The 121896-nt window shown below is 47.6% G+C and overlaps 3 protein-coding genes across 3 annotated transcripts; all 3 read right to left on the bottom strand.

Moving 5' to 3' along the window:
- Nucleotides 1-3171: 3171 nt before the first annotated feature.
- LOC114205376 (annexin A8) lies at nt 3172-19358 on the bottom strand. The gene is made up of 12 exons (XM_028098807.1): nt 19338-19358; nt 14581-14671; nt 13635-13729; nt 12201-12314; nt 11383-11473; nt 10549-10628; nt 9989-10048; nt 9363-9456; nt 9050-9145; nt 7253-7311; nt 5992-6114; nt 3172-3231 (listed from the first exon to the last, which is right to left on the bottom strand). Exons 1-12 carry the CDS (start codon nt 19356-19358, stop codon nt 3172-3174), a joined length of 984 nt encoding a protein of 327 aa, XP_027954608.1.
- Nucleotides 19359-30008: 10650 nt separating this feature from the next.
- Nucleotides 30009-67723, bottom strand: LOC148162161 (anthrax toxin receptor-like). Its single transcript, XM_088019883.1, has 17 exons — nt 67383-67723; nt 55245-55316; nt 53859-53930; nt 50016-50097; nt 49880-49913; nt 48758-48837; nt 48613-48681; nt 48200-48280; nt 48045-48105; nt 42255-42353; nt 40923-40992; nt 40273-40363; nt 38493-38672; nt 37217-37255; nt 36098-36181; nt 35101-35178; nt 30009-30236 (listed from the first exon to the last, which is right to left on the bottom strand). The coding sequence occupies exons 1-17, from the start codon at nt 67721-67723 to the stop codon at nt 30009-30011; spliced, it is 1761 nt and encodes a 586-aa protein (XP_087876009.1).
- A 42822-nt stretch (nt 67724-110545) lies between these two features.
- LOC114204199 (uncharacterized) lies at nt 110546-117110 on the bottom strand. Its single transcript, XM_088019865.1, has 5 exons — nt 116763-117110; nt 115482-115520; nt 114313-114396; nt 113316-113393; nt 110546-110808 (listed from the first exon to the last, which is right to left on the bottom strand). Exons 1-5 carry the CDS (start codon nt 117036-117038, stop codon nt 110617-110619), a joined length of 669 nt encoding a protein of 222 aa, XP_087875991.1. The 5' UTR covers nt 117039-117110; the 3' UTR covers nt 110546-110616.
- Between the last annotated feature and the right edge of the window lie 4786 nt (nt 117111-121896).

The following is a 121896-nucleotide window of genomic DNA, read 5'->3' as shown; positions in this document are numbered from 1 at the left end:
CGTGCCGTAGGACAAACCCTGAACTCAGTGGACTGGATCAGGTCCTCCTCCCCTCCCAGCCGGCATTGCTAAGGAAGAGAGCAGGTCTAGCGTCCAAGGATGAGGCGCCTTGGATTTGAGGATAGAGGGGGAGTTTATGAGTATATAATCTCTGGTAGAGAGTTTGGAAACCACAGCTTTCGTTATAGACCTATGGCAAGGCCACAAGCGGGGAGCTCCCAGCTTCTCATTTTTCTCTTTTGCTGAAATCAAATTGAGCAGACCCCAAATTATCTTTAAGGACACAGATGCATTAAAAAGAAAAAGAAAAAGAAAAAGAAAAAGAAAAAAATCCTAGAGCAATTGTAAAAGTACCTTGGGACCATGTCTGTTTTATCAGAGAAGCCCATAAGGTTATTCTAGCAAAAATGATTTGGAAGTGCCGAGGACACGTTCAGTGTCCTGGCTAAGTCCCTTTGCCAACCAACACCTCTCCCCCAGCCTCCATGAGAGCCAACTGGTAACACCCAGCTGGTGAACGCCCTCAGCTAGTCAGGAGCCCCTTCATGGGGATGCCACACGACCACCCATGCTGCTCTAGCTGTGACCCCAGGGGGAGAGAGCATCCCTCTAATCTCAGGAGACCTGCTTCTGCCCTATGGGGCCAGACGGAGCTCCATTCTCTCCTTCCGGAATGATGGATGAACTGCACATTTCCGCTAAAACAGATTCCCCTGCAGGGCACATAGTTGGACACAACAGAGTTTCCCGAACTGTCTCTTTGGCTGCAACTTTTCCTGAGGCTCCTGTGTGGCCACATCAGGCTAGTTTTAGGGTGGGCCTCAAGACAATCCTGTGCCCAGAGAACGGTCATTCCAAAGGGATTGCAGGGCAGAGAAATCCTCTAAGTCTTTTCTAAAGGCAGAAGGTGACTCGATGACTCAGCACTGAAAGAAAGTTCAGAGCAGGACTTGAATTAAAAAAAAAAAATAAAGAATTAGGACCACCTGAAAGCCTGGCCTGGGACCACACAGGTAGCCCTAAGGATGCTGCCGGGGCCTCTGGGACCCTGCTTCGGCCCCACCCACAGTGGCGTTCTTGGGCTCGGGGGTGCTGCACCCCTTGTTCAATTACTTAAACTACTTGTTGATGATTTAAGACAATGGTCCCTAATTCTTTGACCTTCTTCCCATGGACAGCCGGGGACTGTGTCTCCTTCCCTTGAAGCTGGGCTGGCCTGTGATGTCTTTGACCGATAGGGCATGGTGATCGTGATCTGTGGGACTCTTGAGGTGTATCCCAGAAGGCAATGCAGCACTCATCTGCCACGTAAGGAGCCCCACTACCCTCTGCATACCAGAGATGCTGCACGTAGGAGCGCTAGGGGACAGTTCCAGCTGAGCCTAGCCTTCCAGCCCGGTGAGTGAAAGAAGCCTCCAGATGATTTCCTGATCCTGCCGTAGAGTTCCGCCAAACCTTTGAGTCTTCCCCATTGAGTCCCCAGACTGGCTGGGAAGAGCTGAGTTATCTGCCCCCGGGCCCTGGCTGAATTCCTGACCTGCAGAACCCATGACCATTGTAAAATGATGGTTTTATACCAGCTTTTGGGTGGTTTGAAATGCAGCAAGTAAGGAGGACTGCATTCCTGCATTTAAAGGTGAGGGAACTGAGCTCAGAGGAAGAGAGGATGTGACTAGGTCAGAGTCACATGGCCAGCACAGGGCAGAGCCGGATCTACCTCTCATCTGTGTGAGCGCAAAGGCCCTGCTGTCCCATCTCTCGGATATCCCTGGCTCCTTGGGGTCATACTTTAAAAGGGAGTTTGCAAGCTAGAACATGTTCAGAGGATATGGCCCCAAACCAGGCTCCAGGAGGGACAGTTGAAAGGACTGGGGATGTTTAGCTTTGACAGAAGATGTCTTAGTGGAAGCTGCGGGTCGTCTTCAGATAGGCAGAGAGGATAGGAAGGGATAGGCATTGTGGCCCTAGATGGGGAGTCGAGAGCAGAGGGCTGTGTGGGGCCGGGTTTGGCTCAGTTAAAGGAAGATTTCTGCTTATCACTCCTGTTGGAAGAAGACGGGGCTATCCAGGGAGGCTGGGATTCCCCATCCCTGGAGGCAGCCGAGGACAGCTGGACCCCCCTGGGTGGATGCCATGGAAGCGAGGAAAGCCACAGGTTGAAATAGGAGCACAAGACTTTTAAAACTCCCCACCCCCCACCTCTGAGAGATCAGGATTTCGGTGATAGGAAGGATCCTCATTTACTCGAGTTGTCTCCAGGGCGACAGCGGGCATAGTCTGCTCAGCGTGTCCCCATGGGGAAATGCCTACCTGTGTGCTCAGGTTGGATTCATCCCCCCCAAAAAAAGCTTTTTATAATCACATTTCTTTTATGAACACTGACAAATTAAGTTGGTCCTACTCTGGTCACTGCTAAAAATCCAAAGGCACTTAGATTCGAATGTACAGTCTTTATTATTCTGAAAAGCACAGCAGAGGCGTCTCTGTATCTTGGCATCGGGTCAGAATAAGAGATGCTCCACACTTATGTCAGGAAAGGAAAGAACAGCTCCTCTGAGCAAGGACTGGATAAGTTCTGGGCCCCTTAGATCACAGTGCCCTTGGGTCGGGACATTGAGTTGCAGCTTTCTCTGTTAGTTAGACAGGGAGAGAATGTTCACTCTGCCTGTAGCCTAACGTGTTTAGATGAACAAATGTTAGGGGCATCCCAGTGGGCCCAAATGCATGTGTTTCTCTCTCAGCTGCTCACATGTGTGTCCTCTGAAACATATGGGCTCTCCTAGCTCACTGGTGGCCTTTCAGGAGGCTCAGCAGCTGAGATGCTTATTAAAATTCCTTATTCTCTGGTCTCTTCTCTGCAGACCTGATTTAGTAGATGGGGTCGGTATCTGTGTAAGCTGGGCCCAGGAGGCTCTGTGACCAGTTGAGCTTGGGAAAACGCCTGGGTCGGGAGGAAGAAACAGCCCCTTCGTGCTGAGGTGTTTGTTAGGCCAGATTATCCTAAGATTGGCCCTGTGCTCACACCCGGAACTGACCTGAAAGTACCGGAAGCTGGGAGATAGAAGACTGAAAGGCAAGTTTGGTCCCCCCCACCCCCCAATCCATGGCCAAGGTTGAGCAGGCAGGGCCTTGGTGGCTCCAGCTTCTTGGCCTTTGCTCTTTCCTGAACCTTCAGGAGTCGCTGCCCACCAGGTTCAGCAGGGCATTCTTGTAGTCGCCACTGGTGTCTCCCTGAGGACAAGAGGGACAGGGGAGTCACAAGGGGTATTTGTCAGCTGTGGTTATTACTAGGAGTTGTGCTCCTTGGGGAGAGGCCTGGCACATCTCTGTGTGGTTCCTATGACGCAGGCCCACACTGTGTCACCTGTCTTTTCTTGTTTGTCATCTCAGGATACTTCGTTGTATCTCCTTTTGATTCTCTTACTAACTACAGGGGAGCTTAATGTAGGAAATGAATTGCAGACACAGCTCTGCTCTGGAGCAAGGAAGGCATTTCGATTGGCTGCCCCAGGGCTCTTCCCCATATTCCATTCAGGACCCCAAAGTGCCCAACCATTCGTTTATTCATCATGACCCATCATTTACTCAACACCTACTGCTGCAGATCAGGGAACCGAGGCAGAAATCAGGGTGCCCAGTGCCACACCTGGAGGCAGGGGGTGCAGTGGGGAGAGCCCAGGCTTTGCGTCCACGCAGAACCTGGACCACAGCTCTGTCACACACTAACCCTGTGGCTGGGATGAGTCCTGTCACCACCCTGAGACTCCTTCTCATCTATCAAATGACGTTCATGCTGATACGAGCCTTGCTGAGATTTGGTGAGGGATAAATAGCAGGAGAAGCGTGGGCTTGCCTGCACAGCAGCTGGCTCACGAAGGGGTCAGGCGGTGTCTGTCTCCCAGTAGGATTGACCCCACATGACCAATGGCTGAACCCCGTTTCTGTGGTCTACCAGGCCCCCTTAGCTATTAGGCAGGTCCTGGTAGGTCTGGCTGGTCCGAGATCTACACACAGAACCAAGGGAAACAGAGGAGGGCATATCACCCAATTCCTTCTTTATGTGCTTGGGGAGAAGGGGAGCAAGAAGACACTATTCATTAAGGCCCCTTGGCAAGTGTGAGCGCTGGGCTAGTTCTACTGTCCTACTCGATGCAGCGGTTACACCTCATGGGAATCCCCTGGTCCTTAACTTTTAGTCAAATTTGCTTGTACAATCATTTGGGCCTGAAATCTCCTGGTAGATTTTTAGCCACATTTTAAATTCCATGCCTTCCTTCCTTCTTTTCTTTCTTTCTTTCTTTCTTTTCTTTCTTTCTTTCTTTCTTTCTTTCTTTCTTTCTTTCTTTCTTTCTTTCTTTCTTTCTTTCTTTCTTTCTTTCTTTCTTTCTCTCTTTTTCTTTCTTTCTTTCTTTCTTTCTTTCTTTCTTTCTTTCTTTCTTTCTTTCTTTCTTCTCTTTCCTTTCTTTCTTTTCTTTCTTTCTTTCTTGCTTGCTTGCTTTCCTTTCTTTTCTTTCTTTCTTTCTTTCTTTCTTTCTTTTTTCTTTTCTTTCTTTCTTTCTTCAACACAATGTTTATAATAAGGTATTTTTGTTTTTGTGTTGTTTTGTGATTTTAGAAAACTGTATTCATTTTGTCTATCTTTTTAAATGCATGGGTCTAAAGTTATGCATGGGGTTTTTATAAATTTTCCTATTAATTTCTATGCAGGAGTTTTTAATGCTGGTATCACTGTTGGAAATCATTTTTGCTTTGATGACATCTACAGAGAGTGGTCTATACTAAAAAAAATTTGACCACCTGAGGCACAATTCCAACTCAGTTTTCTTAAACAAAAATCATAGGCAAAACCTATAGAGGGTGGGCTTCTTGTATGTCTAGACAGGGGACTCTATTATTGATTGATCAATATTATATTGATCATGTGCTAATTAGCCTGCTAAGGCTTTCTCCACTGTGAAGTCTACACCCTGGATGGGTCAAAGTGATCCTTTTTGCTCAGTGTGGTTGTTCCTCTCAAGTCTGACTCTGGCTCAATCTAATCATGATGGTGAGAAGGTAGAGGAGTCTTCCTGATGCCACAGAAATTATGGATGGGAGAAAAAATTCCTAACACTCTGCCGGGATTGGATGTTGGCAAAGCCATCAACAGCCTGGGCTGGTCTATGGGTAGCCCTCCTGTCTTTTGACAAGACTGGCTGGAAAGCCAAAAACAAAGTGAAGAATAATTCCACCGTCCCTCATCCCCACCTACCTATGGCCCCTTTCTGAAACATCTTAAAATAGAAATGTCTTTTTAACATATTGTGAGCTATGTGTGTCTTGGAAAGTGTGGCTGACAACAGATATTTGTAGAATAACTAGAGACTTGACTTAAGAGCCAATGAAGACTTGGGGATATACTTCTCGAGGTTTGATTTCTCTTGATGAAATGGTCAAGACCTCATTTGCATTAATTTCTAGAAGAGCTATTACTCTCACCATTATGGCGGTGTGATGGTGCGATGGTGCATTTTCTCAGCTCCAGAATGTTCATTGACTGGCATCTGGGTAGGTAACCCACTGGAGCCCATCTGATTTATCTCCTTAAAATCATGCTGCTAGGACTACTTCAGTCTGGACCTTGAAGGCAGCTGCCTGATTCCTACTGAACTATTTACCATCCTTGACATTCAGATATGGTCTCCTTGGCAAAGTTCGTTGTGTCATTTCCAAAGGGGCAACCATAACTCAAATGCAAAGCCAACTCTGGGCGCCAAGTACAGGGGCCTCCATGGTCTGGTCTCTGTGCGCCTGCCCAAGCCCCCTTCGGGCCCTAGCCGCACCAACCCCCTTGCTGATCTCTATACACACTGTATGGCCATGAATGCACAGGTGTGACCCCCACTGGGAAGGGAGGGGCACATGTGATGTAGGACTCCGGTCCCAGCATCCAGGTCTCCCAGTAATGCCTCTGCTTCAAACTGGGGATAGATTTGGGAACCCCTGACTTACCATGATCATGCTGCTGAGGGTCTTGCCATACATCTTTGTGAACTGACACTTGATAAGATTTAAGTCAATCTCACTCCTTGAAACGATGTTTCTTATCAGGGTCCCATCGCGCGTCCCTGCTCCCTGGACAAGACACAGCAATCAACATTCACTGCCCACCTCTGTGATGATGGACAAATCTGTGCTCTAGGGCCAGGGGGCTTTCACAGGGGGACGGAGATGTGGGAATGACCCTCTGCTTCAGGTGGCGAAGCACTGGGAGGGGTGCTGTAGTGACTCAGGGTTTCCATTCCCTTCATCTCTTCTCCCTCACCGCCCACATGTCTGTCTTTATTGGGAGCCAAATGCCCCAAAGTGCTGTGTGTGTTTGGTTTGCCACGTCATAGTCTAGACACAGAACACTCACTGCTCTAGGAGTAAGCCTTCTTCCTAGAGGAACAGCATCAGGAAATTCAGCTTACCTGGCCAATTCTCAAGCAGGACCTTCCTGCCTACTTTCATCTTGGACTAGTCTCCTGTCGGATGGTGCCAATGGCCAAGGAAACCCCATGCCCTCTCTCACTTTCTGGCCAGAGAACTTGGGGTTCTAACTTCCAGTGGTGTCAGCGCACAGAAGGTGGGCACTGACTTCAGGCTCAGGGAATCCCTCTGATTATCTTCCAGTTTCTGGCTTCCAGGTGCCAGAAACTCCACCCAGTACAAATGGCTGGGACGTCTATTTGAATGCCCAGTGCAGCATTGGACAAAGACAAAGCCAGCTCGGCATCCCTGGCAGGCACATGGAAGTTGAGTGCCATGTGTAGCCATCTCTGTCTGAACGTCCATTCAAAGGGTACCTTGACTTCCTGGCAGCATTGACCTGTGCTCTCTCGAGGAGTTCACGCAGTGGGATCAAAAGTACAGCTGGCCTGGCTTGGGTTCAAATGGAGACTCTGCCAGTCACCAGCTGGGTGACCTTGACCACAAGACTTTGCTTCACCATCTCTAGGGCGGCAGTTATGACACGGGTCTCACGGGATTGTTATAAGAGGTCGGTGCAATGCACACCCGTGAAAAAACCTGCTCCAGTTCAGCCCCCAAGAGCTGTGGCTTCCCTTCCCCAGACTTATTTTACCCTTGGAGAGCTCTAGCATTCTGTTCACAAGAGGCTGGAATTAGAGAAGACACAAGTGTCAAAGGCAGTGGTGGCTCTGAGCACTTGCCTTGGCAGCTGGTGCTGAGGAGGGCTGAGAACAGGGGGCACCGAAGACGGAAGAGTTACCTTCAAGGCGTAGTAAAGTCGCTCTGCGAAGTAGCTGTGCAGGTTCCGGGTGCATTTCACTGGCAAACAGGAAAGCTCTGTTAACACTAGATGTTGTAGGTGACATTGTATACATGTGTATTTATTTATGTCTTGCCTTGGATCTTTAAGCGTGAGCATTATGCAGTTCTTGGCCTATTTATTTATGTGTTGCCTAGTTCCAAAATGAGAGGCTTGGCGTTGGGTGGGGTGCGACAGGGAAGGAAGCCTGGGGCACTGGGCACAGGTCCAAAGGCACAGAGTGGGCCGGCAGAGGGTGAGGCGTAAATGTGAGGCTGGCCCCTCTGAGCATGGCTCCTTCTAGCGCAGCCCCTGGACTCTTACACCCCAGAGCCAGCTTTGCCAGGAATCCAGCCACTCAGCTCCACAGAGGAGCCATAGTCATGGTGACCACTGGCCTCGGGGTGTCCACTTTACTCCTCACTTATCAGGAAGGTCCCTGCATTTGAATTTTCACATGACAATGGGGCCCAGCCCTGGAGCACTAGGGCACCCAGGGACATCTGGCCCAGAGAGTGGGCCCCTGTTTGCTTTCATGGATGCTGCTTCAGAGATTTGGCATCTGGGTCAGGGAGCTTGGCACTTTAGCTCAGGGCAGCAGAAAGAGCGTGGGCTTTGCGTGAAGGAGGCAGGTGTTTGACTCTCCCCTGATAGCATGGTGTGACTTCATTCTTTGACCTTCCTGCTTTGCACTGTCCTTGTCTATGGAGTGAATGGTGGGAGTCTTCAAGGAGAAGTGAATAGGAAGTGCCCAGTACAGGAGGCACTGTGCGCCTTTGCTTTTCCCTGCCTGATGATTTATGCAGGAGGTTGTTCAAACTCAATGCAGGGGCTGATTTGCTGAGATTGGAGCAGGGGGTATGCTGAGCTGCTCCAACATAGACTGGTTTTTATCACAGCAGTCACAGCCTGGTGGGGATGGTCAGATGTCCCAGTCCACTCTGAAAGCCCCGGACATGTTGTGGAGCTCCCCTGGCTGCCCGGCACAGAATGGGGACAGCCTGTTGTGGAGATGAGTGCCCTAGCCCTAGGGCCCTGACCTTGGCTCCATCATGGGAAGGAGGAGAGGAAAAGTCCCTCTGCCCCTGGGCCTCAGCTCCTCACTGCACAATGACTCTCCTCACTGTGACCTCAGTTCTGTACCCCAAGACGTGGTCTGGAACAGGTCCTCCTAAGTAGACCTGACGTCGTGCTTGAGGGAAGGTTCTCAGTGCTCCCCAGTGTCAGACCATCAGTCACTGAGTTTGGACTCCAACTATACATCATCATTTCTTCAATGAACAACTGAGGCAGAGACCAGGCCCCTGGCTAAGGTCAAGACAGGAGACTTTCTTTAGGGCTTTATAATCAGAACCAGAATGTTCCCTGTGTGGCTGCTATGGATGAGCACAGGCTCTGGGTCAGGCATAATCCTGCAAATGTGCACACACACTCACATACTCACATATTCTCACATGTGCCATGCTCACACTCATGCTCGCACACTCACACAGTGCAGGGATTATGGGGGCAGGGCACGGCATACTGAAGACACGAGGGTAGGATAGTCCCGGTGTCCTGGGTTGAAGGGTACGTGTGTGTGTGTGTGTGTGTGTGTGTGTGTGTGTGTGTGGGTGGGTGGCCTGGAGGGGGAGGGGTCCCTTGAAGACGGACGTAGGGACCCAGTCGCTTGCTATTGCCGCCCCAGGGAACTGCCCCCTTGCTGGGCCCCGTGGCTGTGGACACCTGTGTGTCTGAGCACCAAGCCCCATCTCTTACCCACTGTGAGCATGGCCTCCTCCAGGGAGCCGTGGGTCTCACTCTTGATGCTATCCTCAATGCTCTTGCTGGCGATTTTCTCATATTCCTCAAACACTGTAGAGAGACGTCTTCTCTTAAGGGATATATAGATCTCAGTGTGATGCCCCCAGTGTCTCAGATCTGAGACTGCACATCAATGTGTCCCCCCTGACCTCCACTTGGTTGTCAGGAAGGTCCAAGTCTCCCTGGCTCTCTTCCCAGCATCATGACCAGGCAAGGATGCACACTGGATGGCCCGTGTGAAGGACAGTGCCTCCTCCCTCCCCGGTACCTCTCATCAGGTGCGTGGCACTGCGTGTGCACAGGATGGTGATGAATTTCATCTCGTCGGTCCCATGAATCTTCTCCCCTGCTGCGTACAGATCCTAGCATTGGGGCAGCCGCAAGAAGCCAGTGAAGGAGAGCAAGGAGGTGAGGGTCAGCCCCCATCCACCCACCAGGTCAGCATTCTCCTCTCTTCCTATCCCTGAGAGGTTAAACCCCTTCTGGATACTAGGCCAGGCGCTGCTCTGGGAACTCTCCTGCCACCCCCGGGACTTTGCTCTGCCGCTGGACATCTCCAAGCACTCTGCCAACAGACCGAACTATAGTGATCTGAAGAGTCCCATCTGGTCCCCAGGCTCGTGGGCTGTTCTTGCTAGGACAGAGCTTCAGTGGACCCCTCCCAAGTCACTCCCCTTCCTGTTCCTGAGTCTCCCCAACATTTTCACTTTCCTTCTGGAACACCAGAGGGGAAAGGTCTGAAGAGAGCTGATCTGGGTCTCAGCCAAGCCTAGTGTCAAAGAAAGCACACCTGGACAGAGGGGCTGGGTGAGGCTTCCAGGCATTAGCCCCCAGAGGATGGGGCAGGTGGCCCACAGGGCGGAAGCTGCCAAGGGTGTATGTACGTAGCCTCACCTGTGCATCTTGGATGGCCTGTCCTGGGTCCACAAAGCCACTCACATCATCCCTGCTGCCCTAGGAAGAGAAGGGGTGGCTGTGTGAGGCAGGATATCCCAGCAGAACAGCTGGGGCAGCAGGGAGAGCTGGGCAGGAGGGCAGGCAGTGCTCGACGGCGTTTTGGCCATGGGGACGTTAGCAGGCTAATTACCCTCTCCAGGGCCCGATTTTGTCATCTATAAAATGAGAGTAGTAAGGGCGGCCTCGTAGGGAGCTGGGGGATTCAGTGAGCTAAGGTAAGCGGAGTGCCAGGCATGGGGTGTGGTGTGTAGGACCTGCTAAGTGATGGGGCACTCTCCTCCCGATTCTGGGGTGCCCCCATGTGGCCGTGTCAGGGACGTGTGGGTGTGAGAATCCTCCAGCCCAGCTGAGAGGTATCCAAGAAACCCAGGCCACTGGGGCTCTACCCAGGCCCTGACCCCACTCCACCCCAGCAGCTCTCCCCAAGAATTGCTCCCTGGAGCCCAGCTGTTCGGGTCCCTCAGGCAAGGGGCTCCCAGGAGCCTGGGCTCTGATACCTGCAGGAGGCACACCAGGATCCTCTCCAGATAGCCGCTGGTGTCTGCTTGGATGTCTTCTTCCAGGCTGGACCCATAGTCTGCAGGGGAAACAGTACCATGAGACAGAGATCCACTTTCCTCCTCCCCGCCCCATTTCCCACACTTCCCCCTGTTAAAGCCTTCTGGTCAGGACTAGTCAGCGGAGTGGACGCACTGCCCAGGTGTCTGAATGGCAGAGGCTCCACCACCTGGCGGTCATTCAGAATGAGGAAACAACACAGACTGCCAACCTGGCTTGAAGTGCAGGGATAGGTCAGGCCAGAGAGCCCTGCTGGGGGCTGCCTAACGAGCTCTGCTTTATCTGTGGTTTGGCAAAGCCAGAACCTTCAGGCAGATTGCCTGCCAGGCAGACCACATGGAGACCAGGCTGGCCTCTGCTTGCCTTGCATCCCGTAGGCTCCATGATAGCTGGCCTGTGGTCCACAGCCCCCACTGCAACAGGGCCCTGCACGGTCCCCAGGGTCAGCGTGTGCCTGGCCAGGAAGGAGCCAGACCCATCCAGGACTGACACAGCCCGGGACCCACAGTGCTGCCAGGCCCTCGAGGGGCAGAGAGTTTAGGGATACATGTCCCTTTCCCCAGCAGCCTGTGGGCTTCAGGGGGCTTAGAGACCATCAGGCACAGGACTGGGCACACACTAGGGTGCTCAGCACGCATATGTAGAAAGGCCCAGAAAGGGTCTTTTCTAGTGAGGCCCAGTGTACTGCTTGTCCCTCATCCCCTACCAGTCTGCCAAAGCTCGTGGCCATTCCCAAGTGAGCCTTTATGTCTAGGCCCTGCGCCCTCCCTTACCCTCCTCATATGCCTTCATTATCTCCCGCAGCTGGATCTTGGTCCGAGAAGCCAGGATTTCAATGATGACACCCTCTTTGGTCCCCAAGCCCTGTAGACAAAAACCTCTGTCTGCTGGAGAGCTCTGCCTGGGCTCTTCCGTCAAGAGGCGAGAGGAAGAGCCTCCGGAAGAGCCGGTCAGTACCCTCTCCCCCTCTGATGGGGGCCTCTGCTGGGGGCTGTTACTGGGGGAAGTCGCCTGTGTTTGTCTCCAGGGGCGGATCCTGTGGGCAGGTGAGGCCATCGCAGAGTTCTGTCTCAACTCTGCCCTCTGTGCTAGGTGGTCTCCAGCACGTCACTCCACTTTGCCGAGCCTAGGGGCCCTCGTAAGTTCTCGGGGATAAAGAGTCAGCCCACCCCAAAGGTGGATTAGAGGGAACAGATGGGAAATGCCAGGCATGCACACCCAGTGAGTGTCTTTTCAATGGAGATAATTAGAGTTGCTGGACCCTGACTCCCTCCTTATTCTCTGCGAGTGCTCAAGGAGCAATGGGGGTCACAGGAGATCCAAGGGACCGGGCAGAGACTGCAGATGTTGTTCTGTTGTTCCTGCACACCTGGTCTGGCGCTGTCCTGAGGAGTGCTGATTCTGGCTTCCTCGTGGCCGCATGATGGCTGAAGGAGGCCCGCCTGGTCAGCACGCTGCAGGCTCCCCAGGCTGGGCCATTCCAGAGAGTGGCTCAAGGGGAGCTCGGAGGTCCCAGTGCCAGGCTCTCTTGAGGAAGGCGTCCCCCGCAGCGACCCCACCCAATCCTCTCCTACCCCACCCACTTAGTTACCTTCATGGCATCGTGCAGCTCCTTGGCTTCATATTTATATGGTGGGTACATGAGGGCCATGATGAGCCTCTCAAACTTGCCACTCAGCTCTGACTGCAAGGTCTCGGTGAGATCCTAATGCAAGAAGAAGGAAGTGCAACGATCTGGACGTTGTGCTCCCCTGAGTGCAGGCAACTGGGCGGCAACCTGTCCTGGAGGCTCTGGCGGGACTCCTGTGGGCTCTACCAGGAGCTGGTGCTGGGGTTTCTTGGGCCAGCAACGTAGCCTCTCTGAGCATCATTATCCTTACCTATGAAATGGAGACAGTGATACTCCTGCGTTATACCATTTCTTAGGGGACTGGTGCAGAGATGTGTGTGGCTCGACTCCACTCTCATGGCAGCACTGGGCACAGTATAAGCCCGGAATACATGTTTGTCGTTGCTCACCATCGAATCCTGTCATAGCCCGTGGGCACTCAATAAATGCAGGAATGAATTAAGGAATCTATCTCATGCGTGCCTCCTTCTAAGGGCGCTAGTCTCCACAAGAAGCCACAAGGCCACACACTGCTGATCTGCACAGCACAGCAAAGGACCAAGGGCCTTGTCAGACCTGGATTTAAATCCCAACCTTGTTGCTTACAGGCTCTGGGATCTTGGGCACTTACTCTTAGAGCTTACTCTTAGAACATCAATTTCCCCTAATGCTGAATGTAGAGAATAATGCACAGGTGTGAAGATTAAGAGAAAGAAATTAAAAAAAAGGAAAAGAAAAGAAAAAAGAAAAGCGCAGCGCACATCACGCGGTGACAGAGGCTTCTGGCAGCCGCGGCTATGTGTGCCTTTGTTCCCGTGTTTAGGTTGTACACCCAATGCCTGGCTCTATCCCGGGGTGGTGGAGGGAGGGAAGAGAGAAAAGGGTCCAGCGTGTGTGCTCCATGCCCCTGGAGCTCCCTTGAGGCAGAGGGGAGCAGGCCCAGACACAGAAGCTCTGCCATGAAGAGAGTGCTCCATGCCACAGGATGGAACAGAGCCTGGCCGGCACCTCTGCCCGTGGGGGAAGAGAGCATCCCAGGCTCTGGGAACAGGGTGAGCAAAGTGCAGAGGCAGGGACGCAGCTCAAGGATGGGGCCATGGAGCCAAGGTAAAGGAGCTTGGTGAGAGAGACGGGGGCGGAGGGGTGGAGTGGACCGCAGAAGTCTTGCCGCCAAGCCAGGGCTGTGGGGAGCCCTAAGTAACGTAACCAGATAAAACACAGGATGGTTTGAGGAATTTTAACTTCAGATAAACAATTAAGAATATTTTTAGTATCAGTATGCCCTATATGCCCCACGCTTTCAGAAGCTGGCCTCTAGACAAGGGCCTTGTCCAGAACGAAGCTGCCTCCCAGGCTGTCTCTGGCTGCAGCAGTACCCCTAGCCCCCTAAGGAAAGCCTCCTGTTCCCCCTTTTACCTTGCCAAATTGCGCCTTGAAGGACTTGGCGATTTGCTGCCGCTGGGCGTTGCTTCTCTTCGTGAGCACATCGATGATGGCCTGCTCGTTGGTCCCTACAGGGGTGCACAGTGTGAGCACTCCCACTGTCCCCTAAGGGAGCTGAGGAGGAGGGAGGGCAGCTGCTTGGTGGCCAAGCAGTGGGGTGCTGCCTAAGGCCAGTCTCAGAGTGGTAGAATCTGAGGACCCTCTGATCATCTGATCTGCTCTGGACATCCCCCGGGGCCTTTGGTCCTCTCTCATGCTGGTGGCAGTGGGGGCGAGTCAGGACCGAGGGCCCAGAAAACTGAATCTGAGTCCTGGCCCAGCAGCCTCATTGCCCAGAGTATCTGCTCTCTCCTTTGGGAAGTGGAGGTAACAGCAGAGATATCACATGAAGTAGAGGGCATGAACATGCTGCCAAGGTTCATCTAGAAAGGACGGCAAGCCCTGGCTGGCTTCAGGAATGTGCATCTTGGAGACCGGAAGGAGGCTGCCTGTGCCCAGCCCAAGCAGAGCGGGGGCCCAGTTCAGCCCCGCAGAACTCCCAAACTCATCCCATCCAGAATTCACAGTGACACACAGGTCCAGAGTTCCTGAGGCCATTCTGTGAGTACGAAAGCTCGGACAAGTGGGGTAAAGTTGCCTACGCAAGGGTGCACAGGCACGCACAGCTGATGGCGTCCCCTTCTCAACCCCATGACTCAGGGAGGCACAGCCACCCTCCCTCTTCTCCAGCCGTGGGCGGGGGGGACGTAGACCATTCCTGGGTTGGGGAGGGGCTGGTGTGGGCTGGGAGTCCGTCTCGGGAGCATGGTGTTCCCTGGCTGCCCCCCTCCGGAGCTGTGAGACTCGCGGTCTTAAGCAGAGCGGACAGACCCCAGAGAGTCCCAGTGCTCCGGGGGAAGGTCTGCAGACATCCACTTACCGATCCCCTTCATGGCTTTGTAGAGGGTCTCTGCGTCGGGGTCTGGATTAAAGTGGGGGCTGCCCTTCACTGTAACCCCCTCCTGTTCCATCTGCAAAAGAACGCAGGCTTGTTCAAATTGGGAAGGCCGGGGGTGGGGGCACAGGGGGCAGACCAGATCACCAGCCCATCGTGCGGCCTGCCTTGCAGAGTGAGCACCAGCTCAGCCCCTGCAGGCCGGCGGCTGAGGCTCCTGCCCCTCCTGCCCCTGCTTGGCATGGCTCTCCCTGACCGTCCATCTTGGATGAAGGGAGGCCCGAGGGGTTCTGCAGCTTCTGGATATGACAGTTACCAGCAGATATGTGTTGAGGAAGGGGCACCTTGGTCCACTTGGCACCAAGTTGCCATACAGCTCTCTCACGTCGGGGCTGTGGAAGCCTGGGGGGTGGGGGTGGAGGCCCCTGTGCCCTTTAGCTGCCTTGGCTAAGGGGAGGCCTGTCCTGTCAGCTCGGCCCTCAAGGAGGAAGGAGAGGCCTCTTGAGGAGGGTGGGGCAGGGCCAGGCTGGTCAGCATCCAGGGCCATCCTGAGAGAGGAATCTCAGCCTTCAGCACCAGCGCCAGTCCTGCGGAGTTAGGGTTTGCCGACTCTGGAAAGTGGCTGACACTGTGGCCACTTTCAGGGCCACCACCCAGCCTTTGGTGTCAGGAGGAGGGAAGAACTGGGAGGAAGTCCTAGGTGGGGGAGCTGGCCCGAGAGAGGACCTGCAGTGGTTTAATTGGGGTAACAAGGTACAATAATGAGCACGGCTGTGCTCTCCTGGCCACCTGGCTGTCTTCAGAAGGGGCCTGCAGTTTTCCCTGCCTCAGCCTTCTTGACAGACCTGTTCTTGGATCTTTTGTGATGAGATTTTCGAGGCTGGGGGGAGGTTTACCTGGAGTAACGGGAGCTTAGGAGGAAGAGGGGTGGGGGCACCGCATGGTGTGAGTACAGGGGGTACAAGGGAACATGAAGGGCAGTATGTCCTATGGGAGGTAGCTTACTTGGGGTTTGGCAGGCTGCATCAAATCCCCTGGGGGGGTCTGTGACTCAGGCTAGCCATTCAGAGGAGTCAGCTGTGTAGGGAAGCTACCATTAAGTGAGGGTACCCTGAGAGACCACAGCCTGCCTGGCCTGGCTGTGAGGGGTTGCTGGTTCCCCTCTGGGCTCTGTGGGACTGTTATGTCACCTCCACAGAATGGATTTTTGATTCATAGGCTGGCATCAGCGAGAACCACAGAAGCCACAAAACCTCTCCTGCCCCTGCGCCCGCCCTGGGGTGTGGGCTCTGGATCAGGCCAGGCCTCTCCCAGCTAGTGTCATCTGAGGGCAAGCAGCAGGCCCTGCCCACCCCCACCCCTGAGCTCCCTCCAGCACCATCGACAAGCAGTGCCGTCAGTGGGAAAGAACCACCTACCCCCAAACCACAAGGACAATGAGCGAGTAAGGACAGGCTTCATGGAGCTGAATGTGCTGCTTTGAGAGTGTGTAGACAAGGCTGGGAAGAGAGGCATGGTTTGAGCTCAAGCTGCCTTCTTTCTGAGAAGTCACAAGAAGGTAGAGAGCCAGGGCACCCGGCTGAGCATCCTGATAGCCTAGGGCCTCTGCAAGTCCACAGGCTCATGGAGGACAGAAGGTTAGGTTTAGAAAGAACTGCATGATGCTCTGAAAATTGTGGAATAAACACAATAACCAAAATACGTGGGCCCTTGACCTGAGCCAAGTCTCTGTAATCCAGGGTTTGCCTGAGGGCTCTGTAGACTTGTGCCTTGTAGAATTTCTCAGATGAAAACGGATGATCTTTCTTAAGTATGTGTTTTTGGGAGAAGGATAGTAGAGGAGTGGAGGGAGATTGAAGATAGGCATTGAATTTGAAGAAGACTCAGAGATTCCTCAGTGGAAAGGAGTTTAGTCCCATCGTGTTTGGTGTCCCAGGCACCTATTCACCTACTTCTTCTGTCTGCCCCAATCCACTCTTCTACTTTCCCACCTACCCACCCACCAGCCCACTCATTCACTCATCTATTCATCCATTCTCCACCCAGACACTCAATGGCCACATCCACTCTTCCACCTATCCATCCATTTATTCATTCGTTTTATCACCATGTCCCTCCTTCTATCCATCCACACATCCATCTAACTACCCTTCCATCCATCCATTTAATCACTATATCTATCCATCCATCCATCCATCCATCCACGCATCCTTCAAGCCCTGATTAGATCCTGAAAATACATGGCCGATTACCATCTGTGGGGCTATCTATAGGGATATTGCTTTTGAGTAAGAGGTGAAAAGTTTTTCTATTTCTTTTGCTTGAATTTCAAACGAAAATTTCCTATCTCATTTTTTAGCACTGTGTTTCTCAGCAAGAAGTATTAGAAATAATCCTTTGTGCAAATTCCCTCCAGAAGAGCCTGTGTGGTCCCAGAGGTGGTCCAGTTGGGTGCACGCATACACAGTGTCCCTTGTTTGGGGAGTCTGAGCTGGTCTTACTACCCTTAGCCATTTGAGTGGCTCCTTTGTGCCAGTCCTCTGTGTTAGAGGCTTCAGGGGCCAGAAGTGTAATGCTCACACTCCTTGACTTCTCCAAACCATGAATGCCCCATTTTACAGGCAAAGGAGCTGGGCTCAGAGGGCTTGTCAAGGCAACGTAGCTAGTAAGGGGGGGGCACTAGCTCTTGACCCACAGCCTGACTCAGAAGGTGAGCTCTCTCTACTTCCCCCCACTCTATTGATGACTCAACCTTTCCGGGACAGTGAACTTTCCTGGCACTCTGCACTGAAGGAAGCCTTGCCCACAGGAAAGCAGATGGTCCAGCAGTGCGAGCTCTGGGGACCACCTGTGAGGGGCTGTCTCACTGCCCCCCAAGCCGCCACGCGGCACTGTGCAGCAGGGACCGGCCAGACCACAGGACTGAGTCACTGGGAGCAGCCCATTCAGCAGGTCCAGGGTTGGCTCCGGGGTAATGGTTGTCAACCCACTCCCTGGGGGGGTTGTGATTTTGAGGCACTGAGGAGCCTCAGCCTCTCTTCCCACTCCATGGTTTTAGGGGATAAAAAGTACAATTATCTGGAATCAGACCCCTGAATATCAGCAGGGAGGGGTAGGGCTCCAGATCTTCCTATCTGAAAGGCCTCGCTGTTAGAGAATCTGCCCGGGCCCCGTGCCCGGAGTGGGCTTGTCCAGACAGGAACATTTGCACTGAGAAGGTGACTCAGTCTTGCCTATGACTCTGTCAGTAAGAGCTCTGTTCTGGGGAGACCACACCTTTGGCTTCCCCTGTCACCAGGCTGCTCTGGGGGAACCCAGGAGACAGAACTTCATTTCTGTAAGAGAGGCACAGACGGGGCCCTTCTAGCTGATCTTTCACACCCTCGCACCGCCCCCCCCCCCCACCAGTCCTGGTCCTGGTCCAACTGGGGGCCCAGAGGACATCTGGTCCTGAGCCAGTCAAGGCGGGCCTTGCCTGTGATCTTACTGCCCCAAGCCAGCTCTCCTGTGGGCTGTGGGCAGCCAAGGCCCACAGTTTGGGCTCTGGAATTGGGCTGCTCAGATTCTAACCCAGACTCTACCACTTGCTAGTGTGGCAACCTTGGGCATCTGCTGAGCCTCCTTGTGCCTCCTTAGCACAAGATGGCCTCTGACTCAAACCCAGATGAAACACTCCCAAGAATCTGTTCATTCAGCAGTGAGGTGGGAGACTGGGGGATAGGCTGTGCTGTCTTCCCCATCTCAGTCTCCATCACTCTGTAAAGCATAGATTTCAGACACTTGAGGCCCCTGTAGGCCAGGCCCTCTTGCCTTCTCTCCTCTCTCCTCAATCTTGACAAATAAACACCATGGATTCCTGGAGGACTGCCTGCCTTCCCATGCCCTAAGGTGTGGGCATTGATGAAGCCTCCAACATCAGCCGATTTGATCATGTTGCTCACCAGCTAAAAGACCTTCAGTGGCTCCCCACTGCTCTTGAGGTAAAACCCAAGCCCCTTAGCCTGCCATGTGAGGCTTTTTAGGACCTGCCCTGCCTGCTTCTCTAGGTCTATCTCCCCCCATTCCTCTGCCCTTCCACCCATGGCCCTAAAGCCATGAGGAACTACTCTCCGAAGCCAGGCTTCCCACCCTTCTGGGCCTTTGCACATACTGTACCCTCTGCAAGGAATCATCTGCCTGATTCTCTTCAAACACACGCATGTGCACACATACTACACACATGCACATCTCGCTCAAACATGATACCCTCTAGCTTCGAGCAGCCTAACACCTCCCTGCAGTGGCTCTTCCTCTGGGTTCCCCCAACCCCTCAGCTTCCCTCAGTGCATTTCAAGGTTCCTTTATCTGGGGGCGCCTGGGTGGCTCAGATGGTTAAGTGTCTGTGTTCGGCTCAGGTCATGATCTCCAGGTCCTGGGATCGAGCCCCGTGTCGGGCTCCCTGCACAGCAGGGGAGTCTGCTTCTCCCTCTCCCTCTGCCCTTCCCCCTGCTTGTGCTCTCTCTGTCTTTCTTTCTCTCAAATGAATAAATAAAAAAATCTTAAAAAGAAAAAAAAAAGGTTCCTTTATCTGTCTGTCCTAGTCATGAGCATCTCTAGGGCTGGGGCAGTTTCTTCTCTCTTGCCTCCTCAGTGGGCAGCCTGGTGCTTGGCCAGCAGACAGCGTGACTGTTGATTGAGCAGACCTCTCTCCACCAAAACCCTGCAGGAACCCTACCCTCTGCCGCTGCTTGCTCCCCACTTACCCAGGCTTTCCACCAGGCCATCTTGTTCTCCCGATCGCCTCTTCCCAGGGAGATGAAGATCTACCGATCAGCCTTCCCTCTACTCTGAGATTCCACAGGACTGGCTCCCACAGGAGCAGGCCAGGTCTTTGGGGTTGGGTGTTGGGTGTGGTGGCAAAAGCAGGGGCCCCAGGCCCCACCCAGCGCCGCCCCTGGCCCCACCCCTTCCCCTCTGGGTTCCGCCTGCCTCTGGGTCCCTCCCGGGGCTCCCTGGCCGCACCCAGGCACCGCCCGGAGCCTGCTTGTGGAATTCTGCCACTCACTGCCAAACGTCTGGGCTGTGGCTGTTATGTAGACTGGAAATTCTGAGTCCCAACCTTTGACGGCCTCACTTAGTAAACGCGGCTGGAGTTTCAGACCGTCGTTGCTGGACCTGATCTATAGAAAAAAAAGGAAGGACACCACGTCTCCCTTTCTTTTATTGTGCAGGTTCTACACCACTAACGATGCGGTGGGGAGCTCGGCAAAGGACATAAGTACGAGCAGCTTCCCTTTATTGGGGTATCTCTTAAGTCTGGAGGCTTCTTTAATCACTGTGTACCTTCTGTCCCCTTTATTCTTTGCCTCAACCCTACGAAGCAAGTGTGAGTTCCGTGGACTGCAGGAAGAAACAGGTTCCAGCGCTCAGATAATTTGCACAAGTCCCACTGCTCGTGAGAAGCACAGTGGTCACCCACCAGCTCTCCCTGACCCGCCGTGCGCCTGCTCTGTGCGGGGTCCCGCAGGACGCCACGGCTGCCAGCCGAGGGAGGGAGCCAGCTCCCCAGGGAAGAAGTTAATTTTTTCCTGTCTGCAGTTTGCCCTCCCTGGGTCCCCTGACTAGAATATTCTGCAGCACACTCTCTCTAGCCAACTCTTAACCCGCCCTTCAGGGTAAACGCCAGTGCCCCAGGGACCACCCGAGGCCCCTCCCTCCTGGGGAGGCACCCCCAGGGCTTCAGGGACGCCTTGGCCTCTGAGTGAAAACCAGCCCCCGGGTGGTGTGATGGTTTTATAGTCAAGGAGACCTTTCAGAGTAACAGATACGAGTTGTCCCTTGATGCAAAATCCTCTGGTTTCCTGACCCTGAGTCCAACACTCTTTGCTCTATACACACAATGTCTCCAGGCTGTTCTTTCTGGAAGTGTGGGCTGGGGTGGGTGGGGACAGCTGGGCCGGCGCATAGGCTGGGGTTGGTGGGGGGAGGACAGCCACCACCCAGAGTGGCCAGAGGCCTAGGGATCACTACTATATAGCCCCGTGGGATGCCATCAGAGGAGGAAGATTTCGGCCTGCCTCTGGTCACGCGGACTGAGAGAGGGCCTACTCCTGCCTTTGGGGGCCCAGACTCCCCATCTTCCTTGGCAGTCCTTGGGTCAGAAGCAAGGTGCCCTTTTTGGGGGAGCTTCTTGGGACTTCAGCTGCCCATGGCCATGTGCATGTTGGGAGGTGCCTGCACCATGCCATGAGTGTGCCTGGGAAGTAGGTACCCTCCAGGAGGCTGTGGTCAAAGTCTAGTTATGAGGATGACCTTAGATAGGACTAGCCTGGTGGGCCCTGAGCAGAGCCCGGAGAGCCATGCCGGGCCCTGAGACCAGGACAGGCCACAGAGATTGGTGCAGAAGAGACCTGGTCCTCTGAGGGTCTACGGTGCACAGTGACCGAGGAGGTCACCAGAGGAGACCAGGCCCCAACAGTGCTTGTGCTCTCTCCTCAGGCTCTGTTCTGACCTCTCCAGCAGCCAGAACCTCACCTTCTTTCCCAAGCCCATCTCTTGCTTCCCTTCTGGGATATCCTGCACCCTTTGCCATCCATTTTAGTCTTATTATTACCTCCCTAACTGGGCCCCAGGACTCCTTCTTAGGCCCTCTGTTCTTCCCCCTCCTTGTCAGTGGTTCTGAAACTTGGCTGCCCTTTGGAATCACTTGGGCACCTCCCACTCCAGAGACAAAAGCCCGAAGACCCCCACCTGCCCCTGCAGGATCCCTGGGCTCAGCAGCCCCATCCCTGGATCATCCACTGGGTCCCCCATTATGAGGACCCTGTCCTCATGCCAATTCTAGAGCCTCTCACCTGCCCACTTGTACCCACATTCTGCCCTTGTGCCTATTTCCCCCTCCTGAATGGCCTTTCCTCACTCCTGGGTAGATGTGGGCAGCTCACTGGCCCTGGATGTGGGCTTCCATGCCATCCACAGTGACACCTATCTCTGGATTACCTGGCCAGAGATGGCTCGTGGTGACGCTGAGTCTGGCAAGAAGAGGGTGTCTGAAACCATGCTGCTCCTTGAGCCCTGATGAGTGAGCTCTGGCCTGGGGGTCAGACAGAACAGACAGCTAGGCACCCCCTGGGGTGCCTATCTGAATACTCTGTGCAAGCTCCTCCTGGGGGAAATCATGGTAGCCTGTCCTTCCCACAGCCTGGGCAGACGGTGTGAAGACTGCACCCAGCCACAAGGCTGGCAGAAGCTGGCCCAGTGCCTGGGGGTGCTGCGTACCTAGCCAGGCTGAGCTAGACTTCTCTTGAGCAATGTTATGATCTTCCTGTGGGCTGCCAAGATCCCCAGCTGCATATTTCACTCATGGCACAAAGGGTGATGGGAGCTGCTGTACTCCCACTCAGCTGAGAGTGGGCGTGGGAGGGTACCGCGTGGGCATGGAGGCCATGGGAGCCATGGGGCTGGTATGAAGCCAACACAAGCAGAGGGTGGCCTTCTCTGGAAAAGTGTGTGGGCCAAGGAAGGCGTTTTTAAGGAAGGAGGGGATTAGATGTATCTAAAGGCTCTTGGGGTGCAGAGAAGGAGTGAAGATGCAGGAGAGAGAACAGAACAGGGACACCAGTTCCATGAGAAGCAGGTGGGGAATGGGAGTCAGGGCATAAGCAGAGACTCTGACATTAGTTAGGAAGGAAAACCCAAACCCTCTGTTGTGACATTTAAGGGAAATGGGCTGGGAATGGGGGCATATCAGAAAAGAGAGGGCATTCCTTCCATGTGCTCTCAGGTTGTTTTTGTCCGGAGGCGATTGCAGGTGCTGAGTGTGGGGTGAAGTAGTGAGGTCAGAGGTAGGCAGAGGTTTGAAATCGTCATTGGGATAAACATTAACCTATGGCTGGTATCTATCTTGAGTATTGATCATGGACTTGGAGTCACCCTGATGGGTTAGGCCTGAGTGAAGACACCACTGGTCCAGGAACACAGAGCTTGTTTTAACCAGTTGTGTACAGACCCAGGAACTCATTCTGTCCCATCCAGAGCGCTAGTTCTCCACCCTTGATCAGCCCCACCAGTCCTTCCAGAATCTTCTAGAGAGTCTGCTGACTCTCCCTCTTAGCAGACCACTCAGTGGGTTTCTCTCCTGGTGTCTGCTCTCTGGCCTGGTGAGTCAGCAAATGTGGCTTTGTTCCTTTGTGTGTTTGAGCTCCAGCGCCTTTGTTTTATTCTTTGACCACTGGGGATAAAAGAATGAGCTGCCATGGCTGTAGCTTCTCATTCTTTCCTCGTTTATTAATTTCCCGCTTCTGGTTTCCATCTCAGTCAACAGGGACGGCATCTGCAGATCTGTCTCTTGATTTAGTCCATTTTTTTCTCTTCAATTATGCCCAGTCATATTAGATTTCTAATTTAGTGCCACTTTAAAACTTTGATCGTCTTTAAACTCTGCCATTTTCATAATTAGTTGTTCTTGTCTTATAGTTTTTATTCCTTTATTTTGTTTGAACATTTCACACACTCTTATTTTAATTTCCCTTTTAGGTTGCTCTATTATCTCTACTTTCTGGGCCCTGAGTTTGTCTCTTTTATCTGCTGGCTTTCCTTGGCTAGATACCTAGGATTCTTTTCCCCCCTTGAGCTCCTCTTTAGCAGGAAATGTTTTCCATGAGAACCCCCAGTACTCTGGTTGGGGGAGGCATCCCAGAGGGACAAGGTCATGTTTGGTTTTGCTGGAAGCTGGAGATTCTGTTAGGTCCAGATGGACTTTAATGCTAGCTTCTCAGCTCAGGTTTCCCACACCACGCACACCACACTGCTGACTTGGGACCCTCATCTCCCACTGGAGCTTGGGGCACGTGGCCCTCCTCTGTGTCCTGGCTGGGGCTGGGGATGAGGATTTTTGTCCTGTTTCATGGGGGAGCATTGCCCTCAGCAGCTCTGACATAAAAGGAAGCAGATCCAGCTCTCTGCGTGCCTGAGAGCTGAGACTTCACCTCTCAACTCATCTGGTCAAGTTTCTTCTTCTTCTTCCTCCTCCTCTTCTTCTTACATTTCTGGCAACTAGAAAATGGCTTTTCTTATTTTTTAGCTGGAATTTGTGAAGCACTGAGGCTTCAGTGGAGATGGGTGGGCATTAACTTCGGAGGGCACCAGCCTGGCAGGGCTGTATGTTTTCCCCCAGTGGCGTTCAGTAGCCCAGGACAGGCACAAGAAAGGCAAACAATTGGTTTCATCCAGTTGACTCAGAGGTGTTACCCTGAGCGTGTGACACAAAGAAATGGGGCCAGGGAAGAGCAGCATATTGGAGTGAGATTGACCTAGGGGCTGGGCCTTGGGGCCTGTGATGGAAAGAAAATGGGAATGACTATGGGTGGGAGGTCCTGATGGGGTTAAAAAACAATGGGGTGGGAGTACTAAGTCAATAAACTGGATGTGTACACGGTGTTGGCGAGAGGCAGGTGTCTTAATTGTGCGGTCAGTGGATCACAAGGCTCAGGGTGCGGTCAGGGGTAGGCAGGTGGCTTGCAGTGCAGGGAGGTGGAGGCTGAGAGGTCAAAGATAAGAGGTCATGACATTGGAGGGGACATCCCACGGAGGTCAAGGTTCACTGGGCTAACAGCAGGCGTTGGGCTGCCTGGCTGTGTCAGCCGAGTATGAGGTCTATAGCCAAAGGGAAAGAGAGGGATGGCTGGGGGAAGAGGGCAGAGAGTGGCACAGCAGAGTGGCAGGGCTCTTCCCTGAGTCCTTGACAGTGAGCAGGGCCCATGCACTGGGGCCCACTGGGCTCCGGCACAGGGGCTGGAGCAGGCCACTGGCAGAGACCTAACCGCCCCAGCTGGGAGTCTGCTCTTAGAACAGGAGGCGATGTGGGAGGCCTGTGGGCTGGAAAAGTGCGTGCTGAGGGTTTAGGGCACTGCAGGGTCCCCCCCACCGCCCCCTGCCAAGTACTCTCCCATTTCTCCAGGTTTTAAAGAAATATCAGCAGTCTCCAGAAAAGGGAAAAACAGTGTCACCATTGACGGTGTGACAGAAAGTGACACCTAATGGACATGCAATTAACTAAGTGGTGACACAGAAGTCTCCGTATTTGTTCTACGGCTCTCTAACACTGACGGTTTAATGGGACTAGTAAACAAATGTAAGCTCTGAGCGCCATCTCCTGGAACAATCTACCACATCACACTGACCTCCCGTCATCCTCATGCCCATCCTCAATGAGGCGACTGAGCTCCTAATGCCCGAGGCTACAAGGCAGGAAGGCCCCTGGGGAGGGGTCACTGCAGGAAATGCACATCACCTCCTGTGCCTTCTGTCCCCTGAGCCCCCAGGGGACTTGCGCTGATTGAGCCCCAGCCCATCTTGGAGGGTGCTCCCAGCCCCGGCCCACCGAAGGCAGGGCCCCTGCCCCTAACCTTCTTCTCCTTTATGGCCTCCTGTCTGTGTGGCCAGCACCTCTCACCACCAACCATTTGCTCCCTGAGCCAGAGTTTGCTTCCCAGGGGTGTCCACCGCCCATGGGTAGCGGGAAAGAAAAAAATGTTCAGGATTTCTAGTTACAAGAAATTGCATTTTTGGATTTGAGAATCCCAGGTGACTTTTGGGCTCACAGGCTGCAACACTGGGCATTCTATATGCCGTTGGAGCCCCAGAATTTCCACAAGGGTCATGAACATGGGGCAGGGGCCCCCAGAATGTCGAGGCACCAACACACTCTTCTTCAGCTCTTCATTCGTCAAAGGAGATGATGAGTCCCCAAGGTCCCTCCCCGATCTTACTGTCTGACCTGAGTAATTGGGTCCCGACCCAGCATTGCCTCAAATTCCCAGGGAGCTGTCATGCAGGACCTGCCACGTGGGAGCCCTCACTGTGTGTGTGAGTGCAGGGCACTACGCACATCATCACGCTCAATCTCCACATAGCTGTCGTCTCTACAGAGGGGAGACTGACTTGCCTGTGGTCACCCAGCTTGTCCTTAACCACGGATCTTTTCACAGGATCCCCCATGTCCTCCAGAACCCACCACTTGAAAAGGGACTCCTGACAATATCAGTTGGTAAATGGCTGTTATGGGCTGAATTGTGTCCTTGCCAAATTAATCTGTGGATGCCCTAATCCCTTAGTACCTCGGAATGTGATTATTTGGAGATGGGGTCTTTAAAGAGATAATAAAATTAAATGAGGTCACTAGGGTGGGCTCTGTTCCAATATGACTGGTGTCCTCAAACAGGGGATGGGGACACGAACACACACAAAGTAGAGGCCTGTGAAGGCACAGGAGGAGATGGCCATTTACTGACCAAGGAGAGAGGCCTCAGCAAGAATGAGACCTGCAGACACCTTGGTCTTGGACTTCTAGCCTCCAGAATTGTAAGAAAATGAATTTCTGCTGTTTAAGCCGCCGAGTCTCTGGCACCTTGTTATGGCAGCCCGTGCAGGGTCCGCTGGATTGGAGACGCCCTGCACGTCCCGTCTGCGGCTAACTGAGCCCAGACTGCGTGCGAGGGACCAGACTTCTCTGTCTCTCCCCACTGCGCAAGCCCAGCCCCCCCTCCCCCGGCTGGCACAGGCCTGGGCTGTAGGTCAGAGGCAGCAGGCAGGCATGGGACCCTAAGAGAAGGGGCGGGTGCTGAGGGCAGGTGAGAGCAGACCCCAAGGGGCTCTTACTTGCTCACATGGCTCAGCTTCTTAGGGCATCAGGAAGACAAAGAAAGTGGGAGAAAGGATGTAGGGCAACAAGGGCGCCACTCGTTGAGGGACAGATGGATCAGGCTGCCCAGCATGTGGCAGACAACGTTGGAGGCACCTGCTCAGCCCGTGGTCACACCCTCCACCCTGCTCCCACACCCCATGCTGGGCCTCACAGCAGCCATGTGCCCACATGCACATCCTCCCCGCATCCACGCGACACTGGAGAGCAGCCAGTCAACCTGAGCAGAGGACCGGCAACGGGACACTGGGGACCTTTGGGCAGCTAAGTGCACAGGGAGGAGGAGACAGGGGCGAGAGCGCGGGAGGGACAGAGCCCAGAGACCACAAGGCCCAGAGGAGGCCACGTTTGTAGGAGAGCCTGAAAGAGAAGGCATTGTTCCCACGGGCGTTCCAGGGCCTGCTCCCGCCGCGGCCTGGCTGCCTCTGGGACCACAGGTCCGGACCCACAGCTGGTGTCGTTCTCTTCTGCTGCTGTTTGGTGTGCGGTCAGGCTGTGGTCTCCTGCAGGGAGGGCCCTTCTGGCAGGATGTCTCCAACTTTTCCATGGAAATTCCTCCATTGACAGGGGACGTGAACAAGCGGAGGGCACACTCTGAAGTGGTCTCTGAAATTTTTGTGAGCTTTGTGGTTCATCTGAAAGATTCACAATTTCATGCTAGAATTCTTCATATTGAAGAGTGCAGATGTCGTATCCTCCGAGGGCCCCTCCTCCTCCAGCACTGGGCCAAAGTTCTGTCCTGCAGGAGGCCCTGCATGGCTGTCGCCAAGGCATCCAGTGCCAGCCTTCTGTCCTGGTGGCGCTGGCGAGGCTGGGTCCCGGGGCCCCTCACCACCCAGCCTCCCCTCTGGCAGGTGGCAATGGCCCCAGGCCTTTGTCCTCACTCCTTCTCCACTCTACTCCCTCTCTCTGAGACACTAAGCACCGCCCCTCAGGAGCTGCTGTCTTGACACAAGGTGGAAGACAGATGGACTTCAGACCACTTGTTTCCCACTGCAAACAGGCCGTACCAAGGGCGTGGCGACCTGCTTGGAGTGTGGAATGGGAAACAGGGAGAGCAAGGGAACTGAGTGGATGTTTCTGTAGACTACTTTACCCTGGGAGCGGATCACCGAGCACAGCACAGCGAGAAGCACCAGACAGTGCTTGAGAAACAAAGTTTCTTTCTGCCACCCTGCCTGCCTTGACATCCCGGGCCCGCTGCACGGACAAGGACAGGGGAGGAGTTGTTACGTGTGCACCTCCAACATGGAGGCGGGCGTGTGTGCACTGCGGCTTGCATGCTCGTGAAGGAGGTCTGTGGCTGAGCCGGGTGGGGTCTGAGGGAGGCTCCTGGCTTCCAGAAGCACACGCGTCGGCCCAGGCTCGGAGGTCCACTCTGTGTCTACAGGGGCCACTTCACGTGACACTAAGAGGCACTCGGAAAATGTCTAAGGTAAGGAGTAAGCATTGCCCAGTATATTCCCCCTTGTACACCTTTCAGCTCAGGACAGATCAGATGTCAGACTTATTTTCTAAAAATGTCCTGCCCTGCCCAAAAACCTCGGGCAGGAGGCGGAGACAGGTGAACTGCAAGTCAGCTGTCAGTGGTGGGCTATGCCCCTTTCCCCTTTGAGAAGGCGAGGAGCTCCCGGTTGATGACAAGCCAGAAGATCTGCTGAGCTAGAACCTGGGACGACAGGGTGGGAGTGTGGGCCCGGGAAGGGGTCTCCAAAGAGACTCGCTTTTCCTGCTGCCTCCTGAAACTGTCAGCACCGGAAGAAAGGCAAGGGTCAGTGGCTGTGGGGGCGCCGGGGCAGGCCAGTGTTCCTCTCAGATGTCCATGCCTACTTCCCTCCTCAGCTCAGGGATGAGGAAGGAGTGATGAGCCCTACTTCATATATATTGGCTAAAAGTAAGAAGGCTCTCAGTGTCCGTTAACGAACAGGCATGTTGGTTTCAGTCAGGACCATACCCTTCTCCACACAAGGTCACAGAGGCTCTGAGATGGGCGCCACCTTCTACATGGATATAACGTCAGAGCACGGAGCTAGTTTCAGAAAAGTGTCCTTGGACCTCTCAGGCCGGGGTCATGCTTTCACCAGTTACAGACAAAATACTCCACTTCTTGAGAAGAGATGAAATCTCTCTATACACTTTCATGTTGTTTTAACTCCCTTTATGTCCAATAAAAAAATGTTTCACACACTTTTCTTGGTATCATGAGCTCTTGGCCCATTTGTGCATGACCCGTAGGCACCAGCGGCTCAGTGAAGAACCAGTGGAACTCATCCCACGCTGCACAGGCATCCGTGACCTACCTGTCTGGACCCCTCCCCACGGGGCCACACAGGGGCGGGGCCACCTGCTAGCCAGGCATCTGGCGCCCCTCCTTACCACGCTCTGTGTTTACACTGCCCGTGGTTTTCACTCTTGTAACACCAGAGCGAACCAAAACATTGACTAGGGCCTCACATTCCATGAGGGACGTCATGGAGCAGTTGCTTGTTCTCTTTCAAGCACCTATAGAGTTGCTCTGGAACGGGTCATGGAACTGGGCCCCAGTGGAACTACCGAGTCCTGTGCCACAGGGTTAAGCCTCCTCTTCTACTTCCTCCATTTTGAGTTGGCTTATTTCTCTGAGACACCGTGTGCCTGGCATTTTGTGCCAGGAAAAGCCCTATTATAAACAGCTTGTGAGACTGTTGTGCTGGCGGACGTGCAAAGGGCCCACGATGGGGCAGGAGATGTTCTCTCTCACGGCTCCCATCCTGGCTGGTGGCGGGAAACAGATCTGGGGCCCAAGCCGTGACAGGACGGGGAGGTGGGGAAGGGGTTCACGAGAAAGAGCAGCTCCAGATACAAATGGTTTGGAGAGTTACACTGCAAACAATCTCCACATACGTATACACAGGCCACACCAGGAAAACCTTTTATTTTTTTTAAAAAATGATGGTCATCACTAACCAGCCACTTTAATTCATACAGATTAAAAACCCAAACCTGACATATTTTTCGCTAGGTTTGTCTTACAGAAATTCCACTGAAAAGCATAATTAGGACATTCAAGGATATGAGGATGAAGGTGGAAAGGACTTTAATTTCCTATCAGTGTGGGTTGGAGATGACTGGTTATGGTCCTGCCGACAGCTAACGGCAAATAAGGGAGGGTTTACATTCTCGAGGGAAATGGAGAGGATCCTCTAAAGTTCTTCTGGGCTTAGGGACCATTTGGGGTGTCTGGAAAGAGAAGTTGCCCTGGCAGCTTGGTGAGCTTTAGGGGTGTTTGCCTCTTTCTAGGACACATGCAAAAGGTGGGTAACCAAACTATGAAAACCAAGAATGTGGAGTGAAGGAGGGGAGAGACTCTAGTCTTTCTCTCTGCATAAAGTTAGGGAACGAGACACAGTATCATATCCATATTTCAGAGACATTTGGGACTTTTTTCAAGGAGCAGAATTTGGCCAAAACCCCAGGCGTCGCAGCCCTTGGTGACAGATGAAGAGCTGGCTGTGGGAGGTGGGAGGCATCCATGTCTGCATCCAGAAGACACCAGGGTGCTTTGTCCTGGCAGGAGCAGCATAGACTGTATGTCTCACACAGTGGAGTGATGTTCTCCAGGTAACCAACTCGCTTGCTGATCAGCGACAGATTCCACCTCCTTTGACTGTAAACCAAGACTCGATACATATGTCTAATTCAGTGCACAAAGGGCTCTTAATAATCTTGGGGTTTTGGTGCATTAGAGGCTGGGCTATGGGGGCGGGAGTGACAAAGTGGTTCCGCAGACTGCTCGGGTAGGGGGAGAGATCAGCGGCAGCATCCTGGAGGAGACCCGGGAGCACATGGGTGGAGAGTGTTGGTACTGTGAGCAGCAGCTGTTGAGGGGGAAGCATGTCTGGGTGGGTGGAAGGCAGATCTTTGGGCAGCAGGGCAACTGCCTGCAGGGGGACTTCACTAGGGTGAAGTTGAAGAACCGACCCTGTAGGGAAGAGAAGAGAGACAGTAGCTGAGGAACCACCGGAGCAGAAAGCTGTGGTTTCTCCAGCTGCTGGGCCTGCCGAACACCTTCTCTACTTAAGCCCGTGCTTTTCCTGTTGCCCAGAACCCCACTGATCGCCCTACTGGATCTGTGGGGGCCTGCTGGTCTCCAGAAAACCCCTTCAGTCCCCAAAGGTGCTCCCTGTAGTGGGCAGACTTGGGGCTTCTGTGAACCTGTCATTCATTCATTCAAAGGGTTACCTTGAGTTCCTGAGAGTCAAAAAGGGAGCCGACTGCTGCTTTCTCTTACTGAGACTGTCATCATCATCACTCTAATTTTAAAAATCCTTGCGAACCCCTTAGAATGACCTTGGTTTTTCCCTCCTAATGTAGCCACATTAGAAAAACAACATACCTAAAACCCCTAAGACCCCTTGGATTTCTAAGTATGTTTTTTTTTTTTAAAGATTTATTTATTTATTTATTAGAGAGAGAGAGAGAGAGAGAGAGAGAGAGAGAGCACAAGTAGGCAGAGAGGCAGGCAGAGGGAGAGGGAGAAGCAGGCTCCCTGCTGAGAAGGGAGCCTGACGCAGGGCTCGATCCCAGGACCCTGGGATCACGACCTGAGCCGAAGGCAGCCGCTTAACCAACTGAGCCACCCAGGCACCCCTCTAAGTATGTTCTTAAGGAACCCAGGACACCTGGAGCCTGACCTTGTCCTTTTTCACACCCACAAGGATGTTGAGCCAATGAAACTTTCGGAAAATACGCACTTGGGAACCTGCACCCCTCTGTGCAGAGTGGAGCCGAGCCCAGAGATGGGCAAGGATTCCTCTCGGTGACTTTCCCTGGCGGACATACTTTGTAAACTGTCACTTTGTGGGCCACATTCTATGTAACATCACCTTAGTGTCCATCAAGTTAATATTTCATCTTTCATAGATAAGTATTTTTGCTTTCCCTGATCATAAAAGTAACACTTTCCCATTGCAGAGAACCCAGACAATACAGACAAACATGCATGAAGAAATAGAAGTTGCTTGTTTCCAACCACCCACAATGACCACTCTGAATAGAATCTTGAACTCTCTGCATATAGCAAGTTCTTTGACCATTTATTTAGCAATCCCTTTTATGATCTCTGCTCCCTAGCTGGCCATTCTCACCTCCAGACCCACAGCCCAGGCATGCGTTCTGCGGCCACCCTCCAGCTGGCTCCCCATATTATCCCTGCTCACCTTCCCTGCCTCCTTCTCCCCAGGTCTCCCCAGCCTCCAGGTCACGAGGCCCAGCCTCAGAGTCTACTTGGCCAGGGTCAGACCCTGTCCTGAGCCACCTGTGTCTCCGGTCACCTGTCCATTCTCACCTTCCTGTGCACCCATGGACCATCCAGGCCCTCAGGCTCCCTTTTAGGCCTACCCGACTATGTCTGTTCCCATGGTCACCTGGCTCTGCACACTCCTAGTCCAGGCTGCACAGGATCATCTCTGAGGGGATCCCCCCATCTCCTACTTTGACCTGTGCCTCCCACTGCCAGGTGTGCTCTCCAGCACCAGGCTCCTGGCGTGGTGCCAAGCTGCCCTGCACGGACCCAGGCAACCCTAAGCTGTGCCCTCTACGCTCCTGAACCCTACGCTGTACCCCCCCGCCCCGCCTCTCCTTTTCACACATCCAGACCCACCCATTCTCAGATGCCACCTTTGTCACACCACATTCCCGAGCTGAATTCCAACAGTGCAGTGCGTCTCTTCTCAATACTGTGGTCAGTCTGTCTCAGGCCCATGGGCAGGGCCTTGGTCATCTGGCAGGACCCTCACCATCCCTGCCCCAGGATCACATCAAAAACTCCTAAACTATTCTTAACTGTTTTCTTTTTGTGTGCGTGTGTTTGTGTGTGTGTGTGTGTGTGTGTGTGTGTGTGTGTGTGTTTGTGCGTGAACTTAAAATCAGTTTTCCCTAAACATGTTTGTTACAATTCCTCTAAAGGAGAACTAAGCCCATGAGTTCCTCTGGGAGGAGTTGACAATGGGGTCTAGGTTTTTATGTTCTCAAGTCTTCTTTTCTAGCACTGGGTAAAGGTCTGTGGTTTCATTACAGGTCAATATACTTGTGTGGTACAGGTACATGGATGTGTTGCTCTCGAGAATAGACTGGAATCTTTTATCTTTATTTCTAGTTTCTTTATTTCTGCTTATTTACTCCAGAACGCAAATAGATTATTCTAGACCGAGCAGCCGCTGTGGGAGCCCTCTGATTTGGTCAAGAGATGACTGTGGGGCACATGTGCTGAGGCCCATCCTCCCCCCAACGCCTGAGCCTGTCCCTGGGAGCTGCAGGCTGGATCTGCCATGGGTTGCTGGGAGGAGCGAGGGGTCCCATGTGGCGGGGGACCCTGGAGGGACACAGAGACCCTGAATCTGTGGTGCAAGTGTCAAGGGGTGAGTGGGGGGGTCTGGGGGCTGAGGGGCGTCTCCTTCCTCTCTGCCTTCCTACTATTTGATGATCGAAGCCAGTGACCAATCCCTTCTTCCATCATCTCCAGGCTGCCCAGTGAAGGGACTAACCTTGAATCTGCTGGCCAGTGGTGGCTTGCTAGCCCTAATCTCCAGTGCTTTGCAGTATTGGCTCCATTACTGCATTTCCTGCTGCTTCATGAGGAATGTGTGTGTGTGCGCGCATGTCCTTGCCCGTGCTTGGGCATGCCTCTGTGTGTGTGTGTGTGAGAGAGAGAGATTGTGTGAGTTCTGGGTCGGGGGAGGGAGGGTTGCCGAACGCTGGGGAGCCAGCTGCCGTCATAATCCCAGAGTTATCATCTGAGACCTTCCCAAAGTTCACTGGCTTGATAGTCGGCTGTCAAATTCAGCCTTCCTGGAGGAGTGAAGCCGTGTCCCAGCTTTGTCACACACCCCTCCCTGGTGGCACTCCCTCCATAGGTAGGGTCAAAGGCTCAGGAGCTCTGTGACCATTAATGTATCATAAGGCCCATCTGTATCCAGCTCTAATTGTTCTCTGGAGAAACTCTTTCCCAGCAAACATGCCCGAGGTCTATAATCAGCGTGTTAGGAAGGTAAGATATTGACATTCACAACTGTTTGCACGTCTAACACACTGCACTGTGAACAGAAATACATTCCACATGTTTCCCTATCACCCTGACAGTATGGTACACGGGTCAGAGCATGGACTTGGATGTGAGCCTCCCCCGGGGTCATTCATTGCCCTGTCATACCCCTCCACAACCCTGTCACATTGAGTCCATCACTAAATTCAGAGGCTCAGTTCCCACAGCTGTGACATGCAGAGAAGTGACCACCTTGCAGGATAGAGGGGCAGTCATATGACAGCGAGACACTGGGCTTTTGGTGCTGGCCCTAGAGCTTCACGCCTGGGCCAGTCTGGGCAGGTGACTTAACTGTGTGGCCTCGGCTTTTTCCCCCATGGAGGTGTTAGTTGTATAAAACCCTTAGGCCAGTGTCTGGCCGTCTGGGGGCTCTGTGTAAATGGCAGGTGCGGTCTCTGGTGAGGTGGCTGTGAGAAGGAAAGGAGCTGCTGTGCACAAAGCCTCTCGAGGGGGACATGCAGATTACACGCACTGGGACACAGTTCTAGGACAGTGGGCAGCACCTGCAGCGGGGGAAGGTAAGGTGGCCTGATTTTCCTGGCGGATCTAGCAGTACCACCATCTGTGAACTAGTGGGCTGCCCTGGGATAAGGCAACAAAGGAAGAGACTCAGGATCTCAGAGGGGAGCAAGGGTTTGGCTCAAGATTAAGAGACTAGACTGAGTCTTGCTGTGTCATTTTGTATCTGTGTATAGGGAGAGCTGGTCTAGAAGTCAACATTTTTAGAAAAAGTCCTCTGGGGATTTAAAGGTGGGGGGAGGGGGTGAACAGAGTCTCAGGCATTTTACAAACATTTAAAGGATCTGCTTTCCTACATGGAAGCACCAGGCCACGCCCATTACCGACCCCAAGCAGCCTAGGCTGGGGGTCTGGGGCTGCACACTCAGGACTGGACTTGGGACTGAGTTGGTGTGCAGAGACGCAGGTCCCAGTGACACTCAGACCCTTTGGTTCCTGGTTGATTAAGGCCTGGGACCAGTGCACTGAAGGCTTAAAGAGAAGGTGCCAGAACCCTGCACCTACCACAGTCCTGGGGGCCCACCAACACTCGGGACTCCAGGAGGATGGATGGAGGGACAAAGTCAGATGGGAGGGGACAGAGGAGTTGGAAGGGAGCCCCCTCCCACAGGGCCTAGTTATGGGCTCCCAGCTCTGCTCAGGATGAGCGGATTGACTTCAGACAGCCCTGGGTGCCGAACTTGCTCTCCGGGTGGCCTCCATTCCTTTCCTGACCTCTTGGATGGTTATTTGCCATTGGCACATAAACAGGGCCCCTCCTGGCTCCAGAGAGGACTGGGCCAACTCCAGAGCCAGCATGGCAGGAGCCTGGCAGAGCTGTAGGCAGCTCTCAGTGCCCCACAATGCATAAGTCCACCTAGGAGAGTCTCAGTGGATGGGGGCAGCCAGCAGACCCACGGCAGGGGCGCTCAATAGGGAGGGAGGATGGATAGGGGCCAGGAGAACTCTCCGGCTGGCCTCCCTCTACAGCTTCTTTGACTTAAGTTTGGAGGCCCTGGGTCATAAGAAAGTTTCCGTTTATTCTGGAGAGGACATGCATGAAAATGCAGGCATCATGCCCAGAGTCAGCCTGGGAGGCTCATGAGCACCATGTCTCCATGTCTTGGCATCCTCCCTGGCAGATTCCCAGACACAATCTCTGACCCACAGTCCCTGAGTGCAACTGTCAAGGGCAAAGAGCAACGGCCTCCTTCCCCATGGGGAGCATCCCTGTGCCCCTGCTTACCTTGTTCCTAGGCTGACACCACATCAATGGCACCTGGTTGCAGGTTTGAACAAAGTCACACAGGGTATCCAGTTTGCCCTGAAAAGCAGAAGTGGCTGTGAGGAAGCTCTAGGCATGGAGGTCACCTCGAGAGGGGTAGAGTCCTCTCTGGCTTGAGATGGTCCCAGAGGGCTGTGTCCCCAGGAACACACTGAGGTAGCACTGCAGCCTCTAACTGGGGCAGGGGCCTGGTGGCCTTGTGGTTTGAGGGCAGGAGTGTCACTGCAGATTGCTTTGGAATCTGGAACATGTCTTCCTCTCGATGTGCTGCCTGGGGCCTCCTCATCCCTGTCCTCACACCCACCCCTGCAGGGTTGGGAGCTCCCTCCCTGGGTGGGGCCTAGCGCATCCTGGGGTAAGGACATTTCCTTCTGGCCTCCTCCTCCATGAGGCCCTGGTCCCTCCATGTCACTGGGCCCCAAGGACAATGGAGTTAGCTCAGTCCCTCACTCTGCTGAGCGGACTCATACAAGGCTCGTAGGAGCCACCGGCGTTTCTGGATACTTTTAATAGTGAACAAACCTTGCTCAGAATTTTCCTGTAGAAAATGTTGTTTCTGACCCACAGGAGCCTGTTTATGATTGAGCTTGTGTTTCCTCATCCACCTGCTGGCGGGTGAGACTGAAGCCATTGCTGGAGCTGCTGACCAGCTCTGAGAGAGCCTGGGACTATAGCCAGACACCAGCTTCTGCAAACCTGGGCCTGTGCCAAGGGGGAGACCCTAGTGCTGGGCCCCGCGTGGTGGTGGTGGTGGCAGGCGCCCTCACTTTTTGCTCTCTCCTGGGCCCGGGGATCAGGATGCCCTCTGCTTTTTCTCTAGTGCCAAGGGATCAATGTCGCCTTCCATAAACATCATCTCCCCGAATGCCACGGTTCATAGGGTCCACGAACGGGCTGCTCCCTTTTCTTCCTCAGCCCAGCCTGGAGGCCACAGCACCCTCCCCAATGTGCCTCTCACCTCTATCCGTCTTATCCCGCCATCTTGGCACCCACAGGGGACAATCATTGTTGGGCACGGCTGTATGCATTTCCTCACCGGCTCCTAGGAAGAGAAAGCAAATTTGCTCCTTCGTCTGGCAGCTCCTTGGTGCAGACACATGACATCTATTGCTCCAGCACCCGTCAAGCACTGGCCACTCAAAAAGACACAAGGGAGTTTTCAAGGACAAATGAGGAGCACCCTGCATCATGACAGGGTTCTCCATGTGAAAACAAGCAAACTCCTTTGGTTTGCAGAAATGGCTTTACTGGCCCTTAATGGAGAAGCCCGGTCATGGGGCTGTGCAGTGCACAGGAGGGCTGTCTGCGTTGGGAGCATTTGCCGGGGATAGGGCTGCACTCACCTGACTCTGGCAGATCCATTCTCAGCAGGCCGCACTGCACCTAGTCCCTGCACAGCCCCGGGCAGTGAGGCCTGCTTCCTACCAGCCCTCAGGCTCAGGTACCCCTGTTCAGGACACTGTGTCCCCACTATAACTCCTTCTTCTGGGGCTTGGCTTGGGCCCCCACCCTGGGGGATCCACAGCCTGCTCCCCTGACCTTGGCTCTCTGTGCTCACTTGGGCTGGGTCTGCCTCACAGCTCAATGCCAGTTAAGACACCCTCCAACATCCCCAACTCCAGCCAAGCCCCTGGTCCTGCCAGGGGACAGGGATGGAGAGCAATGATATGCAGCCCAACATACATCAGAGCCTGGGCAGTGGACCAAATTTTGAAATCTAAGGCTCCTTTTCTAAAAGTTCACCTGAGTCTCTCAAACATTCCTTTGGAAATTGACCCAAAGTCCCTATATTTTAATAAGGATCAGAGCGCTTGCTGAAACAGGCTACCTCGAGTTGCTAATTTGGTGGCAAAGGCCCTGGATCAGCAGAGCTGCATACTTGGGAAGGGTGTTTGGGTCCCAAGTCCTCCCGAGGCCCCTCCCTGTCCCTCGGTTACCCTCTTCTTTCTGCCCAGCTAGTTGGGAGGTTCTGGGGCTGGGAGTACAAATATCCTGTAGGCAACAGGGGCCCTTTTGTGTGAAGTTCAGTGTGGGCATCGGGCATGCTGACCGCATCAGGACCAAAATCATGACTTACCCTTTCTATTATGTGCACTGGTGGTGGCTCCTTGACAGTCTAGAATGTTAAAGAGACATGAACACGGGCTAGAGTGGCATGGAGGTTGCAGGCTCCACCATGCAGACAGGAGGGGACCCTACTCAGCAGCAGCTGGACAGAACGTGGGCTTTGGGTGTCAGTCTACCAGCCCCACTGCCCATGGGTCTCTGGCCAACCAGCTGCACTGCCCTGAGCCTCAGGCTCCTGGGTTATCAAAGGGGATCGGACGTCCCTGGAGGGTGCACTGGGAGACAGCCGGACTAGGCTGCATGGTCCCTGGTAGAGGCACCCCAGCTGGTAGTGTTCATGAGCAGCCCTTCCAGCCCACGAAGACAGAAGCACTCGCCCCACTTCCCTTCCTCCTACCCCTTACCTCCCAAGTGCCCCTAGCCCTCTCTGGCCCCTCCTGTGCGACGGCAGCGCCCACCCCCACTTTCTGTCCTCATAGCTCCCCCTCCGCAGCAATGGGACCTGCTTGTGTCCTGCAGCTTTGCTCTGTCCTTTCCTACCTCTGCCATCTCCTCTTCCTTCACCAGCTCTGGCCTGGGCCCTTGCAAACCCAGCAGCCAGTACATCTGCCCTCCTGCCTCCCCCGGGGCCAGTGTCTGTCCTTTGCTAGGGTTCTCCTTGCCACACCCTATGAAGGTGACATTTACCCTCCACCCCCAGGTACCAATCCAGACCAGACACCAGACTGTGAGCTCCTGAGGGCAAGGCTGGTGGCAGCTCCATTCCTGTCCCTCTGTGGCCAGCATGGGGCCCAGCATGCCCTGGCCCTGAGTAATGGCTGAGGAAGGAAGGCCGGACCCACTGGACGAGGGCAGAGATCCTTGTTGGTGTCCAAGGCTCAGCTGCCCCAGAGGTCAGGGATCCTCCCAGCCACCAGGATTCCCCCTTGGAGCCCTCAGTGCCTCTTGCAGGGCCCTCCTTCTCCCCTCAGCACCAGAGGTCTCTTCTGGTGCTTGGTCTCCTTGAGCCTTCCAGAAGCCTGGCAGCCTGGTGGCTTCTCCCCAGCGGCCAGGGCAGCTCTTAGGTCACCTCCAGAGACACGTGTGAGACAGGCGGTCCCTCAGACACAGGCTGAATCTGCCCGGGGAATACAAGGCAGGCTGTGCTTCTGTTTGCTCATGCAAAGACCTGGTTGCTGATGGGAACCTGCCCACAGGCAGAATCATGGGGTGAGGCTGGGAGGCTGAGTCCCTCAAGTTGTTGGCATGGTCGCAGGAAATGGGACTATGTTCAAGATGTTACTTACCCTTCTGGAGCAACATCGCCAGATGCACCAGATAGTAGACAGGATTAAGAACAGGGCTGGGAGGAGCAAAGCCAAGCAGAGAGGATTGATATCTGGAAGATATGTTTTGCTAGGTGGTGGGGGAGGCTCGGTTGGTGGAGAAACAGCTGGAACGGGAACTGGAGTCTCTTCTGGCACATTCTACAGAAAGCACACGTGTCAGAGCTGGGGTGGGCATGCATGACCTCTCACTGGGAGGACACCCTAGTACCCCACACGAGGCCTCCCCATCTCCCTGCTCCCATGGACCTCAGATTTCCCCACCTCCAGGGAGCACTGAGGGGCTGGGGGACAGGGACAGTAACCAGAGAGCCACTGTGGAGCCCAGCGCACCACTAGCCCTGCTCAGAAGCTCTGTCCCAGAGCCCCGACAAGGGAGTGGAATCTCCGTGGTGGCACAAAGCCAGTCCTCACTGCATGCCTCAGCTGACACGCTGCATAGCCCTGCCCTAAGCGAAGTGGTCTGTTTTCCCAGAGGCAGGGGAGGGAGTGGGGTGAGGATCTGTGTCCAGGAGACAAAGCAGCTGAAGGGGGAGGGAGGCTCAGGGCCCACAGTGGTGTGGCTCCTTCTGAGGTCTTTCTGACATGTGTCTGCTGAGGCTGGGCTGTCAGTTGGTAGGACTCCTGGTGGGCAAATGGGTGAGATCAGTCTGCTGATCCAGGAGTGCATGTCCGGGCATAGGTGAAGACACAGTCGGAGGACTGTCTGTCAGCACTGCTGGAACCCTCCCAGGCTGGGACTGGGCACTAGGGTGGTGGCAATTAGGCAGTTTTCCCTCCTCCCAGGCAGCTGTCTTCCACATCCTGACGCTCACTGTCACCCATCTCATGCTGCCCTGTGCCAGGTGTCCAGGTGACACAGAGCTCTGAGGAAGGGGCACCTGGGAGCAGAACCTTCTTTCCCACCTGTCGTTGAGCTGCCTGTCCCTGAGTTGAGCCCCAGGCCCTCCCCACAGCCCTGCCCGCTTCCCCACCCACTGCAGGGAGCAAGGTCCTTCAGAGGTCAGAAAGAGTTAGCAGAGAGGACAGCTGAGGAGCGTGAGAAAGAAGCAGAGGCAGAGGGGAGGCTGATGCTCTCTGCAAAATGACAGTGGGTGTTCTTCATGTGGGCTGGGTCTCGGGGCCAGTGATGGGCATGTGTGGGTTCAGCTATACCAGCAACTGCATCCATACAGTGGAAACACACCTGGTCCCACCCTCCAGAGGCCCTGTGTCTGGGACCTGGATTTGGAGTGTCCCAGTGTCCCAGAGGTCCTGGACTCTGGCTCTTAGAACACAGCCCCCCAGCCTCTCCCAGTTGCCCAGCTGGAATGCAGGATGGAGCCCCGAGCTCCCCACCACTAGACGTGGGCCAGGGGAGGTGGTGAGTGGGTAGGCAGGTGTCACAGGCTCAGCACCATTTCTGGAGTCTGCTCAGAGCTAATTGTCCCCTTTCATGTGCCTCCAATGACACTTGGTTCACACAGAGAGCAGAACTTCTGCAGAGTCTGGACAGGTGGCTGCACCGCAGGGGATCTTGTGGAAGCACTCCCAGGGCACCTCAGAAGCCTGAGTGTGGGGACGGCTTGCCAATGAAGGGCTGAGGGCCCCAAGCTGGCTGTGAGAAGCTGCCCCAGCTGCCTGTCTGCAGGAGCCACTTGCTCAGGCCCTCGGCACCCTGTCCCCCACATCTTGCCTCCCTGGGTGTGACTCCTTCAGTGCAAATGCTGTGGACAACCCAGGAGGGAGGCTGCAGCCTTACCCTGGCACTCACACAGTTCTTGCTGGTGATGTTAGCACCGTTGCTGATGAAGTTGATGCCATTATTCAGGCTAACTTCAATGAAGACCACCCTAAAGCACAGAAATTGTGGAAAGTGACCACCAGCCCAGATAGGCACAGTTCTTCCACTCAGCTCAAACCACAGCCCATGGCTCCTCTCATTGTAATGATTTGCTCGTCACACCTTGGGGCCACCGGTGAGCACATGGCACGGGTTCGGGGGGCTCCCCTAAGCACTTGAGGTCAACCTCTGCAGTGAAGGCTGACCAGGCATGAGGAGCCTTACGTGAGTTCAGATGCCCTCATGGTCATGGCTAAGTTTCCAGCGGGGTGGCTTGGGGTCACCTGATTCCTCTCCGTTTATGGACTGCGTTGGCTTAGCTCTCAACAGCTGTCTGGAGCAAAGGTATCATTCCTGGAATCATCATCTCCAGGATCCTCCCTCCTCAGCAGAGACCCTGCCACAGCAGATCCGTGAGCATCTCGTGTGACCACCAACAAGGTCAAGTGTAGAGAATGCCCTGAGCCTTCTGGGAGAGAAATGTGCTTCCCCAGTAGAGGTGGCATCCCACATTCTATATACTTCACAGTGGCAAAACTGTACATGTGGCCCCTGACCTGGGCACTTACTGATCTGGATTATCTATCGTTTCTCCCGGGCACATCATGGTGGTGTCCTCCACAGAGGCGGCTTTTTTATCTAAGGGAAAATCACAAGAGAATGCTGCCAATGGCATGTCCGTCCATCCATCTCTCTTTCTGCCGGCCCTCGGCAAAGAGAGCTAACACTCTGGCAGACACCAGCTTCTCTTTGCCCACCTTCCTCTGAGCCCTTACCACGCACCAGGCCCTGAGCAATGATCTGGTTGGAATGGAAAAGGCAGGCTGAGTCCCAGCTCCCAAGGGCCTTACATTTGGGGGACTGGAGGGAGACAGACAAAGAACTAACTAACAAAGAACAAAATAAATGCAGAGAGTGAGAAGTGCTGAGACAACAAGAAGCAACAAGAAGCACAGAGAGTGGAAGGGAAGGGGCAGATGCTTAGGAATGGGGGGCCTGTCCTGACCTTTAGAGACACCATTTCCCTTAGGGGACTGAAACATTCATCCTGCAGTGATACGTTGGCTGGAGGTAGTTCTAGGTTGACCAGATGGCCCTGGAAGAAGATGTCACTGAACATACACTGAACATAATTAGGTCAAATGACGGCATCAGGGGGCTAACTGGGAGCGCCGAGGAGGACACAGAAAGTCCTCCTGTCCCCCAGAGCTCTGGGGAGGATCACACCCACCTCAGCACTGAGGGCACATCTGCCTGCCCATCCGTGCGCTTCCTCAGGCCACTCGGACATATGGAGGTACACCTGAGCCCGAGTGTTTCCCAAATATTGGCTTGCATAGGCAATATGGCTTAGTTAGCTCAACTATCATATTAGCCCCATTTTACAGTAGAGAACAGAGAGGCCGAGAACAGAATCCTCATTTGGTGAAAGTCACACATGTGACATGTGCCTATGCCAGGATCCCAGGGCCTGGGTCTGGCAGGTGGCACCCTCTCTCCATCCCAGGTGCACATACCCTTCCAGGAAGATACCAACGCACCTGGCCCAGACTCAGAGCCCCAGGACTGCCTCGTTTCTACCAGCAGTCTCCGGGGATTCAGGTCCTTGTGGCTCAAGACAAGTGAGTGTTGAGCCAAGGGATGGGGAATGCAGCTCTGGGGCAGACCCAGCACCCAGAGCCGTTAGGGGTAAAGCCCTGCTCCAAGAGGCTCTGGTGCTTTGGGGGTTGATGACTTCCCAACTTCCCAGCCAGCTCCCTCCTTCCCCTTGTCCACACGGATCTATCCTCACAGTGTCCACAGTGCAATGTCAGCAAGGGCTTTGAAGGCCTGGCTGGCTGAGGGGAAGGCAGCCTGAGGTGGGGAGTTTGTCACTTGGAGGCACCAATGGGGCTACTTACCGAAGAATTTATTTTCGCTGAAGATGAATCTACAGATAACTTCGTTTTTGTTCCTTGCGTTATTAAAGCCTGTTCCAGTAACATTCAATTCGTAGTTTTCTGCAAAGGCAACATTCAAAGAACTATGTGAGGCGGGGCTGGGGCACCTCTGTCTTCCATGGCAGGTCACCCCCAAAATGGAATTCTTAGGGATTCCTATGAGGAAGCAAACATGTCGAAACCAAGATGTGTGATCTCCCTGGGCCAGATCCTCACCCAGTGTCACCAAGGGTCCACTTTGAGTGTCAGTGGAGCCTTAGGGTCTTGGGGGGCCTCTCACCTCCACTCCTGACATTTGGAGCCCATTAAAGGCCCCCGTCTCTTGCTCTACATATCCTATGATTCTGTGACCCTGTAGAGAAGAATCCCCCAGGGAAGGAGAAGTCCTGTCTTAAATGTGGTTCTGGAAGTCAGTTGATTGCTTTTACCCTGCCTCCTCCTGAGGCTTCATGGACTACAACCAATCCACGTGGGGTTCAGCAAACACTTCCTCTATCAGTGTGGAGACAGGTTAAGGTCTGAGAGCCTCAACAAGTTGCTGGGGCTCCCCTGGTGCTTCTTGGCCTCTGAAGCAAACACCGGGGGTTACAAAGAGGGCAGCTTGTGGGCCCGGCCCCCTGGGAGTTCACCAGGGTAACATGCAGGTCTTCAGCTGCAAGCCCAAGGTCATTAGCCTCCACCACTGCCTCCTGTCTCAGCCGGGCTAATTCCCCTTCCTGAAGTTCAGTTTGCCCTAGCTCAATTTACTCTCTAGGTATAATTCTTCACACTAGCAGAACCTGGGACCAGGCTGTCCTGATTCCTCCTTCTTCCAGTCTCCCTGAAGCTCTCATTAATCAGGGCAGTGTCTGTAAATGCTCTGCTTTGAAGAAAATAGATTCTAGACCCATGGCCTGATGCTGGCCTGCGGATGTGGGCTTTTAGGCTTTCAAGTATTTTCCAAAAATGAGAATTAACATTGTAAAGCCTGCACATTTTCCCTAGTAATTCAGATCACTAGCTTTCTTGGAAAACAGGAACAGCTGGCATTAGCGGGTTTGTATTTCTGCATGTCAACCACTGGTTGGCCATGGGCCACTGCTTTGCTCAGATTGGGGCTGCACCCCAGGCCAGCACCTGCCTTACTCCAGTACACCCTCCCCTGCAGCCAATCATCCTTGGCTTGGCCTGACTCACCCCTCCTGCTATGGCACCAGCCTGGCCCCTGACAGCCCCTGATGGAATTGGCCCACTCAGGGCTGGCTTGTTGTCTCTAAGTGACATGTCCTCTCCAACACACAGTAGCCAAATGCCACAATGATGCTTTGAACTTGATTGTGCCAGGCTGCCTGCTCACTGCTCACACTCTCTAAGGACCCTTCCCGCCATGACACAGAGTTCCAAGATTGGCCTGGAAGGAGCACTTGTGCTTGTCTCCTGTGAACCCTTTGCCAGTGCAGCTAGGGTCACCCTGAGCAGAGCTGCTGCCCCTCAGTCTCACGGAAGTGTCATTTGCAATTTACATTCTAGGATTTTATTGCAAAGAAGTATTTCCTTGCAAGGCAGAACTGTAAACTCAACCCACATTGTTATTAGATACAGGCAGAGAAGGGAAAATTCAGCTGGCTGCATGTGGGGGAGATCAGGCTCCAGAGGAGGCAAAAACAGTGAGTAGAGTCTTCCTGCCACTAGCAAACGGGCAGAAGGAAACTGAAGTGGGAAAAATCTGTGCCAGGCCAAGGCATGTAACACCAGTGTTCATCCAAAAGGACACTCCCCACTAACTGAGCATATACTATGGGCTGATCTACACTTTCCCTAACCTCCCAACATGTGTGCACTAGGCATTACTCCCTAAGTTACACAGAGGGAAGCTGAGGCTAAGAGATGGCAGGTGGCTTTCCTCAGAGCCCCGGCAGGTACAGGGCTAGGATCTGACCTCATGTGACTAAGGCAGGTCTCACTTCTGCCCCCTCTGCTCTTCTCTTCATTCTGGGCAGCTATCCCCCTGTTGCCCAGGATGTAGGGCAGCTGCTGAGGGCAGGGCTGCCTGACAGCCCGGGACCTCACAGGGCCTGCACTCCTCGGGAATCTTGCACACTGTCCTGCCTGGATGCCCTGCTTCCCACGAGGTGTGCATCGCAGCCCTCGGGGCCCTCCTCAGTCATCACTCCACCCCTGTAGCAGTGCCATCTCTGTCCCCAGGCACTGCCGCTCTCAGAGGGTCCTGTCACTTTGGCAAGACTCAGGAAGTGGAAAGCAGGGTGATGGTTTCAGATTTTTGAGCAGAAGAGACATGGAGTTAAAGGATTTTGCTCTGTCCGGTAGCTGCTCCCTCTGCTCCAACACCCCTCACCCAATTCCTCCAACAGTAACAAGCACAGGAAGGAAATGAAGCCAAGGACAGACTAATGGCAGCTTGTGGGAGCTGCATTTCCTACAGAGAGGCCACTGCATTGCAGCAGTCAGGCGGCACGAGGACCCGCAGCCCCCGGCAGAGAGACCGGTCCTTCTGGATGGAGAACTTTCCTTCTGGAGGAGAAGTTGTACAGTAGGTCTCCCAGGGCTCCAGAGAGAGGAGCTGGAAAGGCAGGCAGCTTCCCGAGAAGGCCAGGAGGAAGCCAGCAGTGAGGAAGGGCCACCCACTGACCATGAGACCGACAAGGGCACATGAGTGGAAGTGACCGCGCTAGGGAGGGTCGGGCTCTGGGAACACCACCTGCTGCTCGGCACAGCCTCCTTGGGAGAAATTCGACTCTACTGATGAACGTTTCACCTGTGTGTCCTCTTCATGCTGTAATTCTACTTCTGGGATTGACCCAGGGAATCCTGACCCATGCTCACAGAGAGTGAGCCTCACAGTGCTCACAGCCTGCTGTAGCCACATGTTAGGAACAACCAGAATATTGACCAGGGAGACGAGTGAAAGAAATTTCCTCCATGTGTAGAATGGAATATGTGCTCATGGTTGGAAAACGTTATGACTGCATGCTCCCATTAACGTAAAACATCCTTGAAAAACATAGTTAAATAGCTATGTATATATATATACGATGGACTGTCTGTGGTAGATATCTCTGGCAGACAGAGGATGGGATGAAAGGGGAACTTGATCATTGTGGATGGACAGCAGCTACCTAAACTGGTGGTAAAGGTGTCTCTGCACTGCACTGTGGGTCCTGCCTTCCCCCTTTGGGTCCTCCTGCCCCACACAGCCTGCCCTGCCCTCTGCACACAGTGAGTCTCCTGGCCACCCTGCAGGACCTGCTCACTGGATCTCTGAGGAAAGCCCTCCTTTGCCCTGGGTGCTACTATGTGCCACCACGGATGTGCCCTGTCTGTCGGGCTTCTCGTAGACACTCTCTCTGGGCCAGTCACAGACAGGAAAAAGAATGACAAGGCGCCCCCTCCAGCCATCCTCCCTGATACAAAAATCCAAGTCCACCTAGCACACACACAGGAGGGATGAATCTCCAAACCACCGAGCCTAGTGTATCAACCAAACACAGTGTTCATACCACCTGAGTCCACTAAGAGATGTTTTTGCACAGCAAACTAGGCTATGGAAAGAAAATCAGAACATTAACCTTGTTCAGGTCCCTGAGGCAACTTTTGTCTGTCAAGGGATTGAGGAGATTTTAGAGGGTGCTGTAATGCTCTGTGTCTACAGAGAGGTTGAGGTCACACATGTGTTGCGTTCATTTTTCTGAACTCGTGTAATAATACACTTAAGTTGACTGTATTTCTGAAAAGAATTCTTAGCAAAAGTTGGTCCCTAGTCAACATATACAGAATGAAGGTCTTGAGATGTCTATAATTTACTTTGAAATGTAACAGAAATATGATGGATTGATGGAGAGAGAAGGAGAGAGCAAGAGCAAGTGCCCTAGATAGATGAACGATAAAAACCATGGTCAGATACTAAATATTAACTGCAAAATTCAGGTAGTAGAGACAAGGCTATTCATTGTACGGTTGTTCCACTTTGCTGTAGGTTTGAGAATTTCCTTCACAAAAGGCTGGGAAAATATATAAAAAAAAAGAAGCAGCAGCAGAAAAAAAAAAAAAAACAAAACCCAAACAAACAGAATGACAAAAATAAACCGTGACAGAGCCAAGCCGAAGTCATGGCGCATACAAAGTGACAGGTGACTAACGAGAGGGACAGACCAAGGGCTGTGGGAATCCAGAGGGGCCAGTGAACCAGGGAAGGGGCAGGAGGGAGACTCCTGGGAGTGAGGCCTCAAAGGAGAGGAGGGCTGGACCCTGGAAAGGGAGGGGCTTGCAGGAAGTCCAGTGCCTTCTCCCCCTCCCCCCAGCCTTAGAGCTGAGGGAAGACCTGGCCAGCCCTGTGGGGGGCTAGGGGCCTCATGCTCGCAGGCCAGGCTGGGGTTCGGGCAGGGGCCTGCTCTGTGCCCTCGGGCCCTCGGGCAGAGGCTGTGCAGAAGAGGCCAGCCTGAGCCACAGAGGTGAAGGGGCTGTGAGTGTCATGCTCACCCCTTGTCTGCTTTTCTAGGTGCCCTGGCCCTGGGATTTACTCACCATGCAAGGACCAGACACTCACACAAGTCACACTAACACCGAACACACACTCAGTCGCACTAAGACAGGGCTGGAGGGCACTGAGCAGAGGATGGGCTGGAGCTTAGGCAGAGAGGCAGGAAGGCCAGCAGAGGCCTCTGCCTCACCCTGGAGAGCACCCCGAGAGGCTGAAAAGGCCCAGTCTCATGCTCATCCCCTATCTGCTTCCCAAGGCTCCCTGACCCACTGATTTATTTCGAATGACAGCCTGATGAAATGCGTCTTTCTATTTCATTTGGGGTCCAGGTTCCTGCCTTGAGCTTGGCCTCCAAGTGACTGTCACATTGTGGCAGCTTCCTCAAGAGGGCAACAACTGAAAAGGTCAGAGCAGGAAATGCTGAGTGAAGCTGTCAGCGGGTATGTGGCAGGCACCTGTAAGCCCGGCCTGGCCGCCGTGGGGGAGGCACGATGACTGACATCTGCACCTGCAGTTTGACATGCTGTTGTGACACCATGGCCTGTGTGTGTCCAGGGGGCATAATCAGAGAGATGAAGCTGTCAGGTTGGCCACACGGCTCGGTGCTTTAAACCAGAAGCAGGACAAGGTCTACTTCTGATGTCAGCTGTATTTGTATGGGCGCCTTTTGTCTGGCTATGTTCCTAGTATGATGCTGGCCATTGAACTGTGTCCAATGCTTTAGTCATCCATGGAGATAATCATGTTTCTCTTCTACACATTGCTGATGCGGTAAGTTACACTGATATTTTAAATACTGAATCACACTTGTATTGTAGGGCTAATTAGTCTCGAGGTACTGTTCTTTTTATATGTTCTCGGATTTCATTTTACAGTGTTCTGTTGAAGGTTTTTAAATATATTTTTTTTGTTACATATTAAACTTTTGCTTTTAAGGTTTAAAAAAGTTATCACATTAAACTTATTGTGGTAATCGTTTTGCTACATGCGTATGTGAAATCATGGTAACATCTTAAACTTATGTAGAGAAGCATATGTATATTATTATGTCAAAAACAAAAAAAGCAGAATCACACACATACCTGTCCCACAATCCCTGGCATGCACACCTCACAAAAAGATATACTTACTTCTATACCCAGTGTACATTTCTCTACACTACCCCATGCACACACGACACACTGAAACTCACACCATGCTCACACCGCACACACCACACGCACAGCGCGTACAACACACACCCCAGTGTTTACAGCAGTGACTCCAGCTCTTACCTCCCGCACAGAAAGAGGAAGGCTCCACTTTTGTAATATCCATACAAGACTTAGCCACGAGCTGGAATAGAGAGGGGGATGGGCAGGTGAGCGACAGGGAACAGGCGGCTGTGGTGAGAAGTCACCCCATCCCCTTTCTTTCATCCCTCACTCACTTTTCCTATGATGTTTCGTAGTCCCTTAAATCCATCGTCCACTCCAAACACGTGATCTGGGCTGTCTGCAATGTCCAACAGCTACAAGACAGAGGATGTACCTTGGGCCCATGGCCAAGGGTTGAGGACACAGAAGTCCCCATCCCAGGAGACAGTCTCTTCCCTCATGCCATGTTGGACTCCAAGGTCCAGGCCTTGGCATTGGCCAGCAGCCCACCCTTAGGGAAGGGAAAGCCCTTCCACCTGCACCTCCCGCGGCAGGTTTTACACAACTGACAAGTGTCATTTCTGCAGTGGCTATCTGCTGTCCAGACACTGGGTGGGGGTGGTTAGAGGAGCAATCTCAGGCAACCCTGGGAAAGCTTTTCCCATTTAGGCTTCAGGTTGGCACCATGTTACCTGTTCGGAATTACCTGGTTTTTCATATAGTCTTTTACACCAATGCAGAAAACAATTGCCCCCAGTTTCTGAGCCTTTTCAGCCTAAGAGAATGAAAGTGTTGAGTATAAATCACCAAATATGTGGAGCAAAATACTGGTAACAGTGGACGGGACTCACTTCCGACTTGGTCTTTCCATAGGGCTGTGGCAGCAGAGTTCCATCGGTCAGAGCGAAAATAATGCTGGGAGTCTTTTTTTCTGCAGAAGAAGCACGCAGTGGTCTGATCAGTAAAGGCACCCAGAGTGACTGACTCTCTGCAGGCTGCTGGAACCACAGCACTGCTCCCCACACTCCCTCCTCATGAGGGGAGGCACCCCGACCCGAGCATCCACTATCAGGGGTGCCTGGAGGGCTAGCAGCCCAGCCCTGGAGGGAGAAGGGGCCTTAGCCAGGACCCACATTACAGACGACAGCCCTGAGCCCTGCTCTGGCTCTTCCTACCGAACTGTCACTATGACCAGATGTACAACGTTTGCCCTGAAAGGTAACTCCAGCTACTTCACTGGACAAGCGTCAGCCTTTCAGATGAGCAAAGGGTCGGACTGCCAGACTCGACTGTACCAGATGTCCCACAGCACAGTGGAAAGCCTGGCTCTGGCTCAGGGCAGCGCCTGCAGAAAGTCCTGCTCTATCTGCGGGCCCAGGGGTCCAGGAGGCGAGGTAGAGACTCTCAGGCTGCAGATCCCATGCCCAGCTCAGTGCCTTTCCCCACCAGGCCCACGCTTCCTTCCTGGCAAGTGCTGCAGCCCTACAGTCTAGACGAACATGGTTGTGGGCAGAGCACAGCCTTTTCCAGTGCTGGAGACACAGGCACAGGATGACATCAGCCAAAGGGAAGGAACAGAAGGGAAAGGAGCCAGGGCCAGAAATGTGATGGAGACAAAGTGGGCTGCAAGGGGGAAATCCAGCACTTTTTCCTGAAAATGGAATCTTGTCTGCTCTAGGTCCCCTGGCTTTTCTGTTTTCTTGTTCAGGCAGCCCAAGTGTAGGTCAAGCACCTCTCAGTTACCAAGAACCTAGAAGGTCCATGCATGGCCCCATGTTGTTCTGAGACACATCACTGGGGGTGGTTTCATCCTCACTGCACAGAGGAGGGACCCGTGGCCCAGAGAGGTCAGCACCTTGCTCCAAGAGTCCATGCTAGGAAGGGGCCAATGAGGGTCTGCACTAGACCTCCCTGAGGCTCAGGCCTGGCTCTGTCCCCACACCTGCCCACAGTGAAGTCACCACGCAGCTTACCTCGAGTGTTTGCTTGTTGAATCTGCTCATTTGCCTGCAAGGAAATGAAGGAATGTTGGGGGAGGGCAGTGAGAGGACCCAGGAATACTCTAAGAACCCCATTATGCAGAAGTCCTCAGAGCTCTAGATTCAGTACCTTTTTAAATCCTTCCTGCATGTTTGTGGCTCCAGAAGGCACTACATTCTGGAGTTTAGCAAGACTCTCACGTATTTCATTTCTGAAAAAATCAGAAAAGGGGTTGTGGTGGTATGAGGTGTGGACTATTCAAAAGAGCCCCAAGCTAACTCTCGTGCAGTGTTGGTGGGAATGCAAACTGGTGCAGCCACGCCGGGAAATAGTATGGACATTCCTCAAAAAATTAAAAATAGAATTACCATATGATCCAGTAATTCCACAATGGGGTATTTACCCAAAGAAAATGAAAACACTAATTCAAAGAGATATCTGCACCCTCATGGTCACTGCAGCATTATTTACAAAAGTCAAGATATGGAAGCAACTCAAGTGTCCAATGATAGATTAACGGATAAAGAAGTTTGGTCTATGTATTCAGTAGAATATTATCAGCCATAAAAAAAACATGAGATCTTGACATTTCCAAGAACATGGATGGGACTAGAAGATATTATACTAAATGATTAAGTCAGATAGAAAGATAAACACTACATGATTTTACTTATATGTGAAGTCAAAAAACAAAACAAAGATGCAAATAAAGAAAGAGCAGGAATAGATTCATAAATACAGAGGACTATCTGATGGTTGTCTGAGGGGAGGGGCTTGGAGGGAGGGGTGAAATGGGTGAAGGGGAGTGAGAGATACAAGCTTCCAGTTATGGAATGAAAAAGTCACAGGGCTGAAAGGCACAGCATAAGGAATATAGTCAATGACATTGTAATAATGTTGTATGGTGATAAATGGTAGCTACCCTTGTGGTAGGCATAGCATAACATATAGAATAGTCAAATCACTATGTTATACATCTAAAACCAATACAACTTTGTGTGTCAGCTACACTTAAAAAAAAATAGAAAAAAAAAAAGAAAGAAAAGCAAAATAAAGCAGCCCCAAGCCATCCTGGAACCACTGTGCACTGTGTAGACCTGTCTGGCTGAGACAGGACACAAGTCAAGTAGTCTGGTCATGACCTTCTGCCCACTGTTCTTGATATTGACAGGCCTCGCTCAGGCTTCCTCTGTCCCCCATCGGGTGAGCATAGGGTGGGAGATGCTGCTTTGCTGGTCCCATGGGTATGGCTCGGCTTTCTCTGCACTCGTCACTGTCTCAGGGCCCCAAGGCCCTGCCTTGACCATCCACGGTGAACATGGGGCACACCCATGGATGTACCACTGTGAATCCCCACTCACAATGTGACTGGCAGGGCTGCTAGAAGTTAACGCATCCCCTGGGAAGGCACGCTATCCTCCAACAGGTGAGGCTGAGTTTGGAAAAGGTCATCCTGCTGATTGATACTCCTGCCCTGTCCCATCCTCCCCTGCCACAGACCCCTGAGGTTGACTCGGTCCCCCCAAACTTCTTCCCCTTCTGAACTGGTGCTAAAGGAACTAGCAAGCTGCTTCATGAGAGCGCTAGGGCTCCTGAGTTCATGTGCTCCTGAAGAAAAAGGCCAAAGGCTGGGGAAGTGACCCTGAGGACTGTTCATGCAGGTGGACGAGCAGTGATCCTCTGGCTACCACGGGTATGTGGCCAGACAGCCGCTGCGAAGGCAGATTTCAGGGGTGGGACTGGGACACAAGAGGGGCTGGGGGCTTAGGTTCAGGCCAATCCCATGTGACAAGCTGAGCTGGCACAGTCAAGCTAGGAAAGCGTGGACTCTGAGAAGGCTTTTCACTGTGGGTAGTGGAGATGTTGCTGTGGGGGGAGACCTGAGAGCTCTGGGTCCAGTCCAGCCCAGCCCAGCCCAGCCCAGCCCAGGAGGAGAGGCCTGGGACCTGTGGCCAGTGGAGGCCAAACCAGGCACTGCTCGTCCAAGAAGCACTGTCTCCTCTCTCATCACACACTGGAAGATTTGTATTTTGCGATGGCACCCCAAGTATGGGGGATCTCTCAGCTCTTCCCAGTGTCTGGCCCAGGAGCCCCCAGGCCAGGCATTGTTCTGGCACGATAGGCTCCCTCCAGGGAGTGCTGCCCCTCCAGTCCTACTCCCAGCTCTGTCCATGGAAGGGACAACAGACTCCTTGTCCCCTAGCAGTCTCTCTTCCTCTTTAATACCCATCTCAACTCCTTGGAGTCCTCCATCTCTTCCTTGTTGTCACCCTCCTGGCCAACACCCTGGGGTGTTCCTAGCCCCTGTGCCATCTGGCTTCTCCAGCATCCAGAACAAACCCCTCTTGGACTGTGTCTCCTCAGCCTACTCGACCTTAGCAGAAAGGGCTCAGAAAGCACCAAGTAAGGTCCTAGCCTTTGTCCCACATTCTCTGTAGACCCTCCAGAGTCACATGTATATCAGGTAACATTGTCTCCTCCTTGATTCTCTCTGCATGCCAGGGCCCACCTGGGCTCTTGGCCAGAGGCCTCTTCAACTCCTAGGCAGTGGGGCATGTTTGGGAACGCCCAGGCCCGGGCTGAGCCCAGCTCCAGTCAAGATCCTGTGGGTTTCTCAGGAGCTGGTAGCCTTAGGGCCCTGATATGAGTATGAGCTCTCTTCCCGGCTGCACATCTTGCCCCATCCCCAATTCCACATCTTTTCCACTCCCCTGGGTACCACTCCCACTCCTGAACCCTCGCTTGTGGAAGATGTCGTTATGTTCCCTGTCCAGAGACACCCGGGAGGCCCTCCCTGAGCCCCCACACAGCTTCTCACAACTGGGCCCCGAGACTCCCACCTTGGAGAAGGCAGAGGTCTTCCCCTCCCCAAGGGGAGCTCCTCCACCAGAGCCCCCTGCCCAGCAGGCTTGCATCTCTCTGCCACCTGCCAGTGTCACCCCCAATGGACTTGCTTCCTTCCACCTCATATGCACTCAGGTCTCTCTGTCCTAAACACATAACCACACATATGCACAAATCCGTGCCTCCACTAGTGCTTGGAGCAACCAGCCCCCTCCCTGCTTGTCCTGGAGTCAGGCATGAGAGTGCTGTCTGCATGCACTGACACCATGACACCCCTCCCCTGCAGGCTGGCTGTTCTTGCTCACTCTGCTGCTCCTGGCTTCTCTCCATGGTCCTGAATGGCAGCTCTATGTCTCAAATTCCGGGGCCCATCCAGTCCTAAGGATGTTCAACCTCTCTTCGCTGCTTAACTCTCTCTGAGTTGAGTTCTAGTCATTTGTGCCTTCAAGAATCTTAGTTTCCTTAGCCAGCTACTCAGAAGCTCCATAACTGCCTACTTGCAGGCTTTTGGGCAAATTGTTGGGCCCACCATGGCCCACCTAGGATTTGGGCATGTCATGCCTTCCTCAGGCCCGATGTTCAGGACCCCACTCATGGGCTCCCCTGTCTCAGACCCACCATGGGAGCAGGATCCCCTTGGCTGAGACCATCAATAATTTGGTGCTACTCATCCTTTCCTCCCTGGTTATGGCTTAGTTTCACTGGCATCCCCACTGACCCAGGGCTGAGAGTGACACGTGACAACAGATCCTTAATGCAGGTCACTGTTTGTAAAAGGAACCACACACCTGCTCCCTACAGTCTTGGGAGTCCTCACAGCCAGCCTGTTCTAAGAACAGGGAAGAATGCCGAAACAAGGACTCAGGACAGGTGAAAGGCAGGTCTTGGGCTGGGGGTGGGTGGGGGGAGAAGATCTAGTAGCATAGGGCGGCCAATGTCAGGGCAGCCAGGGGTAGGAGAGGGTTGGGTGGCCAGAGCTGGGAGTCAGAGTGCAATGAGGGGAGCCCAGGCCTGCCCAGCCTGCACTCTAGTGGGCTTCCCACTGTGGTCTCAGGGAACCCGTTGCTCCCTGGCTCTTTCTGCAGTCTCACCTACTGGGCCTGCCTTGGAGGCCAAAATGTCACTTACCTGTCTGATGTGAGTTTCATGAGGGTGTGGCCATCTGTGGAGAAGGTGATGAAGGACACCCGCAGATGTGGGCTGGAGAGGAAGCATGTGCTTGTGAGAAGTCTCAGGCTCAAAATGATGCCATTGAGCAGCCAGGGAGTGGGTACATGACAGTTTCCCTGCCCCCACCCCAATTCTTCTCCTTTGGGGCCCATTTCCCAAACCCCAGAACTTCCCATAACTTTAGTAAGGAATTCAGAGGGCTGTAAGATGCCTGGCCTTTCTGGAAGAGTGTGTCAGAATGGCATCTCGATCCATCCTTACACTCACAACACCCCAGTAGTGTTTGTCTGTCTCTCTGTCTCTCTCTCTTATGTGCATGTGCGTGTGGGTGCACACACACACAGACACTCACACAGACAGCTGCATGCACAAGGAGATAGAGAAACATCTGCACACTCCTGCAGGAGGGTCTCCCACCTGGCCTCTCTTCTTTAACATTCTTTGGAACTTCACTGCCCTTCTTTCCTTGCCTGTCTTCCCCACCTCATCTCTCCTCATCTCAAAGAAATTATTTTCCCTCTTGGCAGCCATTCATCTATATCCCTCCATTTCCTGCTCCTGACCATGGTCTTCTGGTCCGCTGACCCTCATTATCCTTGGCTAAATTGGTACCATCTGTTCCTAGCTGAGCTCCCTACTGCTCTTGGCTCTTGTTCCCACTCATTTTACCCATTTCTGTCAGACTTTTCTTCTTGACACAGAACCTTGATCATGTCAGACCCTTAAACAAGAATCATCTGTAGCTCCCTATTTTTCACAGCACAGAATCTAGGCCCCATGCCCTGGCACTATGAGCTATTATGGCCTTGGCTCCAAGCTGACATGTCCAGCCTCATCACCTAGCCCTCCCTTGAGGTAATCCTACTCTGCAGCCAAACAGACCACTCACTCCATAAGAAGTTTCCTTGATGGTTCCTGTTACCCTGTCTTTCTCATCTATCAGAGCCTAGATAATATTGCCACATCTTCTGGGAAGCTATCCTTGAATTAAAATTCTTCCCCTTTTCTTAAGCTTGTCACATAAGTCCTTTGTCTTTTTCTTTTGGCCCCTTACACCTTTTAATCAGGTGTTTAATTACTGTGTTACTGGTTTGCCTGTTTCCTAATCTATTGGGTCCTCAGGGCATATTACTGTGTCCCCAACAATATGGCCTGACTCTTAGGCAGGAGCCAAGTGAAGTTGCTGAGAACCTTGGAATCACTGTGATCTGTCCTTTCTTGCTTCAGAACTTCACTCTGGGCTCTGTGTTCCTGACTGGAGGGACTTCCATGCCCACTGAGTCTAAACAACTCTGTACTGTGTCTGGCAAAAGAAAACACCCTACTAACACAGAGAAGCCATACTTATCAAACTTATTGACCAAATCTTCCACCATGTTGTGAATGTCCATCCAGTTGTTGTTCACACTGCCCGACCTGAAAATGAAGAAACATGAGTCAGAGAGATGAGTCACATCTGTTGTGTAGGAATAGTTACTGCCTTATCTGTCTTCCTGCAGGCCCTTTAGCAAGCTCCTCACCCTTATTCTCCTCAACATAGCCAAAGCCTGCCACACACCCTCAGTGACCTCAGTAGGTCACCCTGGTGGTGACATTCATCAGTGTGAGTTGTGGGAAGGTTGTCTAATGAGACCTCTGTGCTTGGGACTGAGGAACTTCCAAGGATGAGGGACTTCTGGTGGCAAACCAGGATGTTTGGTCATGCTAGGTGGGGCTGTTGGACAAGAAATGAGGGAAGATGCATTGGTTGGTAAAGCTTCCGGTGATTCTGATTTATTGGCTCTCCTAGTTGCCCATTGTCTCCCAGATGTCTGCTCCTCCCCTGCCCCTTGAAGGTGTGTGTGATTGGGTGGGGAGGCAGAGCTCTCTGGCACCACATCTCAACAAAATGCTCCTGGCTTTTCCTTTATATCATTCCTTCTGCCTCCTCTAGACTATATCTAAAACTATCAGTGGGTGGTTTCTAATGATGTCAGGATTATCATTCATGGAGCAAGTATATACCAGGCACTTTACATGCATTATTTCCAATTCCAGAACAACCCTATATGATATCAACCATATTCCCATTTTACAGATGAGACTCACAGGTCATGGCATTTGCCACAATATCAATAGTGAATATGGATCTGAACCCAGATCTAGCTTCAAAACCCATGTTCTACCCATTGCACTAGGCAGATCAGGGTGACTCTGGCTGAGTAAGACAATTGTTGAATAGGAAAGTACAAGACTCTGACAACCAACCCGCAATGCAGACTTTCTTTCAGAAGCTTCCATGCTAAAGTGCAAGACAACTTCCTTAATTAATGGAAACCCTATCCACTCTCCTTCTCATTACTTTTCTCTCTTGTTTTTCCCCTGAGTGAAGAGGATCTTCCAAAGAAGATTTACAGGAAACAAGAATCTTCAACTCATGCACTTGCTCTGGGGAAGTTTCCAGTTTGTGATGAGTTTGAAGAAAGGTTTAGACTCTAGAAACCCTTAGACCAACATAAGTGCTCCTGGGCAGTGGAAAATACTGCAGGGACTACAGGTCCCTAGGAAGGAGGCAATATGGAACAGCAACTATGTGGGCTTCCAGTACACAGGGCTCCAATCATGTTCTAGTGTCTCACTCTTAATAAGAATGAAGATGATCAACAGACATTTGAAGACATCTCCATCATTGAAGCTTGAGGCCAAAACCCCCTAGTGATATAACTATGCTGGGAGAGTGGAAAGAATGGGGAAAATCATGTAGGGAACCTGAGCTGTAAGAAAGCTAAATTTTCTTCCCTCATAATAAGAAGTCAATAGAAAATGAGTAAATCTCAAACAGCAAAAAACAGCATCAGTACTAGCATGGTATTAGAAACAGCATCATAATACCAGAAGAAAACTCTGCAAAATGACAGATTAAAAAAAAAAAAAAACAAGACCCAGCTAATTGCTGCCTACCAGAGACTCATTCAGCTTTAAAGACACATGTAGGTTCAATGTGAAGGGACTGAAGATATTCCATGCAAGTGGAAACTAAAAAAATTATAGTTATATCAGACAAAATAGACTTTAAGCCAAAAACAGTAACAGAATCAAAGGAAGTTATTATATAGGGGTGCCTGGGTGGCTCAGTCATCAAGCGTCTGCCTTCAGCTCAGGTTGTGATCCCAGGGTCCTGAGATCAAGCCCCTCATTGGGCTCCCTCCTCAGCGGGAAGCCTGCTTCTCCCTCTCCCACTCCCCCTGCTTGTGTTCCCTCTCTCGCTGTGTCTCTGTCAAATACATAAAATCTTAAAAAAAAGAAAGTTAGTATATAATGATAAAAGGGTCAATACATCAAGACAATACAAAAATCATAAATATATACATACCCAACATCTGAGCACCTAAATATATTAAGCAATACTAACAGATCTGAAGGGAGAAAAGATAACAACACAATAATAGCAGGCAACTTCAATACCCTAATTCCAGTAATGGATAGATCATCTAGACAGAAAAGCAACAAGGAAACTTTGGAATTGAACCATACTATGGCCAAGTGGACTTAAAAGACATATATAGAACATTTTATCCAACTGTTGCAGAATGCACATCCTTTTCAAGTCCACATAGATTATTCTCCAGGATAGATCCTATGATGGGACACAAAACAAGTCTTATCAAATTTAAGAAAATTTAAACCATAGCAGCTATCTTTTCCAACAATATGGAATAAAAAAAACAAGAGGAAATCTGGAAAATCCACATATATGTGGAAATTAAACATATTTTTGCATGACTAATGGGTCAAAGAAGATGAGAATGGGAAAAAGAACCAAATGGGAGAAAAAACCCTTAAAACTAATGGAAATGGAAACAAATAGCAAAACCTATAGAATGCTGTAGAAGCAGTTCGGAGAAAAGTGTATAATGAGAAATGCAAATATTAAGGAATTAGCAAAATATCAAATAAAATATCTTACTTTACATGTCAAGGAACTAGAAAAAAAAGATGAGATGAAGCCCAAAGTTAGCAGAAGAAACAAAATAAATTAATGCTGAAATAAATTAATTTAATTTAAATTAAAAAGAGAGGAGATATTGCAACTGGTACTATAGAAATACATAGACTCATAAGACACTACTCTGAATAATTACATATCAAAAAATTAGATAACCTAGAGCAAATGGATAAATTCCTAGAAACATACAACCTGTCAAAACTGAAGCATGAAGAAGCATAAAACCTGAATAGACCTATGGACCTGAATATACCCAGTAAAGAGATTGAATCAGTAATCACAAATTTCCCAAAAGAGAAAATCCTGGGACCGGATGGTTTCATAGGTTAATGTGACCAAACATTTAATGAAGAGTTAATACCAATCCCTCCCAAACTCTTCCAAAAAATTGAAGAACACTTCCAAACTCATTCTATGAGACCTGCATTACTCCGATATCAAAGCCAGACTAATACTACAAGTACAGATCAACATCCCATATGGATATGGATGCAAAAATCCTCAACAAAAAAATCTAGCAAACTGAATTTAGCAGCATATTAAAAGATTTATATTCTATGACCAAGTAGGATTTATTTCCACAATGGAAACAGGGTTCAATGCAAAAATCAAACAATGTAGTTAACAGAATAGAATAGAATAGACTTAATAGATCAAAAAAACAAACTACATGATCATTCCAATTGATGTAGAAAAAGCATTTGATAAAATCAACATACTTCCTTTATAAAAACACTCTTTTTAGGAATAGAGAAAAGTTCTTTTTTTTAGTTATCTCTTTTTTTAATTAAAAAAATTTTTTTATTGTTATGTTAATACCATATATTACATCATTCGTTTTTGATGTAGTGGTCCATGATTCATTATTTGTGCATAACACCCAGTGCTCCATGCAGAATGTGCCCTCTTTAATACCCATCACCAGTCTAACCCATCCCCCCACCCTCCTCCCCTCTAGAACCCTCAGTTTGTTTTTCAGAGTCCATCGTCTCTCATGGTTCGTCTCCCCCTCTGATTTCCCTCCCTTCATTCTTCCCCTCCTGCTATCTTCTTCTTTTTTTCTTAACATGTGTTACATTATTTGTTTCAGAAGTACAGATCTGTGGTTCAACAGTCTTGCACAATTCACAGCGCTCACCATAGCACATACCCTCCCCAGTGTCTATCACCCAGCCACCCCATCCCTCCCACCACCCACCACTCCAGCAACACTCAGTTTGCTTCCTGAGATTAAGAATTCCTCATATCGGTGAGGTCATATGATACATGTCTTTCTCTGATTGACTTATTTCACTCAGCATAACACCCTCCAGTTCCATCCACGTCATTGCAAATGGCAAGATCTCACTCCTTTTGATGGCTGCATAATATTCCATTGTGTATATAGACCACATCTTCTTTATCCATTCATCTGTCGATGGACATCTTGGCTCTTTCCACAGTTTGGCTATTGTGGACATTGCTGCTATAAACATTGGGGTGCACGTACCCCTTCGGATCCCCACACCCGTATCCTTGTGGTAAATACCCAGTAGTGCAATTGCTGGATCATATGGTAGCTCTATTTTCAACTGTTTGAGGAACCTCCATACTGTTTTCCAGAGGGGTTGCACCAGCTTGCATTCCCACCAACAGTGTGGGAGGGTTCCCCTTAGGAATAGAGAAAAGTTCTATTGATAAACATAATAAGGGCCATATAGGAAAAACCCACAGCTAACATATCAATGGTGAAAGACTAAAAGCTTTTCCTAAGATCAAAAGTAATACAAAAATGCCCAGTTTCATCATTTCAGTTTGATGGAGTATTGGAAGTTCTAGCCAGATCAATTAGTCAAGGAAAAGAAATAAAGGCATCCAAATTGAAAAGGAAGATGTAAAACTGTCTCTGTTCTTGGACGATATGATCTTACATGTAAAAAATCCCATAGATTCCACACACAAAAAAATTTGACTAATAAAAGAAATCAGCAAGGTGCAGAATACAGAATTAACTTATAAAATCAGTTACATTTTGATATACACTAACAATGAAGATTACAAAAAGGAAATTATGAAAACAAATCCATTTACAGTATTATCAAACAGAACAAAATACTTATGAATAAATTTAACCAAAGAGGCAGAAGACTAGTACATTGAAAACTACAATACATGGCTGAAAGAAATTTAAAGACACAAATCATTGGAAGGACATCACATATTCATGGACTGGAAGACTTAATATCCTAAAGCTGGCAATAGTAGCCAAGGCTATCTATAGGTTCAATGCAATCTTTCTCAAAATCTCAACAATTTTTTTTTTTGCAGAAACTGAACATTCCATCCTAAAATTCATATAGACTCTTAAGAGACCTCAAATAGTTAAAAAAATCTTGGGGTGACTGGGTGGCTTGGGTTGTTAAATGCCTAGCTCTTGATTTCAGCTCAGGTCATGATCTCAGGGTTGTGGGATCAAGCCCCGCAGGCACTGCCCTTAGCAGGGAGTCTGTTTGAGATTCTATTCCACTTCCCTTCCCCTGTTTGAGCTTGTGTGCATCCACGTACATGCCCTCTCTCTCATTCTTAAATAAATAAATCTTAAAAAAAAAGTCTTGAATAAAAACAAAGTTTGTGGACTCATATTTTCTGGTTTCAAAATTTATTACAAAGCTACAATAACCAAAATAGTATAGTACTGGCATAAAGACAGACATATAGACTAATGGAATAGAATAATGAGCACAGAAATAAACCCTCGTATATTTCAATTAATTTTTTAACAAGGATGCCAAAAACATTCAATGTGGGCAAGAACACTATTTTCCACAAATAGTGTTGGGAAAACTGGATGTTTACATGCAAAATAATGTAGTTGGGCTCTTACCTTATGCCATATACAAAAATTAATTCAAATGAATAAAAAACCTAAATGTAAGAGCTAAAAATATTAAACTTTTAGAAGAAAATACAGAGGAAAAGCTTCATGATGTTGGATTTGGTAATGGTATTTTGGATATCACACCCAAAACACAAGCAATAAAAGAAAAAAAATAGATAAACTGAACATCAAAATTAAAAACTTTTATGCAAAGGATACTATAAAAAAAGGAAAAGATAACCCACAGATTGAGAGAGAACATTGGCAAATCATATATCTGAAAAGGCATTGATATCTAGAGCACATAAGGAATTCCTACAAGTCAACAATAAAAACTAACTAACTCAATTCAAAAATTGGCAAAGAACTTCAATAGGCATTTCTCCAAAGAAAATATACAAAAAGAAGATGGTGGCAGAGTAGGCGATCCTAAGTTTGTCTGGTTCCTCAAATACACCTTGTCTAATCATTCTAAACATCTGAAAAGTCAATCGAAGATCTGAGAAAAGAAATGCTGCAAATCTACAAGAAGAAGAGTGACCATCTTTTGGAAGGTAGGAGGTGCAGAGACTTGAATCCAGGGTGAAATAGCTGAGGATACTGCATGGGGAGGAGCCTGTTTAAGGAGGCTACCGCAAAGTCTTATAAGCAGTGGAGTGTAAAATCAGAACTTCTAGAAGCGTGTTACAGAGGGGTATGTCCCTGGCTTAAAGGTGCTCAGTTTGCAAAGTGGGGTGGAATCCCAGGTGTGACAATGTGATCTCAGGATTCCCAGGGTCACAGGAAGAACAAGGGTGCCTGAGTGTGGCAGAGTTCCCAGGCATTGGAGCGAGGAAGCTGGCTGAGAACAGCGAGTCTAGGTTCTGGGTTTCTGCTCTGTGATGCCTTAAACTGCAAACCATTGCACAGTGTGACTGCTTTCCTGGGAGGGGTCCAGCAAAAGGCAAAAGTGAGACAAGACCCTCCCTCCCCCCTTGGAGAGGAATAGCATGAATCTGAGCTGCAGAAGTCCGAAAAATTTGGAGTTTTGAAACTCAGTCATGTGCCTGAAATAAAAATGCTCAGTCACAGGCTGGGTGAACAGAGTTGTGAAGGAAACCAGGGAGACTAGAGTGATTGACTACTTTTCTGTGAGGGTTCACTGAAGAGTGTGGGCAGCGAAGTTTCAGCTCTGGGGCTAGAGAGCAGGGCCAATCAGTGCTGAAAGCCTTCTGGGAGGAAAACAGCACCACAGAGTGGAGTCCAGAGCTGCTTACACCAAGCCCTAACTCCCTGCACACTGGAGGTGCATTTCCACCAGGGCAAGTGCCCCTGAGAATCAGTACAACAGGCCTCTCCCCTAGAAGACCAGCACAAACAACTGTCTTGCACCAAGTTTACTGATCATAGAGGGCTGCAAAACTTCAGCTCTTGGGGAAAACAGTATACAACATTCCTGGTATTTTTATTCTTTAGTCTTTCAGTATTATTTTTTCAGTTATTTTCTGATTTTTTAAATTGTTTAAAATTTTTTATTTATATGTTTATGTTGTATACATATTTATTTTTTGTTTCCTTTCATTGTATTTTACTTTAAATATAAAGTGAAGTCTTTCTCTCTTATTTTTGGATGTAGTTTCTTTTATTTTTATTTAAATTTTATTTTATTATGTTATGTTAGTCACCATACAGTAAATCATTAGTTATTGATGTAGTGTTCCATGATTCATTGTTTGTGTATAACACCCAGTGCTCCATACAATATGTGTCCTCCCTAATACCCACCACTGGGCTAATCCATCCCCTCATCCCCTTCCCCTCTAAAGCCCTCAGTTTGTTTCTCAGAGTCCATAGTCTCTCATGGTTCATCTCCCCCTCCGATTTCCCCCCCTTCATTTTTCCCTTCCTTCTCCTAATGTCCTCCATGCTATTCCTTATGTTCCACAAAAAGTGAAACCACAGGATAATTGACTTTCTCTGCTTGACTTATTTCACTTAGCATAATCTCCTCCAGTCCCAACCATGTTGATGTAAAAGTTGGGTATTCATCCTTTCTGATGGCTGAGTAATATTCCATTGTATATATGGACCACATCTTCTTTATCCATTCATCTGTTGAAGGGCATTTTGTCTCTTTCCACAGTTTGGCTATTGCAGACATTGCTGCTATGAACATTGGGGTGCAGGGGCCCCTTCTTTTCACTCCATCTGTGTCTTTGGGGCAAATACCCAGGAGTACAATTGCTGGGTCATAGGGTAGCTCTATTTTTAATTTTTTGAGGCACCTCCACACTGTTTTCCAAAGTGGCTCTACCAACTTGCATTCCCATCTACAGTGTAAGAGGGTTCCCCTTTCTCCACAACCTCTCCAACATTTGTTTTTTCTTGCCTTGTCAATTTTTGCCATTCTGACTGGTGTAAGGTGGTATCTTAAAGTGGTTTTGATTTGAATTGCCCTGATGGCTAATGATGATGAACATTTTTTCATGTGTCTGTTAGCCATTTGTATGTCTCCTTTTGAAAAGTGTCTGTTTATGCCTTCTACCCATTTTTTGTTTTTTTCTATTTTTTATTTTTATTTTTATTTTCTTTAATTTAAATTCAATTAACCAAGATATAGTACATCATTGGGTTTTGATATAATATTCAATGATTCATCAGTTCAGTATAACACCCAGTGCTCATCACATCACATGCCCTCCTTAATGCCCATCACCCAGTTACCCCATCCCCCTACCCACCTCCCTTTCTGCAACCCTCAGTTTGTTTCCCGGAGTCAAGAGTCTCATACGGTTTGTCTCCCTCTCTGATTTCTTCCCATTCAGTCTCCACCCCCCTCAACCCCTATTGTCCTCTGCACTATTCCTTATATTCCATATATGAGTGAAACCATATAATTGTGTTTCTTTGATTGACTTATTTCACTTAGCATAATACCCTCCAGTTCCATCCATGTCAATGTAAATGGATCTAGTTTCCTTTAACAAGCAGACTAAAACACAGGGGAGATCAGGTTTGTTTTTTTGTTTGTTTTGTTTTTGTCTTTTGTTTGTTTGTTTTGTCTTTTTAAATTGTTGTTGTTGTTGTTTTTTCTCTTTCTTTCTTTTGGAGACATTCACTCCAAAAGTAAGAACAGGAGGTAGTACTCACTGTCAGGGATTTAATCAATACAGATATAAGTAAGATGTCTGAACTAGAATTTAAAACGATTCTAAAGATACTAGCTAGGCTTGAAAAAAGCATAGAAGACCCTAAGGAATCCCTTACTGTAGAAATAAAAGAACTAAAATCTGGTCAGGCCAAAATTAAAAATGCTATTACCAAAATGCAGTCCCAAGTGGAGAAAATAAAAACGAGGATGAGTGAACCAGAAGAAAGAATCAGTGATATAGATAGATAACATAACATGATGGGAAACAAGGAAACTGAAAAAAAAGAGAGGAAAAACCTATTAGATCACAAAGAGAGACTTAGAGAACTCAGTGATTACATAAAGCAAAATAATATCTGGATAATAGGGGTCGCAGAAGATGAGGAGAGGGAGAAAGGGACAGAAGGTTTATTTGAACAAGTTATAGCTGAGAAATTCTCTAATCTGGGGAAGGAAACAGGCATTCAGGTCTAGGAGGCACAGAGAACCTCTCTCAAAATCAATAAAAATAGGTCAAACTTGCACATTTCAAAGATAAAGAGAAAATCCTGAAAACAGCTGGGGAAAAGAGGTCCTGAGCCTACAAGGGCAGATACATAAGGTTGGCAGCAGACCTGTCCACAGAGACCTGGCAGGCCAGAAAGGACTGGCATGATATATTCAACATGCTAAATTGAAAAGTATGCAGCCAAGAATACTTTATCCAGCAAGGCTGTCATTCAGAATAGATGGAGAGATAATGAGTTTCCAGGACAAATAAAACTAAAATAAAAACTAAAGGAATGTGTGAACACTAAACCAGCCCTGCAAGAAATATAAAAGGGATCCTGTGAGCCCAAAAATAACAAAGAGAGAGAGAGAGCCCAAAAGTAGCAAAGACCAGAAAGGAACAGAGACAATTACCAGGAACAGCAATGGCACTAAATTCTTATCTTTCAATAATTACTCTGAATATAAATGGGCTAAATGCTCCAATCAAAAGACAAAGGGTATCAGAATGGATTAAAAAAAAACACAACAGACACAATGATATGCTGCTTACAAGAGACTCATTTTAGACCCAAGGATACCTCCAGATTGAAAGTGAGGAGGTGGAGAACAATTTATCATGCTAATGGACATCAAAAGAAAGCTGGGATAGCCATCCTTACATCAGATAAACTAGATTTTAAAACAAAGACTGTAATAAGAGATGAAGAAGGACACTATATCATAATAAAGGGGTCTATCTAATAAGAAGATCTAACAGTTGTAAATATTTATACCCCTAACTTGGGAGCAGCCAAATATACAAACCAGTTAATAACAAAATTAAAGAAACTTATTGATAATAATACAATAATATTAGAGGACTTTAACACCCCACCCACAGAAATGGACAGATCATCAAAGCAGAATACACTGGACTAGATGGGCTTCACAGATATATTCAGAGCATTTCATCCTAAAGCAGCAGAATACACATTCTTCTCGAGTGCACATTCTCCAGAACAGATCACATACTAGGTCACAAATCAGGTGTCAGCCAGTACCAAGAGACTGGGATTAATTCCTGCATATTTTCAAATCACAATGCTATAAACTTGAAGTCAACCACCAGAAAAAATTTGGAAGGACCACAAATACATGGAGGTTAAAGAACGTTCTACTGTAGAATAAATGGTTCAACCAAGAAATTAAAAAAAAATACACAGAAGCAAATGACAATGAAAACACGACAGTTCAAAACCTTTGGGATACAGCAAAGGTGGTCCTAAGAGGGTAGTATATAGCAACATGGCAAGAGAAGTCTCAAATACAAGACCTAACCTTACACCTAGAAGATGGAAAAAGAAGAGCATATAAAGCCTAAATCCAGCAGGAGAAGAGAAATAATAGAAATAATAAAGATTAGAGCAGAAATCAATGATATAGAAATATATATATATATAAAAGAACAGATCAACGAAACTAGGAGCTGGTTCTTTGAAAGAATTAACAAGATCGATAAACCCCTAGCCAGACTTAGGAAAAAGAAAAGGACCAACATAAATAAAATCATGAATGAAAGAGGAGGGATCACAACCAACACCGAAGAAATACAAACAATTGTAAGAGAATATTATGAGCATTTATATGCCAACAAATTAGACAATCTGGAAGAAATGGATAAATTCCTAGAAACATATAAACTACCCAAACTGAAACAGGAAGAAATAGAAAACCTGAACAAACCCATAACTAGCAAAGAAATTGAATCAGTAATCAAAAATCTCCCAACAAAGAGTCTTCCTACCCCCCAACCCTAATGCCTAAGAGAGAAATCACCATCCCCCTGGACTGTGCCAATATCATTGAGACAAGACATGCTCAGGGCAATTCAGAAGTCCCTCCACCAGACAGTGAGGAGGGACTTATTCCAGTGGGCAGAGTGGTTACAGTGCCTCTCAGCTCTGTTGGCTTTGTTTAGAAGCTGGTGACTGGGCACACCTCCCCCCCCCCCAACGCTCCCCCAGTCAGCATCCATGGAGAATGAGAGGAATCAGAGGCAGTACAGCCTGGGATGCTATAATCTGGGCACAGAGGAAGCCTGAGTCCTGTCAACCCCACCAGACTGGGGGCTACTTCATCCAACCTCCAGATCCCACCCCTTTCCCAGGAGATAGCAAGTGCAAATGTCTTCCCTACTCTACATCCCAGGGTGGTTTTGAGGATGATGGAAGTGCAGTGGAAGGGTTTTGGAAACCAAAACGTGCTTCAGTGATACTATTGAGTCATACCACTGATATTATTGACCCAGTAAAGTTTATTCTCAACCCCATAAGTTGGAAATGCAAACAAGGCAATGTCTCCAATTTCTCCGAGCATGAAGATCCACCCCCTTTCTTTCTCTGAGGGCCACAGGGTGCCTAATTCACAGCCCAGCTTCCCAGAACAACACCCAGTCAGACCTAGCTGTTCTGGAAGTGAACACAATCCGGAATGTGGTCTCCAAGTGGTTGAAGAAAGAAGCAAAAGTCTTGGCAGGAAAGCAAAGGACTTTCTAAGCAGTGACACTCCAGGAATGCCCAACAGAAACAACAGGGAAATCTCTCTGGTGCCCAGTAAAAACAGAATCCACGTAGGTGAAAAGCAACACAAGCAAAAAACCACACAGACAGAAATTGAAACCCAGCGAGCTTCTAACAACTGCTGAGAAGGAGCTTCTAGCAATCACTTGCCCCTCCAGCTGTTTAAGAGGCATGCAGGTCACAGATCTGGGCCATGTCAGAGGAGGGACTGAGAGCCAGCCAGAAACCCTATAGTGGCCTTTTCTCCTTTCCAAAAGGAAAAGTCCCAGAGAACAAATTTTGGGGTCATTCCTTCTGTCTCAAGAACAAGGAAGCTGCCGAGGTTCCTTGGGTCGGACCAAGACTCCCCCCTCCCCTCCCCTCTCGGAAGCTGGAATCCCCTTTGGGCGCGTCTTGCCCGTATTGACATCAGGGACCACTCTGCCCTTGGGGGGCTGGGTAGGGCAGGAGGGCCACTCACTTGTCCAAGAGGAAGTAAAGATCAAATTCGCCTCTGCAGTTTTTCGACTCTTCTGCCAGGGTCTCCTGGGAATTGTGGCTCGGGTTGCTGTTGGGCTGGGGGACTTTCTCAGGTGGGCGGAGGTGGTGGTGTTGGTTATTCGTGTTCTGATTGCCTGGATTCTGGACGGTCTGCAGACCGGTGTCATATATTTCTGGGTCCAGGTCAGTGTCCAGATCAAAGTCATACATTTCTGAGCTCTGGACGGTCTGCAGGAAGCTTCCGGCTCTGAGCAGTGGAGGCCGCAGCACCAGCAGCAGGAAAAGTGCGGGGCATGGCAAGCCCAGGCTGCGGCTCCCCATTTTCTGGGCCGCCCTTGCGGCGCTGCTGGATGCTGGTCACTTCAGGTAAACTCAAGCAGCTGCCTCCTTGGACTCCTCCCGTGCCAAGGAGGCCTCCTCCTCTCCAGCCCTTTCCCAAGACGCACTTCAAGCCTCCACCTGCTACCTGCCCTTTGGGCGGAAGAAGCAAGTGGCTGGCTCTGGGGCGATGGCCCTACTACCTGCGTGGCCCTTCCCCCGCACCCGCAGGGCAGAAGGCTTTGTTATGATGGACAGGAGGGTTGGCATGGTGACTTTGTGACCTGCAGCTCTGCTCAGTGTCCTGCCTGTGGACAACCCCAGGCAGGAGTCCTGGGATCTTTGGCTGGGGTGGGGGGAGTGGTGAGATGAGGCTGCCATTATCCCTTTGGCTGCCACTGTCCCTTATCTTAAATCCTCACAAGTGGCCGTTAAAATCCTCAAGATCCTGCTTTTTTATAACTCAAAGCAGGCAGTTGAGGTGGCTTAGATGAGGACATCCCTGTGGGTGAGGAGGTCCAGGAACTGGGAGACTAGAGTACAATAATGGTCATTGGTGTGAACACTGAGGCCACGCATGGACATGGAAAGATCTAGAAGGTCTAGAAGGTTTGTATAAGCATTCCAAAGTCCTTTATGAATGAGGACATTCTGGTTATCTACTGCTGTGTAACAAACCACCCCCAAATTAGTGACATAAAACAAAAACCATTTCCTACATGAACAGGTTCTGTGGATCAGAAATGCAGAGAGGCCTGACTGGGGATGGCTTGTCTGTGCTTCATGGAAAAACATGGAAAACCCATTTGTTCTTTCATATAAATTTGAGAAGCACTACTATATACATTTCATATAAATTTTAGATCTTCTTGTTCTTTTTCTTCGGACCTCTTACTTTTCATGTAGATCACAGGCTTGTGATTTTTCTAAATTGATTCTAGATAGCTTTACACATTGCAGCCTCTGAGAACAGTACTGCTATGGGCTATACTTTCAACATGTCCAATTTCAAATTCAGTTTGGCCATTGGCCATTTGTTTTAGTTGCCTGAACTTATGAAAAGTTTCCCAAACTTCTTAATACTTGATTACAGTAACATTAAATGTATAGATACACTTTGGTCAATTTGAATCTGCTATCTGGACTCCCAATATCAGCAAACCTGGCAATGTTTCCATTTATTTATACCTTTTCCAGTGCCTTGCATATAAATTTCCCTATGAAGATCTTGATGTTTTTTGTCAAGTGCCTTCCCTAAATACCTTACATTTTTGCTGTTAATGTAAATGGCATTTTTTTTGAACACCCACAAGGGATTCTTTTAATATTTTGGAAGATTGTTTTCCCATTGTTTAATTAAAAGAGGAAATAAAAACACACAGATAACCCTTTCCAGTAGCAGGTCCGATTCACTTCACTGATTGAAAGGAGAGCAGGAAATAAAAGAGTAACAGATGTTCTGATGACCCGTCATTTCCATCATCTAAGTTTTGCAACTCCACACACATGCAAAGAAAGAAGCACGAAGAAATGTCTCAGCCTGGCTACTCTGAGGAGTGTGAACTGGAGGGACAGGGACAGACGATGAGTGAGTGAGTGTGTTGGGTGAGGCCAGTGGCACAGAAGAAAGTGATCTGCCATCTCTCCACCTGGGCCTTGGTTTGTGCTCTAAGATTGAGTCTGTCCCCCACCCCCACACTATGTTCATCTGTTTTCTTTCTGAAATTCCACATATGAGTGAAGTCATAGGGTATTTATCTTTCCTTACTGATTTTGCTTAGCTTAATCCACCGTGGATTCATCCACAACCTAGCCAATAGTAAGATTGCATTCTTATTCCATTGTATATATATCTCCCACATCACCTTTATCCATTCATCAGCACACGGACTTTGGGACTCTCTCCATAGTATGGCTATTGTTGATAATGCTGCTATAAACATCACAGTGCTTGTACACCTTTGAATCAGAATTTTTTTTTACTTCGTTAAATTTTTTATTGTTATATTAATCACCATACATTACATCATTAGTTTTTTAATTTTTTATTGTTATGTTAATAACCATACACTACATCATTAGTTTTTGATGTAGTGTTCCATGATTCATTGTTTGTGCATAACACCCAGTGCTCCACGCAGAACGTGCCCTCTTTACATCCATCACCAGGCCAACCCATCCCCCCCCCCAGAACCCTCAGTTTGTTTTTCAGAGTCCATCATCTCTCGTGGTTCATCTCCCCCTCCAATTTACTCCCTTTCATTCTTCCCCTCCTGCTATCTTCTTCTTCTTTTTTTTTTCTTAACATATATTGCATTATTTGTTTCAGAGGTACAGATCTGTGCTCAACAGACATGCACAATTCAGAGCGCTCACCATAGCACATACCCTCCTCAATGCCTATCACCCAGCCACCCCATCCCTCCCACCCCCCACCACTCCAGCAACCCTCAGGTTGTTTCCTGAGATTAAGAATTCCTCATACCAGTGAGGTCATATGATACATGTCTTTCTCTGATTGACTTATTTTACTCAGCATACCACCCTCCAGTTCTATCCACGTCCTTGCAAATGGCAAGATCTCATTCCTTTTGATGGCTGCATAATATTCCATTGTGTATATATACCACTTCTTCTTTATCCATTCATCTGTCAATGGACATCTTGGCTTTTTCCACAGTTTGGCTATTGTGGACATTGCTGCTACAAACATCAGGGTGCACGTACCCCTTCAGATCCCTACATTTGTATCTTTGGGGTAAATACCCAGTAGTGCAATTTCTTTGTGTCTTCCTCAATTTCTTTCATGAGTATTTTCTAGTTTTCTGAATACAGATCCTTTGCCTCTTTGGTTAGATTTATTCCTAGGTATCTTATGGCTTTGGGTGCAATTGTAAATGGGATTGACTCCTTAATTTCTCTCTCTTCTGTCTTGTTGTTGGTGTATAGGAATGCGACTGATTTCTGCGCATTGATTTTCTATCCTGCCACTTTACTGAATTCCTGTATGAGTTCTAGCAGTTTTGGGGTGGAGTCTTTTGAGTTTTCCACATAAAGTATCATATCGTCTGCAAAGAGTGAGTTTGACTTCCTCTTTGCCGACTTGGATGCCTTTGATTTCTTTTTCTTGTCTGATTGCTGTGTCTAGGACTTCTAATACTATGTTGAATAGCAGTGGTGATAGTGGACATCCCTGCCGCGTTCCTGACCCTAGGGGAAAAGCTCTCAGCTTTTCCCCATTGAGAATGATATTTGCTGTAGGTTTTTCATAGATGGCTTTTATGATATTGAGGTATGTACCCTCTATGCCTATACTCTGAAGAGTTTTGATCACGAAGGATGCTGTATTTGTCAAATGCTTTTTCTGCATCTATTGAGAGGATCATATGATTCTTGTTCTTTCTTTTGTTAATATATTGTATCACGTTGATTGATTTGTGGATGTTGAACCAACCTTGCAGCCCAGGGATAAATCCCACTTGGTCATGGTAAATAATCCTTTTAATGTTCCTGTTGGATCCTATTGGCTAGTATTTTGGTGAGAATTTTTGCATCCATGTTCATCAAGGATATTGGTCTGTAATTCTCCTTTTTGATGGGGTCTTTGGTTTGGAGATCAAGGTAATGGTGGCCTCATAAAATGAGTTTGGAAGTTTTCCTTCCATTTCTATTTTTTGGAACAGTTTCAGGAGAATAGGTATTAATTCTTCTTGAAATGTTTGGTAGAATTCCCCTGGGAAGCCATCTGGCCCTGGGCTTTTGTTTGTTGGGAGATTTTTGATGACTGCTTCAGTTTCCTTAGTGGTTATAGGTCTGTTCAGGTTTTCTATTTCTTCCTGGTTCAATTTTGGTAGTTGATACATCTCTAGGAATGCACCCATTTCTTCCAGGTTATCTAATTTGCTGGCATAGAGTTGCTCATAACATGTTCTTATAATTGTTTGTATTTCTTTGGTGTTGGTTGTGATCTCTCCTCTTTCATTCATGATTTTGTTGATTTGGGTCATTTCTCTTTTCTTTTCGATAAATCTGGCCAGGGGTTTCTCAATCTTGTTAATTCTTTCAAAGAACCAGCTCCTAGTTTCGTTGATCTGTTCTACTGTTCTTTTGGTTTCTATTTCATTGATTTCTGCTCTGATCTTTATTATTTCTCTTCTCTTGCTGGGTTTAGGCTTTATTTGCTGTTTTTTCTCTAGCTCCTTTAAGTGTAGGGTGAGGTTGTGTATTTGAGACCTCTCTTGTTTCTTGAGAAAGGCTTGTATTGCTATATACTTTTCTCTTAGGACTGCCTTTGCTGCATTCCAAAGATTTTGAACAGTTGTGTTTTCATTTTCATTGGTTTCAATGAATTTTTTAAATTCTTCTTTAATTTCCTGGTTGACTCATTCATTCTTTAGTACGATGCTCTTTAGCCTCCATGTATTTGAATTCTTTCCGACGTTCCTCTTGTGATTGAGTTCTAGTTTCAAAGCATTGTGGTCTGAAAATATGCAGGGAATAATCCCAATCTTTTGGTACCGGTTGAGACCTGATTTGTGACCTAGGATGTGATCTATTCTGGAGAATGTTCCATGGGCACTAGAGAAGAATGTATATTCCGTTGCTTTGGGATGGAATGTTCTGCATATGTCTGTGAAGTCCATTTGGTCCAGTGTTTCATTTAAAGTCTTTATTTCCTTGTTGATTTTTTGCTTCGATGATCTGTCCATTTCAGTCAGGGGGGCGTTAAAGTCCCCCACTATTATTGTATTGTTGTCAATGTGTTTCTTTGCTTTTGTTATTAATTGCCTTATATCATTGGCTGCTCCCATGTTAGGGGCATAGGTATTTACAATTGTTAGATCTTCTTGTTGGATAGACCCTTTAAGTAGGATATAGTGTCCTTCCTCATCTCTTATTACTCTTTGTTTTAAAATCTAATTTGTCTGATATAAGGATTGCCACCCCAGTTTTCTTTTGGTGTCCATTAGCATGGTAAATTGTTTTCCACCCCCTCACTTTCAATGTGCAGGTGTCTTTGGGTCTAAAATGAGTCTCTTGCAGACAGCATATCGATGGGTCTTGTTTTTTTATCCAATCTGATAGCCTGTGTCTTTTGATTGGGGCATTTCGCCCATTTACATTCAGGGTAACTATTGAAAGGTATGAATTTAGTGCCATTGTATTGCCTGTAAGGTGACTGTTACTGTATATTGTCTGTGTTCCTTTCTGATCTATGCTGCTTTTAGGCTCTCTCTTTGCTTAGAGGACTCCTTTCAATATTTCTTGGAGGGCTGGTTTCGTGTTCGCAGATTCCTTTAGTTTTTGTTTGTCCTGGAAGCTTTTTATCTCTCCTTCTATTTTCAATGACAGCCTAGCTGGATATAGTATTCTTGGCTGCATATTTTTCTCATTTATTGCTCTGAATAGATCATGCCAGTCCTTTCTGGCCTGCCAGGTCTCTGTGGATAGGTCTGTTGCCAATCTAATGTTTCTATCATTATAGGTTACATATCTCTTCTCCCGAGCTGCTTTCAAGATTTTCTCTTTGTCTCTGAGACTCATAAGTTTTACTATTAGATGTCAGGGTGTTGACCTATTTTTATTGATTTTGAGAGGGCTTCTCTGTGCCTCCTGGATTTTGATGCCTGTCTCCTTCCCCACATTAGGGAAGTTCTCTGCTATAATTTGGTCCAATATGCCTTCTGCCCTCCTCTCTCTTTCTTCTTCTTCTGGGATCCCAATTATTCTAATGTTGTTTCGTCTTATCGTATCGCTATCTCTCGAATTCTGCCCTCGTGATCCAGTAGTTGTTTATCTCTCTTTTTCTCAGCTTCTTTATTTTCCATCATTTGGTCTTCTATATCGCTAATTCTCTCTTCTGCCTCATTTATCCTAGCAGTTAGTGCCCCCATTTTTTGATTGTACCTCATTAATAGCCTTTTTTATTTCAACTTGGTTAGATTTTAGTTCTTTTATCTCTCCAGGAAGGATTTATCTAGTAACTTCCATGTTTTTTTCAAGCCCAGCTAGGATCTTTAAAATCATGATTCTGAATTCTAGTTCCGACATCGTACTAATGTCCGTATTGAGTAGGTCCCTGGCAGACGGTACTACCTCTTGTTATTTTTGTTGAGGTGACTTTTTTCATCTTGTCATTTTGTCCAAATGAAAATAGATGAATGAGAGAACAAAATGCTAACAGGTTAACAACATCCCCAGAAAATGTACTCTAAACAAATCAGAAAAGACCTGAAACCAGGGGAAAAGAAAGGGAAAGAAAGAAAAAAGAAAAGAAAAAGAAAACGTTAAAAACAAACAAAACAAAAAAACAATATGATCAAATATGATCAGGCTAGTGCATAGATCAGTGCCACACACTAGCTTTTGGGCATATTTTGGTCTGTTAGAAAAAAGTGCCTCCTAAATTTTAAAGGAAGAAAGACATATATGTCCAAAATAAGAGTTGATACAATGAAGGGATGGAAGATGACTGTAAAGATGAAAATTATAAAAGATTTTATAAAAGGAATTGATAAGATAAGAAGTTGTTTGAAAAAAGAAAGAAGATTTAAAAAAAAAGATGAAAAAAGAAAAGGGAGAGAATGTGATCAGGCAGGAGACTAGAACAAAGCCATACACTAGTGATTTAGGGTATTTTGATCTGTTAGGAGAAACTGTATCTCAAAATTTTAAAGAGAGAACAACTTATATATATATGCCAAAAGTAAGGGTAACTACTATGAAGGAATAAAATATGACTCTAAAAATGAAAAATAAAAAATGTTTTTTTTAAAAAAGGATTGATAAGATGTTGGTTGAAAAAGGGAAAAAGAGAAATAAAAAAAAACAGTTAAAAAAGTTAACTTTGAAAAGCTAATGAATCATGGTAAAAAAAGCCATGAATTCTATGTGCAGTATTCCCCTAGCGCTGGAGTTCTCCCGTTCTCCTTGATCGGTAAACTTGGTCTTGGCTTGCGGGCTGTTTGTGCTGATCTTCTGGGGGAGGGGCCTGTTGCTGTCGTTCCCAAATGTCTTTGCCGGAGGCGGAATTGCCCCGCCCTTGTCAGTCCCAGCTAAGCAAGCTGCTTGGGTTTGCTCTCAGGAGCTTTTGTTCCCTGCAAGCTCTAGGTACAGCTTTGGAGGACCACGGTGAAAATGGCGGCCTCCCAATCTCCACCCAGAGGAGCTGAGAACTCGGGGCCCCACTCCTCAGTGTGCCCCCAGAGAAAGGCAATCACTCCCGTCTCCCTGGTCTCCAGCCAGAGTCCGTGCTCACCCGGCCTGTGACCGAGCGTTTCTATCTCTGGCACCCGACCCCGTGTGGAGTCTCCAAACCAGCAGATCCCTGCGGTGTGCTCCTGCGCCGCTCCTCCCGGGGGAGGAAGGGGAGTTTCCCCAGCTTTGCCGCTTGTTGGGTCCCTGCTGGGGGAGCAGTGGCCCGACTGGGCCGCGGATCAGAGTTTATGGCAACCCCGAGCTGAGAACCCGCGCCTCAGCTCCGTCTCCGCAGCCGGCATCCCTGCTCTGATACCTGGGAGCTCTGCTGCACTCAGGCACCCCCGGTTTTTCTGTGACCCCGAGGGTCCTGAGACCACACTGTCCCGCGAGGGTTCCACCCCCAGCTTAGCCACTAGAGCGACGTCCCTCAGCGGAGCCGACTTCTAAAAGGTCCGATTTTGTGCTCCGCGGCTCTATCACTTGCCAGAAGTGGCCGACAGAGGCCCCCTTCCCCGCCGTCTATCCTCCCGAATATCACCTCGGATTCACTTCTCCGCAGGTCCTACCTTCCAGAAAGTGGTCGCTTTTCTGTTCAGAGAGTTGTTGCTATTCTTCTCTTCGATCTCCTGTTGAGTTCGTAGGTGTTCAGAATGGTTTGATCCCTATCCAGCTGAATTCCTGAGACCAGATGAAATCTAGGTCTCCTACTCCTCCGCCATCTTGCTCCCTTCCAGGTTCTGTAACATTTTGATTGTGTTTCATAAGTCCTGTAAGTTTTCCTTACTCTTTTCCATTCTTTTTAACTTTTGCTCCACTGACTGGATAATTTCAAATGTCCTGGATTCTAGGTCATTGATTCTTTATTTTGCATGGTGGAGTCTTCTTTTGAAGGTCCCTACTGAATTCTTCATTTCAGTCATTGTATTTTTCAGTTCTAGGGTTTTGTTGGATTTCTTTTGATGGTTTCTATTTTTTGTTGTTGTTGTTGAATTTCTCATTTTGTTCATGCATTGTTGTCTTAAGTTTATTTAGTTGTCTGTGTGTTCTTGCAGTTTACTTCTTTAATAAGATTATTCTGAATTCTTTGTCTGACATTCATAGTTCTCCATTTCTTTAGGATCAGTTATTAGAGTTTTATTAGTTTCCTTTGGTGATGTCATGTTTACCTGATTTTTGTGATTCCTGATTTTTTTATGTTAGTATCTGCATATGGAATAAGTGATCTCCTTTCCAGACTTTACTAGTTCACTTTGGCAGAGATAGTTTTTCACCAGCCAACTCAGTTTGGGTTTCTGGACATGTCTGCTGTCATGTCCTTGGACAAGTGAGGCTTGTTATTAGGGCCTATTTTAGGGCAAAGCCACTGATTGAACTCTGAGATTAGGGGTTTGGTGCTAGTGGCTGAGAACAGTTGGGTAGGATTGTTGGCTTAGTTATCTCCCCAAATGAGACTGTGGGATGGGTCTGCGGTTGCCTGGGTTCTCTAGTCAGGTTTACTAGATGTGATCTCTGCTCAATTCAGCCCACACTCTAAGTTCCCTGGCTAAAAGGTGTCACTAGCTTTGCTCTGCAGATGGTCAGCTCTGCATGCCAGAATATCTGCTCAAGTGTTGTGGCGCTATGCAGGTTTTTGGTATTCCAGCTAGATTTTATGGTTAGGTGGACAAGGAGCTATGCTCAGCAGTGGGTGGGGCTATGAATGAACTCCTGCCTGGGCAGAATACAAGGTCCAGCTCCAAACAGTCTTCCAGGTGTTCCTGGTCAGGCTTTCTTGTCAGAAGGGGCTGGGAGCTACACTCAGCAGAGTGTGTTGGGTGGGACTGAGGACTATGAATTAGTTCCACTACTAAGCAGAGCATGGGAAGTAGCTCCAGGCCAGAAGGGTTCTTTGTGGCATTAAATCAAGCCAACTTGCTCCCCAAATTTGCTGACTGAATGGTGCCTCTGGCTTTGATCTGCAGATGATCAGGTCTGCCTGCTATACTCTCTGCTCAAGTGTTATTGGGCTATACAGCTTCTAGGTGTTCTGGACAGGCTCTCTGATCAGGTGGGGCTGGGAGCTACATTCAACAGTAGCCTGGGATATGACTCAGCTCCCATGCTTGGGGTAGAAGCAGACCAGGCTCCAGGGCCATATAGAACATTTATTGAATGACTGAAGAAGGAACAGGGACTCAGGGCTGGTTTTCCTCTCAGTTCCTCCAGGATTTTACTTAACCTCATCTTCTCTGCATCCCTGGCGCAGCTCAAACAACAACCCACATGCTTCACTTCAACTGTACCAACAATTTCAGTTGTGTGAGACTTTATTTCCATATTTCTTTTCTTTCACTATAAGGGAAAATCCTAGGTTTTTCAAGCCCTGGTACAAAGGTTGCCTAATCAGAAGCCATTCCATTTAATTTCCAGCATTTCTATCTTTTCCAGTCCAACCCTCTATGGGTAGTTAAGTTCCATGACACCTTTGAATTCTGTGAAGTCACAGACTTCATCAGTATCTGGCACAGTGCTGCCATTTCACCAGGCAGGAGGTTTAGGAAAGACAGAGAAGCAGAACATCTCCAGAGCCTTGGAGTGTGTAAACAACAACAACAACAAAGCATGTGCTTTTCACACCATGAGGTGTGTGATGGTTTATTCCTTAGAATGCAGGACTTCTTATATTGGTCATTAGAACCCTGGTTAGTGCCCCAGGAGGGTTGTGTCCTGAGGGAGAAGGATCCCTTATGATAGGGAAGGCTGGATGTGGTCAGACACCCCATCAACTTGGGGAACTCAGATTCAGAAGGTTTCAGAGATCCTCACTTCATAATCCCTTGATCTAAGGGCTCAGAAATGTTGGGAGAGTCTGGGATCAAAATCTCTCAATAGGAAGATCATGGGGTTGTACTGAAACATACCTGTGTGACTCAGAAGACTGTCTTGCTAAGCTCAGACAGAAAAGATCCAAGGAGGACAAGAGAACTCTTCTCAGGACATACACAACAGAGTGAGGAGGATGAGCAGATCATACCAGGGAGTGAGAGATCAGAATGAATTGAGACTATTGAGGAGAGTGGAGGGACAGCAAAGGGTCCCTTAACATTGCATGGGAGCAAGGAGAACAAGGGCTGCATAGATTCACTGGAATGTCTGGCAGAGAACCATCCTCCAATTGCAAAGGGCATCAGTCAGTCCACATAGGAAGAATGAGCTAGGCACCACCGAGCAGCTGTGCATGTGGGTTCCTGACCCAGAACTCACTGGCCAGGGCATGGTGTGACCCCAGAGATGACATCATGCATCTGCACAGGTCATCTGAGAGGTGGATCACAGGAGAGGTGCATGAAGCCTGGAGCTCAGTGAGACCCAGAGTCTAATGTTGACCCTGGGAAAGGGCCTGTGAGTTGTTTGACAGGAAGAGATGAGCATTTGGAGCTGGCACAGGCTCACTTGGGACAGGCCATGTCAGACACACATTTTCCTCTTTGAGAGGCTTCCATCTGGCAATGTCACAGACAGAGTGGACCGGTTAGATGGAGCCCCAGACAGAGTGTTGTAGGACATTATTTGCACTTGCCTGAGTGACCTTAGCCCAGCAGTGCTGATGCGTGGGAGAGAGGTGAGCCTCAGGGAGCTTGGTCATACCAAAGGTCCCCACTCAGTTCAGTACCCTTGACACCTTTTCTTCTTCTCTTTCTCATTATTATTATTATTAATTATTATTATTATTATTTTATCTCCCTTTCTTTCTCCTCCTCCTGTTGGTCCCATTATTATTATTAAGATTTGAATAATAAAATTGATGGAACATGGAGTTGGATGGATATCTAATATAGTGATTGGCAGAATTCAGACCCACAATGGTCTCAAGAAGCTGGAAGGCAGCGCTGCATTTAGCAATGTGGCATTTAGCAGGTTCGAGATGAACGCCCTTGGGTTGAATCGTGCAGCTTCCCTCGTGTGGTTACTGTGAAAATTCCACGCAATAAGGCATATTACGCCTCTGGCATCTCTGGCATGTGTTCACCTACATACTCTATAAACGGTCACTTCTATGTTTACGTGATGAAGCATCCCTGGTAGTAAAGATTTCATCCTGCAGTAAGATCCCATGTTCCAGATTTGAATGCTGAAAACAGAGTTGTCACATCTGTGGCTCAGGGCACTCTGGACATTTCTGATGACTGGGTCTACATGGCTGTGGTTGGTTGAGAAGACAGCCCAGTGGGCCTCTCTGCAGAGGGGTGCAGGGTGCAGCAGGGCCCGGGGGGCAGTAACATGGGCGCCTGCCCAGGCTTGGGAAAGACGTCCTGCGGTTCTAAATTGTCATCTGGAGGGCTGCCTGAGGAAGAGCTGGGGGGAGAAAGCGATGGATTGGGGGGAAATGTGTGTGTGTGTGTGTGTGTGTGTGTGTGTGTGTGTATTTGAGTGTGAGTGTGTGTGAGAGTGTGTATATGTGAGTGTATGTGTTGGTGTTTGTGAGTGTATGTGTACTTCATTGTGTACGTGAAGTGTGTGTGCGTGCATGTGAGGGTGTGAGTATATCTGGGTGTGTATGTGTCTTCATGAGCTCATGGAAGCTCAGCAATAGGGCTTTGATCAGACCAGCTGTTCTTTGAGGAAGGGGGAGAATTGGCTTTGTCTCAAGTAGTCATCCTGTGGTAGATCTGGAAGGCATGGTGAGATGATTTAGCACCAATCCTAGTTTATAGATGGGGAATTGAAGCTGAGAGAGGAGGGATGGTCAGGGCAGGGTCACTTCACTGACTGGTGTGGTCGCCTCTGCCCCTTTCAAGAAACAGGCTGGCATGAAACTCTCATGTCAATGGCACCCAGTTTGAGAATTAATTTGGCAAGGATGTTAACAGAGGCTTAGATTACCCTGGAGTCACACAGTTTGGACTCGGTGCTCACCAATGGGGGCACTGTGAGGATCTCATGGGCAGTTCAACCAAAGCATGCTTTGGGGACACACTCTTGGGGGTCAGTGCCAGCTGTGCCTCATACTGCAAAGGACTTCAGGCAGGGTCTTTCCAGAACGATGTCCTCCTCCTCTGTCAAAGAGGGTGACGATCCTCCAGGTGTAGTGAAGGTGGAAAGAGACGTCACATGCAAAGCACCTGTCCCAGACTCCTGCCACAGAGATAGAAAGGAGGAGGGTGGGGTACCTGTGCTTTCTTTTACAGGTGGGGCAGAAGCTGACTTGAGCCCAGTGATGTTTATGCATAACAAGCCTGTGGAGGTCCCTATGTGGAAGGGGCTTGGTTGCCCCCTCATCAGGGTCCTCCTGGGCCTAAGGATAACTATTTTCTAACTATGAAAACTCAGAACACTCAGTGGAGTCTGGTTCAGCCAGTGCTGCTCACCAGCTGGGGGAGAGTGGGCAGGGGGAGCCCTGAAGATGGGTGTCCTAGCTTCAAGAACTGGCTGGTGGAGTTGATTAGGGAAGGGCAAGGAGGAAAGCCTCCCCAGCAGGGCTGATGGCACTCTCTCCTCCTCAGTGCCACCTCACATATGGCCGTGAGTGTCTTTCCTCCAAGACTTGAGCACCTCCAGGGCAAAGTGGAGGCTGGTCTACCTGAGTAGGTCCAGCAGGTTGGCACAAGAGGACAGTTGACAGGTGAGCAGAGGAGAAGGAAATGGATTAATGTCTGAGGAGAACCAAGTGTGAGCACTCTGGTGAGTGGATGCGGGGCAGACCCACGCTTGCTCCAGGGGCAGGGCCAGGTGGAGAAGAGGGGGCTGCCCCCCAGGAGTGGGAGTGGGGCCCAGACCCACCCTGCCATGCCTGGGCATTTTATTGTCCAGCCTTTACCCTCTGGCCACCTGTGCTGCAGGAGCTCCACTCCCAGGTGCTCGGTGTCCTGTCATGTCTGATTCTGTGGAAGAAAAATGGACACACTGAGCTGCAAGACTACTCTAAACAATGAAAACTTTCATAAATCAGGGTGCAAACACATTAGATTTGTCAATTGGGTCAGAATGGCCCGGTGGACACATCGTGTGCTGTGGGAACACAGCAGTTGCTGCCTGGATGCTGGCAGGTGCAGGGGCAGTGCTGAGCCTTGCCCTTGGGTGGCAGGGTCACATGGCATGGTCCTTCCTCCCTGATGGAATCCTGGAGGTGAAAGTAGGTGGCACAGTGCTCTGAGTCAGGGTGAGCTGCTGCATCCATAGTAGTCAGGCTTCTTTGGATGCACACAGCAAAGACTGGCCAACTTAGTCAAGATTAACTAGAAGGCTAGGGTGGGGATGTGGTGGGGCTGGGGAGGGGAGAGTAGATCCCAGTATTAATGGCAGGACTGGAGAACAAAGCTTGGAAAACATGGGGACTGAGCTCCTTCAGAGAGTTCCGAGTTTGCTTAGAAGGATGCCAAATTGCACAAATTGCAAGCAAATCACCTGATGCCTGACGTAATGTCATACAGATTACATAGTTCTTTCTTCCCACTTGCTGGTTTAGGGACCTGGGTACACAAAGGGGCACTTCTGTCCACTGCAGCCAGCATTTCCTGAGAGCCTGCTACCAGCCACATTGTGATGCCCTGCAGGACTATAAAGATAAATGAGACACACAGTCTCTCCATGGGGAGAGTAATCAGCTGGGTAATAAGGGTGACAGCAGGGTCAGGGCATGCTGTGGAGTGTGCTCCATGAGCCCTGAGCCTTGGCTTAGCAACCTTGATAGATGCAGTAACATTCAAAACATGGGTTTTAACCATTAAATAGTAAAATATAGCAAAAGAATAAGAAGTACTGAGTTTTGAGCATTTCTTCCATTTGTTTTAAATATAACTTCCTTTTTAAGTTTACATAATTTAGTTTTTATTAATGGCTGTGTTAAAATAGCTGGCTCACAAAATTCCTAAAAACCCCATGAACCACTGAGTGGCCACATGCCAGATCACCAGTGGCCACATGCCAAAAAAACCCCTCTTTGACTCAGAGAGAATAGCGGGGGAGAGGAGAACACTTGGGGACAGAGTTGTATGACTGTATCCCCTTGGCCTCCTCGTGGGATGAGCTGGTTCAGTGTTACATTGGCAGTTGTCCATTGGTTTAATCAAGAACTCTGTTACCCCTTCTACTTAGCTTCCCTGGTGGGAAAGCTAAATCTTCAATTCTCAGACCCTTTGCAGGGAGGGCACAGGACATTGATATGGATGTCTCCAAGCAGCCACACCTATCAGCAGAGCCTAGATGTGGAGGTGAATCCCATGAAGCCATGTGATATATGCATCACAATCTGCCAAGTCTCTGGACTTAGGCACTTAGGGATTTGTCATTTTTCACCACTACAAATGATACTGCAATGGACAATTTTATTTCATTCCCCCATTAGGCAGATCTGCCCTCTTAAGCCATGATCAGTGTGGTCCATCCGTCACCTGAGGGAAGGATATTTTCAGAGTCTGAGATGTACATGCTGTACATTACACACCCAGAATTTTTATCTTATAAGTGGAAGTTTATAACTTGTTTGTAACATGTTTGTTCATTTCTTCCACCTCCCACCTCCCAACCCCGGGAGCCACCCATCTATTTTCTGTTTTTATGAGTTGGGTTTTGTTTTTTCGATTCTACAGTAAGTGAAATAATAGTGTTTTTCTTTCTCTAACTTATTTCACTTATCATAATGCCCTCAAGATCCATCCAATGAAGTCACAAATGGCAGGATTTCCTTCTTTTTCATAGTTCAATAGTAGTCTATCGTATGTATTTATGAACATTTCTTTATCCATTTTCCATCAATAGACATGTAGGTTGTTTCCATGTCATGGCTATTGTAAATAATGTTGCAATGAATGTGGGGGTACAGAGATTTCTTGGAGTTATTGATTTTGTTTCCTTCAGATACACACCAAAGTGGAATTGCAGGTAGTTCTATTCATATTTTTTTAAATGAATCTCCATACTGTTGTCCATAGTGCATATACCAATTAACATTGCTACCAATAGTGCACCAGGGTTTCCTCTTCTCCACATCCTCACCAGCATTTGTTACTCCACTTTTAATGATAGCCATTCTAATGGGCAGGAGCTGATAGCTCACTGTGGTTTTGATTTGCATTTCCCTGATGATCCGCTGTGATGCTGAGCAGCTTTCATGTACTTATTGGCCATTTGAATATCTTCTTTGGAAAAATGTCTTTTCAGTTTCTTTGCCCACTGTTAAATTGGATTATTAGTTGTATGAGTTCCTCATATATTACGGATCCTAATCCCTTCTCAGACATGTGGTTTGCAAATATTTTCTCCCATTCTGTAGGCTTGATCATTTCTTTTTCTGGATAAAAGTTTTTTATTTATTTTTTATTCTTTAAATTTTATTTTATTATGTCATGTTAGTCACCATACAATACATCATTAGTTTTTGATGTAGTGATCCATGATTCATTGTTTTCATATACCACCCAGTGTTCCAACAGTACCTGCCCTCCTTAATACCCATCACCAGGCTAACCCATCCCCCTACCCCCCTCCCCTCTAAAACCCTCAGTTTGTTTCTCAGAGTCCATAGTCTTTCATGGTTCGTCTCTCCCTCCGATTTCCCCCCCTTCATTTTTCCCTTCCTTCTCCTAATATCCTCCATGCTATTCCTCATGTTCCACAAATAAGTGAAACCATATGATAATTAACTTTCTCTGCTTGACTTATTTCACTTAGCATAATCTCCTCCAGTCCCATCCATGTTGATGTAAAAGTTGGGTATTCATCCTTTCTGATGGCTGAGTAATATTCCATTGTATATATGGACCACATCTTTATCCATTCATCTGTTGAAGGGGATGCTGGCTCTTTCCACAGTTTGGTTATTTTGGACATTGCTGCTAGAAACATCAAGGTGCATGTACCCCTTCAGATCCCTACATTTGTATCTTTGGGGTAAATACCCAGTAGTGCAATTGCTGGGTCATAGTGTAGCTCTATTTTTAATTTTTTGAGGCACCTCCACACTGTTTTCCAAAGTGGCTGTACCAACATGCATTCCCATCAATAGTGTAAGAGGGTTCCTCTTTTTCCACAACTCTGCTCAAGAATGTTTGGGTCAACCAGGAAATCAAAGAAGAACTTAAAAAATTCATGGATAAAAGCTTTTAGTTTCATGTAGTCCCACTTGTTTATTTTTGCTTTTGTTTTGTGCTTATGGGGTCATATCCAAAAAAATCATCGTTAATGCCAATGTGAAGGAGTTTTTTCTCTATTTTGATTCTAGAAATTTAGTCGTATCAAGGCTTGTATTTAAGTCTTTTAATTTTAATTCTGGTATAGTTAACATACAGTGTTATATTAGTTTTAGGTGTACAATATAGTGATTCAACACTTCATGCAATACCTGGCGCACCTGGGTGGCTCAGTCGGTTGAGTGTCTGACTTCGGCTCAGGTCATGATCTCAGGATTCTGGGATTGAGCCCTGTGTCAGGCTCCCCACTCAGCAGGGAGTCTGTTTGTCCCTCTGCCTGTGCTCTCTTTCTCTCTCTCTCAAGTAAATAAATAAAATCTTTAAAAACAAAACAAAACAAAACCTGATGCTCATCACAAGTGTCCTTAATACGCATCACCTATTTCACCCATCCCCCCACCCACCTCCCTTCTGGTAACCATCAGTTTGTTCCCTATAGTTAAGAGTCTGTTTCTTAGTTTGTCTCTCTCTATTTCCTTTGCTTGTTTGTTTTGTTTCTTAAATTACATACATGAGTGAAATCATAGGGTATTTGTCTTTCTCTGACTGATTTATTTTGCTTAGCATTATGCTCTTTAAATCCATCCATGTTATTGCAAATGGCAAGATTTCATTATTTTTAGTGGCTGAATAATTGTCCATTGTATACTTACACCACATCTTCTTTATCCATTCATCTATTGATGGGCACTTGGGCTGCTTCCATATCTTGGCTATTGTAAATAATGCTCCTAAACATAGGGGTGTATGTATCCCTTTGAATTAGTTTTTTTTTTTTTTTGTATTTTTTTTAGGTAAATACCTAGTAGTGGAATTACTGGATTGTAGGCTAGTTCTATTTTTGACATTTTGAGGAAACTCCATACTGTTTTCCACAGTGGTTACTGGTTTGCATTCCTACTAACAGTGCAAGACGGTTCCTGTCTCTCCACATCCTCATCAATACTTGATTCTTGTGTTTTTGATTTTAGGCATTCTGACAGGTGCAAGGTGATATCTCACTGTAGTTTTTTTAAATTTAAATCCAGTTAATGAACATATAATGTATTATTGATTTCAGAGGTAGAGGTCAGTGATTCATCAGTCTTATATAACACCCAGTGCTCATTATATATCATGTGCCCTCCTTAATGTCCATTTCCCATCTACCCCATCCCCCCACACCTCTCCCCTCCAGCAACCCTCATTTGTTTCCTATGATTAAGAGTCTCTTATGGTTTGTCTTTCTCTCTGATTTCATCTTGTTTTACTTTTCCCTCTCTTCCCCTATGATCCTCTGTTTTTTTCTTAAATTCCACATACTAGTGAGATCATATAATTGTCTTTCTCTGATTGACTTATTTTGCTTAGCATAATACCCTCTAGTTCCATCCACTTCATTGCAAATGGAAAGATTTCATTTTTTTGATGGTTGAGTAGTATTCCATTGTGTATATATACCACATCTTCTTTAGCCATTCATCTGTTGATGGACATCTGGGCTCTTTCCATAGTTTGACTATTGTGGACATTGCTGCTATGAACATTGGGGTGCAGGTACCCCTTTGGATCACTTTTTTGTATCTTTGGGGTAAATACCCAGTAGTGCAATTGTGGGTCATAGGATAGCTCTATTTTTAACCTTTTGAGGTTAAAAGGTTAACCTTTTGAGGCCACTACAGTAGTTTGCATTCCCACTAGCAGTGCAAGAGGGTTGCTGTCTCTCCACATCCTCATCAATACTTGATTCTTGTGTTTTTGATTTTAGCCATTCTGATAGGTATAAGGTGATCTATCACTGTAGTTTTGATTTGCATTTGCATTTGTAGTGAGTGCTATTGAACATCTTTTCATGTGTCTGTTGGCCATCTGTGTGCCTTCTTTGGATAAATGTCTGTTCATATCTTCTGCCCATTTTTTAACTGGATTATTTGTTTTTTTGGTATTGAGTTTATAAGTTCTTTATATATTTTGGATACTAACCTTTTATTGAATGTGTCATTTGCGAATATCTTTTCCTATCCCATAAGTTGCCTTTTAATTTTGTTGTTTCCTTTGCTGTGCAGAAGGTTTCTATTTTGATGTAGTCTCTATAGTTTATTTTTGCTTTTATTTCCCTTGCCTCAGGAGACATATCTAGAAAAATGTTGCTATGACTGACATCAGAGACATTACTGCCTGAGCTTTCTTCAAGGATTTTTATGCTTTCAGGTTTCACATTTAGGTCTTTAATCCACTTTGAGTTTATTTCTGTGTATGGTGTAAGAAAGTGGTCCAGTTTCATTATTTTGCATGTAGCTGACCAGTTTTTTCAACATCATTTGTTGAAGAGACGGTTTTTTTCTCATTGAATATTCTTTCCTGCTTTGTCGTAATTGACCATATCATTATGGGTTCATTTCTGGATTTTCTATTCTGTTCTATTGATCTATGTGTCTATTTCTGTGCCAGTACCATACTGTTTTCATTACTAGAGTTTTGTAATAAAACTTGAAGTCCAGAATTGTGACGTTTCCAGCTTTGCTTTTCTTTTTGATGATTGTTTTGGCTATTCAGGGTCTTTTCTGGTTCCATATTTATTTTAGAATTGTTTATTCTAGTTCTGTGAAGAATGCTGTTGGTATTTTGATAGGGATTGCTTTAAATCTGTAGATTGTTTTGGGTAGTATAGACATTTTAACAATATTTGTTCTTCCAATCCATGAGCATGGAATGTGTTTCCATTTTTTGTGTTGTCTTGAATTTCTTTCATCAGTGTTTTATAGTTTTCAGAGTACAGTTCTTTCACATCTTTGGTTTATTCCTAGGTATCTTATATTTTTGGTGCAATTGTAAATGGGGAGTGTTTTCTTAATTTCTCTTTCTGTTGCTTCATTATTAGTGTATAGAAATGCAACAGATTTCTGCACATTGATTTCATATCCTGTGACTTTAATGAATTCTTTTATCAGTTCTAGTTTTTTTGGTGGAGTCTTTAGAGTTTTCTATATAGAGTATCATGTCATCTGCAAATAGTGTAAGTTTTATTTCTTTCTTACTAATTTCGATGCCTTTTATTTCTTTTTATTGTCTGACTGTTTTGGCTAGAACTTCCAGTACTATGTGGAATAAAAGTGGTGAGAGTGGACATCCTTATCTTGCTCCTGCCCTTAGAGGAAAAGCTTTCAGTTTTTCCCCATTGAGTATGATGTTTGCTGTGGGTTTTTCATAGATGGCCTTTATTATGTTGAGATATGTTCCCTCTAAACTTACTTTGTTGAGGTCTTTTATCATGAATGGATGTTGTACATTGCCAAATGCTTTTTCTGCTTCTATTGAAATGATCATATGGTTTCTATCCTTTCTCTTATTGATGTGATATATATATTGATTCACAAATATTGAACCACCCTTGCGTCCCAAGAATAAATTCTACTTGTTCACGGTAAATGATTTTTTTAATGTATTGTTGGATTTGGTTGCTAGTATTTTGTCGAGGATTTTTGCATTCAAATGTTTAGTAGAATTTGCCTGTGAAGCCATCTGGTCCTGAACTTTTGTTTGTTGGGAGTTTTTGATTACTGAGACAATCTCCTTGCTGGTAATTAGTCTGTTCAAATTTTCTATTTCTTCCTGCTTCAGTTTTGGTATTTTATATGTTTCTAGGAATTTATCCATTTCTTCTAAGTTGTCTAATTTGCTGCCAGATTTTTTTCTTGTGCTTGATTTCTAGTTTCATAGCATTGTGGTCAGAAAAGATACATGGTATGACTCCAGTCTTTTTGAATTTGCTGAGACTTGTTTTGTGGCCTAATATGTGATCTGTTCTGTAGAATGTTCCATGTGTACTTGAAAAGAATGTGTTTTCTGCTATTTTAGGATGAAATGTTCTGAATATATCTGTTAAGTCTGTCTGGTCCAGTGTGTCATTCAAAAGTCATTGTTTCCTTGTTGATTTTTTGTGTGGATGATCTGTCCATCAATGTAAGTAGAGTGGTAAAGTCTTCTACTATGATTGTATTACTTTGGATTACTTCCTTTATGTTTGTTATTAATTGTTTTATGTATTTGGGTGCTCCCATGTTGGATGCATAAATCTTTACAATTATTATATCTTCTTGTTGGATTGTCCCCTTTATTATTATATAGTGTCCTTCTTTGTCTCTTTTTATAGTCTCTGTTTTAAAGTCTATTTTGTCTGATAGAAGTATTATTACTCTTGCTTTCTTTTCATGTCTATTTACATGATAAATGTTTCTCCATCCCCTCCCTTTCAATTTGTAGGTGTCTTTTAGTCTGAAATGAGTCTTTTGTAGGCAGTGTATAGGTGGGTCTTATTGTTTTTTATCCATTCTGCCACCCTGTGTCTTTTGTCCATTTACATTCAAAGTAATTATTGATAAATATTTATTATCATTTTGTTACTTGTTTTGTGGTTGTTTTTGCAGTTTTCTCTGATCTTCTCTGTCTTTCATGGTTTTCTGGTTTCCTTTAGTGATATACTTGGATTACTTTCTGTTTATTCTCTGCATATCTACTAGTGGTTTTTGATTTGTGATTACCATTAGGTTTGTATATAACATCTTCTGCACATAGCAGTCTAGATTAAGTTGATGGTTGCTTAAGTTCAAACCCATTCTTTACTCCTCACTTCCCTATGTTTTAGGTATATGGTGTCATATTTTATAGCCTTTTATTTTGTGAATCTCTTGACTGATTTTTTTTACAGAAATATTTATTTTTACTGCTTCTTGTTATCCACGTTTTATACACTCGCTTATGATCTTTCCTTTCCATTTGAAGAGTCCCCTTCAATATTTCTTGTAGAGCTGCTTTAGTGGTCATGAACTCCTTTCGTTTTTGTCTGAGAAACTCTTTATCTCTCCTTCTATTCTGAATGATAGCCTTACTGGATAGAGTATTCTTGGTTGTAGACTTTTCTGTTTTAGCATTTTGAATATATCATGCCACCCTCTTCTGGTTTGCAAAGTCTCTGCTGAAAAATCCACCTGATAAAGCTTCATGGGGTTTCCCTTGTAAGTAATGATCTTTCCTCTTGCTGCTTTAAAAGTGTTTTTCTTTATCACTACTTTTTGCCACTTTGAATACTTTGTGTCTTGGTGTGGACCTCTTTGGGTTGATTTTGTTGGGGGATCTCTGTGATTCCTGGACATGGACATCTGTTTCCTTCCCCAGATTAGGGAAGTTTTCAGCTATTATTTCTTCAGATAGGTTTTCTGCCCCCTTTTCTCTCTCTTCTCCTCTGGGATCCTTATAATGTGAATGTTACTAGGCTTGATGGAGTCACTGCATTTCCTAAGTCTACTCTTGTTTTGCATAATTCTTTTTACTCTCATTTGTTCAGCTTGATTACTTTCTATTACTCTGTTCTCTAGTTCATTAATTTGTTCCTCTGTGTCTTACAGCCTGCTCTCTATTCCATCGAGTGCATTTTTAATTTATTATATTCTTCATCTCTGATTGGTTCTTTTTTATGTGTTCTATCTTTCTTAAGGGTCTCACTGATGTCCTCCACTCTTTTCTCAAGTCCAGTGAGTATCTTTGTGATCATTACTTTAAATTTTCTATCAGGCATGTTACTTATATCCATTTTGCTTAGGTCTCTTGCTGTAGTTTTGTCCTGTCCTTTTATCTGTGACACATTCCTTAGTCTTCTCCTTTTACCTACCTCTCTGTGTCTGTTTCTCTGTGTTAGGAAAGTCAGCTACCTCTTTTAATTTCAAAGTAGTGGTTGAGACATGCACCTTTAACTAGGTGGTGATGTTCCTCCTCCACCAGGGATGCACAGCCATCACAGAGACCTGGGCCAGCTGGGATGCTCATCAAAGCACAAGCAGGGTGTGCCATTTTGACAAGGTGCACTCGGCCTCCATGGGAGGTCAGGAGATGCAGTCTTGGTAAGGTTTGTGCAGGTCTTCTGGGGGGAGGGGATCTGTAGCACTGGGACTGAGGTAGGCCTGGCTAGGGGGCTGTGGTGTGGTGTAAGTAAGTTAGGTAGTGAGAGTAGGTGCAGCACTGGTTCCCGCAGGTGACCGTGTGTTTGTGATGAGGGGTGGGGGATGGAAATGACACCTACCAGGTCCTTCATTCCTGGAGAAGTCCCTTAGTGAACTCTGAGATTAGTAACTAAACTTTCCCTCCTGTAAGCCCTAGGTGTCTTCCAAACAGTCACTTCGAAGCTGTAGCTCTGTGGGTTGTTTGCAGTATTGTCTCTTCTCTTTAAGGGCAGGGGCTCAGTTCCTAACACCTTCTGGGCTCTCTCAGAGCCAAGCCTGCTGATTTAAAGTTCCAGGCTTTAAGTCTGGCTGGTTGTAAGCACTCATGAAATTCTGAAATTTGGCTCCTCTGATTTTCAAAGCCAAATGCTATGGGAATTTGTCTTCCCCCTGTAGGCTCCCCGGTGTTCTAGTCTGTTTCTCACCCCTCTCTGGACCTGTGGCTCCCTCCCTCCAATACTGAGACTGGCAAGGTTTAGGTTCCCAACAAGTCTTTGCCCTTTCTACCTTCTTCAGTGTGGCCTCTTTACATTTAGTTGTGGAGGTTTGGCCAATCTTTGGGTCCTTTTCTGGGTTTGTTTGCTCTGATGTGCTATCTAGTTGTAACCATGGGATGAAGTGAGTTTAGGGTCCTCTTACTCTTCCATCTTCCCCAGAACTTATATATTTAAGTCTTTAATCCATTTCAAGTTAATTTTTGTGAGTGGTGTAAATTAGAGGTGTATTTACATTCTTTTGCATGTGAATGTCCAATTTTCCCAGCACCATTTATTGAATAAACTATATTTCCTCCATTGAGTATTCTTGGCTCTCTTTTCAATATTAGTTGAATGTACACCCAAGGGTTTATTACTGGTAATCAATTCTGTTCCTTTTTTCTCTTTGTCTGTTTTTAAGCCAGGACCTACTATGTTAATTACTATAGCTGTGTAATATAGTTTGAAATAAGGAATTGTAATGCCTCACGGTTTGCTCTTTCTGAGGTTGCTTTTGCTATTTATAAACATCTGTCATTTCAAATAAATTTTAGAAGTTTTCTTTGTTTTTATGAAAAATGCCTTTGGAATTTTAATAGGGATTGTGTGAATCTATTGATGGCTTTAGGAATCATAGTCATTTAACAATATTGCATCTTCCAATCCATTAACACAAGTTATCTTTCCATGTGTTTATGTCTTTTTTTGTGGTATTTGTCTTTCTTTTTTTTAAAATTTAAATTCAGTTAACCAACATAGAGTAAGTACATCATTAGTTTTTGATGTAGTGTTCAGTGATTCATTAGTTGCGTATAATGCCCAGTGCTCATCACATCATGTGCCCTCCTTAATGCCCAACACCCAGTTACCCCAACTCCTCCCCTTCTGCAACCTTGTTTATTTCCTGGAGTCAAGAGTCTGTCATGGTTTGTCTCCCTCTCTGATTTCTTCCCATTTAGTTTTCCCTCCCTTCCCCTATGATCCTTGGCACTATTATATTCCACATATGAGTGAAACCATACGCTAATTGTCTTTCTCTGATTGACTTATTTCACTTGGCATAATACCCTTTAGTTCCATCCATGTCAATGTAAATGGTAGGTATTCATCCTTTCTGATGGCTGAGTAATATTCCATTGTATATATGGACCACATCTTTATCCATTCATCTGTTGAAAGACATCTCAGCTTCTTCCACAGTTTGGCTATTGTGGACATTGCTGCTATGAACATTGGGGTGCAGGGGCCTCTTCTTTTCACTACATCTGTATCTTTGGGGTAAATATCCAGTAGTGCAATTGCCGCGTCATAGGGTAGCTCTATTTTCAACTTTTTGAGGAAACTCCATACTGTTTTCCAGAGTAGCTATACCAGCTTACATTCCCACCAACAGTGTTAGGGGGATTCCCCTTTCTCCACATTCTTGCCAACATTTGTTGTTCCCTACCTTGCTATTTTTTGCCATTCTACCTGGTATGAGGGGGTTTTGATTTGTATTTCTCTGATGACAAGTGATGTAGAGCATTTTTTCATGTGACTGTTAGCCATTTGTATGTCTTCTTTGGAGAAGTGTCTATTCATGTCTACTGCCCATTTCTTGACTGGATTATTTGTTTTTTGGGTGTTGAGTTTAATGACTTCTTTATAGATTTTGGATACCAGCCCTTTATCTGTTATGTCATTTGCAAATGTCTTCTCCATTCCATAGGTTGCTTTTTAGTTTTGTTGACTGTTTCCCTTGCCGTGCAGAAGATTTTTATCTTAATGAAGTCCCAATAGTTCATTTTTGCTTTTATTTATGACTTATGCTGTAATTTCTTTCATCAGTGTCTTATAGCTTCAGTGTAGAGATCTTTTCACGTCCTTGGTTAAAGTTTTTGCTAAGTATTTTATAGTTTTTGATACTATTGTAAATGGAATTGTTTTCTTTATTTTTTTTCAGGTAATTCTTTTTAGTATATAGAAACACTAGTGATTTTTGAATGTTGATTTTGTATTCTGCATCTTTACTGAATTTAATGAAATCTGTTTTCTGGTGGAGTCTTTAAGATTTTCTACATTTAACATCACATCATTTGCAAACAGAGACATGTTTATATTTTCCTTGATGATTCAGATGCCTTTTATTTCTCTTGCTTCATTGCTCCGGCTAGAACTTCTAGGACTGTGTTGAATAAGAGGGTGAGAATGGGCTAGCAATCTTGTTCCTGATCTTAGAGGAAAGGATTTCAACCTTTTAGTGTTGAAGTATGGCGTTAGTTGGGGGCTTGTCATATATGGCCTTTATTATGTTGAGGTATGGTCTTCCCATACCCAATTTGTTGAGGGTTTATATCATGAATGGATATTGATTTTGTCAAATGATTTTTTCTGTATCTATTGAGATGATCATATGATTTTCTTCTTTCATTCTATTAATGTGATGTATCCCATTTATTGATTTGTGTATGTTGAACCATCCTTGTATTCCAGGAATGAATCCCACTTGATCATGGCTTATGATCTTTATAATATGCTGCTGAATTTTCTGTGCTAGTATTTTGTTGGGAATTTTTGTATTATAATCACCAGGGATATTGGTCTATTGTTTTCTTGTAGTGTTATTTTCTTTAATATCAGGGTAACACTGGTCTTGAAAAATAAGTTTAAGAGTGTTCCCTCCTCTGTAGTGTTTTGGGAGAGTCTGAGAATAAATGATGTTAAGTCCATAAATGTTGGTAAAATTCACCAGTGAAATTGGTTCTGGGCTTTTCTTGGGAAGATTTTCAACTACTGATTGAATCTCCTTACTCACTATTGGTCTGTTAAAATATCCTATTTATTTGTGACTCAGTCTTGGTAGTTGTATTTTCCACTTCTTCGAACTTTTCCAATTTGGCAGCTTGTAGTTCACAGCATTTTATGATCTATTGTATTCCTGTATCAGTTGTAATGTCTTCTCTTTCATTTATATATATTTTTTTTATTTTGGTCCTTTTTTTAGTTTCTTGGTTAGAGGTTTGCCAATGTGGTTTATCTTTTCAAAAAAAACCCAACAACAACCAAGTTTTCGTTTCTTTAACATTTTGTACAGTTTTATTGTTCTCTACTTATTTGTACTGAAATCTTTATTTCTTTATAAGTTCTGCTAACTTCGCACATAGTTTTTTTCATAGTTCTTGAGGTGTAAGGTAAGGTTTTTCAGATGCTGTATTCCCTTTTTCTTGGTATATGCCTTTATTTCTGTAAACTCCCTTCTTTGAACTGCTTTTGCTGCATCCTATATATTTTGGTATACTGTATTTCCAATGTTGTTTTTCAAAATGTTTCTGTATTTTCCTTTTGATTTCTTCTGTGATTCATTGGGTACTCAGTGTTTGGTGGTTAATCTTTATGTGTTTGAACATTTTCCAGTTCTCCACATGTTACTCATTTCTAGTTTCATACCATTGTGGTTGGAAAAGATACTTGAAATGATTTGAATCATCTTAAATTTGTTAAGACTATTTTTGTGGCCTAAAATATGATCTATCCTAGAAAATGTTCCACAGCTGCTTGAGAAAAATGTGTATTCTGCTGTTATTGCTTGGCATGTAATGGCTATGTGTGTTAGACCTCGTTTGGTCTACACTGTTGTTCAAATCCAGTGTTTCCCTATTGATTCTCTGTCTGGATGATCTTTCCATTGTTGGGAGTGGGTATTGAGGCCCTCACCTATTATTGTATTGCTGTTTATTTATCCTTTTGTTCTGTTAGAAATTGCTTTATATATTTAGGTGCTCAATGTTGGGTGCATAAATAAGTACAATTGCTGTATATTCTTGATAGATTGACCTCTTTATTATTATATAATGACTTCTTTGCCTCTTGACCATTTTTTCCTTAAAGTCTATTTTGTCTGATAGAAGTATAGCTATCAATGCTGTCTTTTGGGACCATCTGCCTAAAATATCTTTTTCCATTCATTCTGTCAGTCTCTATGTGTATTTAAAGCTAAGTGAGGGGGTGGAGCAAGATGGCGGAGGAGTAGAGGACCTGGATTTCGTCTGGTCCCAGGAATTCAGTTGGATAGGGATCAAACCATTCTGAACATGTACGAACTCAACAGGAGATTGAAGAAAAGAATAGCAAGAACTCTCTGAATAGAAAAGCGACCACTTTCTGGAAGGTAGGATGTGTGGAGGAGTGAATCGAGGTGATAATCGGGAGGATAGATGGCAGGGGAGGGGGCCTCTGTCGGCCACTTCTGGCAAGTGATAGAGCTGTGGAGCACAAAATCGGAACTTTTAGAAGTTAGCTCCACTGAGGGACGTCACTCCAGTGACTAAGTGGGGGGTGGTACCCTCACTGGGACAGTGTGGTCTCAGGACCCTCGAGGTCACAGAAAGACCAGGGGCACCTGAGTGTGGCAGAGCTCCCAGGGATTGGAGCAGGGAAGCTGGCTACAGAGACAGAGCTGAGACGCAGGCTCTCAGCTCGGGGTTGCCATAAACAATGATCTGTGGCACAGTTGGGCCACTGCTCTTCCAGCAGGGACCCAAAAAGTGGCAGATCTGAGGAGACTCCCTTTCCTCCCCCAGGAGGAGCATCGCAGGAGCGCACCACATGGATCTGCTGGGTTTGGAGACTCCACATGGGTCAGGTGCCAGATATAGAAACACTCGGTCACAGGCCGGGTGAGCACAGAGTGTGGCCGGAGACCGGGGAGACGGGAGTGATTGACTGCTTTCCTCTGGGGGCGCATTGAGGAGTGGGGCCCAGGTTCTCAGCTCCTCCGGGGTGGAGATTGGGAGGCCGCCATTTTCACTCTCATCCTCCAAAGCTGTACGGAAAGCTTGCAGGGAACAAAAGCTCCCGAGAGCAAACCCGAGCAGATTACTTAGCCCAGCCCCCCACAGGGTGGGGCAATTCCGCCTCCGGCAAAGACATTTGGGAACCACAGCAACAGGCCCCTCCCCCAGAAGATCAGCAAGAACAGCCAGCCAAGACCAAGTTTACTAATCAATGAGAACGGCAGAACTCCAGTGCTAGGGGAATAGTGCACATAGAATTCATGGCTTTTTTACCATGAGTATTTAGTCTTTCAAAGTTAATTATTTTTGAATTTTTCTTTTTCCCTTTTTCAACCAACATCTTATCAATCCCCTTTTTAAAAAACATTTTTATTTTTCATTTTTAGAGTCATATTCTATCCCTTCATAGTAGTTACCCTTATTTTTGGTATATATATATGTTGTTCTCTCTTTCAAATTTTAAGATACAGTTTCTTCTAACAGATCAAAATATACCCTAAATCTCTAGTGTATGGCTTTGTTCTAGTCTCCTGCCTGATCACATTCTCTCCTTTTTTTATTTTTTTAAATCCTCTTCTATTTTTTTCAACCAACTTATTTCATCAATTCCTTTTATAAAATCTTTTATAATTTTCATCTTTACAGTCATATTCCATTCCTTCATTGTATTAACCCTTATTTTTGTACATATTTAACTTTTTCTTTCTTTAAAATTTTGGGAGGCACTTTCTTCTAACAGACCAAAATATGTCCAAAATCTGGTGTGTGGCACTGATCTATGCACCAGCCTGCTCATATTTGATCATATCCTATTTTTTTTGTTTTGTTTTGTTTTTGTCTGTTTTTATCTTTTTCTTTTTCTTTTTTCTTTCTTTCCCTTTCTTTCCCCCCAGTTTCAGGTCTTTTCTGATTTGTTTAGTGTATATTTTCTGGGCACATTGTTACCCTGTTAGCATTTTGTTGTCTCATTCATCTATTCTCCTCTGGACAAAATGACAAGATGGAAAAAATCACCTCAACAAAAGAACAAGAGGCAGTACCGACTGCCAGGGACCTAATCAATATGGACATTAGTACAATGTCAGAACTAGAGTTCAGAAGGATGATTTTAAAGATCCTAGCTGGGCTTGAAAAAGGCATGGAAGTTATTAGAGAAACCCTTTCTGGAGAAATAAAAGAACTAAAATATAACCAAATCAAAATCAAAAAGGGTATTAATGAGGTGCAACAAAAATGGGGGCACTAACTGCTAGGATAAATGAGGCAGAAGAGAGAATTAGCGATATAGAAGACCAAATGATGGAAAATAAAGAAGCTGAGAAAAAGAGAGATAAACAACTACTGGATCATGAGGGCAGAATTCGAGAGATAAGAAATACCATACAATGAAACAACATTGGAATAATTGGGATCCCAGAAGAAGAAAGAGAGAGAGGGGCAGAGGTATATTAGAGCAAATTATAGCAGAGAACTTCCCTAATGTGGGGAAGGAAACAGGCATCAAAATCCAGGAGGCACAGAGAACCCCTCTCAAAATCAATAAAAATAGGTCAACACCCTGACATCTAATAGTAAAACTTACGAGTCTCAGAGAAGAAGAGAAAATCCTGAAAGCAGCTCGGGAGAAGAGATCTGTAACCTACAATGGTAGAAAGGTTAGATTGGCAACAGACCTATCCACAGAGACCTGGCAGGCCAGAAAGGACTGGCATGATCTATTCAGAGCAATAAATGAGAAAAATATGCAGCCAAGAATACTATACCCAGCTAGGCTGTCATTGAAAATAGAAGGAGAGATAAAAAGCTTCCAGGACAAACAAAAACTAAAGGAATATGCAAACACGAAACCAGCCCTCCAAGAAATATTGAAAGGGGTCCTCTAAGCAAAGACAGAGCCTAAAAGCAACATACCAGAAAGGAACACAGACAATATACAGTAACAGTCACCTTACAGGCAATACAATGGCGCTAAATTCATATCTTTCAATAGTTACCCTGAATGTAAATGGGCTCAATGCCCCAATCAAAAGACACAGGCTATCAGATTGGATAAAAAAACAAGACCCATCGATATGCTGTCTGCGAGAGACACATTTTAGAACCAAAGACACCCCCAGATTGAAAGTGAAGGGTTGGAAAACAATTTACCATGCTAATGGACACCAAAAGAAAGCTGGGGTGGCAATCCTTATATCAGACAAATTAGACTTTAAACCAAAGACTGTAATAAGAGATGAGGAAGGACACTATATCTTACTTAAAGGGTCTATCCAACAAGAAGATCTAACAATTGTAAATATCTATGCCCTAACATGGGAGCAGCCAATTATGTAAGGCAATTAATAACAAAAGCAAAGAAACACATTGACAACAATACAATAATAGTGGGGGACTTTAACACTCCCCTGACTGAAATGGACAGATCATCGAAGCAAAAGATCAACAAGGAAATAAAGACTTTAAATGACAAACTGGACCAAACGGACTTCACATACTTATTCAGAACATTCCATCCCAAAGCAACAGAATACACATTCTTCTCTAGTGCCCATGGAACATTCTCCAGAATAGATCACATCCTAGGTCACAAATCAGGTCTCAACCGGTACCAAAAGATTGGGATTATTCCCTGCATATTTTCAGACCATAATGCTTTGAAACTAGAACTCAGTCACAAGAAGAAAGTCGGAAAGAACTCAAATACATGGAGGCTAAAGAGCATCGTACTAAAGAATGAATGGGTCAACCAGGAAATTAAAGAAGAATTAAAAAAATTCATGGAACCCAATGAAAATGAAAACACAACTGTTCAAAATGTTTAGGATACAGCAAAGGCAGTCCTAAGAGGAAAGTATATAGCAATACAAGCCTTTCTCAAGAAACAAGAAAGGTCTCAAATACACAACCTCACCCTACACCTAAAGGAGCTGGAGCGAGAACAGCAAATAAAGCCTAAACCAGCAGGAGAAGAGAAATAATAAAGATCATAGCAGAAATCAATGAAATAGAAACCAAAAGAACAGTAGAACAGTTCAACGAAACAGGGAGCTGATTCTTTGAAAGAATTAACAAGATTGAGAAACCCCTGGCCAGACTTATCAAAAAGAAAAGAGAAATGACACAAATAAACAAAATTATGAATGAAAGGAAGAGATCACAACCAACACCAAAGAAATACAAACAATTATAAGAACATATTACGAGCAACTATATGCCAGCAAATTAGATAACCTGGAAGAAATGGATGTATTCCTAGAGATGTATCAACTACCAAAATTGAACCAGGAAGAAATAGAAAACCTGAACAGACCTATAACCACTAAGGAAATTGAAACAGTGATCAAAAATCTCCCAACAAACAAAAGCCCAGGGCCAGATGGCTTCCCAGGGGAATTCTACCAAACTTTTAAAGAAGAATTAATACCTGTTCTTCTGAACCTGTTCCAAAAAAGAGAAATGGAAGGAAAACTTCCAAACTCATTTTATGAGGCCACCATTACCTTGATCCCCAAACCAGACAAAGAGCCCCTCAAAAAGGAGAATTACAGACCAATATCCCTGATAAACACGATGCAAAAATTCTCACCAAAATACTAGCCCTTAGGATCCAACAGTACATTAAAAGGATTACTCCCCACGACCAAGTGGGATTTATCCCTGGGCTGCAAGGTTGGTTCAACATCCACAAAGCAATCAATGTTATACAATACATTAATAAAAGAAAGAACAAGAACCATATGATCCTCTCAATAGATGCAGAAAAAGTATTTGACAATGTACAGCATCCTTTCTTGATGAAAACTCTTCAGAGTATAGGCATAGAGGTACATACCTCAATATCGTAAGCCATCTATGAACAACCCACAGTGAATATCATTCTCAATGGGGAAAAAATGAGAGCTTTCCCACTAAGGTCAGGAACACGGCAGGGATGTCCACTATCACCACTGCTATTCCACATAGTATTAGAAGTCCTAGACACAGCAATCAGACAACAAAAAGAAATCAAAGGCATCCAAATCGGCAAAAAAGTCAAACTCTCACTCTTTGCAGATGATATGATACGTTATGTAGAAAACTCAAAAGACTCCACCCCAAAACTGCTAGAACTCATACAGGAATTCAGTAAAGTGGCAGGATATAAAATCAATGCATAGAAATCAGTGGCATTCCTATACACCAACAACAAGACAGAAGAAAGAGAAATTAGGGAGTCGATCCCATTTACAATTGCACCCAAAACTATAAGATAGCTAGGAATAAATCTAACCAAAGAGGCAAAGGATCTGTACTCAGAAAACTATAAAATACTCATGAAAGAAATTGAGGAAGACAGAAAGAAATGGAAAAATATTCCATGCTCATGGATTGGAAGAACAAATATTGTGAAGATATCAATGCTACCTAGAGCAATCTACACATTCAATGCAATCCCCATCAAAATACCATCCACTTTTTCAAAGAAACGGAACAAATAATCCTAAAATTTGTATGGAACTAGAAAAGACCCCGAATAGCCAGAGGAATGTTGAAAAAGAAAAGCAAAGCTGGCGGCATCACAATTCCGGACTTCAAGCTCTATTACAAAGCTGTCCTCATCAAGACAGTATGGTACTGGCACAAAAACAGACACATAGATCAATGGAACAGAGTAGAGAGCCCAGAAATGTCCCCTCAACTCTATGGTCAACTAATCTTTGACAAAGCTGGAAAGAATGTCCAATGGAAAAAAGAGAGTCTCTTCAACAAATGGTGTTGGGAAAATTGGACAGCCACACGCAGAAGAATCAAACTGGACCATTTCCTTACACCACACACAAAAATAGACTCCAATAGTTTGAAAGACCTCAATGTGAGACAGGAGTCCATCAAAATCCTAAAGGAGAACACAGGCAGCAACCTCTTCGACCTCAGCCGCAGCAACTTCTTCCTAGAAACATCGCCAAAGGTAAGGGAAGCAAGGGCAAAAATGAACTATTGGGCCTCATCAAGATAAAAAGCTTTTGCACAGCAAGGGAAACAGTTAACAAAACCCAAAGACAACCAAGAAGATATTTGCAAATGACATATCAGATAAAGGGCTAGTATCCAAAATCTATAAAGAACTTCTTAACCTCAACACCCAAAGAACAAATGATCCAATCAAGAAATGGGCAGAAGACATGAACAGACATTTTTCCAAAGAAGATATCCAAACATCCAACAGACACATGAAAAAGTGCTCAACATTGCTCAGCATCAGGGAAATCCAAATCAAAACCTCAATGAGGTATCACCTCACACCAGTCAGAATGGCTAAAATTAACAAGTCAGGAAATGACAGATGTTGGCGGGGATGCGGAGAAAGGGGCACCCTCCTACACTGTTGGTGGGAATGCAAGCAGGTGCAGCCACTCTGGAAAACAGTATGGAGGTTCTTCAAAAAGTTGCAAATAGAACTACCATACGATCCAGCAATTGCACTGCTGGGTGTTTACCCCAAAGATACAAATGTAGGAATCCAAAGGGGTACGTGCACCCCGATGTTTATGGCAGCAATGTCCGCAATAGCCAAACTGTGGAGGGAGCCAAGATGTCCCACAACAGATCAATGGACAGAGAAGGTGTGATATATATATATATATATATATATATATATATATATATATATATACACAATGGAATATTATGTAGCCATCAAAAATATTGAAATCTTGCCATTTGCAATGACTTGGATGGAACTGGAGGAGGTTATTATGCTGAGCGAAATAAGTCAATCAGAGAAAGACATGTATCATATGACCTCACTGATATGAGGCATTCTTAATCTCAGGAAACAAACTGAGTTTTGCTGAAGTGGTGCGGGGTGGGAGGGATGGGGTGTCTGGGTGATAGACATTGGGGAGGGTATGTGCTATGGTGAGTGCTGTGAAGCTTGCAAGACTGTTGAATCACAGATATGTACCTCTGAAGCAAATAATGCATTATATGTTAAAAAAAAAAAAGAGAAGATAGGAGGGGAAGAATGAAGGGGGGGATATTGGAGGGGGAGATGAACCATGAGAGACTATGGACTCTGAAAAACAATCTGAGGGTTCTAGTGGGGAGGGGGTCGGAGGATGTGTTAGCCTGGTGATGGGTTTTAAAGAGGGCACATTCTGCATGGAGCACTGGGTGTTATATGCAAACAATCATGGAACACTACATCAAAAACTATTGATGTAATGTATGGTGATTAACATAACATAATAAAAAAAATAAAGCTAAAATGAACTCTTGTAGGCAGCATATTCTTAGATCTTATTTTTTTTTACCCATTCAGCTATTCTGTGTCTTTTGATTAAAGAATTTAATTATTTTATGATTAAAGGAATTATTTATTACTATTGCCACGTAATTTATTTTTATTTATATGTTTCTTTTTTCTTATCTTGCTGTCTTTTGTTTTTTCATGACTTTTTGTAGGGATATGCTTTGATTCCTTTCATTCCTATTTTGTAACTTTTGTTTTTTAATTTTTATTATTTTTTTTAAAGACTTTATTCATTTGGCAGAGAGAGAGAGCACAAACAGGGGGAGTGGCAGGCTCAGGGAGTGGGAGAAGCAGGCTTGCAGGACCCTGGGATCATGACCTGGGTGAAGGCAGACACTTAACCGATTGAGCCACCCAGGTGCCCCTCATAACTTTTGCTTATCTCTATTGGTTTTTCCTTTGTAATTGTGTAAAGGATTACATAAAATATCTTATTTTTATAACATCCTATTTTAAGCTGATAGCTTATTGATAGCATACATAAATTTATCCTTACATTTATCTGTCCTTCACATTTTAGGTAATTGATATTACAATTTACCTATTTTTAAATATTTTTTAACCAATAACAATTTACTGTGGTTTTTTTTATTTTATACATTTTCTAACCTTTTAACTAGAGTTCTAGGTAATTATGGACCACCATAACATATAGAGACTATCACCTTGACAATATGGTGGCCATTACCAGTGAGTTTTGCAAACACTTTCATTTTCACAATGTTAATTATGATCATTTATGTCTGCTTCATGGATATTCTTTAGCATTTGGGGGGAGGCAGGTCTACTGGTTATGAACTCAACTATTGTTTGTTATGTTTTTCTTTTTTTTTTAAAGATTTATTTATTTATTTGAGAGAGAGAGAATGAGAGCAATAGAGAGCACGAGAGGGAAGAGGGTCAGAGGGAGAGGCAGACTCCCTGCCGAGCAGGGAGCCCGATGTGGGACTCGATCCCGGGACTCCAGGATCATGACCTGAGCCGAAGGCAGTCGCTTAACCAACTGAGCCACCCAGGCGCCCTGTTATGTTTTTCTCTCTCCATTTCAGAATAATAGCTTTGCTGGGCATCCTATTCTTGGTTGGCACTTTTTATCTTAAACATTTGACTCTATCTTACCTCTTTCTTCTGCAAAGTTTCTGTTGAGAAATACACCTTAAGTCTTATGGGAGGAGTCCCCGTGTGTGATGACTCACATTTCTCTTGCTGCTTTCACAATTCCCTCTGCCTTTCAGTTTTGGCAAGGTGTGTTGGTATAGCCCTATCTTGTTTAACCAGTTTGGGGGCCTTGGAGCCTCATGAACTTGGATTTTCATTTCTCTCTCCACATTTGATAAGTTTTCAGCCATTTAGCTTTAAATATCCTTTCTGCATCTTTCTCTTTCTCTTCTCACTCTGGGATTCTAAAACATTGTTTCTGTTGATGATGTCCCATAGTATTTCTTTACTCCTTTTAATTCTTTTTTTTTTCTTTTTGTTCTTCCAATGGGATGATTTCAAATGACCTGTCCTTAAAGCACTGGGATATTAAGTAAATTACCCAAGAGATTAAAACAGTCAGTGAGTGGGGAAACAGGTTGTATTCATATTTCAAAGACGCTTTGGGCTTTTTTCAAAGAGCAAAATTTGGACCAAACCCCATGCATCCAGGTCCTTCATGACAGATGAAGACCAACCTGCAAGGAATGGGAGGCATCCATGTCTGCATCCGTAGACACCAAGGTCCTTTATCCTGATAAGAACACTACGGATACATCTCATACAGTGGAATGATGCTATAAAAAACTCTCTTGTTGATCACCAACGATTCTAACTCCTTTGACCATATATCAAGACTCTCGGGGGCAGAGCAAGATGGCGGAGGAGTAGGAGACCTAGATTTCTTCTGGTCTCAGGAATTCAGCTGAATAGGGATCAAACCATTCTGAACACCTACGAACTCAACAGGAGATCAAAGAGGAGAGTAGCAACAACTCTCTGAACAGAGAAGCGACAACTTACTGGAAGGTAGGACGTGCGGAGAAGTGAATCCGAGGCGATATTCGGGAGGATAGACGGCGGGGGAGGGGCCTCCGTCGGCCGCTTCTGGCAAGTGCTAGAGCCGCGGAGCACAAAATTGGAACTTTTAGAAGTCGGCTCCGCTGAGGGACGTCGCTCCAGTGGCTAAGCAGGGGTGGAACCCTCGCGGGACAGTGGGGTCTCAGGACCCTTGGGGTCACAGAAAGACCAGGGGAGCCTGAGTGCGCCAGAGCTCCCAGGTATCAGAGCAGGGAAGCCAGCTGCAGAGACGGAGCCGAGGCGCGGGCTCTCAGCTCAGGGTGGCCATAAACTGTGATCTGCGGCCCAGTCGGGCCACTTCTCCTGCAGCAGGGACCCAACAAGTGGCAGATCCGGGGAGACTCCCCTTCTTTCCCGGGGAGGAGTGGCGTGGGAACGCACCGCAGGGATCTGCTGGGTTTGGAGACTCCACACGGGGTCGGGTGCCAGAGATACAAACGCTTGGTCACAGGCCGGGTGAGCACGGAGTGCGGCCAGAGACCGGGGACAAGGGAGTGACTGCTTTTCTCTGGGGGCGCACTGAGGAGCGGGGCCCCGAGTTCTCAGCTCCTCCGGGTGGAGATTGGGAGGCCACCATTTCTGCCCTGGTCCTCCAGGGCTGTACGGAGAGCTTGCAGGGAACAAAATCTCCTGAGATCAAACCCGAGCAGCTTGCTTAGCCCGGACCGACAAGGGCGGGGCAATTCAGCCTCCGGCAAAGACATTTGGAAACCAGAGCAACAGGCCCCTCCCCCAGAAGATCAGCAGGAACAGCCAGCAAGCCAAGACCAAGTTTACCGATCAAGGAGAACGGGAGAACTCCAGCGCTAGGGGAATACTGCACATAGAATTCATGGCTTTTTTTCTTACCATGATTCATTAGTTCATCAAAGTTAATTTTTGTTAACTGTTTTTTTTCTTTTTCTTTTTCCCTTTTTCAACCAATATCTCATTAATCTCTTTTTTTCAAAAAAAAAACCATTTTTTATTTTTCATTTTTAGAGTCATATTTTATCCCTTCATAGTAGTTACCCTTATTTTTGGCATATATATATAAGTTGTTCTCTCTTTAAAATTTTGAGATAGTTTCTTCTAACAGATAAAAATATACCCTAAATCACTAGTGTATGGTTCTGTTCTAGTCTCCTGCCTGATCACATTCTCTCCCTTTTTTCTTTTTTTTTTTAATCTTCTTTCTTTTTTCAAACAACTTCTTATCTTATCAAGTCCTTTTATAAAATCTTTTATAATTTTCATCTTTACAGTCATCTTCTATCCCTTCATTGTATCAACCCTTATTTTGTACATATATGTCTTTCTTCCTTTAAAATTTTAGGAGGCACTTTTTTCTAACAGACCAAAATACGCCCAAAATCTAGTGTGTGGCACTGATCTATGCACTAGCCTGATCATATTTGATCACATTCTGCTTTTTTTTGTATTGTTCTGTTTTTGTTTTTATCTTTTTTTCTTTTTCTTTTTTTTTTCCTCTTTCTTTTTTCTTTCTTTCCCTTTCTTTTCCCCTGGTTTCAGGTCTTTTCTGATTTGTATACAGTATATTTGCTGGGGACGTTGTAAACCTGTTAGCATTTTGTTCTCTCATTCATCTATTCTCCTCTGGACAAAATGACAAGACGAAAAAAATCACCTCAGCAAAAAGAACAGGAGGTAGTACCGTCAGCCAGGGACCTACTCAATACGGACATTAGTATGATGTCGGACCTAGAGTTCAGAATCATGACTTTAAAGATACTAGCTGGGCTTGAAAAAAGCGTGGAAGTTATTAGAGAAACCCTTTCTGGAGAAATAAAAGAACTAAAATCTAACCAAGTCGAAATCAAAAAGGCTATTGATGAGGTGCAATCAAAAATGGGGGCACTAAATGCTAGGATAAATGAGGCAGAAGAGAGAATCAGTGATATAGAAGACCAAATGATGGAAAGTAAAGAGACTGAGAAAAAGAGGGAGAAACAACTACAGGAACACGAGGGCAGAATTCGAGAGATAAGTGATTCAATAAGACGAAACAACATTAGAATAATTGGGATCCCAGAAGAAGAAGAAAGAGAGAGAGGGGCAGAAGGTATATTGGAGCAAATTATACCAGAGAACTTCCCTAATGTGAGGAAGGAAACAGGCATCAAAATCCAGGAGGCACAGAGAACCCCTCTCAAAATCAGTAAAAATATGTCAACACCCCGACATCTAATAGTAAAATTTACGAGTCTCATAGACAAAGAGAAAATCCTGAAAGCAGCTCAGGAGAAGAGATATGTAACCTACAATGGTAAAAATATTAGATTGGCAACAGACCTATCCACAGAGACCTGGCAGGCCAGAAAGGACTGGCATGATCTATTCAGAGCAATAAACGAGAAAAATATGCAGCCAAGAATACTATATCCAGCTAGGCTGTCATTGAAAACAGAAGGAGAGATAAAAAGCTTCCAGAACAAACAAAAACTAAAGGAATTTGCAAACATGAAACCAGCCCTCCAAGAAATATTGAAAGGGGTCCTCTAAGCAAAGAGAGAGACTAAAAGCAGCAAAGATCAGAAAGGAACACAGACAACATATAGTAACAGTCACCTTACAGGCAATACAATGGTACTAAATTCATACCTTTCAATAGTTACCCTGAATGTAAATGGGCTCAATGCCCCAAACAAAAGACACAGGCTATCAGATTGGATTAAAAAACAAGACCCATCCATATGCTGCCTGCAAGAGACTCATTTTAGACCCAAAGACACCCCCAGATTGAAAGTGAGGGGGTGGAAAACCATTTACCATGCTAATGGACACCAAAAGAAAGCTGGGGTGGCAATCCTTATATCAGACAAACTAGATTTTAAAACAAAGACTGTAATAAGAGATGAGGAAGGACACTATATCCTACTTAAAGGGTCTATCCAACAAGAAGATCTAACAATTGTAAATACCTATGCCCCGAACATGGGAGCAGCCAATTATGTAAGGCAATTAATAACAAAAGCAAAGAAACACATTGACAACAATACAATAATAGTGGGGGACTTTAACACCCCCCTGACTGAAATGGACAGATCATCGAAGCAAAAGATCAACAAGGAAATAAAGACTTTAAATGACACACTGGACCAAATGGACTTCACAGACATATTCAGAACATTCCATCCCAAAGCAACGGAATACACATTCTTCTCTAGTGCCCATGGAACATTCTCCAGAATTGATCACATCCTAGGTCACAAATCAGGTCTCAACCGGTACTAAAAGATTGGGATTATTCCCTGCATATTTTCAGACCACAATGCTTTGAAACTAGAACTCAATCACAAGAGGAAAGTTGGAAAGAACTCAAATACATGGAGGCTAAAGAGCATCCTACTAAAGAATGAATGGGTCAACCAGGAAATTAAAGAAGAATTAAAAAAATTCATGGAAACCAATGAAAATGAAAACACAACTGTCCAAAATCTTTGGGATACAGCAAAGGCAGTCCTGAGAGGAAAGTATATAGCAATACAAGGCTTTCTCAAGAAACAAGAAAGGTCTCAAATACACAATCTAACCCTACACCTAAAGGAGCTGGAGAAAGAACAGCAAATAAAGCCTAAACCCAGCAGGAGAAGAGAAATAATAAAGATCAGAGCAGAAATCAATGAAATAGAAACCAAAAGAACAGTAGAACAGATCAACGAAACTAGGAGCTGGTTCTTTGAAAGAATTAACAAGATTGAGAAACCCCTGGCCAGACTGATCAAAAAGAAAAGAGAAATGACCCAAATCAACAAAATCATGAATGAAAGAGGAGAGATCACAACCAACACCAAAGAAATACAAACAATTATAAGAACATATTACGAGCAACTCTATGCCAGCAAATTAGATAACCTGGAAGAAATGGGTGCATTCCTAGAGATGTATCAACTACCAAAAGTGAACCAGGAAGAAAAAGAAAACCTGAACAGACCTATAACCACTAAGGAAATTGAAGCAGTCACCAAAAATCTCCCAAGAAACAAAAGCCCAGGGCCAGATGGCTTCCCAGGGGAATTCTATCAGACATTTAAAGAAGAATTAATACCTATTCTCCTGAAACTGTTCCAAAAAATAGAAATGGAAGGAAAACTTCCAAACTCATTTTATGAGGCCACCATTACCTTGATCCCAAAACCAGACAAAGATCCCATCAAAAAGGAGAATTACCGACCAATATCCTTGATGAACATGTATGCAAAAATTCTCATCAAAATACTAGCCAATAGGATCCAACAGTACATTAAAAGGATTATTCACCACGACCAAGTGGGATTTATCCCTGGGCTGCAAGGCTGGTTCAACATCCGCAAATCAATCAATGTGATACAATACATTAACAAAAGAAAGAGCAAGAATCATATGATCCTCTCAATAGATGCAGAAAAAGCATTTGACAAAGTACAGCATCCTTTCTTGACCAAAACTCTTCAGAGTATAGGGATAGAGGGTACATACCTCAATATCATAAAAGCCATCTACGAAAAACCTACAGCGAATATCATTCTCAATGGGGAAAAGCTGAGATCTTTTCCCCTAAGGTCAGGAACGTGGCAGGGATGTCCACTCTCACCACTGTTATTCAACATAGTAGTAGAAGTCCTAGCCACAGCAATCAGACAACAAAAAGAAATCAAAGGCATCCAAATCGGCAAAGAGGAAGTCAAACTCTCACTGTTTGCAGATGATATGATACTTTATGTGGAAAACCCAAAAGACTCCACCCCAAAACTGCTAGAACTCATACAGGAATTCAGTCAAGTAGCAGGCTATAAGATCAATGCACAGAAATCAGTGGCATTCCTATACACCAACAACAAGACAGAAGAGAGACAAATCAAGGAGTCGATCCCATTCACAATTGCACCCAAAACCATTAGATACCTAGGAATAAATTTAACCAAAGAGGCAAAGGATCTGTACTCAGAAAACTATAAAATACTCAGGAAAGAAATTGAAGAAGACACCAAGAAATGGAAAAACGTTCCATGCTCATGGATTGGAAGAACCAACATTGTGAAGATGTCAATGCTACCTAGAGCAATCTACACTTTCAATGCAATCCCCATCAAAATACCATCCACTTTTTTCAAAGAAATGGAACAAATAATCCTAAAATTTGTATGGAACCAGAAGAGACCCCGAATAGCCAGAGGAATATTGAAAAAGAAAACCAAAGCTGGCGGCATCTCAATTCCGGACCTCCAGCTCTATTACAAAGCTGTCATCATCAAGACAGTATGGTACTGGCACAAAAACAGACACATAGATCAATGGAACAGAATCGAGAGCCCAGAAATGGACCCTCAACTCTATGGTCAACTTATCTTTGACAAAGCAGGAAAGAATGTCCAGTGGAAAAAAGACAGTCTCTTCAACAAATGGTGTTGGGAAAATTGGACAGCCACATGCAGAAGAATGAAACTGGACCATTTCCTTACACCACACACAAAAATAGACTCCAAATGGTTGAAAGACCTAAACGTGAGACAGGAGTCCATCCAAATCCTAAAGGAGAACACAGGTAGCAACCTCTTCGACCTCAGCCGCAGCAACTTCTTCCTAGAAACATCACCAAAGACACAGGAAGCCAGGGCAAAAATGAACTATTGCGATTTCATCAAGATAAAAAGCTTTTGCACAGCAAAAGAAACAGTCCACAAAACCAAAAGACAACCGACAGAATGGGAGAGAATATTTGCAAATGACATATCAGATAAAGGGCTAGTATCCAAAATCTATAAAGAACTTATCAAACTCAACACCCAAAGAACAAATAATCCAATCAACAAATGGGCAGAAGACACGAACAGACATTTTTCCAAAGAAGACATCCAAATGGCCAACAGGCACATGAAGAAGTGCTCAACATCGCTCGGCATCAGGGAAATCCAAATCAAAACCTCAATGAGATACCACCTCACACCCGTCAGAATGGCCAAAATTAACAAGTCAGGGAACGACAGATGTTGGTGGGGATGTGGAGAAAGGGGAACCCTCCTACACTGTTGGTGGGAATGCAAGCTGGTGCAACCCCTCTGGAAAACAGTATGGAGGTTCCTCAAACAGTTGAAATTAGAGCTACCATTCGAGCCAGCAATTGCACTACTGGGTATTTACCCCGAAGATACAAATGTAGGGACCCGAAGGGGTACGTGCACCCCAATGTTTATAGCAGCAATGTCCACAATAGCCAAACTGTGGAAAGAGCCAAGATGTCCATCGATGGATGAATGGATAAAGAAGATGTGGTATATATACACAATGGCATATTATGCAGCCATCAAAAGGATTGAGATCTTGCCATTTGCAACGACGTGGATGGAACTGGAGGCTGTTATGCTGAGTGAAATAAGTCAATCAGAGAAAGACATGTATCATATGACCTCACTGATAGGAGGAATTCTTAATCTCAGGAACAAACTGAGGGTTGCTGGAGTGGTCGGGGGTGGGAGGGATGGGGTGGCTGTGTGATGGACATTGGGGAAGATATGTGCTATGCTGAGCACTGTGAATTGTGTAAGACTGTTGAATCACAGATCTGTACTTCTGAAACAAATAACGCAACATATTTTAAGAAAAAAGAAAAAGAAGAAGATAGCAGGAGAGGAAGAATGAAGGGGAGTATGTCAGAGGGGGAGACAAACCAGGAGAGATGATGGACTCTGAAAAACAAACTGAGGTTTCTGGAGGGGAGGAGGGTGGGGGGATGGGTTAGCCTGGTGATGGGTATTGAGGAGGGCACATTCTGCATGGAGCACTGGGTGTTATGAACAAAGAATGAATCATGGAACAGTACACCAAAACAAATTATGTAATATATGGTGATTAACATAACAATAAAAAATTTAGAAAACAAAACAAAACAAACAAACAAAAAGACTCTCTCTATATGTCCAATTCAGTACACAAAGGGCTCTTAACAGTCTTGGGTTTGGGGGGCTTTAGGGGCTGGACTATGGGGGTGGGAGTGCCTCGGCAGAGGGAGAGATCAATGGCAGCATCATGGAGGGTGGCTGGGAGTATATGGTTGGGGGCTGTTGGCATTGTGAGCAGCAGCTATTGAGGGGGAAGCATCCCTGGTTGGGTGGAAGGCAGGTCAACTCCCTGCAGAGGGGCTCCACTGGGGTGAAGTTGAAGCACCAACCCTGTAGGGAAAAGAAGAGAGAGAAGGTCACCAAGAAGGCATTGGAGATGGAACCAGAATCTTTGGTGTCCTTGGCTCAAGGGGTTCCGCCTCATGACCCATCAAGACCAACATGGTAGAACCTTGTTGATATCCTTCCTCTCCCTGGGTGCTGGCCTCCAGGCTAGGCTGCTATTTCAAGACTCAGTTCAGGTGTTGGAAATCTTCCCTGACTCCCCCAGGCAGCCCCAGTGTTCTGACTCTGGACTCCTTCTGTTCTGGTTTTGAACTTGTCTGCTTCCCCTTGGACTGGGAGCCTCAGGAATAAGAACAAAGCCTGACAGCCGAGGAGCACAAGCCTTGCCCAGGTTCTTTCAGCGATTGTGTGCTGAAGGGTTGAGTTCTCACCACAACTGTGAGGCCAGGCTCTGGACCCCCAGGGCATGGGAAGCTGGGGGCACCCTCGGGTGGGCGATGGGCTGTGGAAGCAGCAGTCAACCTGAACTCCTTGGCTTGGGATGAGAACAATACAGATGCTTCAGGACAGTAAAATCTGCCCCTGGTTTACTGTAATCCCCTCCTGCCCCTAGCCCTGAATCAGCTGAGAACTCCCAGCTGAAAGGCTCAGATAAGCCAGGGAGGGGGGCCTGGGCACGCTGGCCTTCTGACAGCATCTCTGGGCCCCTCTAGCTCCAGGAGATACAGATAGTGGATAAGAAAGGGCCTGCATCTTCCACAGGCAGCAAACCTGAGAGGAGGGAGATCATGTTGGCCTTTCCCAGACCCCCAGCTCCCTTCCAGGGAGCAGTCCTTCTAGGACCACAGGGTCTGGCTTTAATTCAAACAAACCTACTGGCACAGCAAGGCAACCACAATTTTAGGAACACTGACTGGGTAAAGCCCCTGGGCATGGCCCTTCCTTAGTGTGGTCCTTGCACACCCCCACACACCATGCACACTTGCACCTCCAAGTCCCCGTGACCTTGTGCTCATTATGCGCCACACGAAGTGCAAAGTGCCAGATAGGACAGTCCCTGCTCTCAAAGGAGCTTCTAGGTCATTGGCTTGCTGTGGTCACTTGAATAATGGCCCTGACAGATATCCAGGTCCTGGTCTTTGGAAACTGTGGCTGTTTTGGGTTACACTGGGAAAGGACCTTTGAGATGTGATTAAGTTAAGGACCTCAGTTGAGATGAGGAGATTATCCTGGGTTATCTGGATGGGCCCACAGGTGAGCACAGGTTCCTATGAGAGGGAGGCCTACCCACAGAAGAGAAGGTGATGGGAGGGGTGAAACAGAAGGAGATTCAAGGTGCTGCTCTGCTGGCATATGGATGGAGGAAGGGGCCAGGAGCCAGAGAACCCTGGGACTGCAGTTCTGGAAGTGGAAAAGGCAGGAAAGGGATTGTCTATAATCAGACCCTCCAGAAGGAGCGTGGTCCTGGTGAGAACTGGATTTCTGCTCAGGAAAACCATTTCACACTTCCAGCCTCCAGAGCTGCGAGGACTCCAGGACTGAGAACTTGTGGTTTTCAGATGCTAAGTTTGTGACACTTTGTTAGAGCAGCCACAGGAAAGCAGCACCCTTGCCCACCAGAGGACCATTCACAACACTGGAGGAAAGAGCAGACTGAGCCCGCAGAGCACAGCCCCTCTTGGGGTTCATGGTTCATGCTGAGTGTTTGGATCCTGCACACCATTCCCTGCCAGCTCCCAGCAGTGCTGTGTGTGTTCTCCAAGGGACCCAGGCCACGATGAGGGTCTCATCCACAGAGGTATGCAGACTCAGGAGGCAGGAGAGGGAATGGCTCTCCGAGCCCAGCTGTCTATTGACTAAGGGGCCCTGGGCAGGCTTTGACCCTCAAAGTAACATGGGAAGGGACAGAGGAGTTGGAAGGGAGCCCCCTCCTACAGGGCCTAGTTATGAGCTCCCAGCTCTGCTCAGGATGAGCGGATTGACTTCAGACAGCCCTGGGTGCTGAACTTGCTCTCCAGGTGGCCTCCATTCCTTTCCTGACCTCTTGGATGGTTATTTGCCATTGGCACACAAACAGGGCCCCTCCTGGCTCCAGAGAGGACTGGGCCAACTCCAGAGCCAGCATGGCAGGAGCCTGGCAGAGCTGTAGGCAGCTCTCAGTGCCCCACAATGCATAAGTCCACCTAGGAGAGTCTCAGTGGATGGGGGCAGCCAGCAGACCCACGGCAGGGGCACTCAATAGGGAGGGAGGATGGATAGGGGCCAGGAGAACTCTCTGGCTGGCCTCCCTCTACAGCTTCTTTGACTTAAGTTTGGAGGCCCTGGGTCATAAGAAAGTTTCCTGTTATTCTGGAGAGGACATGCATGAAAATGCAGGCATCATGTCCAGAATCAGCCTGGGAGGCTCATGAGCACCATGTCTCCATGTCTTGGCATCCTCCCTGGCAGATTCCTAGACACAATCTCTGACCCACAGTCCCTGAGTGCAACTGTCAAGGGCAAAGAGCAACGGCCTCCTTCCCCATGGGGAGCATCCCTGTGCCCCTGCTTACCTGGTCCCTAGGCTGACACCACATCAACGGCGGCTGATTGCAGCTTTGAACAAAGTCACACAAGGTATCCAGTTTGTCCTGAAAAGCAGAAGTGGCTGTGAGGAAGCTCTAGGCATGGAGGTCACCTCGAGAGGGGTAGAGTCCTCTCTGGCTTGAGATGGTCCCAGAGGGCTCTGCCCCCAGGAACACACTGAGGTAGCACTGCAGCCTCTACCTAGGGCAGGGGCCTGGTGGCCTTGTGGTTTGAGGGCAGGAGTGTCACTGCAGATTGCTTTGGAATCTGGAACATGTCTTCCTCTCGATGTGCTGCCTGGGGCCTCCTCATCCCTGTCCTCACATCCACCCCTGCAGGGTTGGGAGCTCCCTCCCTGGGTGGGGCCTAGCGCATCCTGGGGTAAGGACATTTCCTTCTGGCCTCCTCCTCCATGAGGCCCTGGTCCCTCCATGTCACTGGGCCCCAAGGACAATGGAGTTAGCTCAGTCCCTCACTCTGCTGAGCGGACTCATGCAAGGCTCGCAGGAGCCACAGGTGTTTCTGGATACTTTTAATAGTGAACAAACCTTGCTCAGAATTTTCCTGTAGAAAATGTTGTTTCTGACCCACAGGAGCCTGTTTATGATTGAGCTTGTGTTTCCTCATCCACCTGCTGGCGGGTGAGACTGAAGCCATTGCTGGAGCTGCTGACCAGCTCTGAGAGAGCCTGGGACTATAGCTAGCCACCAGCTTCTGCAAACCCGGGCCTGTGCCAAGGGGGAGACACTAGTGCTGGGCCCCACGTGGTGGTGGTGGTGGCAGGCGCCCTCACTTTTTGTTCTCTCCTGGGCCCGGGGATCGGGATGCCCTCTGCTTTTTCTCTAGTGCCAAGGGATCAATGTCGCCTTCCATAAACGTCATCTCCCCGAATGCCACGGTTCATATGGTCCATGAACGGGCTGCTCCCTTTTCTTCCTCAGCCCAGCCTGGAGGTCACAGCACCCTCCCCAATGCTCTTCTTACCTCAGTGTGTCTCATGTTGTCTTGCTGGTACCTACAACAAGGGACAATCACCATGTTGCATGGCTGTATACACGTCTCTGACTCCTAGGAAGAAAAAGCACAGCTTGCTTTTTTGTCTGGCAGCTTCTGGGCACAGCGACATGACCTGTGCTGCTCCAGCACCTGTCAGCGGCCACTTAGGACAACTGCACTGCTGCGAGATTTCGAGGACAAAAGAGGAGCACCCTGCTCTGTGACAGTTTCTCCATGGGAAAAACAAGCAAACTCAATGTATTTGCAAATATGGCCTTCCCCAAAAGGCCAACCAACTCTATCCTGGCCCTCTGGTCTCCTGGGGCTGCCCATGGTGGAGAGGCCGGCCACAGGGCTGTGCAGTGCACAGGAGGGCTGTCTGCGTTTGCAGGGGACAGGGCTGCACTCACCTGACTCTGGCAGATCCATTCTCAGCAGGTGGCACTGCACCTAGTCCCTGCACAGCCCCGGGCAGTGAGGCCTGCTTCCTACCAGCCCTCAGGCTCAGGTACCCCTGTTCAGGACACTGTGTCCCCACTATAACTCCTTCTTCTGGGACCTGGCTTGGGCCCCCACCCTGGGGGATCCACAGCCTGCTCCCCTGACCCTGGCTCTCTGTGCTCACCTGGGCTGGGCCTGCCTCACAGCTCAATGCCAGTTAAGACACCCTCCAACATCCCCAACTCCAGCCAAGCCCCTGGTCCTGCCAGGGCACAGGGATGGAGAGCAATGATATGCAGCCCAACATACATCAGAGCCTGGGCAGTGGACCAAATTTTGAAATCTAAGGCTCCTTTTCTAAAAGTTCACCTGAGTCTCTCAAACATTCCTTTGGAAATTGACCCAAAGTCCCTATATTTTAATAAGGATCAGAGCGCTTGCTGAAACAGGCTACCTCGAGTTGCTAATTTGGTGGCAAAGGCCCTGGATCAGCAGAGCTGCATACTTGGGAAGGGTGTTTGGGTCCCAAGTCCTCCCGAGGCCCCTCCCTGTCCCTCGGTTACCCTCTTCTTTCTGCCAGCTCTCTCAGCCCAGCTAGTTGGGAGATGCTGGGGAAAGGGGTACAAATATCCCGTAGGCAACAGGGGCCCTTTTGTGTGAAGTTCAGTGTGGGCATCGGGCTTGCTGACCACAACAGGACCAAAATCTTGACTTACCCTTTCTATTTTCTTCACTGGCGGTGGCTCCTTGTCAGTCTAGAATGTTAAAGAGACATGAACACGGGCTAGAGTGGCATGGAAGTTGCAGGCTCCACCATGCAGACAGGAGGGGACCCTACTCAGCAGCAGCTGGACAGAACGTGGGCTTTGGGTGTCAGTCTACCAGCCCCACTGCCCATGGGTCTCTGGCCAACCAGCTGCACTGCCCTGAGCCTCAGGCTCCTGGGTTATCAAAGGGGATCGGATGTCCCTGGGGGGTGCACTGGGAGACAGCCGGACTAGGCTGCATGGTCCCTGGCAGAGGCACCCCAGCTGGTAGTGTTCGTCAGCAGCCCTTCCAGCCCACGAAGACAGAAGCACTCGCCCCACTTCCCTTCCTCCTACCCCTTACCTCCCAAGTGCCCCTAGCCCTCTCTGGCCCCTCCTGTGCGACGGCAGCGCCCATCCCCACTTTCTGTCCTCATAGCTCCCCCTCCGCAGCAATGGGACCTGCTTGTGTCCTGCAGCTTTGCTCTGTCCTTTCCTACCTCTGCCATCTCCTCTTCCTTCACCAGCTCTGGCCCGGGCCCTTGCAAACCCAGCAGCCAGTACATCTGCCCTCCTGCCTCCCCCGGGGCCAGTGTCTATCCTTTGCTAGGGCTCTCCTTGCCACACCCTATGAAGGTGACATTTACCCTCCACCCCCAGGTACCAATCCAGACCAGACACCAGACTGTGAGCTCCTGAGGGCAAGGCTGGTGGCAGCTCCATTCCTGTCCCTCTGTGGCCAGCATGGGGCCCAGCATGCCCTGGCCCTGAGTAATGGCTGAGGAAGGAAGGCCGGACCCGCTGGACGAGGGCAGAGATCCTTGTTGGTGTCCAAGGCTCAGCTGCCCCAGAGGTCAGGGATCCTCCCAGCCACAAGGATTCTCCCTTGGAGCCCTCAGTGCCTCTTGCAGGGCCCTCCTTCTTCCCTCAGCACCAGAGGCCTCTTCTGGTGTTGGTCTCCCTGAGTCTTCCAAAAGCCTGGCAGCTGTGTGGCCTCCCTGGTGGCTTCTCCCCAGCAGCCAGGGCAGCTCTTAGGTCACCTCTAGAGACGTGTGAGACAGGTGGTCCCTCAGACACAGGCTGAATCTCTGCCTGGGAATACAAGGCAAGTTGTGCTTCTATTTGCTCATGCAAAACCTGGTTGCTGATGGAAACCTGTCCACAGGCAGAATCGGGGGGTGGAATGGGCTCGGGTCCCTTGTAGTTTGGGGAGGGCCCATGTCACAGGCTGTGCGGGCAGGGCTTACTCACATTCATGCAACAGCAGATGCAGCAGATCACCACTGGAATAATGAGCAGGGTTGGGAGGAGCACTGGGTATAGGAGAGATTTGTCAAGGATAGGCTTTACTGTGACAACCATGTGCACTGTGGTCTTTGGTATGACAACTGAGGTCTCAGTCATTTCCTGTGTGATAACCGTGGACCTTGTGGTCGTCCATGTGGTCATCATGGGCACTGTGGTCGTCTGTGTCTTCGTCGTGAGCATTGTGGTTGTCCACGTGGTCGTCGTGGGCTTTGTGGTCATCCGCGTGGTCGTCGTGGGTGTTGTGGTCCTCCGCGTGGTCGTCGTGGTGGTTGTGGTCCTCCGCGTGGTCGTCGTGGTGGTTGTGGTCGTCCGCGTGGTCGTCGTGGGTGTTGTGGTCGTCCGCGTGGTCGTCGTGGGCGTTGTGGTCGTCCGCGTGGTCGTCGTGGGCGTTGTGGTTGTCCGCGTGGTCGTTGTGGGCGTTGTGGTCCTCCGTGTGGTTGTTGTAGTGGTTGTGGTCCTCCGTGTGGTCGTCGTGGTGGTTGTGGTCCTCCGTGTGGTCGTCGTGGGCGTTGTGGTCCTCTGTGTTGTCGTCGTGGTCCTCCGTGTGGTCGTCGTGGGCGTTGTTGTTGTCCGTGTGGTCGTCGTGGTCCTCCGTGTGGTCGTCGTGGGCGTTGTGGTCCTCTGTGTTGTTGTCGTGGTCCTCCGTGTGGTCGTCGTGGGCGTTGTTGTTGTCCGTGTGGTCGTCGTGGTCCTCCGTGTGGTCGTTGTGGGCGTTGTGGTCCTCCGTGTGGTTGTCGTGGTCCTCCGTGTGGTCGTTGTGGTCCTCCGTGTGGTTGTCGTGGGCATTGTGGTCCTCTCTGTTTCCCACCATGTTTCTTCCCACCATGGTGTCCATGTTGTTGTTGTGGTCCTCCGTGTGGTTGTCGTGGGCATTGTGGTCCTCTCTGTTTCCCACCATGTTTCTTCCCACCATGGTGTCCATGTTGTCGTTGTGGACGTTGTGGTCCTCTCTGTTTCCCACCATGTTTCTTCCCACCATTGTGTCCATGTTGTTGTCGTGGTCCTCCGTGTGGTTTTCGTGGGCATTGTGGTCCTCTCTGTTTCCCACCATGTTTCTTCCCACCATGGTGTCCATGTTGTCGTGGGCGCTGTGGTCCCCTCTGTTTCCCACCATGTTTCTTCCCACCATGGTGTCCATGTTGTTGTTGTGGTCCTCCGTGTGGTTTTCGTGGGCTTTGTGGTCCCCTCTGTTTCCCACCATGTTTCTTCCCACCATGGTGTCCATGTTGTCGTCGTAGTCCTCCGTGTGGACGTTGTGGTCCTCCGTGTGGTCGTCGTGGTCCTCTGTGTGGTCGTCGTGGGTGTTGTGGTCCTCCGTGTGGTCGTTGTGGTCCTCCGTGTGGTCGTCGTGGGCGTTGTGGTCCTCCGTGTGGTCGTCGTGGTCCTCCGTGTGGTCGTGGTGGTGGTTGTGGTCGTCGTGGTGGTTGTGGTCGTGGTGGTGGTTGTGGTCGTCGTGGTGGTTGTGGTCGTCGTGGTGGTTGTGGTCGTGGTGGTGGTTGTGGTCGTCGTGGTGGTTGTGGTCGTCGTGGTGGTCGTCGTGGGCGTTGTGGTCCTCCGTGTGGTCGTCGTGGTGGTTGTGGTCGTCTGTGTGGTCGTCGTGGGCGTTGTGGTTCTCTGTGTGGTCGTCGTTGGTGTTGTGGTCGTCTGTGTGGTCGTCGTGGTCCTCCGTGTGGTCGTCGTGGGTGTTGTGGTCGTCTGTGTGGTGGTTGTGGGTGTTGTGGTCATTCGTGTGGTTGTCATGGGCATTGTGGTCTTCTCTAGTGGTTCCTTGGGCCTTAATGGGTCTTCCTGCAAAATCCAGACATGTCAGGGACTGGGGTGGGCATGTAATGAGGGTACACCCTGGTACCCCACACCAGACCTCCCCATACTCCTGCTCCTCTGGGCCTCAATATCCTCCACCTCCAGGGAGCACTGAGGGGCTGGAGGACAGGGACAGTAACCAGAGAGTCATTGTGGAGCCCTAGGCCACAGAGCACACACTAGCCCTGCTCACAGGTTCTGTCCTAGAGCCCTGACAAGGGAGTGGAATCCCCATCGTGGCACAAGCCAGTCCTCACTGCATGCCTCAGCTGACACGCTGCACAGCCCTGCCCTAAGCCAAGTGATCTGCTTTCCCAGAGGCAGGAGAAAGAGAGGGGTGAGGGTCTGTGCCCAGGAGACAAAGCAGCTGAAGGGTGAGGCAGGGTAGGGCCCACAGTGGTGTGGCTACTTCTGAGGTCTTTCTGACATATGTCTGCTGAGGCCAAGCTGTCAGGAGTGCATGTCTGGGAACAAGTGAAGACACAGTCGGAGGACTGTCAGCACTGCTGGAACCCTCCCAGGCTGGGACTGGACAATAGGGTGGTGGCAATTAGGCACAGCTGTCCCTCCTCCCAGGCAGCTGTCTTCCACATCCTGATGCTCACTGTCGCCCATCTCATGCTGCCCTGTGCCAGGTGTCCAGGTGACACGGAGCTCTAAGGAAGGGGCACCTGGGAGCAGAATCTTCTTTTCCACCTGTTGTTGAGCTGCCTACCTCTGAGCTGAGCCCCAGGTTCTCCCCACAGCCCTGGCCACTTCCTGACTCACTGCAGGGAGCAAGGTCCTTCAGAGGTCAGAAAGAGTTAGCAGAGAGGGACAGCTGAGGAGCGTGAGAAAGCAGCAGAGGCAGAGGGGAGGCTGATGCTCTCTGCAAAATGACAGCGGGTGTTCTTCATGTGGGCTGGGTCTCGGGGCCAGTGATGGGCGTGTGTGGGTTCAGCTATACCAGCAACTGCATCCATACAGTGGAAACACACCTGGTCCCACCCTCCAGATGCCCTGTGTCTGGGACCTGGATTTGGAGTATCCCAGTGTCCCAGAGGTCCTGGATTCTGGCTCCTAGCACACAGCCCCCCAGCTTCTCCCAGTTGTCTAGCTGGAATGCGGGGTGGAGCCCTGAGTTCCCCACCACTAGACCTGGGCCAGGGGAGGTGGTGTGTGGGTAGGCAGGTGTCAGAGGCTCAGCACTATTTCTGGAGTCTCCTCAGAGCTAATTGTCCCCTTTCATGTGCCTCCAATGACACTTGGTTCACACAGAGAGCAGAACTTCTGCAGGGCCTGGACAGGTGGCTACACCATAGGGGATCTTGTGGAAGCACTCCCAGGGCACCTCAGAAGCCTGAGTGTGGGGACAGCTTGCTGATGAAGGGCTGAGGGCCCCAAGCTGGCTATGAGAAGCTGTCCCAGCTGCCTGTCTGCACGAGCCACTTGCTGGGACTGCCTGGGACATTCTTCCCCTCTTCTGCCTCCCCTGGTGTCTGCTCCTTCCATGAAGTGGTTCTGGTCAGCCCAGGAGGGAGGCTGCAGCCCTACTTTGGCACTCACACAGTCGTTGCCTTGGAAAACCATTTTGCCGAGGAAGCTGTTGCCACCATCCATGCTGTATCTCACGATGACCTTCCTAAGGCATAGAAAAGGTAGATGGTGATCACCAGTATGGATAGGTACACTTCTTGCACTTGAGTCAGCTATAGTCAATAGTTCTGTTTATTACAATGGCTTTAGCCATCAGGCATTGGGTCTACAAGTGAGCATACAGTATGGGTAAAGGGGGCTCACCCCAAGCACTACAAATTCAACTTCTGCAGTGAAGACTGACCAGGCATGAGGAGACTTACATCGGGTCAGATGCCCTCTTGGCCGTGGGCTAAGTTTCCAGGGAGCGCAGCTTGGTGTCACCATCCTGACTCTTAATTTACAGAGTATGTTGACTTAGCTCTGAACAGCTGTCTGGAACAAAGTTACCATCACAGGGTACATCATCTCCCAAATCATACTTTCCTCAGCAGAGCCAGGGATGAGGGAATCCTTGAGTGCCTCTGGGGACCACCAACAAGGATATGTGCTAAGGATGCCTGGAGCCCTCCCTGAATTAGACACGTACTACCCGTAGCTTGGCAACCCATGTTCTGTATACCTCATGGTGGCAAAAATGCCCATCTGGCCCCTGACTTGGGGCACTTACTGTTTGTCGGTCTCAATTATATGTCCAGGGCACATTATACTTCTTTCCGTTACTTTAAGCGCTTTTCTATCTGAGAGATAATCACAATAGAATAATGTCAATGTCATGTCCATTCATCCATCTCTTCCTTTCTGCCAGCCTCTGGCAAGCACAGTTAACACTTTCAAAGATACCAGCTTCTCCTCTCTGCATTCCTCTGAGCCCCTACTGTGCACCAGCTCCTCTAGAATGCTCTGGTTGGAATGGAAGAGACAGGCTGAGTCCCAGTTCCCAAGGGCCTTACATTTGAGGGACTGGAGGGAAGACAGACATTGAAATAACTAACAAAGAACAAAATAAATGCAGACAATGAAAAGTGCTGAGACAATAAGAAGCAAGGGGAGGACAGAGAGTGGAAGGGAAAAGACACAGCTTAGGAATGGGGGATCTGTCCTGTCCTTAAGAGATACCATTTCCTTTCACAGAAACAAAAATCTGTATACTTCAGTGACTTCACTGATGTGATGGCTGGGATTTGCTTCAAAGTAATCCACAGTGAAGGCATCAATAAAACCAGATTGTCCAGTGTTGATAATTATTGAAAGTAGGTGAAGCTATGTCAAGTTCATTATATAATTTTTGCTACTTGTCTCTATTGTTGAAAATTTCCATTACAAATAAAGTCTCTTTGAGGAGAGGATCCTAGAGCTGAAACCATATGGGGAGAAAGCCAGGGAAAGATCCAAGGAAAGAGTGTCTGGCTTCTGCGGCAGGTGCCAAGGGCCTGGGGCATAACTAGCTGAGCTTGTTGAGGAGAGACGTGAGTGAGGAGAGGTGGGCAGGGCATCGTGGGCCCTGGGAAGGGGTTTGGGTTTTATCTAAGATGATGAATCTGACAGGGGCCTGGCCAGATCTGGGCAGGTTTTGGACATTGAGGCAACAGTGAACTGGATGTGGAGCAAAAGCAAAGAGGAAGCAGAAGTTGACAGGCAGGGTTTGGTCACAATGACTGAGTGGATGGTGGTGCCAGTTAGTGAGGTAGCAAAGCCTGAGGAAGGAAGAGGGGCTCTCTTTGTCTTTGTGTTTTTGTGTGTGGAGCGGGGGGAGGGA

Source organism: Eumetopias jubatus, unplaced genomic scaffold (assembly GCF_037043125.1).
Source record: "Eumetopias jubatus isolate StellerSeaLion01/CBP00866 unplaced genomic scaffold, mEumJub1_p1.0 scaffold_17, whole genome shotgun sequence".
Classification (NCBI taxonomy): domain Eukaryota; kingdom Metazoa; phylum Chordata; class Mammalia; order Carnivora; family Otariidae; genus Eumetopias; species Eumetopias jubatus.
This window is presented reverse-complemented; position numbering and strand designations above follow the sequence as displayed.

Excerpts from the sequence above, each read along its gene's own strand:
- LOC114205376 (XM_028098807.1), bottom strand. The coding sequence starts at position 19,358 with ATGGCCTGGTGGAAAGCCTGG. Across the intron at positions 13,730-14,580 it reads CAAAGCCATGAAGGGGATCG|GGACCAACGAGCAGGCCATC; the intron begins GTAAGTGGATGT and ends GCACCCCTGTAG. Across the intron at positions 11,474-12,200 it reads AGCTGCACGATGCCATGAAG|GGCTTGGGGACCAAAGAGGG; the intron begins GTAACTAAGTGG and ends TTTTGTCTACAG.
- LOC148162161 (XM_088019883.1), bottom strand. The coding sequence starts at position 67,723 with ATGGGGAGCCGCAGCCTGGGCTTGCCATGCCCCGCACTTTTCCTGCTG. Across the intron at positions 48,106-48,199 it reads TACGAAACATCATAGGAAAA|CTCGTGGCTAAGTCTTGTAT; the intron begins GTGAGTGAGGGA and ends TCTCTATTCCAG. Across the intron at positions 30,237-35,100 it reads GGTGTCAGCCTAGGAACAAG|GGTCGGTTCTTCAACTTCAC; the intron begins GTAAGCAGGGGC and ends TCTTCCCTACAG.
- LOC114204199 (XM_088019865.1), bottom strand. The coding sequence starts at position 117,038 with ATGACCACAAAGCCCACGACGACCACGTGGACAACCACAATGCTCACG. Across the intron at positions 115,521-116,762 it reads GCATCTGCTGTTGCATGAAT|ACTGACAAGGAGCCACCGCC; the intron begins GTGAGTAAGCCC and ends TTAACATTCTAG. Across the intron at positions 114,397-115,481 it reads CAGTGAAGAAAATAGAAAGG|GAGTCAGAGACGTGTATACA; the intron begins GTAAGTCAAGAT and ends TTTTCTTCCTAG.